A 101,650-nucleotide genomic window follows, 5' to 3' on the forward strand; every position below is an offset into this window, starting at 1 on the left:
CTTACCCAGAGCAGAGGACTGTCCTTGCTGATGGCAGGGGTGGGTGGGGTGAGTGGGGAGGATTGGACCCACAAAAGTCTCAAGAGAGAAGGTGGAGGAGGAGGTAACTCACTAAAAATGGATAAATATTAAGTCCTGCTTTTAGGTACTTAAATACCACTTGAGGACATGCAGGCAGCGGAAAATACAGACTAGAAATAGCATGAGTAATATGTTGCCAAGTTACAATACATGACGGAAAACACCTCTCAGATAAGCTTGAGCCAAAGAGAGATTTATTGACCCATGTACTCAAAAAGCCCAAAGGCACCTTAACTGCAGGCAGATCAGCATCAGGGCCTCAAAGCATGTCATCCTAACTCACTCTCCCTCCACATCTCAGCTCTGATTTCCTCTGTACTGGCTTCATTCTCACTCTGGCTGACCCCATGTAGGGGCAAGTTGGCTCCACCAGTTCTGGGTTAATATATCTTTACTTTCAAATGAACTTCTCATTCTAACAGTGGAAGTTCTAAGATTGAGTCTCATTGGTTCAATTGCTTTAACTTGAGTCACACACCCATCCTGGAAATCAATCAATGTAGCCCAGGAGAAATTTTATCAGTTAGAGATGCCTTCAACTACCAACAACAGAACTTGATAAAAGAAAAGAAAGTTCATGTTCCTTATTTACAAAGACACGTGGAGTGTGCAGTTACTGCTGATGATTCTATGGACTAACATCTTTGATAGCTCTTTGGCCTTTTCTTCACTGTTGTAAGATGACTGGGGCAGTTCCCCCCAAAAATAGGACATCCAGGTATGAGCAGCAAAAAGATGTTATGGGCAGCAAATGTCCCTCTTTGAGGAAAAGCAAAAGATTTCCCCAAAGCACCCAGCTGACTTCCACTCACAACTCATTGGCCACAACTGGGTCACAGGCTGCCTCTACCTTCATGGGAAGCTGGGCAGCCAACTGTTTTGCTCTTCCAGACTCCAGTTCGGTTAGGCTGGGAAGAAAGGGTTGAGGATGGGAATTGAGTTAGCCAGTCAATGAGGTCTGCCACACATGCACTACTCTGACTGGCCAGGCTAGATTCATATGAGTACCTCTAGAGCTGGGGTGGACTCTTCTGCCCCAGGACCAATGAACTGAACATGATAGAGGAAAATTGGGTGCTAGAAACATAAAAGGAGTAATAAATGCTAGCCAGACAAGAGTAAAGGCTGCCCATTATTACTTACACTTCAGGTGGCTTTGTGATCTGGCCTCCCTGGAAAGGCGCAGCAGTATCTATCACTAGACATTAAAAAAAAAAAAGCAGAAGTTAAATGTATTTACCTTAGCATTGTCTTAGGTGATGCTTCAGGTCCCCTTCAACTCTAAAAAGTGAAATATTAATAGCAACAATTACATGAACACCTCCATTTTTTTTTTTTTTAAGATTTTATTTATCTGACAGAGAGAGCGCGCACAAGCAGAGGGAGCAGCAGAGGGAAGGGAGAAGCAGGTTCCCCGCTAAGCAGGGAGCCCGATATGGGACTCCATCTCAGCACCCTGGGATCATGACCTGAGCAGAAGGCAGACACTTAACTGAGTGAGCCACCCAGGCACTCCCAAAACCTCTAATTTATTTGAGGATAGTCCACTAAAAAACTTCCTGCCCCTTTCATCCCTCTATCACGTAAGAACATTTGTTGGTGTGTTAAAGAATATTTGTTTTAAAAATCTGATTGTTTTCAGATTAAGTAATATATACCAAAAATTAGTATTAGGTGCTTTTTAAAAATATTTTATTTATTTATTCGTGAGAGACACAGAGAGAGAGGCAGAGACACAGACCGAGGGAGAAGCAAGCTCCATGCAGGAAGCCCGACGTGGGACTCGATCCCGGGTCTCCAGGATCACGCACTGGGCCGAAGGCAGTACCAAACTGCTGAGCCACCCAGGCTGCCCTGTTAGGTGCTTTTGCATGGATTATTTTATGAAGTTCTTACCACAGCACTCCATTTACTGATGAGGAAATTAAGGTTAGGAGATTTGTTCAAGGTCACTTAATAATATGTTCCAGGCTATAAGTCTCCTTACTCAGAAACCGGTATTCTTCTTGCCATACCACACTGCAGCACACTTCTCAGAACACACTGGGCCATTCCAATGAAAACAGGTCAGTCCCTGAGTATTCCCGAAACTTTCCTTTCCTCCTTGTAGAAGTGAATGAAATGCCAATCATTCTTGGACTGAAGACTCTGAAAAGCGTGCCTTAATTAAGTGTGGCTGTTTAAGACACCTTGTGTGGGTTTGGTGACTTCTTTCAGTTAAATGCTCCAAGGGGTACCAACTGGCCTTGTGCTCTGAGAGAAACGAGTCCATGTCCAGTCTCCCCAGGCCACTGACAATCCTCAGGGCGGTGGTGCCCTCTGCTATGTGTGGAGCAGCAGGGTTGGCTTTCTGCCACTACAGCAGACACCAACTGAGCAGGGTGTTCCCAGGGAGGAATTTGAAAGACTAATCTATCAAGCCTGTTGGGCCTGGCTGCCAAGGGCTTCCTCCACATTCTCAAGTGTGGAGTTGTAGGTCATTTGAGTACAGTTTTCTAACTCCTCCCTGGACAGAAACACAGATCTCTGAATACAGCTTCTGCCATTGCTGTGCACTCAGTATGAACTTTAAAAGTGTGGTTGACTAGGAAGGTGTTAACTCTTTTTTTTCTTTCTTTCTTTTTTTCTTTTAGAGAGAGACAGTGCATGTGAGTGGTGGGGGTAAGGGTAGAGGGAGAGAGACTCCCTAGCAAAGCCCTACCCAGGGTTCAATCTTATGACTGTGAGATCATGACCCGAGCCGAAGTCAGATGCTTAAACAACTGAGCTCAGCCAACTGAGCCAGATGCTTAAACAACTTAACCCTTTTTTAAAAATCCAGGTTACAGGGCAGCCCAGGTGGCTCAGCGGTTTAGCACCGCCTTCAGCCCAGGGCGTGATCCTGGAGACCCGGGATCCCACATCGGGCTCTCTCCATGGAGCCTGCTTCTCCCTCTGCCTGTGTCTCTGCCTTTCTCTCTGTGTGGGCCTCTCATGAATAAATAAATAAAATCTTAAAAAAAAAAATCCAGGTTACAAAACTGAACAAGTGATTTAGGTAACAATAGCACACACAATAAAATGCACAGGTTCACTTATTTGGAGCAAATTTTCTTAACATTGCATTGATCAATACTGGTTTCTCTTCAGATAACATAAATCTTGGGATGCCTGGGTAGCTTAGTGGTTGAGTGTCTGCCTTTGGCTCAGGGCATGATCCTGGGGTCCTGGGATCGAGTCCCACATAGGGCTCCCTGCATGGAACCTGCTTCTCCCTCTGCCTGTGTCTCTGCCTCTCTCTGTGTGTCTCTCATAAATAAATAAATACAATCTTTAAAAAAAAGATGATATAAATCTTTTGCCTTTTACATTGCATTGATCAGTTGTACAAAAGCTAGTTAATACTGATAGACACGGGATCCCTGGGTGGCGCAGCGGTTTGGCGCCTGCCTTTGGCCCAGGGCGCGATCCTGGAGACCCGGGATCGAATCCCACGTCGGGCTCCCGGTGCATGGAGCCTGCTTCTCCCTCTGCCTGTGTCTCTGCCTCTCTCTCTCTCACTGTGTGCCTATCATAAATAAATAAAAATTAAAAAAAAATACTGATAGACACTTTTAGCATTTATTGTTTGCTGGAGTAAGTTATGTCTAGCTATTACATATATGAAAAGGAATCTAAACTCTTATTAGATACTACTTTTATACCAGTTTTTTTAAAGTGGTAACCACTTTTAAAGTGGTTAAAGTGGCTCAGTGGTTTAGCGCCGCCTTCAGTCTGGGACATGATCCTGGAGACCTGAGATCGAGTCCCATGTCCATCTCCCTTCATGGAGCCTGCTTCTCCCTCTGCCTGTGTCTCTGCCTCTGTCTCTCTCACGAATAAATATATATATTAAATATATATGAATATATAATTTTAAAACTCAATTATAACTAACATACAGTGTTACATTAATTTCAGGTGTACAATATAATGATTCAATAAGTGAAGTCCTTTTTCTAAAAAAAAGATTTTATTTATTCATGAGAGATACAGAGAGGCAGAGACACAGGCAGAGGGAGAAGCAGGTTCCCTGCAGGGAGCCCGATGTGGGACTCGATCCCAGGACCCCAGGATCATGCCCAGCCAGAGCTGAAGGCAGATGTTAAACCACCTAGCCACCCAGGTGCTCCTTATACCAGTTTAGAAAGAAGACTCTCTACAACTCTTCCTTCAAGCTTTGGAATTAATGTGACTGAAGAGTGACCTAAATTACAATGTGAGCTATTAGAAAATGGGCTACCATTTGTGACTACTTATTTTGATCTTCAACCAGCAATCATTTCAATGCCATGCAAACAAAATTAAATGTAGAAATAAATTAGTGCACAACGTGTCAATTTCAAAATTTTCTATTTATAATGATCAAGTTTGCTCTGGTAAAGTCATTGATCATAATATTAATAAACTAACATTACAAATTACACCTTATAAAATATATTCATCCAAATTTTCCTGAAAAGAAAAAATACTATCAACAAATATTGAACTCTAGTTAATGACACATATGCTGAAGCATTTAGAAGAAAGTATACTGGGACTCGTGGGTGGCTCAGCGGTTGAGCATCTGCCTTTGGCTCAGGGTGTGATCCCGGGATCTGGGATGGAGTCCCATATCTGGCTCCTTGCAGGGAGCCTGCTCTCCCTCTGCCTATATCTCTGCCTCTCTCTGTCTGTATCTCTCATGAATAAATAAATAAAATCTTTTTTTAAAAATAGAAGAAAGTATACTAAACTTTGCAATTTCCTTTGAAATTAATCAATAAGATAAGATGTATTAATGGGTGGCTAGAAAAACATGTCAGGGGCACCTAGCTGGCTCAGTCAGAGAAATGTGCAGCTCTTGATCGCAAGGTCATGACTTCAAACACCATGGTGGGTATAGAGATTACTTAAATGAATAAATTAAAACTTTATTTTTTAAAGAAGATCGAGCCCGATGTGGCACTCGATCCCGGGACTCCAGGATCACAACCTGAGCCAAAGGCAGATACTCAACCACTGGGCCACTCAGGCATGCCAAGTGTCTGACTCTTAATTTCTGCTCAGGTCATGATCTCAGGGTCTTAAGAATGAGCCCTAAATTAAGAGGGAATTCTCTCTCTTCTCTCTGCCCCTCCCCCTACTTGTGTGTTCTCGCTTTCCCTCTGCCCTCTCTTTCTCAAATAAATAAGATCTTAAAAAAAATAATAAACAACAATTAGAGACCACTTTCTACCTGTCAGGCCAAGTAGAAACCTCTAACAATGTTAAATGTTAGCAAGAATATGGAATAGCTGGAACTCTCATACATTGCTGGGCAAAATAGCACATCTGCTTTGGTGAACTTAGAGGAGTTTCTAATGAACTTAAACACACCTTTATCCTATGACCTAACAACTACACTTTAAGATATCTACCAAGGAGAACTAAAAGCATGTGTTCTACATAAAATACTGGCACACAAATAGTCACCGCTATGTTCATTATAACAGCCACAACTTGTAAATATTCTAAAAGTACATCAACAGAAGAATGGGTTGAAAAATGTGGTATGATCCATGAAAGAAATAATTGATAAGCTGTATTTCATTAAGATTAAAAATGTGGGGATCCCTGGGTGGCTCAGTGGGTTAGCGCCTGCCTGTGGCCCAGGGCGCGATCCTGGAGTCCCGGGGTCGAGTTCCACATCGGGCTCCTGGCATGGAGACTGCTTCTCCCTCCTCCTGTGTCTCTGCCTCTCTCTCTCTATGTCTATCATAAATAAATAAATAAATAAATAAATAAATCTTTTAAAAAAAGATTAAAAATGTATCTCTGAGAATGACAATATCAAGAAAATTGGAAGATAAGCTACAGACTGGAAGAAAATATTTTCAAAAGATACATTCTGACAAAAGACTGACTATTATCCAAGATATACAAAGAACCCTGAAAACTCATAAATAACAACATGATTAAAGAATGGGCCAAAAACCTGAACAGACAAATTACCAAAGAAGATGTACGGATGGCAAATAGGCATATGAAAAGATGCTCCACATCACATGCCATCAGGGAAATGCAAATGAAAACAAGATATCACTATACATCCATTAGAATGGCCAAAATCCAGAACAGTGACAACCACCAAATGCTGGCAAGGATGTAGATCAACAGGAATGCTCATTCATTGCTAATGGGAATGTAAAATGGTATAGCCACTTTGAAAGACAGTTTGGCAGTTCCTGAAAAAACTGAATATTCTCTTACCATGTAATCTTGCAATCACATTCCTTGGTATTTACCCAAAAGATTTAAAAACTTATGTGTACACAAAAACTTGTACATGAATGTTTATAGCAGCTTTATTAATAATTGCCCAAACCTGGAAGTAACTGAGCTATCCTTCCGTAGGTAAGTGGATAAACTGTGGTACATACAGACAATGGAATATTATTCAGCACTAAAAAGAAATGAGCTATCAAGCCATGAAAAGACATGGAGAAAACTTTTTTTTTAAAGATTTTTATTTATTTATTCATGAGAGACATACACAGAGAGAGAGAGAGGCAGAGACACAGGCAGAGGGAGAAGCAGGCTCCATGCAGGGGGCCTGATGTGGGACTCGATCCCAGGTCTCCAGGATCAGGCCCTGGGCTGAAGGCGGCGCTAAACCGCTGAGCCACGTGGGCTGCCCGACATGGAAAAAACTTAAGGGGATATTTCCAAGTGAAAGAAGCAATGTGAAATGGCTACATACTATATGATTCCAAATATGTGACATTCTGGAAAAGGCAAATCTATGGAGATGGTAAAAAGATTAATGATTGCAGGGGATTGCTGAGGGTGGGAGAGAAGATGAATAGCACACCATACAGTGAAAATACGGCAGTGAAAGTACTCTGGTATGATACTATGAAGGTGGACGCATGTCATTATACTTTGTCCAAACCTATAGAATGTATAATACCAACAATAAACCCTGAAGGAAACCATGGACTTTGGATGACTATGTTGTCCTTGGTAACAAATGTACCACTCAGGTGAGTGACAATAATGAGGGAAACTATGCATGTGTGGGGGCGGGGGATATTTGGGAAATCTCTGTACCTATCAATTTCATCGTATACCAATGGAATATTACTCATCCATCAGAAAGAATAAATACCTACCATTTACATCGACTTGGATGGAACTGGAGGGTTTTATGCTGAGTGAAATAGGTCAGTCGGAGAAAGACAATCATCATATGGTTTTACTTATATGTGGAATATAAGAAATAGTGCAAGGGACCATAAGGGAAGGAGCAGAAACTGAGTGGGGAAAAATCAGAGAGGAAGACAGACTATGAGAGACTCTTAATTCCAGGAAACAAACTGAGGGTTGCTGAAGGAGAGGTGGGTCGTGGGTTGGGGTAACTGGGCCTTAAGGAGGGCATGTAATGTGATGAGCACTGGGTGTTACAATCAACTGATGAATTATTGAAAACAACATCTGATACTAATCATGTACTGTATGTTGGCAAATTGAATTTAAATGAAAAAAATAATTTCATTGTCTATCTAAAACTGTTCTAAAAAATGAAGTCTTGGGAAAAAATGTGGTATATTCATATAATCAAATACTATTCAGCAATCAAAAGAAACAAACCACTGAAACCAGCAACAACATGGATAAAATCTTAGAAATATGCTGAGTGAAAGATGCCACACACAAAATAATATCAGTTCCATTTATGTGAGGTCCAAGATCAAGCTAATCTATGAGGACAAAAATCAGAACTATGGTTCCTTTGGGGGGGCCTGGCTGGCTCAGTCTGTAGACCATGCAACTCTTGATCTCAGGGTTATGAGTTCAAGCCTTACTTCAGTATAGGGATTACTTAAAAATAAAATCTTAAAAAAAAAAAAAAAAAAGGAAATGAAAGGAACTATGATTCTTTAGGAAGAAGGGGACCAGACAGGAAAGGGCATGAAGAAACTTCCTGGAGTGACAGATTTTAGGTGGTGGTTAGAGAGGTATATACAATTGTCAAAACTTGCTGAGCTTATGACATAAGATCCATGCATGTAATTTCATGTTTAACATCACGATTTGAAATGGATGGATTTGGGGAGGGAAAGGAGGAGGAGGAAAGAAATGTGACTACTGTTCCCCACAGCTCTAGCCCTCAGCCCCATTTCCACCTTCTCTTTAGTAGCTGCAACTGCTGCCTAATTTTTTGTTTATTTTTTGTTTTTTAATTTAGGGGTAGAGAGGGGTAGAGGAGAAAGGAGAGAAAAATGCATGTGTTTTTATTGGATATAGAAGCTGGCAATGGGAGTATATGTTTATATGACCAATCTTTGCTGTGCAAGTATTGTTCAAAACAATGTGTATTACTGACAACTGCAAATAAGTATTTGAAGCACTCTAGTGATAAGGGTAAGGTTAATGCAATCTTCTTCCAGGAAAACAAATTCAGTCACTCCAAAAGTTTTTCCAAGCAATTTCAGAGTTGGTGTAGCATAGGTATGTTCAAAACTATCCTTAGACCTGTACTATGAAAAATGCAGTTACTCAATACATGGGACTTTCTAAGTTATTTCTTACATAATTTCACAATCTTTTCGAATCTTCTGATGAAATAATCACTACCTCTTACAGCATGCATATAATGAACTAATATTACAAAGTACAAAGCTGAGTAATTAAAATAGTGTGGTACTGGTCCAAAAATAGACACATAGATCAATGAAACAGAATAGAGAGCCCAGAAATAAACCCATGATTATATGGTCAGTTTATCTTCAACAAAAGAGGCAAGACTACGCAATGGGGAAAAGACAGTCTCTTCGACAAATGGTGTTGGGAAAACTAAACAGCTACATGCAAAAGAAGAAAACTGGACCACATTTTTATTACCCCACCACCACACACACACAAAATGGATTAAAGGCCTAAATGTGAGACCTGAAACCATTAAATTCCTGAAAGAAAACACAGGCAATAATTTTATTTACATTAGCTGTAGAAACATTTTTTTCCAGATATATTTTTTTCAGACAAGGGAAACAAAAGCAAAAATAGACTATTCGAACTACACCAAAATAAGAAGCTTTTGCAACCTACAGATTTAATGCAATCCCTATCAAAATGCCAACAGCATTTTTCACAGAACTAAAACAAATAATCCTAAAATTTATATGTAGCCACAAAAGACCCTGAATACCCAAAGCAATCTTGAAAAAGAAGAACAAAACTGGACGTATCACAATCCCCAATTTCAAGATATACTACAAAGCTGAAGTAATCAGAAAATTATGGTCCCAGCACAAAAATAGACACATAGATCAATGGTACAGAATAGAGAGCCCAGAAATAAACCCAGGATTATATGGTCAATTAATCTTCAACAAAAGAGTCAAGGATATGGAACAGGAAAAAGTCTCTCCGGCAAAACAGTGCTGGGAAAACTGGGCAGCTACCCACAAAAATATGAAACTGGACATAGGCACCTGGGTGGTTCAGTCAGTTAAGCATATGCCTTCAGTTCTGGTCCTGATCCTGGGGTCCCAGGATCAAGTCCCACATCAGGCTCCCAATGAGAAGCCTGCTTCTCCCTCTGCCTGTGTCTCTGCCTCTCTGTGTCTCTCTCATGAATAAAAAAAAAAATAATTAAATAATCTTTAAAAAAAAATGTTATTCAGCCATAAAAAGGAACTAAGTAGTGACGCATGCTAGAATCTGGGTGAACCTTGAAAACATGCTTGGGGAGCCCAGGTGGCTCAGTGGTTTGGCGCCACCTTCAGCCCAGGGCGTGATCCTGGAGACCCGGAAGTCCAATGTCAGGCTCCCTGCATGGAGCCTGCTTCTCCCTCTGCCTGTGTCTCTGCCTCTCTCTGTATGTCTCTCATGAATAAATAAATAAAATATTTTTTAAAAAAACCATTTGCTTAAATTAAAGAAGCCAGCCATGAAAGGTCACATAATTACATTATGCCATCTACATGAAGTATACAGAATAGGAAAACCTATAGAGGCAGAAAGTACACTTAGTTGTTGCCAAGGGATGGGAGACACAAGGGCAAATTGAAACTAACTGCTAATAGCACAGGGTTTCTTTTTGGGGAGATGGAAATGTTCTGCAATTAGATAATGGTGATGATTGTACCATGTAGTGAACATACTAAAAACCACTTAAATGTACACTTTAAGGGTGCCTGGGTAGCTCAGTTGGCTAAGCATCTGCCTTCAGCCTCAGGTCACGATCCCAGGATCCTGGGATTGGGTCTTGCATGAGCAGGGAGTCTGTTTCTCCTTCTGACCCTCCCCCTGTGCTCGTGATTGTTTTTTCTCTCACTCTCTCTCAAATTAAATAAAATCTCTTTTAAAAAAGACATTTTAAAATGATGAATTTTCTGGTATTTTATGGAATATGGAATTGTGTACCATTCATACATGAATTTAGATGAGGGTTATATTTCAATAAAACAAAACCTTTTTTTAACATTTTATTATTGGTGAAATAGGGTTAAGAGCACCTTCCTATTTCTTACCTAAGAGAGGTGTTGAAAGAATAACCAAGGGACAGAATGGAAGTGAGGCAGCTGAATTAAAAACAAAACATCATTTTTAGTAAAACAGTGAAAACACAACAGGAACTCATTTTTCTTTATTTTCCAGATAAAATATTTGAGCAATGTTTTCAGCAAAAGTAAAAAATTTCCAATTTTGCATTTACATGATCTGCTCCCCCCTTTTCTTTAATGGTGTTTCCCATCCTTGTCCTCATTTTCTGAAGTTAAAACTTGCTTGAAATCTTCCTGAGTTTGCAAATAACAGTAAGTTTATCTAAGGCAGCTTACCTTGCTTGCCCCATCTCCAATGGTTATAACAAACTATAAAACAGAAAGGTGAAGGAATGGCGATTTGTAAGATAAAACTCAAAGCCACTAGAGGGCACCGTACCCCGGGTGTTTGCAGTTAAACATTTCTGTGCAGAAATACTTTTTTATCTTAAAGATTAAGCTTCACACAGTGGAGCAGCCCCGGTGGTGCAGCGGTTTTTGGCGCCGCCTGCAGCCTGGGGCGTGATCCTTGAGACCCTAGATCGAGTCCCACGTGGGGCTCCCTGCATAGAGCCTGCTTCTCCCTCTGTCTGTGTCTCGGCCTCTCTCTCTGTGCCTATGAATAAAAATAAATAAATAAATAAATAAAAGCTTCACACAGTGAAGTCCAGAGAACTGTATATTCACCCTGTCAAACAGTCACTAGCTGGGTGGCCTTATGAAGTCTTTGAGCTTCCACATCTACAAAACATGTGGGTTTTGCCATATGGTTTCCAAGTTCCTGTCAACTCCAAAATTCTATTTTGTACTGCCTTCAAGGCAGGAAGAAATCTGACAAAATAGTAAGAGTTGCTCCTGCCTTTTTTTTTTTTTTTTGTAAGATGTTATTTATTCATTTGAGTGAGAGAGAGAGAAAGAAAGAGAAAGAGAGAATGCAGTGCAAGCACATGAGTGGGGGCAGGGGCTAAGGAAGAAGGGGGAGCAGACTACCCAATGAGCAGGGACCCCAACAGGGGGTGGAGCTTGAGGCTGTGGTCTCAGCCCCAAGACTCTGAGATCATAACCTAAGCCAAAGGCAGATGCTTCTTCCCCTGAGCCACTCAGGTGCCCCCTTCCCCTTCTCTTTTAAGAATTCAATTTCATCGAGCCCAGACAATCTAGGATAATCTCCCTATTTTAATGTCAGCTGACTAGAAAATTTAATTCCATCTGCATCCCTAATTCTCTTTTGTCATGTAATATATTCACAGGTTCCAAGGGTTAGGACAGGAATGTCTTGAGGCAGGGACTTATTTTGACTATCATGCTGTCTTTCTTTAAGAAAAAAATACAGTTACAAGTTTGATATGACCCTACAGCAAACGTCATTAAGTTCATGAAAAATCTGTTTCTCCTTTGGTTTATTTATTGAGATAAATTCATATCAATTTATTGATATGAATTAGCCATTTTAAAGTGTACATTTTGGTGGTATTTAAATACATTCACAATGTTGCACAACCAGAGCCTATATCACGTTCTAAATCATTTTCTTTACTCCAGAGAAAACTTTGTATGCATTAAGTAGTCATTCCCTTTCCCCCTGTCCTTCAGCCCCTGGCAATCACTAAACCTCCTTTCTACTACAGATTTACCTATTCTGGATTATCTCACAAAATGGAATCATGTAACTTGTGACCTTTGTGCCTTGCTACTTTCACATACAATATTTTGATACATTCGGTAGCATCTATCAGTACTCCATTCTTTTTTATGGCTGAATAACCTTCCATTGAATGGCTATACCACGTCTGTTCCATGATGGTCTTCGATGATGGGCAGTGAATTGTTTGCAACTTTTCACCATTGTAAATAGTGATGCTATGGACATTCCTGTATAAGCATTTGTTTGAATATTTGTTTTCAATTCTTTGGATATATATATACCTAGAAAAAATAGAACTGGGGGATCATAGGGTAATTCTCTAACTTTTTGAGGAGCCACCAAATTGTTTTTCCACAGGGGCTACACCATTTTATACCCCCACCAGCAATGTATGAGGTTTCAAATTAGTTCACAATCTTGCCAGTACTTATTTTCTTTTTAAAAAATTTTATTTTAGCCATCCTAGTGGATGTGAAATGGCATCTTGTAGTTTTGATTTGCATGTCTTTATTGACTAATAATGTTGAGTATCTTATCATGTGTTTGTTGGCCATTTACATATTTTCTTTGCAAAATGTCTATTCAAGTCCTTCACTCATTTTTTAACTATCTTTTTGTTATTGTGTTGTGAGTGTTCTTTATGTATTCTGGATATTAGACCCTAATTAACATATATTTTTTCCCATTCTGTAGGTTGTCTTTTCACTTTTTTTAAAAAAAGATTTTTTTTAAAAAAGATTTTATTTATTTATCCATGAGAGACACACACACACACAGAGAGAGAGAGAGAGAGGCAGAGAGACAGGCAGAGGGAGAAGCAGGCTCCATGCATGTGGGACTAGATCCCTGGTCTCCAGGATCACGCCCTGGACCGAAGGTGGTGCTAAACCTAAACCGCTGAGCCACCCGGGCTGCCCTAAAAAAAAAAAAAAAAAAAAATTAAGATTTTATTTATTTGAGAGAGAGTAAGCATGAGCAGGAGGGGCAGAGAAAGAGGAAGACAGAGAATCTTGAGCAGACTCCATGCTGAGCAGAGCCCAATGTGGGGCTTGAAATCATGACCCTGAGATCATGACCAGAGTTGAAACCAAGAGTCAGATGTTTAACCAACTGGGCCACCCAGGTGCCCCAAAAATTTTATTATTTTTAAGTAATCTCTACCAACATGATGCTTAAACTTACAACTCTAAGATCAAGAGTTACACACGCCCTCAATTGAGCTAGCTAGGTGCCCCTTTCACTTTCTTGATAATTATCCTTTGATGCACAAAAGCTTTTAATTTTGATGCAATCCAATTTACATACTTTTTCTTTAACAAAAGAAACTCCTCTTTTGGTGTTATATTTCAGAATCTATTGCGAATCCAAGTTCATTAAGATTCACCCCTGGGTTTTTCTTTTTTAAGATTTTATTTATTCGACAGAGAGCACAAGCAAGCGGAATGGCAGGGGAAGAGGGAGAAGCCAACTCCCCCTGAGTAGGGAGCCTGACATGGGGCTGGATCCCAGGACCCCTGGATCATGACTTTCTGTGGTTGGCAAAACTCTTTGAACATTGTTCCACATCATAGTTGGGAGCCAGGACTAAAATGTTGAGTTAGGACCCCTTCCAGATTCTACCCTCTGCTTCCCTGATTTCAACTTATCCTTAACCTGTAATAAACATGACCTTGAGTATCATAACTTCCAGTAAGTTTTGTGAGTCTTGCTAGCAAGTTAGTGAGCTTGAGGGTGATTTTGGGAACCCCCCAACTTGTGGCTAGATGGTCTAAAGTGAGGGTGGCACTGGGGACCCTCCAACTTACACATACAGCTGGTGTCTAAAGTAAGGGCAGTTTGGGGGACACTGTTTCTTCAGACTGTACTGTTGCCTAAATGCTTTGCAAACTCCTTGGTTAAATATAGCCCTAGGTATTTTAATCTTTTGGATGCTGTTGTAGACGCAATTGTTTTCGTAATTTCTTTTTCTCTTTGTTTTTAACACTCATTCAGCACTCGCTATATGCTAGGCTCTGTCTGTCCCAGTGCTTCACAAACACTAGTTTTATTTCCCTAACAACCCTAATTAGGTCCTTTGGTTTTTGAAAACCGGGCAGTCTGGCTCCATACTCTGAACCCACTACCCTGCACTTTACAAGATTTCTTTGAGAAATTTCCTGGGAATCACTCTGTTCTATCTCTTCCCATTGCCATTATGAATTCACTCCTGAACCAGTGTCTCCCACTCTGTCTCCCTAACTCGACCGTCTACAGTCCACCCTAAATACTGCTGCCACCCTAACAATCCTAAAGCACCAGTGTTCAAGTCCTGGCCACCATAATGACCTGAAGATCTTTCCTTCTCTTCATTTTTTAACAAAGACAAAAGCAATTATTGCTCATAAGCAGTACTTGGCCGTAGATGCTACACTGTCTTCTACTAGTTAGTACTTTGAACTGTTCTGGAAAATTTTGCTGTGAAATAGGAAGAGTAGGGGACCTCTCAGGACCAGATCCCCCAAATGCCAGTTCTCAGTCGTTTGCAAAACAAAACCTTAAGGCCCACTCATGGGACTGTTTTGAAAATTGTGTGTGGTAGGGGGTGGGAGTGAAGTGATTGGACAAGGTCCCAGGATGCAGCGAAGACTCAACAAATGTACCTCAGCCTCCTCAAAGAAATTGTAATTTCTTAGCAGGCAGGGGCCTTGATTTCTCCTTTTTGGTTATTTGTTAAAAGCCAACAGTATTTAAAATGACTTTCACAGAGACGCTTTGGTCTCTAGACTTGCTCAAGACACCACAGTGGCCCTTAGGACAAAATCAGGCTCCGCGGTCTGACCTCAAAGGCTGGCTACGGGCAGCTGCGTGACCTGCGGAAACGGCTTCATCTCTCTGAGCCTCGGGGGCTTTATTGGGGAAACGTACCTGCTGCACAGGGTCGCCATGGCTCAGGTAAGTGCTTAGCACATCACTGGTCCCTCAAAACTGCCGGCTCTAATTATATCCTGTCCCGAACGTTCAGTGTCCCTAAAAGCTTGGCCTCCGCGTTCTCGCGTCTCGGTGTTTCCGACACTCACAGCCCTTCTCCTCAGGGACCCGCCTCAGGCGCCCCGCGCTGACCTGCTCTTCTTCCCCGACTTCTGCGCGTAACGAGCGCCCAGCATTGGTCCAGCGCCCCGGGAGGCCCCGAGTCGGCCCCGGCGGTGCGCCCTGTCAGGCCTCGGCGGCTTTTCCCTCTTCTCCGCCCGGGCCCGAGCGGGGGGAGGGGGCGCGCCGGGGTCGCGCACGCGCACGCGCACGGGGCGCGGTGGCCGCAGGGGGTCGACGCCCGGCGCCGGTGGGGCCTGCGGGCCGGTGGCTGCTCGCCGGGGCGGCGGCGGGAGGCTCCGCCCCGGCGGGCTCCGGCTGCGAAGGGCGCAGGGCCGCGGCGCCCCCGGCTCACACGCGAGGAGCGCGACCCGCGCGGAGAAGCTGCCCCCGAGGGAGGCTCCGCCCCGCGCAGCCGCGTCACCTGTTCGCTCTGCGGCGGGAGCCGCGCCTCACGGTCAGTCAGGTAACGGGCGGCGGCGCGGGCCCGGCGGTGCCCTTGCCCTGGTGCCTCGGGGCGCAGACCGGGTCCCGGCGGAGGGAGGCGGCCCGCGAGGACCGTCCCGGAGCCGGGAGCGGGAGACCCGGGCAGGTGCCACCGGCCACCGGCCGAGGGGCGGGGGCGGACGGGGCACCGGTGACCTGTGGGAAACCGCTTCATCTCTCCCGGGGATGCTTGGGTCCTGGACGAAAAATGACCTCGGCCGTCCAGTCAGATAGGGTTGGCTGATCCCATGCCTCAAGGCTCGCTTGGCCGTTCTGTGACTCTGCGATCTGCAGCGTGACTCGGGCAGGAGAGAATTTTTTGGTTTGGGTTTTTTTTTTTTTTTTTTTTTTTTTTCAGGTTTGACCTTTTGGCATGCCGCCTTTGACCTTCTAATCTTTAAATTTTTTATTTGGGCCTTTTCTTCATCTTCTTTAATCTCCACACCCAAAGTGGGCTTGGAGCTCGCCACCCTAGGAGTCCCATTACGGACTGAGCCAGTCAGGCACCCCCATTTGGTCCTCTCCTCTCTTTTTTTTTTTTTTTTTTTTAAGTATTTATTCATGTATTCCTTCCTTCCTTCATTCATTCATGAGAGAGACCCAGGCAGAGGGAGAAGCAGGCTTACGGCGGGGAGCCCGAGGCGGACCTCCATCCCAGGACCCGGGGATCGTGACCTGAGTCGAAGGCAAATGCGCAGCCACTGAGCCACCCAGGGGCCCCTATTTGGCCCTCCTCTAATTTATCCTGACAAACTGAACTCTTCCTTGTTCTTGATTCTCAGACTTTGCTCCGCCCATAGAAATTCCGTTTTCTTCTCAAATCCAACCCCTCCGATGTAATTTTTGTATTATGTGAACCTTTGCTCTGGTTATATTTTTTGCTGACCTTCTCTCCTTTATCGTTAATTTCTTTAAGGTAGTGACTATCTTCGTAGTTCCCATAGCACGAAGTTGAACGGAATATGTCTTGAGCAACTTTTTGGGTAATTACTATGGCCCAGGGGGTACTATTGTCTCCCGGATCCAGTTACATTAGTTGAATTAGCCCCAGTTCTTGTCCAGAGTGAACCACTCTTTGTCATGCCAGTTGCAGTGACCTCTTGGGAGTCCTTAACCCTTAGATTTGAGATGCCCTACCTGCAAATCAGAAATGCAGATGTTTACCTCCCTCTGTTGTGATTGCAACATGCTGATGTTTGTAGTTTGTGGTGTAGGAAACAGAATATGGCAGGGCAGTGGATTAACAATTTACTATTGGCTTTTTGTTGAAATTATTGTAAATATACTTTAAAGGAAGAGATTTTTATCTTAATGATAGTATATCCTAGAGCTTATATTATATTGTCAGCATTTTGAAACTTTTTAAGTTTATCCTGTAAGTGTTTTGAAGTAAGAAAATTTCCTTATTGACATTTTTTTAAGATTTATTTATTTAGACAGAGTGTGTACGCGGAGGGGGAGGGGCAGAGAGGAGGGTAGAGATGATCTCAAGTGGACTCCTCACTGAGCATGGAGCCCACTGTGGGGCTCCATGTCACAACCCTGAGATCATGACCTGAGCCAAAATCAAGAGTCTGACACTTAACTAACTGAGCTACCCACATGCCCCTGATACTTTAGTGTCCATAAATGCTCTCTAAAACAACTTTGCAAATAAACATTTATCTGTGCTTAGTGTAATGCTTACCTAGACAAACAATACTCAAGTTTATTATCTTTTTTAATGTTTAATAAATTAGGGTTTTGTTTGTGTGTGTGTGTATGTGTGTGTTTAGGTGGGGACAGGGTGAGGGGCAGAGGGAAAGGGACAGAGAATCTCAAGCAGACTCCTCGCTGAGCATGGAGCTAGACACAGGCTGAATCTCATAACCCTGAGAACATGTCACAAGCTGAAATCAAGAGTTGGGCTCTTAACTGACTGAGCCACCCAGGAGCCCCTAATACTCACTTTGTTAGTGTTTGGTGGATTATTAGGTCTTCTACAAAAACAAAAACAACTTTATCCCTTCTTTGAAGTAAGGGGCTCAGATGTTATAATAATGATACTAGGACTCATTCATGGAATGTTAAGTATGTATAAAAAAAGAATTGGAGACAAATTTAAAACTCTTAATTTTGGGATGAGAACTTTCAGAGTAATGAATAAAACTTTAAAATTTTAGTCTGTGGTCTTTAGTTACCAAAACCTAGGATTCATTTGTTCATAGACCTATAAACTATAAAACTTTTGAAAGGCTATTGAAGCTAATTTTGTGCTAAATCTTTCTGTGAGTAGTTCAATTTTTTTTCCAGAAAAGGAAACAACTTTCTTTGCTGGCTTCCTCTTTGTGATGTATTTTCCCAACTTGGCCTCAAAAGAACTGTGGATGCTGGCAGTGGTATACTAACATTTCTATTCAAAAGGTGGAATGTAGATGACCATAAAAAGTGCCAGTACACAGGCACCTGGGTGGCTCTGTCAGTTACGCATCTGACATTTGATTTCATCTCAGGTCATTATCTCAGGGTTTTGAGATCAAGCCCTACATTGGGCTCCATGCTCTCAGCAAGGAGCCTGCTTGAGATTCTCTCTCCCTCTCTCCCTCCCCTGGCTCGTGTACACACATACATTCTCTCTCTCTCTCTCTCTCTCTCTCTCTCTCTCTCTCAAATAAATATTAAAAAAAAAAAAAGAGCCAGTACATTTCTGCTTCAAATCCTGGGATACAATTAGTCATGTATTAAAATAGTATATTATGTTTTTATTTGGAAAATCTACTTTGGGGCAGCCCTGGTGGCTCAGCAGTTTAGCGCCACCTTCGGCTCAGGGCATGATCCTGGAGACCCAGGATCGAGTCCCACGTGGGGCTTCCTGCATGGAGCCTGCTTCTCCCTCTACTGTGCCTCTCTCTCTCTCTCTTTCTGTGTGCGTGTCTTTCATGATTAAATAAAATCTTTAAAAAAAAAAAAAAAAGGAAAATCTACTTTAGATTGCTGCTGAAAATTGTATTCTAGATTGTAATCTGGAATTCTGAGCAAACCTCCCCTGTATAGTGTAAAAAGACTGAAGGTAGAGACATAGTCTCTGAAGGTAGAGACTGTTTCTCTACCTTCTCCCTTTTTCACTATTCAGAATCTAATGTCCTTTTTAAAATATTGGGTTGGCGGGGAAGGGTCTGTATTTAGAAATCAAGCCAAAATGAATTCAAATAACAAAAACAAATTAGTTCACTTGGGAAAATTGTGTTGAGTTCATGTCTGGGTTGTGAATTTTTTTAATCCACAATTTTGCTTTTAGACCTTCAAATTGATTCACTTTTTCTTTCTGAATATGTTTTAAGACAAATATAATTATGATGAATAAAATTTTTAATACAAGACAGTTTACTATTAAGACTGTGATGAATCAGTTTTAAGTGACCAAAAACTGTGATTTTATTTTATTTTTTTTTAAAGATTTTATTTATTCATGAAAGACAGAGAGAGGCAAAGACACAGGCAGAGAGAGAAGCAGGCTCCACGCAGGGAGCCCGATGCGGGACTCGATCCAGGGACTCCAGGATCATGCCCTGGGCCGAAGGCAGATGCTCAACCTCTGAGCCACCCAGGTGTCCCAAAACTGATTTTAAAAAACAAACAGTGAAAAAATAAAAATAAAAATAAAAAAATAAAATAAAAAACAAACAGTGAGACATCATAATTGTCAAGGAAGCTTCAAAGTTTAATCACATCCAGCATGTATTTTATTAGCTATTCCAAGTGAACCTTAATGTATCAAGCAGCTCTATTGTGATTATGTATGTAAATCTTAGCATAAATATTAATAGAGCCCCTGACTAGCTCAGTCAGTAGAGCATAGGATTCTTGATCTCAGGGCTGTAAATTTGTGCCCCATGTAGGATGTAGAGATTGTCTAAAAATAAAATTTCAAAAAATAAGTATTCTGCGATGAATTAACCTTTTTTTTTTTTTTTACTCTTAATTCAGAGGAAAAACTTGTAAAAATCATGCCCTGGAGCATTTCTATTTAATGTAGTCTTAGATTGTTTCCTTTGAACTGAGATGTTAGAGTTTCTATAATTCAAGTAGAAATTTTAGGAAACTTTTTAGAAAACTTTCCTAAGGGGCAGCCCGGGTGGCTCAGCGGTTTAGCGCCACCTTTGGTCCAGGGCCTGACCCTGGAGACCCGGGATCAAGTCCCACGTCGGGCTCCCTGCATGGAGCCTGCTTCTCCCTTTGCCTGTGTCTCTGCCTGTGTGTGTGTGTGTCTCATGAATAAATAAATAAAATCTTTTAAAAAAAGAAAACTTTCCTAATATTTGAAAAAATATTAGGAAATATTTTTAAAAGATTATTTATTAGAGAGAGAGCAGGAGGAGGGGCAAAGGAAGGGAGAGAGAGAGAGAGAATCTCAAGTAGACCCCATGCTGAGTCCCTATTGCAGGGCTCGATCTCATGACTCTGAGATCATGACCTGAGCTGAAACCAAGAGTCTGACGACATTCAATTGACTGAGCCATTGAGGCACCCCCAATTTGGGAATATTTTTATGATCCTACCTCCAGCATAGGTAGGTGAAAAGTACTCTAGGACAGGTAATCTTTAGTTTCAAACAGTGGTGTGGTCTTATGGGATTATTTTGCAAATTCTGTTTCATATGTACCCTGAATTTAAAATGATCTCAAAAAAAAAAAAAAAAAAAAAAAAGATCTCTATCCAGATGAGAATGGATGCCTCAGGACTTCTTTACCAATTCATCTTAACATGGATTCCGTCTCCTTTACAAAAGGAAAGCTGCTTCACTCATCCCAGTTCTTACTCTGGTGCACTGCCCCAGGGTATAAAAATCTTTGGGAAACAAATCAAAGGGAAAAAATACAGGCTGCATAGCCCCACAGAGAGAATACTAAAAGAAGCAGGAACATATTTCACCCAGACACAAACTTCTACTATCCCTGATGGTCTTCTATCAATCTTAGAACTTGAAAGAGAGGGGATTCCTGGGTGGTTCAGCGGTTTAGTGCCTGCCTTCAGCTTGGGATGGGATCCTGGAGTCCTGGGATCAAGTCCTGGGATCGAGTCCCGGGATCGAGTCCCGGGGTCGAGTCCCGGGATAGAGTCCCGCGTTGGGCTCCCTGCTTGGAGCCTGCTTCTCCCTCTGCCTGTGTCTCATGAATAAATAAATAAAATCTTAAAAAAAAAATAACTTGGAAGAGAATAGGTTGTAATAGGAATATTTGTCAATTCACTGTTTTGAATTCAATTGAGGTCAGATCTTTCCTGACGATGAGGACTGGCCAGTTAGGTTATAGAATGGCCATCTTCCACAAACAGAATGAACCAAGTGCCAAAGTTTTGACCATGATATATTTAAAGCACATATAACACAATGTACAATAGCTAGGAACTACAAATTTGCAACTATTAAACTTACACATTTTAGTAGTCAAGGCAAAAGAGGTGCATATTTTCTAAAGTTCCTTTTGGGTCAAGACAGTTGAAAACCCCAGACTTGGGAGTCACTTGTACATACATCTAGTTCTCTTCAAAAGATGTTAGGTTAAGAGAACACAGAATGGTATAAATTAGGACTTTATATCATTCAGTATTTTGTTTGATTTTTTTCTTATGCCTCAAATCAAATGTGAATCTTCTAAAAGACTATAGTTGTGGGATGCCTGGGTGGCTCAGCAGTTGAGCATCTGCCTTTGGCTCGGGGTGTGATCCCAGGTCCAGGGATCGGATCCCACATAGGGCTCCCTGCAGGGAGCCTGCTTCTCCCTCTGCCTGTGTCTCTGCCTCTCTCTGTGTGTCTCTCATGAATAAATAAATAAAATATTAAAAAGAAAAAACTATAGTTGTGAAAGAAAATTAACTTGGTAGCTCTGTCTAAAAAGACCCCATAAAGGATATTATGGGTTGCAATACTGTTTCTCAGAGCAAAACCAGAAATCTAGCTTGGGACAAAGTTCCTGCATCAGAACCAACCAGTGCCTTTACCAAGGATGAATTCTGCTTTGGGAAATCAGACCCTAGTGACATTGTGGAGACTTTGAAATGGCTTCTACATCAGCCATATCTCTTTTGTAGGGAAATGGACAATATGTTCTGTATTCTTTCAAGACTTTCACTTTGTTTGCTCCATCAGCAAATGGGAATGTAGGAAAAGTTGTATTTCTGATCAGACTCATTCTTATGAATAGTCAAAATAATTGGAGGAAGACTGAAGGAGATGACTCTATAATTGCTATCAAGCCCTAGAACAATGGTGGCCTCCTGTACAGATTTGTTTCCATCAATTTCTGGGCTAAAGCAGCTACTTGGAAAGTTCTAAATGTTAGGAGATGTCTGGGCCATTTGTCCCAAATCACTTAGAGGATTTGAAGCAATCTTATTAGTGGAAGTTCCTGCTCTGGTCATATCTCAGGCCTATTCTTCTGGCCAGGAGGTCCTGGGGAAGTTTGGGGCAAGGTCAGAGTTTTTCAAGGAACACTGTGGAAGAAGTCTCAAATTCCTCTGGAGGAACAGAAGCAATATGAAAAGTTTGTCCAAGCTCCTGCTTTTTGTGATGGCATTGCCTTTACATGTGCATGGGTGGATGTATGTGTTTAAATGAGATTCCAAAATAAAGTAGCATTTCTTAGATATCTGTGTACATATATACATATTATGGAGAATAACTAGTCTTGTAGGATAATTTTTCATATCTTGTATTTTTAATTGACAATCTAAAATAGATAAAGCATTTTCTGGATATTGTGGATGACCATCCTTTTAGAAGAGAAGTACTAAAAGAAGAGAGAAGTACTGTGTATTTGTTTAAAAGCAACCCTGGGGCGCCTGGGTGGCTCAGTTGGTTAAATGGCTGCCTTCAGCTCAGCTTATGATCCTGGGGTCCTGGGATCAAGCCCCACATTGGTCTCCCTGCTCCTTGGAGGGCTGGCTTCTCCTGCTCCTTCTACCCCTCCCCTGCTTGTGTACGCGTGTGCGCTCTCTCTCTCTCTCTCTCTCTCTCTCTCAAAAAATCTTTTAAAAAAAACAAAAGCAATGCAGATACCAAATGTTATGGATTTAAGTGTGCAGACTGGTGAAGATATGGAAGCATACTTAATATTTAATAACAGATTTACACAAATGTAGATCAGGTGGTTTTATAGTAAAATGTTTATACTTTAAACACTGTAAAAGAAATTTTATATTAGTTTAAATAGAAAAAAGCATGTAGTAGCATAGGCATATTCACTATGACAGCATTAACCTAGTTATGCCAAAACATTCGTCCTGTAAATTCATGTTCATTTCAGTGATTTTGTTTAGTATTACTTTACCTAATATGTACATATATACATAATAATTCGTCAACCCAGCAATCCATAAGAATTTTCGTTCCTCCTCTTTTATTTTTTATTTTTTTTATTTTTTTTTTTTTCGTTCCTCCTCTTTTAGAAAGGATCTGTACTATGTTAAAGCACATGTGTTTGGGAATCAAATTCACTTGTATTTTAGTGTGGGCTCTACCATGTAACAACTTTATGTACCTCTTCATCAGTAAAGTGGGGCTTCATTAAATTTTACAACTATAATTACCTACTATCTGCCAGAACCTATTCTAAGATAATGAAAGCATATCACTGAACACAATAGATACAGTCTCTGCTCACAGTTTACTAGAAGAGGCAGGCAAACACATTATAGCATAGGTGCCATGCACATAGAAGTACATGTAACAAAGATGCCAAGCCTACCCCTGGCATCTGAGACTTGAAAGATATGGCAGTTAGTCAGGTGATGGGAGAACCAGTACAAGACACAAGGAATAGGAATGTGCACAAGGCAGAAGGTGAGAGAGCCTGGTACTTGGAAGAACAACATGTCTTCCATTAAGGCTCCAGCATAATATATGATGGAAGCCAGGAAGAGGGTAAGTTTGGAGAGGTAAGCAAGCATGAGATTAGGTAAATTTTGAATGCTCTATTAAGAAATTATCCTGAGGGTGGTATATCTGGAGCCATAGAAGACTTTTCAGAAAAGGAGCAACATGACCAAGCTTTACTTTCAGAATATCACTTGGGCTGCCAAGGAGAGAATGAAATGGAGAGGCAGAAATGTGACTGGTAGGGAAACAAATTAGGAGACTATTGCATCACCCCATGGGAGATGGCAACCTGTTCTAAGGTGTAGTGGCTATGAGTGGAGAGAAGGACAAATTCAGGAACTGTTCAGATTGGTCAGGTATGTGGTATGAGGGCAAATGAGAGAAGGTTGGCTCCCAGGTTCTGGATTGGCTAGTGATTTGAGCTGGAAATAGGCAGTTGAGTCATCACCTTGATGATACTGAAGCCACTGGTGTAGATGAGTTCTGAGTCTGCAGAATGTTGATTTGGATGGTGGGTGTGGAGTGCCACGTTCAGGGCCTGACTAGGATTCATTGTCTCTTCTGGCTAGATCACTCTCCTTTTTTATTTGTTCATCAAATATTTGTTGAGTATATAGTATTACATGCCAAAGGGCTAGGGACATATCACTGTAAAAAGTCCCTGTTTTGATGCAGCTTATTTTTTAGCATAGCAAGACTGGCAACACTAAGAGGTAACATAATCTAGCCATTAAGAGCACACACTTGGGAGCCATTCTGTTCAGGTTTGAATCCCAGCTCTGCCATGTCCTGAGCAAGCTACTAACCTTTCTGTTCCTCAGTTCACCCAACTCTAAATTGGGAATAGTAATAGTGCTTAGTGCATAGGGTTATTGAGAGCATTAAACTAATCAAAGTGCTTAAATCTAATGCCTGCACCATAGAAAGCGCTATATGAGGGTTTTCTATTATTTAGATAGTCTTTTAGGCAGATGCTATGGAGAAAATGGAGTGGGAAGTGGGAGATTGATCTACCATGGTCCAGAAAAGCCTCCCTGATATAGGAACATTTAAACAAAAACTTAATTGAAATGATTTTGGTGTTAACAAAATTATAGGCAGAGATAAGAATAAATCCAGAAACCGTAAAGAGCAAGCATGTTTGACATCCTTAAAGATAGTAAGAAAACCAGTGTAGCTGGAGTGGTATGAGCCAGAAGGGACAATAGGTAGGAAATAAAGTAAGGAAAGTTACATAGGGCCTTTGTAGCATTTAAAAACTTTGGCTTTCCGTTCTTTCCATTCTGTGACTGGACCTCATGCTTCTGAAGTAGGTATGTGAGTTAGATCCAGGCAGTCAAAGCTTACACAATGATTAGCCCTTATTGAAACAAGCACTTACTCAAAGCTAATTATGTTGCTAGAGTGAACATTCTGGGAATTCTGTTGCCAAGAAAAAAGGTAGGATTGTTGTTGAGAATGTGTAAATTTGGAGTTACTGGCAGTCTTCTTGCCTCAATGAGTTGAGGGCCTAAGAGTGGAAACAATGTAGAAGAAAGTAGAAATATAAAGAGGGAAATATTGCTGACCACATCATTTGGTCCTTGGAGCAGGCTGTGCCAGAGTCTGAACCCCCACCTTAGATTTCGTGGTTACATGAGCCTCTTAAGCATTTTATTTTTGTTAAAGTCAGATTAGATTATGTTTTTGGTCACTTGCCAACCAAATTAAAGTAAGCAGAAGAAATGGAGTCATTGAGTCAAACTGAAAAGCAGTAAATGGCCTGTGAGAAAGGAAGAAAATCCAGAGTGAAGTCAAAGAAAGAGAGCATTTAAGACTACATTTTTAATGATTTTAACAATGTGTGGTAAATGTAATTAATGTTAAAGCAAGGACACATGAAATTTGTCCAAAAATCCTGGTGAAAGTATCCAGCACAAAATAGATAATTAAGGAACAGTTTCTATAATGGTAAAAATATATGTCATCTGCCATCAAATTGCAAACTCCTTGGGAGCAGGAACCATATTTTAATTTATGTTGTCTTTAGTAAATTAAATGAAGTCACTCAAATGTTTGACTTGCATTTACTCTATATTATGCCTTGTATATGTGAGTTAGTAGTTGGGAGATAAGCCTGGGACCAACAACAAAGAAAGATAATCATAGCCCCCCACATTAAGCCAGGGATCCTGGCAGAGGCTAAAGTCATCCAGGGCCTTAATGTTCCCTAGCTTCTGGGAGATGTATATTTCTTTCTGGAAGAAAGTGCCTTCAATTTGTGCCCTCTGGTTTCTCAGAGATTAAGGTCTACCACCTAAGCCTATAACATTACCAAAAGAACGGCATGGGAAAAATTTTTTTTATTATGAATTCATGAATTTGTGTGTTATCCTTGTGCAGGGGCAATGCTAACCTCTGTATCTTCCAAATTTAGTATATGTGCTGCCCAAGCAAGCATCAAATGGAAAAATTGAGAAACACATCATCATTAGGAGATTTCAACATACCTCTCTTCACCTATTGCTACATGAAACAGGAAATAGTAAAGATTTAGAAGATTTGAATAAAACAAAAGTTTGATTCAACAAATAAGCAATTCAAACCCAACTGCTAAAAATGTGCATTCTTTGGGCAGCCCCGGTGGCGCAGCAGCGGTTTAGCGCGCTGCCTGCAGCCCAGGGCGTGATCCTGGAGACCCGGGATCGAGTCCCACGTCAGGCTCTCTGTGTGGTGCCTGCTTCTCCCTCTGCCTGTGTCTCTGCCTCTCTCTCTCTCTGTCTCTATGAATAAATAAAATAAAATATTTTTAAAAAAGGAAATTATTTTAAAAAATAAAAATAAAAAATAAAAATGTGCATTCTTTTCAAGCATACATGGGATATTTTCAAATAGTAATGTACCAGCCCATAAATGCCAGTCTCATCAAATTGCACCAACCAAGTCATCTTACCACAATGTTGTTAATCATAAGTCAGTAGAACAAAGCAAAATATTTCCTTTGAAGATTTAAAAAACTCTGAATAACTAGTTTATGTCAAAGGAGAAATCACAATGGGAATTTTCTAAACACTTGGAACAAACAATAGTGAAAATACTAAAAAATTAGATAATTGGGGCACCTGGGTGGCATAGTCAGTTAGGTGTCCAACTCTTGGTTTTGGCTCAGATCATGATCTTAGGGTTGTAAGATCAAGCTCCACATCAGACTCTCTCTAAAATAAATAAATCTTAAGAATGCCTGGGTGGCTTAGGTGGTTAAATGTCTGCCTTTGGCCCAAGTCATGATCTCCAGGTCCTGGGATCCAGCCCCACAACTGGCTCCCAGCTCAGTAGGGAGTCGTCTTCACCCTCTCCCTCTGCCTTTTCCCCTGCTTATTCTCTCTCTGCTTCTGTCTCTCAAATGAAGAAATAAATATTTTAAAAAATAAATCTTAAAAAATAGATAGTATACAGTAAAGTGAAACATAGAGGGAAATATGTAGTCTTATAGTATTCAATTTATAGTATTTTAAGTCTTGTAGTGCTTGAATTGGAAAAGTAGGGCTAATCCACCTTATGTTTAAAATAGAACAGAATAAATTCCAAAAATGTAAGTGAGCATAAGGATGATTATAAAAAAAAAAGATGATTATAAAAGTAGTATCAGAAATCAATGAGAAAGGGGGTGAGAGAACAATAAAAAGTCAATAAACCTGAGAATAGTCTTTTTTTTTAAGTAAACTCTATGCCCAGCTTGAGGTTTGAATTCACAACCCCAAGATCAAGACCCACATACTAAACTGAGGATGTTCTTTGAAGAAAACTGATAAAATAAAAAAAAAAAAAGAAAACTGATAAAATAGATAAACTTCTAAGATTAATAGGGGGAAAGAAGACCCAATTTTTTTTTAAAGATTTTATTTATTTATTCGTAGAAACACAGAGAGAGAATGAGAGGCAGAGACACAGGCAGAGGGAGAAGCAGGCCTCATGCAGAGAGCCTGATGTGGGACTCCATCCCAGGTCTCCAGGATCATGCCCTGGGCTGCAGGCGGCGCTAAACCGCTGTGTCACCAGGGCTGCCCAGAAGACCCAAATATTAATGATAAACGGAATATAACTACAGACCCATAAAGAGATTAAAATATAAAAATTCTGTGCCTGTAAATTTGAAAACCTTAACAAATTGGAAGAAGTTATAGAAAAATATGAAGAAAGATTCAAAATGCCATCATAGGAATGGAGAGAGACCTATAATTGTTAAGGAAATGGAAATAGATGATTTGAAATCTCCCAGAAAGAAAATACAAGGTCTAGGTGTTTTTTACAAATAAATTCTACCAGTCTTTCAAGGGACAGATCATTCCAATCTTATATAATCTCTTCCTGAGATGAGGGAAAAGAACAGCTCTAAACTCACTTTGTGACTCTAATATAATTTTGATACTGCAATCAGAAAAGGACAGTATGAGAAGGGAAAATTATGTTTTCAAATAATTTATAGACACAGTTCAAAAAATCCAAACTAAATATTGGCACATTTAATTTAGAAATGTATTAAGAAGATAATATATTGTGACCAAGTTGAGACTACCCAAGGAATGCAAGATGGTTTAACATATAAATATAAATATAAATATATATGTTATTAACTGCTTTTACAGATGAAAGAAGAAATGTCATGTGAAGGCATTTTAAAGAATTCTGTGGTCATTCAATTTAAAATAAATTCCTAATTAGCTAAGAATAAAACTTTCTATATCTGATAGCATATCTACGAAACTCTGGAGTAAATACTTTTCTTGATGATGAAACGTCATATACATCACCTTTAAAATCATAAAACAGGGCTGAATTGTGTCACTTCAAAATTCATATGTTGAAGACCTAACCCCCAGCAGCTCAGAATATGACGGTATTTGGAGATAGAGCCTTTAAAATTTAAGGTAAAGTGATGTTATATGAGTAGGCCCTAATTCAATGTGACTAGTATCCTAATAAAAAGAGGAGAGGGGAGCCCCTGGATGGCTCGCTCAGTCAGTTAAGTGTCTGGTTTTGGCATGTCATGATCTCAGAGTCCTGGGATTGAGCCCCACATCAGGCTCCAGGCTCAGCAAGGAGTCTGCTTCTCCCATTCCCTCTATTATTCCTTCACCCTCTACCCCTCACTCCACTTGTGCTCTCTCTCCATCTCAAATAAATAAAATATTAAAAAAAAAAAAAAAAAGAGGAGAGACACCAGAACTTGCACACAGAGAAATAACAATGTGAATAGATAGTAACAGGGTAGCTGTCTACAAACCAAGGACAGAGGCCTCAGAAGAAACCAAACCTGCTTACACTTGATCTGGTACTTCTAGCCTCCGGAATTGTAAGAAAATAAATTTCTATTGTTTAAACCACTTAGTCTGTGGTATTTATTATGGCAGCCTTAGCCTTCACTTCATTTGATAGTGAACCCAGCACAGTAAGATAGGGAAAAAAGGTGTGAGAATTAGAAAGGAGGAAACCAAATTATAATAATCCCAGGTAAAGTGCACCTGGTGGCTCAGTTGGTTGGACTTCTGACTCTTGATTGCAGCTGGGCCATGATCTTGGGGTCATGAAATCGAGCCCCCAGTCAGGCTCTGCTCTCAGCAGGAAGTCTGCTTGAAATTCTCTCTCTCCCCTTCCCTCTGCCCTTCCTCCTGCTCTCTTTCTCTCAAATAAATAAATCTTGGAAAAAAATAATCCCAGGTAATATGATTGTCTATGTAGAAAACCTTAAAGAATATACTAGTTAACTATTAAAAATAATAAAACATTTACAAGTTTTTCAAATTAAAAATCAGTATACAAAAATCAGTTCTGGTGGTACTTCTGTAATGATGGAGTGAGGCTCCCTGAAAATCTGTTCCTCCATAAAAGCAATGAGAACACTGATAAAAAAATTCTAAAATCATCTTTTTTGAACTCAAAATTAACCAAAGGTTTATAACAACCTAATGAATATGTACATAAGAAAATAGCTGAATCTAAGAATAGCAAGATTCGTGATGTTTAACCAGTCCCATGATGGGACTCATCCTTTTCTCTCCAGTTTTGTAAAATCATTAAAAACAAATAACTTCACAATCACAGTAGCCATGAAAACCAGCAGCCTAATTAGCACCTAGTGGGGCAGAATGGGTTTGGAACCCTCTAAAAAGCCCCATTTTCAGAGAATTGTCATTATTTAACGTATCTGATTCCTCATTAACCCCCAATCAGAGGGCTTATCTTTATTTGACCTGATTCAAAGCTTGCTTAGTGTGAACAGCCTTTTCCCCAGGACATTTGTTGAAAAAAATCAGAGGCAATTGCTTAACATCTCAACTGCCTGAGTTGGAAAAACAACTGGGGCAAACAAAAAGCTGATCAAACACCTAAAAGGAAAGTCTTGTGAATAAAATATCCATAGGGGATTTTGAAAAACTCTGACATAATCCTGGGACTCTAGAAGGTCATACACATGTGACTATACCCATGTTCAGGAAGGACCTGAGAAAGCCTGAATTTCCCACCACTGCCTCACCTTGAAGCCCTGGGCAAGCAGGAACTGAAGACTAATGTAGAGGTGTAAGCTGCCTGCTAGAGACTTGAAAATATTCCCCACCATACACGAAATGCCCTTTGGCAATACCTGGGTGATATCCTGATTCAAGGCATTTCAGGAAGTCTTTGTTCAATTGTTGACTTAACACTAAGCGAAACTGAGCAGAAATTTCAGTGACCACATATGACAACAAAACAAAACAAACCAACAACTACAAAGTTCACAGACGTTGTTCAGGAAGTCATTAAACAAAAGGCAATAACATCATCAACACAAACCACAAACAGTGATAACAACTAACCCTGGGGAGGGGGGAATCCCTGGGTAGCTCAGCGGTTTAGCTCCTGCCTTTGGCCCAGGGTGTGATCCTGGAGTCCCGGGATCAAGTCACACATCGGGCTCCCTGCATGGAGCCTGCTTCTCCCTCTGCCTGTATCTCTGCCTCTCTCTCTCTCTCTCTGTCTCTCATGAATGAATAAATAAAATCTTTAAAACAAAACAAAACACTGGGGAGGGAGGGAATCTGATTCCCAGAGCTTCCACATATGTAAAATGTCCAGTTATCAAGAACAACAACAAAAATATGAGACACAAAAGAAACAGGAAGTATGGTCTACACAGGAGGAAAAATCGTTCAATAGAAACTATCCCTAAGGAAGCCCAGATATTGGACTTACTAGACAAAATCTTTAAATTAGCTATTATAAATATGTTCAAATAATTATAGAAAACATCTCTAAAGAACTGAAGGTATGAGAACAATGTCTTACCAAATAGAGACTATCAATCAATAAAGAGTAATTATGAAAAAGAACCAAATAGAAGTTTGGAGTAGAAAAGTACAATAACTGAATGAAATACTTCGGAGAGGACCCCATAAGCAGACTTGAGCTGGCAGAAGGAAGATTCCGTGAACTTAAATATAGGTCAGTTGATATTATCAAGTCAAAGAAAAGAGAATGAAGAAAAATGAATAGAATCCCAGAGACCTGTGGAACATCAACTGTACAAACATATGCATAATAGGAACCTCAGAAGAAAATGAAAGAAAGGGACAGAAAAAAACATTTTAAGATATAATGGCCAAAAATTCTGCAAATTTGATGAAAAACAATCTACATATCCAAGAAGCTCCACAAACTCTAATAAACTCAGAGATCCACAAAGGGACACATTACAATCTTCCAAAAGTGAAAGACAATTCTGAAAGTAGCAAGAGAGAAGCAATTCATCACAAATGATTCTCAGCTAGTTTTTTTTTTTTTTTTAAGATTTTTATTTGAGACAGAGTGAGAGAGGACAAGTGGGGAAATGGGTGAAGACTGAGGGAGCTGAACAGGGAGCCTGACACAGGGCTCCATCCCAGGATCCTGAGACCATGACCTGAGCTGAAATCAGATGCTTAACTGACAGAGCCACTCAGGTGCCCTATAACAGCTATTTTTTAAGTTAAAAGTCATGGAAGCTGGGGTGCCTGGGTGGCTCAGTCAGTTGAGCATTTGACTCTTGATTTCAGTTTGAGTCATGATCTCAGGGTTGTGGCATCAAGCCCCAAATTGGGCTACATGCTCAGCACAGAGTTTTCTTGGGATTCTCTCTCTCCCTCCCTCTCCCCACTGCTGCTCCTTCTCCCACTCACTCTCTCTAAAGAAAGAAGAAGAAGAAGAAGAAAAAACCCAAAGAAACCATGGAAAAAGAACACAGTGGGATGAAATATTCAAAGTGCTGAAACAAAAAGACTGTCCACCAAGAATTCTATAGCCAGTAAAACTAACCTTCAAAATGAATAGGAGAGGGGGATCCCTGGGTGGCTCAGCGGTTTGGCGCCTGCCTTTGGCCCAGGGCGCGATCCTGGAGTCCCAGGATCAAGTCCCACATCGGGGTCCCGGCATGGAGCCTGCTTCTCCCTCCTCCTGTGTCTCTGCCTCTTTCTCTCTCTATGTCTATCATAAATAAATAAATAAATAAATAAATAAATAAATAAATAAATAAATAAATCTTTTTAAAAAAATAAATAGGAAGGTTAAACATTCCCAGATAAACAAAAACTGAGAGAATTCATTGCCTGCCATCCTGCACTACAAAAAATACCAAAAAATGTCCTTCATGTTGCATTGAAAGGACACTAGAATCCACATAAAAAAATACAGAACACCAATAAAGGTAAGTACATAAATAAATATAAAAGACTGTATACGTTTATTTTTTATTTGTAACTTTTTCTTTTTTTTTTAATTTTTATTTTTTTTTGTAACTTTTTTCTTCTACCTGATTTGAAAGATGACTATATATAGCAAACATTACAATTTATGGGCTTATAATGTATAATGATGTAATTTGTATGGCAATGATACTATAAAAATGAGGAAGAAGTGGGTATAGGAGCACAGTTTTTGTATGCTACTGCAACTAAGTTGGTATTAATCCACACTAGATTGTTTTAAATTAAGATATTAATTGGAGACTGACCTGGGTGGCACAGTCAGTTAAGTGTCTGACTCTTGATTTTGCTCAGGTCATGATCTCATGGGTTGTGAGACTGAGTCCCATGTGAAGCTCTGTGCACAGCAGGGAGTCTGTTGGGATTCACTCTCTCCCTCTCCCTTAGCCCCTCCCCACTGTATGTGCATGCTCACTCTCTCTGAAATAAATAAATCTTCAAAAAAAATTAATTGCAATCCACAGACAACTACTAAGAGAATAGCAAAAATAGAGTGAAGTAAACAAGGTAATTAAAGGGGCAAACTAAAAAATATCTGTTTAACATAAAAGAAGACCTTGATGGAGAAATAGAGAAACAAAAAAGACATTAGACTTAGAGAAAACAAATAGGAAAATGGCAGACTTAAATCCTATCTTATCAGTAATTACATCAGATGTCTTCTTTGGAGAAATGTCTATTCATGTCTTTTGCCCATTTCTCAGTTGGATTCTTTGATTTTTTTTGATGTTGAATTGTTAGTTCTTTATATATTTTGGATACTAACCCTTTATCAGAGATGTCATTTGCAAATACCTTCTCCCATTCAGTAGGTTGTCTTTTTGTTTCCTTTGCTATGCAGAAGCTTTTTATTCTGATGTAGTCCTTATATTTTATTTTTGCTTTTGTTTCTCTTACATCAGGAGACATATCTAGAAAAATGTTGTTATGGCTGATGTCAGAAAAATTACTGTTTGTGCTCTCTTTTAGGATTTTTATGGTTTCAGGTCTCACATTAGGTTCTTATTCCATTTTGAGTTTATTTTTGTGTATCGTATAGGAAAACTTCATTCTTTTGCATGTAGCTGTCCAACTTTCCCAGCACCATTTGTTGAATTTGGAGATGAACCTTTAAAGACTTAATTAAGGTAAAATGATGTTATATGGGTAGGCCCTAATCCAATATGACTAGTATAAAAAGAAGACAGAGGAGTGTGTGAATGGCTCAGTTGATTAAGTATTTGCCTTCAGCTCAGGTCATGATCTTAGGGTTCTGAGATTGAGCCCCATATCAGTCTCCCTGCTCAGCAGGGAGTCTGCTTCTCCCTCTCCCTCTGCCCCTTTCCCCTGCTTGTGTTCTCTCTTTCTCTCTCAAATATATAAATAAAATCCTTAAACAAAATAAACAGATGAGAAAAAAAAGATATACTATGCAAACAGTAACTGAAGGAAAGCAAGAATGACTATGAGAAAATCAGGCAAAATAGATTAAGACAAAAATTGTTACTAGACACAATTGTGTTATGGTCAATCCATCAAGAAGACATCACAACTATAAATAAATACAAACCTAACAACAGAGCCCCAAAATACATGAAGCAAAAACTGATGGAATTAAAGGAGAAAATAGACAACTTAATAATAATAGTTGGAGATTCAACAACGATTTAATAGAACAACTACACAGAAAATCAAAGATATAGAAGACTTGAGCAACACTCTGAGTAAACCAAAAAACATTCATAAAACACTTCACCCAACAACAGTAGAGTATACAATGAAATATTCATGGAACCTTTTCAGGATAGAGCAATGTATTAGGCCACAAATATGTCTCCATATATTTAAAAGGACTCCAATGTGTTCTCTGACCACAGTGAAGTGAACTTGATCCCTGCTCAGTGAGGAGTCTGCTTCTCTCTCTCTCTCCCTCTGCCCCTTCTCCTCTGCTCATGCTCTCTCTCTCTCAAATATTAAATGAAGTCTTAAAAAAAATCCTCCCTCCCTTTCTGCTCTCTCTCACTCTTCCTCTCTTCCCCTTTCTAAAAAAAAAATCTCAAAGTTAATAACTTTTTACCTTAAGAAACTTGAAAAACAGCTAAATGCAAAGCAAACAGAATAAAGGAAATAATAAAGATTAGAAAATACATAAATGAACTAGAAAGTACAAAAATAACAAAAATTCAATGAAACCGAAAGATGGTTTTTAGAAAGAGAAAAAAAAGTGACAAACTTTTAACTAAACTACCAGGGGAAAGAAGAAAGAGAAGACACAAATTACTAAAACCAGAAATGCGGGTACATTATGTGTAATGAAGAATTAACCTCACCCATAGAGAGATCTGGCCTTTGCCCTGGCAACTGCAGTTTGGTCTCTAGGCCTCTGAAACTCCTGCCTAATAAGAGTATATTTGTTTGCCCGGGGCCTTTGGCCATATTGTATTATTTCCAACCTTCAAAAGAACTAGAGACTAAAGATATTAGCTCACCTATTGGGAAGAGCTGCAGACTGATCAAGCTCCATTGAAAACTCTGGACACTTAAGATTTGAGTGAGCTTTTCTGGTTGGTAACACTCTGTATTGTCACTGGGAAGAGTTAATGGTATCCAGGACCATGAGAAGAGATGACCAGAAGCTCTGCATTTGGACATCTTCCAGACTCTGCCCTGTGGATCTCTTCCTATGGCTCATTTTATCCCGTGTCCTTTTCCTGTAATAAGTCATGAACATAATAGCTTTTAGTGAGTTCTGTGAGTCTTTCTATTAAATTATCAAAGCTGAGAGTGTTTTTAGAAACACTTCCACCTTTTCCCCACTAAATTTACAATTAGTGTTAAAAGTGAGGGTAGTCTTGTGGGGACTGTTCCTAGCTGGCTAAAACTCTCTGTATATCATTACTGACCTTACAGAAATAAAAAGAACTGGAAGGAAATACTATGAACATGTTAACAAATTAGAAAACCTAAAGGAAATTAACAAGTTTCTAGAAAGGAAAGCTACCAAAGTGACTCAAGTAAATCTGAATATATCTTTTATATTAAAGAGATTGACGTAATCATTAAAAAAAAAAAAATCACAAAGAAAACTCAAAGCCCAGATGGCCTCACTAGTAAATTCTATGAAATATTTAAAGAAGAACTAACACTAAACACTAATCCTTTACAGGCTTTTTCAGGAAATAGTAGAAGAGGAAACACTTCCCGGTTTGTTTTTTGAAGCTAGTATTACCCAGGTACCAAAACTAAAGATATCACAAGAAAAGAAAACTACAAATCACTACCCTTTACTAATGTAGATGCAAAAATTCTCAACAAAATATGAGCAAACTGGGACACCTAGGTGGCTCAGTGGTTAAGCGTCTGCCTTCAACCCAGGGAGTGATTCTGGAGTCCTCAGATCAAGCCCCATGTCGGGCTCCCAGCATGGAGCCTGCTTCTCCTTCTGCCTGTGTCTCTGCCTTTCTCTGTGTGTCTCTCATGAATAAAAAAAAAAAAAAAAAAAAAAAAAAAATATATATATATATATATATATATATATATATATATATATATATGCAAACTGAATCCAGCAACACATAAAATGGGTAATATACCATGACAAGCTGAGATTTTTATCTCAGAAAATGGGAATTCAGGGCACCCAGGGTATCTCAGCGGTTTAGCGCCGCCTTCAGCCCAGGGCATGATCCTGGAGACCCAGGATCCAGTCCCACGTGGGGCTCCCTGCATGGAGCCTGCTTCTCCCTCTGCCTGTGTCTCTGCCCCCGCCCCTCTGTGTCTCTCATGAATAAACAAATAAAATCTTAAAAAAAAAAAAAGGAAATGGGAATTCATGTTGCTCAACTTAACAAAAATCAGGCAATATGCCAAACCACATTAATGGAATTAAGACCAAAAACCACATGATCATCTTAATAGACTTAAAACAATGCATTTGATATAATCCAACACCCTTTCATGATAAAAACACTCAACAATTAGAATGAAACTCCCCAAGCTTATACTTACAAGCTTAATAAAGGGCATTTACAAAAAACTATAGTTAACATCATATTTAATGGTAAACTGCTAAAATCTTTCCCTCTAAGGTCAGAAATAAAACAAGGATCCCTCTCTTACTACTTCTATTTAACATTGTCCTGGAGGTTTTATCCGGCCAACTAGGCAATTTAAAAAAGCATTCAGATTATAAAGGAAGATGTAAATCTTATAAACATAAATATTAGAAGTAATAATGATGTGATCACAGATAGTGTGATCTTATAAACATAAGTATTAGAAATAATAAAGTTAAACAAATGTGCAGGATGCAAGATTAATATACAAAAACCAATTATATTTCAATACACTACCTATGAAAAGTCCAAAAGCAAAATTAAGAAAACAATTCAAGTTATAATCCCATCAAAAATAACATATTCAGGAATAAATTTAAACAAGGAGGTTCAAGACATGTACAATGAGATCTATAAAACATTACTGAAAGATGTCCTAAATCAATAGAAAAGCTTCCTGTGTTCTGGATCAGAAGACTTGATATTGTTAAGATGGCATTACTCCCCAAATCTATCTACAGATTCAACATAGTCCTCAAAATCTCAGCTATTTTTCTTTTTTTTTTGCAGAAATTAACAACAGATCCTAAAATTTATATAGAAATGCAAGGACTCATAATTATCATAACTACTTTGGAAAAGAAGAAAAGTGGAAGACTCATGCTTCTTGTCAAAACTTAGTATAAAGCTACAGTAATTAGGACTTTGTGGTATTGCCAGAGGCTAAATATATAGATTAAGGGAATATAATGAAGAGTCCAGAAACAAACCAATACATCAATGGTCAATTGACTTTCAACAAGGGTGCCAAGGCCATCCAATGAGAAAATAATAGTCTTCTCAACAAATTGTGCTGAAGTAACTTAGATATCCATATGCAAGAGAAAGAATTTGGACCCCTACCTCAATAAAACCCCTACCCCTACTCTACAGATATTAACTCAAAATGGATCAGACCTGGGCAGCCCAGGTGGCTTAGCAGTTTAGCACCACCTTCAGCCCAGGGCGTGATCCTGGAGACCCAGGATCAAGTCCCACGTAGATTCCATGTATGGAGCCTGCTTCTCCCTCTGCCTGTGTCTATGCCTCTGTGTGTATGTGTGTGTGTCTGTGTCTGTGTGTCTGTGTGCCTGTGTGTGTCTGTGTCTCATGAATAAATAAATAAAATCTTTTAAAAAATGGATCAGACCTAAATGTAAGAGCTACAACTATAAACCTCTTAGAAGTAAACATAGGAGTGAATCTCTATGACCTTGGATTAGGCAATGGTCTCTTTTTAAAAAAAAATATTTCATTTATTTATTCATGAGAGAGAGAGAGAGAGAGAAGCAGAGACACAGATAGAGGGAGAAGCAGGCTCCATGCAGGGAGGCTGTTGTGGGACTTGATCCCAGGTCTCCGGGATCACACCCTGGGCTGAAGACAGGTGCTAAACCCAGGGATCCCTAGGCAATGGTCTCTCAATCTGATGCCAAAAGCACAAGCAACAAAAGAAAAATAAATCGGACTTCGTCAAAATGTTTGTGCTTTAAGAGACATCACCAAAAAAGTGAAAAGGCAATGCAATGAGTGAGAAAAAATATTTGCAATTCATTTATCTGATAGGCAACTTGAATCTAGAATTCAGGCATACCTCATTTTATTATGTTTTACTATATCGCTCTTTGCATGTATTGTGGTTTTTTGTTTGTTTTTTACAAACTGAAGGTTTATGGCAACGTTGAGACAAGTCTATCGGTATCCCATTTTTTCCAACTGTGTTAGTTCACTTCACTTTTCTGTGTCACATTTGGTAATTCTTGCAGTATTTCAAACTTTTTAATTATATTTGTTATGATGCCTTGTGATCAGTAACATTGTTACTATAATAATTGTTTTGGGGTGTGACAAACCACACCCATAGAAAACAGTGAGCTTAATAAATGTTGTGTCTGCTATGACTGCTCTAACTGATTCCCCCCGTCTCTCTCCATCCTCAGGCTTCCCTACTGACTAAGACACAACAATATTGCAGTTAGGTCAGTTAATAACCCTGCAATGGTCTCTAGGTGTTCAAGTGAAAGCGGACTTGCATGTCTCTTTCTTTAAATCAAAAGGCAGAAATTATTAAATTTAGTGAGGAAGTTATGTTGAAAGCCAAAATAGGCCAAAAGTTAGGCCTCTTGATCCAGATAGCTGAGTTGTGAATAAAGGAAAAGTTCTTTTTTTTTTTTTTTTTTTTTTTTTAAGGGAAAGTTCTTGATGGAAATTAAAAGTGCTACTCTAGTGAATAGACAAATGGTAAGAAACTGCTTTATTGCTGATATGTAGAAAGTTTTAGGGGTCTGAATAGAAGATCAAACACGCCTCAACATTCCCTTAAGCCCAAGCCTAATCCAGAACAAGACCCTACCTCTCATCAATTCTGTGAAGGCCAAGAGAGGTGAGGAAGCTGCAGAAGAGAAGTTGGAAGCTAGCAGAGATTGGTTCATGATGTTTAAGGAAAGAAGCTGTCTCTGTAACAGAAGACAGTGCATCATGGAGCAGCAAGTGCTGATGTAGAAGCCCAGCAAGTTATCCAGAAGATGTAGCCAAGGTAATTAATGAAGGTGACTATGCAAAAAAACAGATTGTCAACGTAGGCAAAACAGTCTTCTATTGAAAGAATATGCTATCTAGGTCTTTTGTCACTACAGAAAAGAAGTCAGTGCCTGGTTTCAAAGCTTCAAAGGACAGGCTGATTCTCTTGATAGAGACTAATGTAGCTAGTGACTTTGAGTGGAAGCCAGTGCTCATTTACCATTCTGAAAATCCTAGGACCCTTAAGAATAATGCTAAATCTATTTTGCCTGTGCTCTATAAATGTAATAACAAGATATGGATGACAGCACATCTGTTTACAACATGAGTTACTGAATATTTTAAGTGCACTGTTGAGACCTACTGCTTATAAAAAAAAAAAAAAAGATTCCTTTCAAAATATTACTCTCATTCACCATATACCTTGTCACCAAAAAGTTCTCATGGACATGGACTATGAGATTAACGTCATTTTCTTGCTTGCTAACAAGCATCCATTCTCCAGCCCATGGATCAAAGAGTAATTTCAACTTTCAATGGTTATCATTTAAGAGATACATTTCATAAGGTGATAGCTACCATAAACAGCAATTCCTCTGATGCATGTAGGCAAAGTAAATTGAAAAACTTCTAGAAAGGATTCACTATTCTATTTTTTTTTAAAGATTTATTTATTTATTTGGGGGGGGGGAGAGAGTGCATGCATGAGTAGGGGGAGGGGCAGAGAGAGAGAGGGGAAGAATCTCAAGCAGACTCCCAGCTGAGCACAGAGCCCAACACAGGGCTTGATCCCAGGACCCTGAGCCCAAACTAAGAGCTAGATACTTAACTGACTGAGCCGCCCAGGTGCCCCAGGATTCACTATTCTAGACACCGTTAAGAACATCTGTGATTCATGGGAAAAGGTTCCAATATCAACATTAAAGGAATTTGGAAAAGTTAAATCCAGCCCTCATAGATGACTTTGAGGGGCTCAAAACTTCAGTGGAGGAAGTAGCTACAGATGTGGTGGAAACAGCAAGTGAACTTGAATTAGAAATACAACCCGAAGATGGCTCTGATTTGCTACAATCTCATGATAAAATTTTAATGGGTGAGCAGCTGCTTCTGATGGATGAGGAAAGAAAGTGATTTCCTAAGATGAAATCTTCTTTGGATAAAGGTGCTGTGAAGATTGCTGAAATGACAACAGAGGGTTTAGAATAGCACATACACTTAGTTGATCAAGTGGCAGCAGTTTTAGAAGATTGATCCTGTTTTTAAAGCATTTCTATATTCTGCAGGTAAAATGCTATCAAACCACATTACATGCTACAAATTGTTCATGAAAGGAAGAGTCAACCAATGTGACAAACTTCACTGTTGTCTTATCTGAAGAAATTGCCCCAGCCACTCCAGCCTTCAGCAACCACCACCCTGTTTAGTCAGAAGCCCTCAACATCCAGGCAAGACCCTCCCCCAGCAAAAAGATTATGACTCTCTGAAAGCTCAGATGATGGTTAGCAATTTTCTAACAATGAAGTATTTTTTTAAAGATTTTATCTATTCATAGAGACACAGCTAGAGAGAGAGGCAGAGGGAGAAGCAGGCACCATGCAGGGAGCCCGACATGGGACTCGATCCCAGGTCTCCAGGATCACGCCCTGGGCTGCAGGCAGCGCTAAACCGCTGCGCCACTGGGGCTTCCCTAACAATGAAGTATTTTTAAGTTAAGACATATACATCATCTTTTTAGACATAATGGTATTGCACACTTAACAGACTACACTGTAGCGTAAACATAACTTATATGCACTGTGAAACCAAAATTCATTTAACTTGCTTTACTACAATACTTGCTTTATTTTAGTGGTCTGGAACTGAACCTACAATATCTCTGAGGTATGCCTGTATATAAAGAACTCTTACCACTCCATGGTTTAAAAAATCTGACTAAAAAATAGGCAGCAAATTTGAATAGGCATTTCTCCAAAGAAGACACTTCACCAAAGACATATATCAAAAAAAGATATACAGATGGCCAGTAAGCACATGAAAAGATGCTCACCATCAGTAGTAATCAGAGAAATGAAAATCCAAATAATGATGAGTTACCACTCCAGACATATTAGGGTGGTTGGAAATCATAAAGAGACATAACAAATATCGGTGATGGTATAGAAACATTGGAACCTTATACATTGCTTGTGGAATTGTAAAATGGTGCAACTACTTTGCAAAAGAGCCTGGCAGTTTCTCAAAATATTAAACAATTACCAGAGGACCTAGAATTTCTCCTGAGTATAAACCCAGAAGAATTGAAAACTTGTCCACACAAAAGTTTCATAGCAACATTATTCATAATACCCCCAAAGTAGAAAGAACTTTTCTTTTGAAAATTGCTATATATCTAGTGAGGTGTGGGATATTAGTATGTCCTCCCTGACCTTTTTAAGTTAGCCTATAATTTCTAGAAAACAGAAAAATCAGGTGAGTATTGGAGAATATATTTTGGGAAAGAAGAGAAATTATAAAGGAAATACTAGATTGTGAACCTTTTATAGTGTGTGTATTTGTGAGTTTTGCATGTAGGTAAGTCAAATGAGTTATTTAGTTATCCCTGATAATGTGAAAAAGTACTGATGATCTCTGTTATTAAAACAAGTATGTTTACAAATTTGAAGAAGCAATATATTTATTGGAAAGGATTGAAAAGGATTTTGGTGAATGGTTCAAGTAGTGGTGAGTTTATAACTTTAAGCCTATAAAAATTTGGGGCAGTACTATAACTCTTGGTTTTTTTCTACTCTTTTCACAGAGTACAAGTAACATTGAAAAGTGTTTCAGGGATACCTAGGTGGCTCAGTTGGCTAAGCATCTACCTCAGCTTCAGGATCCCAGGATCCTGGAATCAGGCTCTACCTGAGGCTCCCTGTTCAGTGGGGAGCTTGCTTCTCCCTCTCCCACTGCCTGCTGCTCCCCCTGCTTGTGCTCTGACTCTCTCCTTGTCAAATAAATAAATAAAATCTTAAAAAAAGAAAAAAAGAAGTGTTTTGGTTATTTATAACATAAGTGTAAGGGATTTTATGGAAGTGCTTTATATTGACCTACTTGTTGAGTACTATTTTAATTTCAAATCCTTTAGATATTTGGATTGGAACTGCATTTTGGAATTCATCATTACTTACAATGTCACCATCAAATGACCATCCAGTTAGACCCACCCCCCCAGATGGAGGCTGGGGATGGGCAGTGGTTGTTGGAGCTTTTATATCCATTGGTTTCTCTTGTGCGTTTGGCAAATCTATTTCTGTATTTTACAAAGAAATTGAAGAAATATTTAATGCCAGCACCAGCGAAGTGTCATGGATCTCTTCTATTGTGTTTGCTGTCATGTATGCTGGAGGTAAGTGCCCAGAAAGCCTGCTCTTTTAATTTTCAATAGTCAGACAAAAGCTCCATGTTAAGTAGTTTTTGTTCTTGATGTGTGTGATATTTAAGATATTTTAAATGTTAGTTTTTGAAGCTATGTAATTGGCATCATTTATTTTTCATTCCCTTTAACAATAAAGTCTACACATAGCCTTGTACTGTCAGATCAGTTACATTGCAAAACAGATATTATTATAAAGGGTAACTGTCTTTAAGAATGATTTTTGTGTTGGTTGCTGGTGTATGGAAAGTCATTCGATGTTTGTGTTTTAATTAAATATTCCTGCTAACTTCTATTACTTCCAATAGTTTATTGGTAGATTTTTTTCAAAATTATAAGATAGACAAACATCTTTTGCAAATACTGATAGTTTGGTTTCTTCCTTTCCTTATACATTTCTTGCCCCCTGTCTTACTGCACTGCCTCGGACCTCCAGTATAATGTTGAAGAAAAGTGATGGTAGGCATTCTTGTTTTGTAGTTCTGGTTTGGTTTTGTTGTTGTTTTCTATGAGAAACAAAGTACATTTCAGCTAATTTGAAAATATGCTGGAAAGTCAGAAGTTGGATCAGGCTTGCTCATACATTGCATCACATTCATGCACATTTGCTCCATCTCAAAAATTAAAGACAAAGCAAACTTGCTACAAATATGTTGTTTATATCCTAGATACATGTATCCTGTGTTTCCAGGATACAAGTACAGGAAACATCCTATAATCACTTATAATCAGGCTATTTGCAGCCTAATCTGCCTTGAAGGAGATAGGTTAAGACCTTCCATACTTCAGTTAAAATCCATCCTGTATGTTCTAGATGTATAGAGGAAGTACATAATACATTGTACAATCAATGCTATGTTTTTCCCATTACACAAACCTGGGACTCTGAAATAAAGTAGGAAGCAGTATTTCTTACCCCTGTTTTCTTTTTTATCTGTTTATTTTGTGGAGTGGGGTATTTATGTCTCCGCATCTTTTCATGTTGGGAATGCCTTGTACAGGTGTATACACCTATGAGGGGTAGGTTTCTGCTCTATGTTATTAAGTTGTTTGCTCTCTCCTAGGTCCTATCAGCAGTATCCTGGTGAATAAATATGGCAGTCGTCCAATCATGGTTGTTGGCGGCTGCCTGTCAGGCTGTGGCTTGATTGCGGCTTCTTTCTCCAAAACTGTACAGGAACTTTACTTGTATATTGGATTTATTGGAGGTGAGTTGCTACTGATATATTTTCAAGCATTACTTATTATATGGACTCTTTGTAGCATTCATCTGCCAATTCTTTTGAAAAAAATGAAAGCTCTTTGTTAGAAAAATTATTGGGTCATTATTAAGAGCTATACATATGTTAATAGCATAGTACCAGAGAAACATGTCTTTATTTTTTTTTTAAATTTTATTTATTTGAGAGACAGCATGAGGGAGAAGCAGACTCCCTGCTGAGCAGGACCCTGAGCCAAAGGCAGATGCTTAAGAGACTGAGCCACCCAGGTGCCCCCCAGAGAAACATGTCTTTAAAGAAAGTTCTGGTACTTCGGGGTTATTTTTCATTAAAAGGGAGGGTTTTTTTCTTTCTTCCTTCCTTTTTTTTTAAGATTTTATTTATTTATTCATGAGAGACACAGAGAGAGGGGCAGAGAAAAAGGCAGAGGGAGAAGCAGGCTTCATTCAGTGAGCCTGATGTGGGACTCAATCCTATGTCTTCAGGATCACACTCTGGGCTGAAGGCAAGCGCCAAACCATGAGCCACCCAGGCATCCCTCTTTTTTTTTTTTTAATCTTAAAAAACATAATGGCCATAGTAAAGAGTGTGTGGCAAGTTGTTGAAATGGTGATCAGCTATTCCCACTCATTATCCTACTACCCAAGAAGAAATTGTTTCAAATTAGAATAGGAGAGAATGTCAGATACAAAGTAAGAATTTTCTGGTAAAGTAGTCATACACATTTTCCCCTGTCAGATACATGCCCCCCCTCCTAATAGCTAAATTTGGGAAATGAAACTGCTGGGGATAAAGAATATAGGTCATCCATTGCACTACAATTCAGAGAAAAACATTAATATTTTGATGCTCATATATTTTTTATGCATACACATATACTTTTTTAAAAAGATTTTATTTATTTATTTGACAGAGAGAGAGAGAGCACACGCATCAGGAGTAGCAGGCAGAGGGAGAGGGAGAAGCAGGCTCCTTGATGAGCAAGTAGCCCAATGTGGGGCACGACCCCAGGACCCTGGGACCATGACCTGAGTTGAATGCAGACATGCAACTGATTGAGCCACCCAGGCACTTCACATATATACTTTTTTTTAGAAAAAAAGGGATAAGATTACGTATCACATTTGTAACCAATTTTTTAAAAAACTTACTAATACATTATGTATATAGTTCCCCATCTCAATAAACATACTGCTGCAGATACTTTTTTTCCATTGGGTGAATGTGCCATAGTTTATTTCACCATTCTCTAATTGAACGACCTTTAGGTTGTTTATATTTTTTACTATTATTAAACAGCTTTTGTATGATAATGCTTCTCTGTATATCTTTGTGAACATGATAATTTCCTCAGGGCAAATTTTAGAAGTGGTATCACTGGGGGAAAAGGTTTTTGATAGTATTGACCAAATATCCTTTTAGAAAGATTCTAATAAGGATTCCCTGGGTAGCTCAGTGGTTTGGCGCCTGCCTTTGGCCCAGGGTGCGATCCTGGAGTCCCGGGATCAAGTCCCGCGTCGGGCTCCTGGCATGGAGCCTGCTTCTCCCTCCTCCTGTGTCTCTACCTTTCTCTCTCTCCTCTCTCTCCTCTCTCTCTCTCTCTCTCTATATATATATATAATAAATAAATCTAAAAAAAAAAGAAAGATTCTAATACTGTACAGTCCCACCGGCAGGATATGAGATAATGCCAATAGCAGGTATTTTCTTTTTGGATCTGTACTTTTACTACATTAATTAAAATTTTAAGCATTTAAATATTTTAATTCATTTAGAATATTTGGACAACATAAGGAAGGAACAATATTTGTTCCCCTTGGTTATTCAGCCTGTTCATTATTTCATTTATTAACTTATTCAATAAATATTTATTGAGTCCCTACCATATGTTAGGGACTCTTCCAAGCTCTATGGGGATTAAGTCAACATGATAGACAAGATTCCTGCTCTATAGTGGAGAGAAGCAGACAATAAGCAGACAAACAAATACATGAATAAATAAGAAAAATATCAGCTTGTGATAAGTGCTTTGCAAAAACTTGAAACAGAATTTTGATGGAGAAGGATTGAATGACCCCTAAAGGGAAGGCCTCTCTCTCAGAGTTGGTGACCTTGAGTGGAGAACTGAATGGCAAGTAGTATCCAGGTTTGTGAAAATCTAGAGGAACAACTGTGCTCAGAACCTATGAGAAAACACTGGGTTGCAGGTAGGGAGGTAGGTAAGGGCCAAATCATGGTGCTTCCTAACCCAGAGCAAAAAGCTGTGGATGGCAGTCATTAGAGAGATGGAATGGGCACATTCTAATCAGGTTTACCTAGTAAGGGAGCCAGAATGGGAGACCACTTAGGAGGTTATTGGGATACTTGTCTCAGCTCCATTGATTGAAAAATCTACTATTTCCCTATTAACTTAATGTGTCTTTCGGTCCTATTCTTGGACTTTTCCCCAATTTTATTGATCAGTTTTTCTATTTCTGACTAAGTGCATGCTGTTCTCATTACTATAGCTGTAGAAAATATTTATATACCTGTTAGTGTTGATCCTGTCAATTATTTATACTTTTGGAATATTTTAATATATTTGTTTTCTGGGTGGTATTCTTTTTTAAGATTTATTTATTATTTTAAAGGGAGGGTGAGAGAGCAGGGGGAGGGGCAGAGAAAGAGGGAGAGAATCCCAAGCAGAATCCGCACTGAGTGCGGAGCTGGATGTGGAGCTGGATCTTAGAACCCCAAGATCGTAACCTGAGACAAAATCAAGAGTCGGGATGCTTAACTGACTGAGCTATACAGGTGTCACATCTCTGGGTGTATTTTAGAGTCATTGTACTTCATCTGAAAAATCGAATACATTGACATTTTCATAGAAATTACATTAAAATTAATGAATTTAGTGAGATAATGTTACTATCTTCACAATGTTGTATTTACTGTTCTAAAATATTTTCCCTCTCCCCACCACCCACTTTCTTCTTTTCCTGCCCTCTGCTCCTCCTCTTCCATCTTGCTCTCTGAATTTATAAAACTCATCTTCTCTCCTTTTTGTTTTCAATTTCTTATTCTTCAGGAAACCTAAAATTATGAAAATAAAGGAGCTTACATTTATTATTCTTATTATTGTTAAAGCAAAAAGAATTATTTTAATAATATATTTTATATCTAGTATTTGCTGCATAAAGAGATTTATATCTGTGTTTGATAACAGCCCACTTAATGATCTACTGGTTATGATGATGATTTTGACCTCTTGCCATTCAGTTTGTCTAGTTGGTTAATAACAAATATGTTTCTGACATTTATTTTGATATGTAATTCTTCCCCCCGTCCTTCCCAGGTCTCGGGCTTGCCTTCAACTTGAATCCAGCCCTGACCATGATTGGCAAGTATTTCTACAAGAGGCGACCGCTGGCAAACGGACTGGCCATGGCAGGCAGCCCTGTGTTCCTCTCTACTCTGGCTCCCCTCAATCAGGCTCTCTTTGATATCTTTGGCTGGAGGGGAAGCTTCCTAATTCTTGGGGGCCTCCTACTAAACTGCTGTGTAGCTGGAGCCCTGATGCGACCAATAGGGCCGCCACCAACCAGTGTGGGGAAAGATAGATCTAAAGAATCCCTTCAGGAAGCTGGAAAATCTGACGAGAAAAAGGGAGCAGGTGATACAAATACAGACTTTAATGGCAGAAACCCTAAAGAGGAGAAACCATCGGTTTTTCAAACAGTTGAGAAACAGTTGGACTTATCCCTGTTTACCCACAGAGGCTTTCTACTATACCTCTCTGGGAATGTGATCATGGTTTTTGGGCTGGCTACTCCTTTAGTCTTTCTTAATAGTTATGCCAAGAGTCAACATTACTCTAGTGAGAAGTCTGCCTTCCTTCTTTCTATTCTGTCTTTTCTCGATATTATAGCTAGACCTTCTATGGGACTTGTAGCCAACACCAAGTGGATAAGACCTCGAGTTCAGTATTTTTTTGCGGCTTCTATTGTTGCAAATGGAGTGTGTCATCTGCTAGCACCTTTAACCTCCAGCTACACTGGGTTCTGTGTCTATGTGGGCTTCCTTGGATTTGCATTTGGATGGCTCAGCTCAGTGTTGTTTGAAACACTGATGGACCTCGTTGGACCTCAGAGGTTCTCCAGCGCCGTGGGACTGGTGACCATTGTGGAATGCTGTCCTGTCCTCCTGGGGCCACCACTTTTAGGTATAGTATGCCTTACTACCTCTTTGGTTCTGTTAACATTAAACAGGCATAGAAGATGGAAAAGGTAATAGAAAACAGAGATTAGTGAGCTGCTTGGTGGCAGAGAACATTTCTCATTTCCATAGCCTCACTGTTGGCACAATGCTTGGCACAGCAGAATTGCTCGGATTCTTAACAGAATTGAAAATATATTGAACCATCAACCTGAAAGAGGAGTCATATGTTCTTACAAATGGCATTCTTTTTTGAAGTATGTTTTCTCTTCAGAAAACTTAATGTGCTTGTTGTAGAAAAACATGTAAAATACAACTCCACCTCTGATAGTAGCTCCCATGTAAGCTCATGGTTTACCAGCAACTGTTCTACTTTGTGTATCCTCATGTCTTACAAGCCTATGAAAGAGGACTGTCACAGTTCCTACTTCATAAGAACTAGAAACTTCGAAAGGTTAAATAATTTGCCTTATATCACATGGCTAGTAAGGGAGTATATAATTTGGGAACTGTTTCCTAAGATCATTAAATACTTCATCTTTTGAATTAATAGCTCATTAGATAACATTAGTGAAAATATAATTTGGCCTTCCTTTTATTTATTTATTTTATTTTTAAGATTTTATTTATTTACTAATGAGAGACACGGAGAGAGAGAGAGAGAGAGAGAGACAGAGGCAGAGACACAGGCAGAAGGGAGAAGCTGGCCCCATGCAGGGAGCCCCATGTGGGACTTGATCCCAGGACTCCAGGACCACGCCCCGGGCCAAAGGCAGGTGCCAAACCGCTGAGCCACCCAGGGATCCCCTGGCCCTCCTTTTAGATGTATACTTTTTAGAAGTATGATTTGGCTAGTGAGTGAGCATACATAAAAGAAAAGCCCTACAGCTGTCTTTTGATTCTGCTCTCTTCCTCCCCATATCTAGTGATTGTCCCAAGTCTTGTCAGTTTTCACCTCCTACATCTCTTTCTAATCAGCCCACTTTTCCATCACAACACCACTCTGTCCACAGCTCCTGTCTCCCATCTGGGCTGCCCCAGTAGCCTCCTAGCTGCTCTACCCAAATCCACTCTAGCCAGCCTTCAATCTGTTTTCTTCTCTGCAGGCAAAATTATCTGCAAATACAAACCTGATACCCCAGCTGCTTAGATCTTTCCAGTCGCTTCCCATTGTCCTTAGGGTGGAGATCAGATTCCCTCTAGTGGCCTACAAGGCGCCCCCCAACCCCACCCCAACCTGGCCACCTGTCTCTCCAGCCTCATTTCCTGTCACTCACCTTTTGTTCTCTCTGCTCCAGCAATCCTGCCCTTCCTCCTTCCCCTCTCCCACCCCAGCTTCCCACCACCTGCCTTTGCATTTGCTGTTCTCTGGCCACATCCTTCTCCCACCGCCTCCTCCTGGATAACTCCCATCCCCCTCTAGGTCTCTGCTTCATTTGCACTTTAAGGGAAGCCTCCCTGACCCTGCTGGCTGCTCCCAACCCCCCATTTTCTGCTTTCAAGCCCTCCTTGTCACAGTTTGTGTAGTGATTTGATTAACATTTCTCTTGTCCACTGAACTGTGGATGTTTGCTCCTCTGCTCTCCCTTATCCTCAGGGCCAGCAGCCCAGTGCCTGGTGTGTGTGCAGGCTCAGTAAGTAGTGCTGGATGACCAGCGCCCTGAGTTAGAAAAGCACAAGGAATCGTATTGGAATGGGTTATATTCAGTCTTCTCTTACGTGGAGAGTAAGGTTGTATGATATTCCTTAACATACCAATTTGATGAGGTGGTAACAAGGGATTTCATGGCCAAAAACATTTTGGAAACACCAAGTCTGATAGATATTTCTACTAGAGGACCTTGCAAAACCTTTAATATGCTAATGACGTTGTGAATCTTCACTAGAGAAGAATATGACAAGCCATTTCCTAAGTCTGACTTAAGATTTCATTACCTTTAAGTTGCTAAAAATAACAGGATATGCAAGGCCATCTAAAATCAAATGTCACATCATAAAAGATGTAATTTTTAGCAGTTCCTTTTTAGACAAATTCATCATTTGTGGGCTCTTTGTCTATTGGTTTTCATTTTCTTTCTGAGTGGATCCTTAAGCTTTATTTGGGGAAGGTATACTTGTTACTTTTGCCCACATAACTTTGTTTTGGATATCTTAGGTCGTCTGAATGACATCTATGGAGACTACAAATACACCTACTGGGCATGTGGTGTGATCCTAATTATCGCAGGCATCTACCTCTTCATTGGCATGGGCATCAATTATCAACTTGTGGCAAAAGAGCAGAAAGCAGAGAAGCAGCAGAAAAAGGAAAGTAGAGAGGAGAAGCCAAGAGAAGTTATTAAAACAGCAGAATCTATAGAATAGAGAGGCCCACGTGGCCCCAAAGAGGAGAAACATCTCGTCTGAATCATGGATAACCAGAGGAGCTTTGAACCAAAAATTCTACTGAATCATGTTCTGTTAGTGCCGCTCACCACAGCCAGTGGACATCTGTGTGGAAGTGATACTGATGAGGGAGCAGAAGCCTAGCTGAGGACAAAGCATGAGCTGATACCCCCAACCTTACCTCTCCTGGGTGGGGTATATGTAGCATTCCTCCAGGGAGCTCCCAACTGTCTTAATGTGCATGTCTTGCTAGAGAGAAAAACAACCTTAACCTGATTATGGCAAGGCCTCCAGTATCTTGTAGGTCCTCTTTAGCATAGGAAAGTTCTTTTGTAAACCTTCCTTTTCCTGATCTCCCCCAACTCCCAAATATATAATCAGCCACCCCTCACAATTCAGGTATAGCTCTTTCTGCCCACAGGTCCTGTCCCCATGCTTTAATAAAACCACCATTTTGTACCAAGACATCTCAAGAATTCTTTCTTGGTCATTGGCTCTGGACATCACCCCACTAAAACTCACCTATATTCAAAAATACATCAATATCAAGTGTCCATTGATGGGATTTTTATTTCATTCCTTACATCAATCATAATTTATATGTCACATCCTTTGGGATCAGGGGATTTGCAAAAGAAAGTTTCTATTTGAAGTCATATTTACTAAGGTGTACTTTACATACAGTATAAATGTCTTTTATAAGATTATAGTTTGATGAATTTTGACGAGGTATTTAGATAAGTAACTATCACTCCAATACAGAACATTTCTAACAGACAATATAATTCCCTCCTGCCCCTCTGCAGTCAATTCCCTTCCCTTACCTACAGCCCCTAGCAAACATTGATCTGATTTCTGTCCCCTATAGTTTTGCCTTTTCCAGAATGGAATAAATGAAACCACATGGTATGTAGCTGGCATAGTAAGAAATATATATTTGCTCTTTGTCCCTAGTTCCTAGTACCTAGTTCCTAAAACCCTCGGCTTTCCCAAGTGATGAGTGTCTTTTGCATGCTTAGATGACTGGTGGCTAGAACCTCCTAGATAGCTTCAAGAATGAGGCTGGTCTCCAGAAAGACCAAGGCATGATTAAAGGGTTGGAACTTTCAGCCCTTCCCCATGACCTCTGGGGCAGGGGGGCAGGGGGTGGGTGGCATGGAGAGCTAGAAGTTAAGTTCAATTACTAACAGTCAATGATTTAATCAATTGCATCTATGTAATGAAACCTCCATAAAAGCTAAACTACAAGGCTTAGAGAGCTTCCTGGTTGGTGAATACACTGATTGGGCTGGTGTTGGGAGGGTGCTCAGATGGAGCACAGAAACTCTGTGCCATGCCTCCCCACCATACCTTGCCTTTTGCATCCTGTGCATCCCTTCCATTTGGCTGTTCCTGAGTCATAGCCTTTAGAAATAAATCAATGAATGTAAGTAAAGTGTTTCCCTGAGTTCTGTGAAATTCCTGGCAAATTACCAAGCCAGAGAAAAAAGTGAAGGGAACTCCCAGCTTCTAGCTAGTTGGTCAGAGGTACAGGTGGCAACCTGGGACTTGTGGCTGGAATCTGAAGTAAGGGCAGCCTTGTGGGACTGAGCCTTTAAACCTGTGGAATCTGCACTAACTCTAGGGGCTTACTGTCAGCATTGAATTGCAGTATAGGATACCTAGTTTAGAGTCTGGAGAGTTGGAGAAGTGGTTGCTGTTGTGGAAAAAATGGAATGTGAGAAGTGTTGTGAGTAACTGAGTAATCTTTTGTGTCTAGCTTCTTTACATGGCATAATGTTTTAGGATTCATCCATGTCATTCCATTTATACATAGTTTGCTGCTTTTATTGCTTAGTAATATTCTTTGTACGGATGTACCATAATTTATATCTCTCCACTGATTGATGGACTTTGGTTTTTTTCCACTTTTAGGCTATTATGAATAAAGCCTCTATAAACATTCCCAGAGAGGTCTGTGTAGACATATGCTTTCATTTATCTGGGGAAAATGCCTAGCATTGGGGTTTCTGGGCCATGTGGCAAATACATGTTTAACTTTGTAAGAAACTATAAAACTATTGTGGAAGTAGCCAAACCATTTTGTAACTCAACTAGCAATGTATGAGAATTCTAGTAATTCTGCATCCTTGTCAGCATCTGGCATTGTCAGGCTTTTTAATTTTAATTTCTCTGACAACTAATGATGTTGACCATTTTTTCATGAGCTTGGTCATCTGTATATTTTTAGCAAAACCTTTTTAATCCTGAAATTTGACAGAGTCTTAGAAACATTTAAGTACCTTACATGTTTGTGATGAGCACTGGGTGTTATATATAAGTGATGAATCATTCAATTCTACTCCTGAAACTAATATTACACTATATGTTAACTAACTAAAATTTAAATAAAACACTGAAACAAAAAAATACTTAAAAGCCTTGAGTTTTTATCTTTAAAACAATTTAAGTGACTTTTCCTGACATATTTGACAGTGAAATGAGCACTGTATTTGAAAATCCTGAAATGTGTGACAATGTATTTAAATAGGTGGTTATGAAGTCTAATATCTATTAGGATCTAGGATCTAATGGAAATATCCTTATGTTATAAGTGTGATGCAATATTAAATGAAAAAGCACAACACAAACTGGTTGGTCAGTATATATAATCTACTTTTAGGGGGAAAATGGGGAAAGGAAAACACATAAAATCCAACTACTTGCATTAGGATGATGACTTTTTTCCTATATATTTTTTCTTACTGGGTAATTGTTACCTTTTCAGTAACAATAGGAAAAATGAGTAGATTTGAAATATAAGACTTCTGATAAGAGAAACCTGTCTTCTAATAAAGCTAATGATTATTGTAAGATATTGATTGATTGATTAATTGCATTTTGCTTCTTTAAGAGATGGATTCTGGTGAAAAGGAAGTGAGTGTGACACTGAACTCAAGAACACAAAACACAAATGGCTTCAAGTCATGATTTTGCTGGTACAGGACAGAAGCTGTGGTGTACAGAGAGTTCATGGGGTACCAGCCACCAATGCCTCCTTCTTGGAAACAGTGCTCTTGGGGACAGCATTCCTATAGTTCTTCTTATGATCACCTTCCAGCTTCAAGCGAATGTTTAACTCAGGAAGCCTGAGCATTCAGCACTTACCACATCCTGGGGTGAGAGTTGTTTTAGAATGTCATTTTATTGAGATCAACACCAGAAAAAAATACAGTGTTAGAAAAAGGGAAATGTTCGTCAAAGGAGGAAGCTGACCACTGACCTTTTCACACACGTATTCAACAGATATTATTGACATTTATCCTGTGTGCCAGTTCTAAGCACTGTTGTAAGCATTGAAGTTTTTTTTTTTTTCTTTTTTAGCATTGAAGGTTCTTTAAGGAACAAAACATAACTGTTTTCCATGGTTCTTCCTTTCTAGTAGGGGGAAACAGACAATGAAGAGATAAGCTATAAGGAAAAACCGCACTTTATAAAGACTAGAGCAATGGATATAAGACCAGATTTCATTAGTTCATTCATCTAAAGAGCGTTTTTTAGAAGGGTACCTGGCTGGCTCAGTCAGTAGGGCATGCAACACTTGATCTCAGGTTGTGAGTTCAGTCCCCACACTGAGCATGGAGCCTACTTAAAAAAAAAAAATAGAACTTTTTAAAAAACCCTAGCATTTTTGGAGAGTATCTTCTATGTGTCTATTTGCCGAACAGAGGAGATATAATAGTGAACAATATTTGGTTCCGGCACCCACAGCTTCTTGACTAGTGGGGAGGACTGTGTAGTAAGTACTGTGATCATGGAGAGATGAGTGAGAGAGAGAGAGAGAGACAAAATAAAAACAGCATATAGGGGACTGTATAAGAAAAACTCTTCCCCAAAACCACTGACTAGGAAAAGGAGAGGGGTGGATTACCAGAAGTTTTTATAAGCAGTAGAGCCCTCCTGCACCCTGCAGGTGCATCTCCACTAGGGCAAGTCTGCCTGAGAATCAGCACAGCTGGCCCCTCCTCCAGAAGACCAGCACAAACCCCTTGCATGCACCAAGTCTACTGATCATGGAGTGCTTCAAAGCTTCAGCTCTAGAGGAAATAAGATCTAGCTTCTTCTTTTTTTTTCTCAAAATTTTATTTAATTCTAGTTAGTTAACATATAGTAGTATTTTGGTTTCAAAAGTAGAATTTAGTGATTCATCACTTACATATAACACCCAGTGCTCATAACAAGTGCCCTCCCTGATACCCATCACCCATGTAGCCCATCTCCATCCACCTCTCTTCATCAACCCTCAGTTTGTTCTGTCATTAAGAGTCTCTTATGGTTTGTTTTCCTCTGTCTCTCTCTTCCCCCTTTCACATATGTTCATCTGTTTTGTTTCTTAAATTCCACATATGAATGAAATAATATGGTATTTGTCTTTCTCTGAGGATGTAGCTTCTTTTAACAAGCATACCAAAACACATCTAATAAAACTCGCTGCACAATGGACAAGGTCCAAACACCCACACACACACACACCACTGCAGGCAAGGAGAAACTGCAGAGGACTGACCTGAGGGAAGGAGCAGCCAAAACACAGCAGCAGAATGCATATTCTGAAACACTTCCTGAAGCACCAGGCCCAAGACAGTATAGGTCCTCTTTTTTATATAGCCATTACTCTCAGGAGTAGAAATATAACAGGCTTTCCTAACACACACACACATAAACACACAAACGGTGACCTAGACAAAAGGACATGATGGAAGAATTTGCCCCAAAAAAAGAACAGAAAGAAGTAATGGCTAGGGGTTTAATCAAAACAGATATAAGAGCAGCCCCGGTGGCTCAGCGGTTTAGCACCGCCTTAGGCCTGGGGTGTGATCCTGGAGTCCCAGGATCAAGTCCCACATTGGACTCCCTGCATGGAGCCTGTTTCTCCCTCTGCCTGTGTCTCTGCCTTTCTCTCTGTCATGAATAAATAAAATCTTAAAAAAAAAAAACAGATATAAGTAAGATGCCTGAACCAGAATTTGAAACAACAATCATAAGGATATAAGCTGAGCTTGAGAAAAGCATAGAAGACACTAGAGAATCCCTTACTGCAGAGATAAAAGAACTAAAAACTAGTCTGTCCAAAATAAAACGTGTCATAACTGAGATGCAAAACTGCCTGGATGTAATGACTGAGGATGGATGAAGCAGAGGAACAAATCAGTAATGTAGAAGATAAAATTATGGAAAATGATGAAGCTGAAAAGAAGAGGGAAAGAAAACTATTGGATCATGAATGCAGACTCAGGGAACTTGGCAACTCCTTAAAGTATAATAACATTTATATCATAAGTCCCAGAAGAAAAAGAGAGGGGGAAAAGGGAAGAAGGTTTATTTGAGCAAATTATAGCTAAAAACTTTCCTAATCTGGGGAAGAAAAGAGACATAAAAATCCAAGAGGCACAGAGAACTCCCATCAATTTCAACAAAAACGACCCCACATTAAGACATATTGTAGTCAAATTCACAAAATATAAAGACAAAGAAAGAATCCTAAAAGCAGCAAGGGGAAAATGTCCTTAAACCCCAAGGGAAGACAGATAATGTTTGCAGCAGATCTATCCACAGAAATTTGGCAGGTCAGAATAAAGTGGCATGATATATTCAATGTGCTGAATGGGAAAAATATGCAGCCAGGAATACTTTATTCCAGCAAGCCTATCATTCAGAACAGAAGGAAACAAAGAGTTTTCCAGACAAAACTAAAGGAGTTCATGACCACTAAACCACCCTGCAAGAAATATTAAAGGGAACTGATTCTTTGAATGGTAAAGAAAGACCACAAAAAAACACAAAATAGACAGGAACAGAGAACATCATCAGAAACACCAAATTTCCAGGTAACACAATGGCACTAAATTCATATCTATTAATAATCACTCTGAATGTTAATAGACTAAATGCTCCAGTCAAAAGGCAGGATACCAGAATGGATTAAAAAGCCAGACCTGTCTATATGCTGCCTACAAGAGACTCAGTGTAGACCTAAAGACACCTGCAGATTGAAAGTGAGGGGATGGAGTACCATTTATCATGCTAATGGGCATTAAAAAAAAAGCAGGAGTGGCCATACTTATATCAGATAAACTAGATTTTAAACTAAAGACTGTAACAAGAGATGAAGAAGGTGACTATATCATAATTAAGGGGTCTTGATGGATAGATATCTATGATGGTAAATATCTATGACTCCAACATGGGAGCACCCAAATATATAAATCAATTAATAACAAATGTAAAGAAATTCATTGATAATAACACAATAATAGTAGGAGACTTTAATGCCCCACATACAGCAATGGATAGATCATCTAAGGGGAAGATCAACAAGGAAGCAAAGGCTTTGAATAACACACTGGACCAGAGGGACTTAACAGATATATTAAGAACATTTCATCCTAAAGCAGAATACACATTCTTTTTTTTTTTTTTTTTTTTTTCAGAATACACATTCTTGAGTGCATGTGGAACATTCTCCAGAATAGATCACACACTGGGTCACATATCAGCCGTACACAAGTACAAAACAATTGCAATCATACCACGCATATTTTCAGACCACAATGCTATGTATGAGCTTGAAGTCAACCACAAGAAAACAATGTCAAAAGACCGCAAATACATGGAGGTTAAAGAACACAACACCCTACTCAAGAATGAAGGGCTAATCAGGAAATCAGAGGACACATTTTTAAAAATACATGGAAGCAAATGAAAATGAAAACATGACAGTCCAAAACCTTTGGGATGCAGCAAAGGTGGTCCTAAGAGGGAAGCATATTGCAATACAGACCTATGTCAAAAAGCAGGTAAAGTGTCAAATACACAACCTAACTTTATACCCAAAGAAGCAAGAAAAGGAGCAGCAAATGAAGCCTAAAGCCACCAAAGGGAAATAATAAAGATTAGAGGAGAAATAAATGATACAGAAACAAACAAAATAGTAGAACAGATTAATGAAACTAAGAACTGGTTCTTTGAAAGAATTAATAAAATTGATAAATCCCTAGCCAGGCTTATCAAAAAGAGAGAACCCAAATAAATAAAATCAGGAATGAACTGACACCACATGAATACAAACAATCATAAGAGAATATTATGAAAAATTAAATGCCAACAAATTGGGCAATCTGGAAGAAATGGATAAATTCCTATTAACATTCAAACTACCAAAACTGAAACAGGAAGAAATAGAGAATTTTAGCAGACTCATAACCAGCAAAGAACTTGAATCAGTAACCAAAAATCTCCCAAAAACAAAAGTCCAGAGCCAGATGGCTTCCCAGCGGAATCCTACAAGACATTTAAAGAAGAGTTAATACCTATTATTCTTAAACTGTTCCAAAAAAATATAAATGGAAGGAAAACTTCCAAATTCATTCTCTGAGGCCAGCATTAACTTGATTCCAAAACCAGACAAAGATCCCGCTTAAAAGGAGAATTACAGGCCAATATCCCTGATGAACATGAATGCAAAAATTCTTAACAAGATACCAGCAAATAGAAGCCAACATTATATTAAAAGAATTATTCACCACAATCAAGTGGAATTTATTCACAAGCTGCAGGGGTGGTTCAAAATCTTCAAATTAATCAACATGATACACCATATTAATAACAGAAGGGATGAATCATGTGATCCTCTCAATAGATGCAGAAAAAGCATTTGACAAAATATATTATCTATTCTTGGTAAAACCCTCAACATAATATAGATGGGACATATCTCAACTTCATAAAGGCCATATTTATAAAAGGCCCACAGCTAATATCAACCTCAAGAGGGAAAAACTGAGAGCTTTTCCTCTATGGTCAGGAACAAGCTTTTTGTCTGGCTTCAGCAATCAGACGACAACAACAACAAAAATAAAAGGCATTCAAATCATCAGGGAAGGAGTCAACCTTTCACACTTTGTAGACAATATGATACTCTATATAGAAAATCCAGGGATACCTGGGTGGCTCAGTAGTTGAGCGTCTGTCTGCCTTTGGCCCAGGGCGTGATCCTGGAGTCCCGGGATCAAGTCCCACATTGGAGTCCCTGCATGGAGCCTGCTTCTCCCTCTGCCTATGTCTCTGCCTCTCTCTTGTGTGTCTCTCATGAGTAAGTAAATAAAATCTTAAAAAAAAAAGAAAGAAAATCCAAAAGATTCCACCAAAAAATTGCCAGAACTAATACATGAATTCAGCAAAGTCACAGGGTATAAAATCAATGTACAGAAATCTGTTGCATTTCTATACACAATGAAGCAGCAGAAAAAGAAATCAAGGAATCAATCCCATCTACAAGTGCACACACACACACACACACACACACACACACACACACAAACAATAAGATACCTAGGAATAAACCTAAGCAAAGAAGTAAAAGATCTGTACTCTGAAAAATATAAAACACTTATGAAAGAAACTGAAGACACACAGAAATGGAAAAACCTTCCATGCTCATGGATTAGAAGAAGAAATATTGTTAAAATGTCTATACTACCCAAACCAATCTATAAACTTAATGCAATCCCTATCAAAATACCACCAATAGGTACCTGGGTGGTTCAGTCAGTAGAACATAAGACTCGATCTCAGGGCTGTGAGTTTGAGTGTAGAGTACATTGGGTGTAGAGATTACTTAAAAATAAAATATTCAAAAATAAAAAAATACCACCAGCATTCTTTGCATAGCTAGAACAAGCAATTCTAAAATTTGTATGGAACCACAGAAGACCTCCAATAGCCAAAGCAATCCTAAAAAGGAAATGCAAAGCTGGAGGCATCACAATTTGTAATAGACTTCAAGCTCTATTATGAAGCTGTGATCATCAAGACAGCATAGTACTAGCACAAAAATATACACATAGATCAATGGAACAGAATAAAAAAAAAACAGAAATGGGCACACAACTATACGGTCAACTAATCTTTAACAACACAGGAAAGAATATCCAATGAAAAAAAGACAATCTCTTCAACAAATAGTGTTGGGAAAACTGGACAGCAACATGCAGAACAAAGAAACTGGACCACTTTCTTATACCATACACAAAAATAAATTCAAAATGGATGAAAGACCTAAATGTGAGACAGGAAACCATCAAAATCCTAGCGGAGAACACAGGCAGCAACCTCTTTGACCTCAGCAGCAGCAACTTCTTGCTAGACACATCTCCAGAGGCAACAGAAACAAAACCAAAAATGGGCTATTGTAACTGCATCAAGATAAAAAGCTTCTGTTAAGAAAAGAAAGCAATTGACAAAACTAAAAGGCAGCCTATAGAATAAGAAAAGATATTTGCAAATGATATATCTAATAAGGGGTTAGTATCCAAAATCTATAAAGAACTTATCAAACTCAACACCCCCAGAAAACCAAAAAATTCCATTAAGAAATGGCAGGAGACATGAATAGACTTTTTTCCAAAGATATCCAGATGGCTAACAGACACATGAAAAGAATCTGCTCAACATCACTCATCATCAGGGAAATCAAAATCAAAACCATGAGGAGATACCACCTTGCATCTCTCAGAATGGCTATAACTAACAACACAGGAGACCACAGTTGTTGGCAAGGATGTGGAGAAAGAACCCTCTTATACTGTTGGTAGGAATGCAAACTGGTTCATACACTCTGGAAAACAGTATGGAGGTTCCTCCAAAAGTTAAAAATAGAACTCCCCTATGACCCAAAAAATAATTGTTTTTTTTGTAGTAGGATACACAAATACAAATTTGAAGGGGCACGTGTCCCTGATGTTTATGGCAGCATTATCAACAACAGTCAAACTATGGAAAGAGCCCAAATGTCCATCAACTGATGAATGGATAAAGAAAATGTGGTACAAGGAAGCCTGGGTGGCTCAGTTGGTTAAGCACCTACCTTCAGCTCAGATCACAACCCCAGGTCCTGGAATCAAGTCCCACATCAGGCTCCTTGCTCAGTGGGGAGCCTGCTTCTCCCTCTGACAAATAAATAAATAAAATCTTTTTAAAAAGATGTAGTACATACATGCAATGGAATATTACTAGTCATCAGCAAGAATGAAATCTTGTCATTTGCAATGACATTCCTTATCTATTCATTTTCTTTATGCATTCATCTATCAGTGGATACTTGCACTGCTTCCCTAATCTGGCTATCAAAAATAATGCTGCAATAAACATAGAGGTGCATATATCTTTTTGAATTAGTGTTTTCATATTCTTTGGATAAATACCTACTTTAAATACCTTTAGGTCTCTCTCCATACTAGTGGGATTACTGGATCATATGGTAATTCTATTTTTAATTTTTTGAGGAACCGGGGATCCCTGGGTGGCTCAGCGGTTTAGCGCCTGCCTTCAGCCCAGGGTGTGATCCTGGAGTCCCAGGATCGAGTCCCACGTCGGGCTCCCTGCAGGGAGCCTGCTTCTCCCTCTGCCTGTGTTCTCTGCCTCTCAGTCTGTGTCTCTCATGAATAAATAAATAAAATCTTTTAAAAAAAATTTTTTTGGAGGAAGCTTCACACTATTTTCCATAGTGACTACGCCAGTTTGCATTCCCAACAGTGAACGAGGGTTCCTTTTTCTCCAAATCCATGCATGCCAATACTTCTTTCTTGTGTTTTTGATTTTAGCCATTCTGACAGGTGTGAAGTAATCTCTCATTGAGGTTTTGATTTGCATTTGGCTGGTGATTAGTATTGTTGAATATCTTTTTATATGTCTGTTGGCCATCTGTGTATCCTCTTTGGAGAAATGTCTGTTCATGCCTTCCGTCGAGTTTTTAATTAGATTATTTGGGTTTTTTGGTGTTGAGTTGTATAAGTCCTTTATATATTTGGGATACTAGCCCTTTATTGGAAATACCATTGGCAAATATTTTCTACCATTCAGGATGTTGGGTTTTTGTTTTGTTGATAGTTTCCTTTTCTGTGCAGAAGCTTTTTATTTTGATGTAGTCCTAGTAGTCTGTTTTTGCTTTTGTTTCTCTTGCCTCAGGAGACATGCCTAGTAAAATGTTGCTATAACTGATGTCAGAGAAATTACTGCCTGTGCTCTCTTCTAGGATTTTTATGGTTTTGGGTCTCACATTTAGGTCTTTAATCCATTTTGAGTTTATTTTTGTGCACTGTGTAAGAAAGGGATAAAGTTTCATTTGTGGTTGTTCAAGCATTTGTTGAAGAGACTGTCTTTTCCCCACTGGATATTTTTGCCGCTTTGTCGAAGATTAATTGACCATATTATCATGGTTTTATTTCTGGGCTCTCTATTCTATTCCTACAAAGCCCTTTTACCTACTGTTTATCACCCAGTCCATGCCAAAACCCAAGGAGGTAGGTATAGTTAGAAACAATGATTCATCTATAAGTACGCTGTGGTATTCTGAATTGGGTCCTGGAACTAAAAGAGAACATTAATGGAAAAACTGGTCTGTAGTTTAGTTATTAGGATTGTCCAATGTTTATCTCTTAGTTTTGACAAATAAACCAAGATAATGAAAGAAATTCACATCAGAGGAAGCTGGGGTGAAGAGTATATAGGAACTCTGTACTAATTTTTCTATAAATCTAAAATTCCAAAATGAAAAGTAAAAAAAAAAAAATCACAACATTGCTGGGCTTTCATCCTGGCAGGTCATCTACTATCAGAACAGGGCAAAGCAAGAGCATTAGCGCTCAGAGACTAGAGCTGAAGATGGTGCTGAATGGAAGCTCTGGAAACAAACAAGAACAGAAGAGGCTGAGTCCTGCGTAGTCCTGAAGGGTGAATAATGGCAAACTCATCATTTGGGTCCTACACCAAAAAGATTAAGAAAATTCCTGTTCCCCAAAGAATTCACAATCTGACTTATAATCCTTTTTCTTGGCATTGGAATTCATAATGTGTTTTCTTTGCTTGTGGATTTCTTTTCCTAATATTCTTTGCTGTTTCAAGGACTTAAAAGAGCTTGCATTTGCTGGACTGACTTCAGCTGTGTCACAGGAGGAAGTGCTGCAGGGGATGTGGGCTGGGATTAAGTGGTCCCACTCGGTGTGCTAACAATCTATATGTGTGTAATCTATACATGTCCACCCTGGGATGTTTCTCTCTCGTTGTCTTCTTGTTGCTGTGTTTTATTCTCTCTCTGTGCCCTTCCACCCCTACTTTTTCTAAGATTTTTTTTTTTTTTACAATTTTATTTATTGGAGAGAGAGAGAGAGCTAGTGAGAGAGAACATGAGCAGGGGCAGGGGAGAGGGAGGCAGCCTCCCTGCTGAGCAGAGAGCTCAACATCGGGGTTCAATACTAGGACCCCAAGATCACGCCTTTGCCTGAGCCAAAGGCAGACACTTAACCAACTGAGCCACCCAGGCGCCCCAACTTTTTCTCTTCGATTTAGAAAGCAAAGAAAAGGGCCTGATGCTTGTCTGACTATAATTCTGAATGCTTCCCACATTTGAGGCTGTCAAAACATTTGGTAATACCCGTTGCCTCAGTCCTAGAAGTGGGTAAATTCCAAGCATGATCCACTTTCTCAGATGCTACAGATAAGCACAAGCAAGGAAGATGTGGGCCTGCAGAGGGTTAGTTTTCTGGGCTAGAAGCTCTGGAATGCTACTAAACTTCTTCTGGGGGTAGGCATTCCTCATATTTCTCATCACCAACACTCACAGGTCGTTCTGCCTCATGCCCCCCCACCTTCAACCCTTCCTCACCCATTTTTCCAGGCCACAGCCCTGTGTCAGACACTCATGGTGCCTCACTGGGGTTCTTGAAATGGCTTTCTAAGGACCCCCAGCCTTGGGTCTCACTTGTCATTTCCAACCCATCCTTAATACTGCCAGTGTCAAAGCATAGCCATTAAAGGGTTAAAATAGGACTCATATAAAAATAGAATGAGTATTTGATAAAGATTAACTCATTCATGAAGAAACTGGCAGAATGGTAAATCTAGTTCAAAGGTAAATTCAAGAAACTACATTCGATGAAAACCAGAATGCTGAAATAAAGTCACAAGCTTTCGGGTCCAATAAAACTAATTGTGGCTTTTGCACACATTCAGATTCCTCACCCAAGGTCTTCATTCTTGGGTCTTTTTCTGAGGCCTTTGGCAGAGGTCCTATTGGACACTTCCACCCAGGCATCCCTACAGGGGAGGTGGGGAAATCATGAAGACACTTCCCTCACTCCTCACTCCCCAGGTTTTCCACAACTAGCCCTTCCCTCTCTTCCATCCCCATCCCGAGTGCACCAAACTGCTGGTCCATCTGTTTGGGACTCCCTCAACAGTAAGAGGACCCCCTGAGTCTGCACTGATCCACTTGATCCTCCAGAGAATGTAACAGGGAGTGTGGGCACCACCTCAAGTTCAGCCTCTTGATTTTACCACTGCAGTAACTGGTAAAAGGATTAACTCTTACATTTATGGCTGGTTGCTTTAATCCACTACTCTGACAGTTTAGCTCTCTCTCCTATAGCTCAGCTGAACTCCCAATAGTTAGATTTTTTTTTAAGATTTTATTTATTTATTCATGATAGTCACAAAGAGAGAGAGAGAGAGAGAGAGAGAGAGGCAGAGACACAGGCAGAGGGAGAAGCAGGCTCCATGCAGGGAGCCCGACGCGGGATTTGATCCCGGGTCTCCAGGATCGCGCCCTGGGCCAAAGGCAGGCGCCAAACCGTTGCGCCACCCAGGAATCCCTAGAGTTAGATTTTTTTTACTTTACTCATGTGGACACATAACATCCTAGGTCTGGGCTCTACACAATAGCAAATAGACAGTAAAGGTTTATTCTCCTTTTATTCTAGATTCTAAAACCTAGAGAATTAAATAATCTGTGGGTGGGTCCATTGGACATGGCCTCCTCCAGGACTTTGAAAGGACACATAATCATTCTTTGCCCTATTTTCTAACTTTTAGATAATTTTACGTAACACTGCCAAAATGAGGTCCTATTGCAACACTGTCACAGAACTGGGGGACAAACTTGTAGGCATGGCACAATGTGACGTCCAAACTCATAATGGCCAGCTTCCACCATATCTCCTGCAAGTCCTGGGCCAGCTACATTTGCAGCTCCACACCGAAGGCACCAACTTCCCCTGCTGATCATCCGGCCCATCAGGAACGGGGGTCATAAGAGTAGACTTGAGTTCTCCTTTGTCCTCTGGGGTTGATGGTTGCTCTTCCCCACCTCTCGTTTTTATTCCCAAGTCGTGCCCCTGCAGGTCTGCAGTAATCCCAGGCCCACACCACCTGCACAGACAACTGCTATTCACAAGATTCGTCATTCCCACAATTACACAAGGTCTACTTCCTATAATAAATTGCTTATTTTATTTCATGCTTACAGGGTCTATTCTCTGCACAATCATGGCTGATAAACGCCCCAACTTTTTTCAGCAGCCCCTTTGGGTTCTTTTGTCTTCTTGTGGCTAGTGTGCAACAGATATTAAGAGAATGAGCCTTGCTATTAAATTCTAGCTCAGACTCTTTCCAGCTTTAAGTCTCCAGGCAAGTTATTTAGTTTCTCTAAGTTTCTACCTCTGTAAAATGGGAATAATAATAGAACTCCCTTAGAAGGTTGCTATGGGGATTAAATAAGTTAATAGCAGTAAAATCCTTAAGATTGTCTCTGACCTACTGTAAATACTCAGTAAATATTCACTATTAGCATCACCTCTATCAGAAATGGCACTTAGCACATTGCCTTGCTTTTCTGAACCACCATCACCACACACACACACACACACACACCAGATTGTGAACTTCTCGAGACAATGTGCAAGGAGAGATCCCTTCTGCCTAGAGGAGCTGGGAAGGCTTCCTGGAAGAGGTGACATTTTAGCTGGGCCATGAAATGCTGGATTCGGATTGGGTAGACGAAGAAAAGAATGGCATTGCTTCTGGAAAATAAAAAAACAAACAAACAAACAAAAACCAGAGATGGGTATAGAGACCATCAGTAGAAACAGCTTGCCTTTGAAACTGTACAATCTTACTGGAGCAGCATGTGTAAACAGAGTAGGCACCAGGCCTTGGGATAGGCAAAGAGGAAGAATGCTAACTAGGTTTTCTGTGTATTGGGAGCAATAAAAGGAAATCAGTGCTCACATCACAGTGTATGAGGACCATAAAGGTCTGGAGGCGGAACTTCGGGACTCGAGAATGAAGCAAGGGCAAAGCATTTTTAAGCCCAGGTCTGATGAGGGCAGAAATAGGGGGCATCTCTGTAGGCTCCCGGGCTGCCTGAAGAAATGACTGAGGAAGCATCTGTGTTCCACTCTACTGGCAGATTCCCCACCTCCCACTCCCTCCCTTCCTCCCTCCCTGCCGGTTTGGCTAATGTGGGTTAGCAATGAGAAGGAAGTGAGTGTCCTGAGGCCCACTCCCCCAGAACTCAAACCCTGATTATAGAAGAGGCGACCAGAGGCTGGAGCAGCACATCTAAAGTTATTGAGAATAAAATGGGGGGCTCAGTGGGTTAAGCATCTGTCTTCTCCTCAGGTCATTATCTCAGGGTCTTGGGATCAAGCCCTGCATCCAGCTCCCTGCTCAGCTGGGAGCCTGCTTCTCTGACTCCTCTGCCCCTAACCACACTCGCTGTCTCTCTCTCAAATGGATAAATAAAATCTGCTACCAGGCTGCTGGGTGCCAGCCCCGGCCAGGCCCCAGGAGAGAGACAAGATAGAGCCGGAGCCTGAAGCACCCCCACCTCCACCCCCCTACCCCCCCACCCCTCACCCCCCCCACCCCCCACCCCCGGGCCAGCCCGGGAGGGGGCAAGTCACCGGGCTGAGAGAGCACAATGCACAATTCATACTTCCGGCAGCGCAGCCTGGGCTGGTGCCCACCGGACAGAAATGGAGTTCCTAGAAAGCCCCCCTCTCTCCCACGAACTTTGAGGCCTGCGTGTAATTCAAGCCTCCAGTATTTATAAGCATTTACAGTGCAGCGGAAACCAGCTCAGGAGCAGGTAGCTCTGCCCTGTCTTATTTCTGGGTTACCTCTAAGTTCCTTATTTACCCGTTCCCCTGTGAAGGCCTTTTGGGCTGTTTCCACTCCTTTGCCATCCCAATGTGAGGCTAAGTCCCTTAGGGACAGGTGTCCTGGTATGCATGCACAAGTTTTGCACACGCAGGCCTAAGTGCAAGGTGCTGGGTCCCACGATCCCGCAAACCTTCCATTTCACAAGTTAAGGCCACATTCTTCTCCACCGTGGGCACATCGATTCACCTGTCACCTGCAATTTGTACACAGTTCTGTTGGTGCTGAGGTGTGTGTGGTGGAGGTGGACTCAGGAGACTGGTGGAGGAGGGAGGCTGAGGGGTACAGACTGGCACTGGGGGAGCCCACATGCCCAGGGACCCCAGCCCAGGTCAGCCAGGGGAGCTCTGGACCGGTAATGTTGTGTTTCATAAGTACATTTGCTCTTCCTCTCTGCTTCTGGCACATAGCTCCTAGAAGCCTGAGAATTTCCAAAGCAAGAACAGCAGATCAAAGGGTCTTTTTTTTTTTAAGGTCAATGAGGTGACTTTTGGCCTCCACCTAAGGATGGAGGCTGGTTCCCAGAGAAGCCAGCATGAGCATGGGATTAGAGGATTGGAATTTTCAGTACCACCCCGGCCTCCGGAGAGGGAAAGAAGGGCTGTTGGTTCAGTCAATCTCAGTGGGTAATGATTTAATCAGTCATGACTGGGCAGTGAAGACTCCGTAAAAACCCAAAGGAACTGGTTTCTGAGAGCGTGAGGGTTGGGGACATATAAAGATTACAGCAGAGTGGCACAGGGGAAGGCAGGGAAGCTCCGCACCCTTCCCGCATACCTCACCCTTTGCCACTCCTCCATCTGGCAGTTTGAGTTAAAACCTTTTATAATAAACTGGTGATCCAGTAAGTTAAGATGTTTCTCTGAGTTCTGTAAGGCCCTCTAGCAAATGAATGGAGCCTGAAGAGGAGATTGGGTGAACCTCTGATTTACAGCCTATCAGCCAGAAGTACAGATGACAACCTGGACTTTCAACTGGTATCTGAAGGGCGGTGGGGGGGGGGGGGAGGGGGCAGTCTTGTAGGACTTGTTAAAAAGCAAAATCAACTAAATAAATGTGAAGATCAAATTGGCTTTACTCAACACTTTATGAATTGGGCAGCATCCCAACCTCAAGTAGAAGGAACCTCTCAGGAGCTCTGGAGCTTTTCTAGGCAGAAGGAAAGGAGGACAAGGAAGTTAAAGGTGGATTACTTCAGGCAAGATTACCTTGCCTTTGGGGAAGACAGCGTTTTCTCAACAGATGACCTCCCTAGTACGGACCAGGACATTCCAGACTGATTGGCTTCAAAGTCCATTCCTGGAGGAAGCTGAGTCCACCGTAACTAGGTTAGGTATCAAGGCATGGAGGGGTTAGCCAAAGTGACTCAATTTTCGACATGTTTCTTTTTAGCAGACTGATCCTTTAACCTGTGGAATCTGATGCTATCTCTGGGTAGATAGGGACAGGAGTGAGTCAAATTGTAGACACCCAGCTGGTATTGGAAAAATGCTTGTTGGTGTGGGGAAACTTGCCATGCACATGCATTGGAATTCGGTCCAGAAACCAAGCCATTTCTCTGGCCTCATCTAAGGAAGCCTCGCCCAGGTGCCTCTGTTGATCCAGGAAAAACCATTTATACCCTTCTTGTAAGAATTTCGTTATAAGGACTTCATGAGAATCTTAACAAATAACCCATTGCACAGTGGACACTCACTATTACGTTTTTCCTTTCTTCGCCTTGCCCATCCCCCTACCCACCCCTCAATGCATCACTCCTTTGGAAAGTGAAATAAATAAAAGAAACAAACTCCCAAGAAAACCACATTGCTCTGAACTCCATGATTATCAACAGAGCCTTACTTAATTGCTTACCCACAGAAAGGAGACGTTAATTACCTGCCATGGAAATTTTTTTTAAAGATTTATTTATTTATTTATTTATTTATTTATTTATTTATGATAGACAGAGAGAGAGAGAGAGAGAGAGAGAGAGAGGCAGAGACACAGGAGGAGGAAGAAGCAGGCTCCACGCAGGGAGTCTGACATGGGACTCGATCCTGGGTTCTCCAGGATAGCGCCCTGGGCCAAAGGCAGGCGCTAAACCGCTGAGCCACCCAGGGATCCCCTGCCATGGAAATTTTAAAAAGGAAAAAAAGGAAACATGAGTTTCAATTTTAATTAGGGCCCCTGCATGGTGGGAATGGGAATGAGCTGGTTTCTCTGGGATCTAATTGTTGGCAGTGAAGTGAGAGCCTCTGATCCCTGAACAGCCTCCTGTTCCTACTGCCTCCCGCACAGAACTCCAGCCAGAGCTTCTCTTAAAGGATGCAGAGCATGGAGGGGCAGACCACTCCTTCCAGGACTCTGGCCATCACTCCTCAGGGAGCTGCTCAAGAGCAGGGATGTAGAAACACAGGACAGGGTCCACCTTTCTTGCCCTGCTCAATGCTGAGTACAATGTCAATGGAGGAATGGTGGTAGATGCTGGGATGTGCTGTGGCCCAGACCCCCACACACCCCATGCAGGACACACTCCCCAGCCACTGGGATTGCTGCCAGCACTCAGCCTCGGGTGCCAGCCCCTTCCAGACACTTTCACGAAGTCACACTGCCTTCCCAGGCCAGCCTGCACCCAACGATCAACATGAAGTAAAGGCCCAACGCTCACCTCAATTTGGGTCAACCCTGAAGTTCATGGCCTCCTGTGCTCCTGGTGGGATGGCCAGGATTCAAACTGCAGTGCAGCTCCCCTCCACCCCCAGTCCCGCCTCCAACCTGTCTCTTCCACAGGTGCTAATCCCAAGGGGACTCCCTTACATATGTCCTATACACTCATCTCCATCTCAGAGCTTGCTTCTTGGGACATCCCAACCTGACACAGAGAGTGAAATTAAGCAGTGTTAAAATTTTACATTTAGAGGTGCCTGGGTGGCTCAGTTGGTTAAGTGTCCAACTCTTGATTTTAATTCATGGGATAGAGCTCTGTGCTCCACACGGAGTGTGCTTGAGATTCTCTCTCCCTCTCCCTCTGCCTCTCCCCTCTCTCTACGAGAAACAAATACATCTTTTTAAAAATTTACATTTTATAGAATCATCAAATCAAGGGAATCTCAGAAGGCATCTGATCTAGTCTGGCTGCCCTCCCAATACAGCCACATGCTTAGCATCTGACCCGGTGTATGGGGCGTCAGCTAGATTGCTGACAGTGTCAGGGGCTTGTCATCTCATGCGGTGGCCCTTTCGCTTTCTGGACAGCTCAGACTGCTGGAAGGCTCTGATACTGGTCAGCTCCTGCAGAACCCCAGAGCAAACAAGGGTCTATGTGGATGCAGGTCCCTTGCTAGGCTGTGAGGAATATGGGATGGTGCAGGTCCCATGCGAGCCTTCAGAACAGACCAAGTCTAGATGTGGGCAGTGCCCTGGTCTCCAGCCCCCCAGCAGTCCTGAGAACATGCATATCTGGAGCTCTGTACCAACCCCAGACAACAGAGCATAGGCACCTGTAGGACAGGCACCCAACGGTCTGGACACTGCCTCTGTAAGCGTCTGATCACCAACAGATTTATGTCCAACATTTCCAGGTGTTTCTGATTAGGCTTGTCCCTACCTGCTCCTCTAAAAGCATCCCCAGCCTAACCTTGGGACTCTATTTCAGCAGCATAGCCTGCCCCCACCCCCAGGCTAGGGACTAGCTCAGCTAAGATTGGAAGGAAGGGTCAGAGTTCACCAGGCAGAGGTGGTGGTGGGAAGGGGTCCCAGCAGATTGGGGGGCGGAAGGAGCTCTCCTTGAGGTTCTGGGGCTGAAGGCCCAATGCCCTCCACCTCTGGCACGGTGGGTGAGGGACAGCCCAGACACGGACAGGATCTGGCCCCAAGCAAGAAATCCCGCCCCACAGGCCAGGCCGAGCTGAGCCCTAACCTGCGTGTCTGGGCATGGGGCTCCGGATTCACACCTCTGCACCCGTGTCCTTAGCTCGCACAGGAGCACACAGAGGCCAGGGAGCCCCGACAGGGCCTAGAAGGCAAAGCGGACAACCAGCTCAGCATCTTCTCAGGTCTTGGCTGTAGCTGGCACAGGGATCCCCACAGGTCTCCCCAGCTTCCCAGGTGGTAAAGTCCTGGATGTGCCGTCACGGGAATGCAGGACACGTGGCACACGCATGTGGACCCTGTCTTCTTCTGGGAGGCGGCGAGAGGGACAGGACCTGGATCCCAGGCCACCAGTGGTGACAAAGCCCTGCGAATTGGGGCAAATCATTTAATCTTGAGTCTCAGAGCAAAGGAAGCTGTGTCTCCATGTGAGAAAGTCCTCCAATTCCCCTGGAGGCAGCAAGGAGGGTGCAGCTTTAAACTACATCAGGAGAGGGGCGCCTGGGGGGCTCAGTGGTTAAGCTACTGACTGTGGCCCAGGTCATGACCCCAAGTCCTGGAAAGGAGTCTTGCCTTGGGTTCCTGCTCAGCGGGGAGGAGCCTGCCTCTCCCTCTCCCTCTCCCTCTCCCTCCCCCTGCTTGTTTTCTCTCTCTCTCTCTCTCTCTCTCTCTCTCTCTCGAATAAATAAATAAAATCTTTAAAAATAAATAAATAATTTGCATCAGGAGAGATTCGAGGCAGACCGTGGGGGAACATGCAGGCTGAGAGTGGTGAGTGTGGAAGGGCCTGGATGGCATCACTGGGCAGCTTCGCAGCTTTCCTCTGGCTCTTAGCTCAGGAATCGAGGGGGGAGATCCACAGCTCCCAGGAGCTCAGGACAGGGGCTGACCAACCAGGATTGGCTGTGCCAGGAGGGAGAACACAGGGCCTCTGGCCACAGGCAGGAAATGGCCCCTCGAGGGGCATGGAGGGGGTAGGGAGACATCCAGAGGGGCAGGAGGAGAGCAGGAGGCTGTCGGGAGAGTGCCCTGCTGAAGCTGGACCAGGCAGAGAGGGGGAGGCTGCAGGCTCACCAACCCTCGAGATGGAGAAAAGGAGGCAGATCCCCTGGTCTCAGCAGGAGGCAGATCCCCTGGTGTCAGCAGGACTAGCCTGAGCCTGTCCAGCAGAAGGCTTCAGCCACTGGGGCCCGGCACCTGAGGATTTCCCTCTCCTGACAGCTGCCCCCCAGCTCTCTCCCTAGACTGTCCCTCTGGGGCATCTAGGACAGCCAGCGCCCTCAGGTAGTCCACACCTAGTGTCTATGGGTGTGGTGGGGCAACCAGTGCATTAACCCTCCGGGCTTTAATCCCTGGGCAGGAATTGGGGGTTCGGGTAGGCTGAGCTGCAGCTGGGGAGCTGCCATCCGTCCGCCCCAGGAGCCATCGGGTACTGGACGCTGACGTGCAGCACGTGCTCAGTAGGGGGACACGGATGGGCCCTCAGCAGGGGCCAGAGTGCAGGGCTTGGCCAGGTGGGCTCAGTTGCCAGAAGCCACAGTCAAGGGGAAAATCTATGCACAGATGTGCCTTCTCTGTGGTGCTCTGGGCCCTGAATGGTGGATGGGGTGGCAGGGCCAGTGAGGAAAAGTTCCCAAGCCGAGGCCAGGCCTATCTCAGGGGTTACTGTTGTCCCAGGTCTGGGGGCGGCTTGGGAAGGCTTAGGAGGGCTAAATTGTTCAGAAGCAAGTGAGCAAGCTGAGTGACCTGTAGGTACAGATGGTGGCAGGTGCCCCCTGGGACCCAAGCAGGTCCCTCCCCTCCTGGGCAGTGCTGTTGGGGGGACATTGAGGGGGAAGGTGGCGAAAGGCACCAAAGTGCGGCTTACCAGTCTTTGCTTCTCAAGATACTTCTGACAAGCTCTCTCACCTCGTTCCTGCCTCCCCAGGGCCCATGATGAGACCCAGGAAGCTCAAAGGCCTTGTGCGTGAGGCTGGAGCCCGGGACCTCCAGAGCCTGCTCTTCTGTCCCCATCCCCACTCCTGGGCAGGGTGCATGGTAGGTCTCACTTTTCACACCATTCTCTCTTCTATCTTCCACTTTCTGGTCCTTGCGATGATCCTGCGAGGTACGTTGGGGATCACTGAGCCTGGAACAACCAGAAAAGGCCTGGCTTCTGAGCATGGCTTCGGCACAGCCAAGCTGTGTGACCTCAGGCAAGTTCCATTCCCTCTCTGGGCCTCCACAGCTCTATCTTCTCTGTAGGATAAAGGTATCAGCGTTGATGTACCCAAGATCACTTCTAGCTCTGACATTCTCTGTCCCAAGCCCCATGTAACAGATAAGAAAATTGAGGCTTGGTTTGTGGGTAGCACAGTTGGGAGAAAAGCCTCTCTTTCTGTCGCCTCACAGGAACCCACCTCCCGCCTTCCTCCTCCCATAGCTCAACCTGGGAGTACTAGAGGATAGCACCCCCTACCCTGTCTGCATCCCAGAGACTCATTTAAGGGAGAATCCAGTTTTTGGCTCACTTTCTTGTCTGGACCCAGAAACAGGAAGCTTATCAATGCTTAATGAAGCCAGGATCGACCCAGTTATTATCAAAGGCACTTGTGTTAATAATAAGAGCCTTTCAGTTCACGCAGGGAGCTAACACACTCAGAATAAAAAGGGAAGAAAAGCCATTATCTTGATATGTCTGGGCTCCTACCTGGGCTGAGACCCATGAAGCCATTATGGGTAATTATGGGCTGTGGCCTCACATAGCGCACAGTCCCACTTGTGTACAGGTAATGGTGGGGAGCCTGTGTCCCCCGTGAGGTCAGCAAAAGGGTAACCTTCCATATTTAGTTAGTTCCCTTCTATCCCCCTTCTTACAAGTGTCTCCACCCTGTTCCTTCATTTTGTAGTTCTCGTTTCACCCTCAATAGACTTGTTATTCCGAGTTTCCTCTTGTTCAGGGAGAAAAGTCACCATGCTCTGAGATTCTATAACCCAGTACCCCTAAAGCCTTCCCTAATGAGCTTTCCTAATTCCCCCAGCTCCTTCTGGGCTGGTGGTTATTGAGCAGAAGGCAAAGCCACAAAGGTAGCAGAAACTGGTCAGGTCAGGTTTGCTGATGGAGGGTAGAGGGAAGTGTAGGGGAGACAAGAATCTCAGGTGATGGGGAGTGTCTGGCCTGAGCAGCTGGCTGGCTGGTGGTGGCACTTCTCGAGATGAAGAAGATCCGAGGAGAAGCTTGTTTGCAAGATGGGAACTAAAAAAAAATGGTGTTAGGCCATGTTAAATGGAAGATCCCCATTACAGACATCTTCAATGTGGGACCTAGGGAAGGGTCAGCACCAGAGATAGGGATTTGAGAGGCACCAAATGTACATAAATCCATAAAATGGCTGAACTCACTTAGGGTGAACGTGAGAAATAATGGGCGTGCAGGACTGACCCCAGAGCCCAGGGCACCCAAGGTTGGGAGGCTGAGCAGAAGAGGAGCAGGTGCACATTGCAACTGCTGCCCCGGCCCATGTGAAGCAGCAGTAGACGATGCTGATAGGAGCAGAGGCCAAGGGACAAGGGTGTCCCTTCTTCCTCCTTCAGCTTCTGGTTCACTCCTAGCGATCTCTGTTCACAGGAGAGAACAGGGTGCTAAATAGTCGGTCAGAATGTGGATTTTCAAAGCTCTAGCCCTAGTGTCACGAAGCAGAGGATAGATAGAAGGATAGGTTTGGGGCTGAGAGATGAGAGCTAAATGATGGGCACACACATTCCACCTCAGGCCAGTCTGGACGGGGCTTTCACCCTGACTTCCTCCAGGCCCCTGAGAGCTAGGAGGTAGTGGAGTAGAGCAAAGATTAGGGGAGCAAGCCATCAGCTGAGAGCTGCCATATGGGGGGAAGTAGATCATCCATGAGCACTGAGATCGGAACAGAGCAGCAAGGAGCTGCAGCGCAAGAAACCACAGAGAAAGCACTGACAGGAGGATGCGGGGAGAGGCAAGAGGAAGGGAGGGCAGCCTTCCCTGGGAATAGGATGAGGAAACATTTGGGCTTTCAGCTTCGATTCAGACAGTAAAGCTCAGAGAGCTAATTCCATCTCTGAAGCCTCTTCCCCCACATGCATCTCTGGTCAAGGCAGAGAAGGTCACAGAAGACTTAGTCTTTCCTTTCAAATCTCTTTGGATTAGGCTCTTGGCGGACTTCAGCTGGGACGGAGCAGGGTGGGGAGACTTCTGAGATCTGTGAAGGGGTGGGGACCCTGGGGGACAGAGAGAGCCCAGGCAATTCAAGTTGTCTGTCTGGAGGACTTCCCCCATGCCAACAATTCTTGTCTTTTTTTAAAAGATTTTATTTATTCATTCATGAGAGACACACAGAGAGAGGCAGAGACACTGGCAGAGGGAGAAGCAGGCTCCCTGCAAGGAGCCAGTTGTGGGACTTGATCCCAGGACCCTGGGATCATACCCTGGGCCAAAGGAAGGTGCTCAATCGCTGAGCCACCCAGGGGCCCCGCCAACAATTGTTTAATGTAATTTAATCTCCTAAAAACTAACAAAAAAGGTAGGAAGTACTGCTGCCCCATGAGGTCCAGACAGACTCACTTCTGTCAGCAACCCCTTCAGATGCTTCCTGTGCTCGCCATAGGCCAGTTAGGATCATGGCTCCTGGGATTAAAAACCTCTCCGCCTTCTCTATAAGGATGGGCTCTCTGAGCTTAGCCTTCTCCAATTTCTGGCACCCCAGGGTTTCCTGGGAAAGTGTGGGATTTGAATCCCACACCCAATCCCTATGGTCATGTAGCTTCCCCCCAGTCTCCCATGTTCCTTTTATGGCCTCAAGAGACTGAAGGCATTTTTTAAAATTTAATTTGACCTTTAGTAACTCTACACCTAATACAGGGCTTGAACTCAGGACCCAGAGATCAAAAGTCATGTGCTCCGGGATCCCTGGGTGGCGCAGTGGTTTGGCGCCTGCCTTTGGCCCAGGGCGCGATCCTGGAGACCCGGGATCGAATCCCACGTCAGGCTCCCGGTGCATGGAGCCTGCTTCTCCCTCTGCCTGTGTCTCTGCCTATCTCTCTCTCTCTCTCTCTGTGTGTGACTATCATAAATAAATAAAAATTAAAAAAAAAAAAAAAAAGTCATGTGCTCCACCTACTGAGCCAGCTGGGTGCCCCAAGAGTGAAGACATTTTAAATATGTACAGTCAAGGCTGGGGGAAGACCTCCTAACATGCTCCCATCTGGCTTCCCATGACTGCACAAGTCAGTCCCAGGCTAAGGACCAGAGTCCTGGCCCCCAAGGACCTGGCCACTGTGCCAGCACATCTCGTACCACGTAGCTCCCCAACTTCTGCACAGGGCCTGCCACTCAGTGCCTTTCTTGGAACTCTCAGCCTTCATTCTACATGTGATCTGTGTAAAAACAAAGACGTTAGAACCTAACCTCACCACCAATTTGGATGGAAGCCCCGGTGACTTTTTAAACGGAAACGCATTAATAGCTCTGAATATTTCATGCCAGGTGCATTAGGAGGACTGGCATTAGTTACTGAATGCTGATCTCCCACCATGGGTAGGAATACATTTTGCTTCCGAGAGTCAGCCAAAGGGAAATCCACTTTAAGGAACAAGGTAGGAGGCTTTTGGGCTCCTAGGTACTTTTTGCCTAAGGAGATAAATCTTGCATGGAGAGAAGGTGTGGCCTAGCTGCATTTTCCAACCTCACTCTGACTTCTGACAAATCTTCTGGAAGGCTCATCAGAAGAGCCTTTAAACCACCATGTGAGTAAGAGTCTTGCCATCCTATCCTGAGCCACACCTTCCTCCAGCAGATATTAACACCCCAATGTCTGAAGTGGAGCCCCGTGTCCAGCTCTTCTGGTTTTCTACAGAGGATAATAAAGAAGTAAATGGGCTTAATTGATTAGAGAGGGATTGCGTTGGTATGAGAGAGAAACTCACAGCAAAGAGCAGCTCTATTTCCTTGTGCTGGGCTGCTGTTCCCGTCGTGGTGCCTCTCCGACGTCTCCGACGCTGCCACCCTTGGCCTGTGCTCTCAAGCTCATTCACCGGTCAGGGTCTGCTCAAGACGCAAACCATTCTAGCTCTTTTTTTTTTCCTTAAAGTTTTTATTTATTTATTTGACACAGAGAAAGAGAGAGGCAGAGAGAGAGCACAAGCAGGGGGAACGGCAGGCAGATGGAGGAGAGGCAGGCTCCCGACTGAGCAGGGAGCCCGATGTGGGATTCGAACCCAGGACCCTGGGATCATGATCTGAGCCAAAAGCAGATACTTAGCCAGCTCAGCCACCCAGGTGCCCCCATTCTAGTTCTTTTTAGCACACACAAAAAAATGTAATAAAGAATTAGGTGCTTATAAAATTGTGCAGAGTTGGAGAGGTGGGCTCTAGGCTGAGCCCTGAGCCTCCAGGGGTAAGTCATGGAACTTCAGTTGACCCAGCAGAATAATCAGTCTACCTCTATCTTTTCCTTATTTTTTGGTCAAGCTGATGTTAATTTACTTGTAAATTTAATTTAATTTAAATTAATTTGAATTTACTTTTAGATTTCATTTAGTTTAAATTAAGAAACTATAAAGAAGGGGTGCCTGGGTGGCTCAGTCAGTTAAGGATCTGCCTTCGGCTCAGGTCATGATCTCAGGGTCCTGGGATGGAGCCCTGTGTCAGACTCCTTGCTCATCTGGGAGTCTGCTTCTCCCTCTCCCTCTGCCTCTCCCCCTCATGCTCACTCACTCTCTCTCTCTCTCTCAAATAAATAAATAAAATCTTTAAAAAAAGAAACTATAAATAAAATATAGTTATATACTAAAGCAATATAAAATATTTTGGACGTATTTAAAAACTTTTTTTTTTGGGTCATAATATTTTGCTCTCAAGCAGGGTGAGGGGTCAATTAGAAAAATTGTAAAAAAAAAAAAAAAAAAAAAAAAAAAAAAGAAAAATTGTTTCCTAGGAACAGTTTTTGGGCTTTTTTACTCACAGGAGAGTGTCACTGGTATGTTGCATCCTGCCTGTTTCTGCAGGTCGCTCTGGTGCCGCCCTGGGCTTCCCTCCCCAGCACTCAGCATCTCTATAGGCCTAGCTTGTACACCCTTTGTTCAAAAACTAGGGAACAGGGCGCCTGGGTGGTTTGATCGCTTAAGCGTCCAACTCTTGGTTTCAGATCAGGTCTAACTCTCATTGCTCATGGGATCAAGCCCCCTGTCAGGCTCCGAACTTGAGGGAAGTCTCCCTCTGCCCCTTCCTCCACTACTCCCACTCTCAAAAATAAATAAATACATCTTTTTTTTTTTTTTTTTTTAAGGCAGTTCCTGGGATACCTGGGTGGCTCAGCAGTTGAGCATCTGCCTCCGGCTCAGGGCGTGATCCCGGGGTTCTGGGATGAGTCCCACATCAGGCTCCCCACAGGGAGCCTGCTTCTCCTTCTGCCTGTGTCTCTGCCTCTCTCTGTGTGTCTCTCATGAATAAATAAATAAAATCTTAAAAAAATTAAAAAAAGCATAACTTGTAAATGGGGCAACAATGTTCCAGTATTAGCTTTCACATTTTCTACTAGAGCATTTCCAATGAGCTTCTCATTTGGGACCCACAGTCTATAAAGTCAGATGCTGTTGGAAAACAGAACAAAACAAACCACCACAAGCCCCAAAATGAATCACTTATGCTAGACCATGTCACCAAACAGGGACTGAATACCTCACCCAAGTGCAGGTTCAACCTTCTCCAGTGCAGTCCTAACCGCTCAGTCAGGTGTTTTCTCCGTGGCCCCATGAGGTGATCTGCCACATGGGTTCCTTCTAACCCCCAAAGATGAGCTGAGCCACCTAAGAAGACCCTTTTGTCTTCAAAGGGAGGTGAGACGTCCCCAGAAATAATCTTTTTTTTTTTCTGTTTGTGACTCCCTCATCCAGGCTGTAAAAGCCTCTCCCTTCCTGTAGCCTTTCGGAGCTGCCCTCTGCTTGTTAATTGGGGTGCTGCTGGGTTTATGCAATGATTAATAGAGCCAATTACATCGTCTTTTTTTTTTAAGATTTATTTATTTATTTATTTGAGAGCGAGAGAGAGCTCTTGTGAGTGTGCGTGCCTATGTCTGCAGGACAGAAGCAGAGAGAGACAGAATCCCAACCAGGCTCCCCACTGAGGGCGGAGCATAAGGCCCACAACCCTGAGATCCTGACCCAAGCAACCAAGAGTCCTTTGCTCAACTAACTGAGCCACCCAGGCACCCACCTCCAAAGCCAATTACATCCTGAAAAGTTTTGTTATTTACCCACATTAACTTTTAGAATCCGTCAATTGCAAATTATTTTTTTTTTGTCCAGTCAAGGTGCAAATATTTCTGTCCAGTAGAAAAGTCAGGTGTGCAGCCCCTAGGTGTGCGGCCCTATGGGATATCCAGCAAGTTTTGTAGTTAGCCGTCTCTCTGTCCCTGGCTACTACTCCCCACCTCTGGTGTTCCTTGAAATGACTTCATCATTCGGCTCATTCCCTCACTGATGAGTTAAAGAGGTGCTCACGATACTCTGCCATGAGAGTCATGTTTTCACTTTGTGAAGACGGTGTTTTGACACAGGGAGCTTCCCTGACCTGCTGTTTCTCTGCCCTTTCAGACTCCCCCAGACACAACTACATCATCCCAACAAAACCAGGGACAGAGGCCGCAGGATATTTGGGTGAAGGTGATAGAGCATGGGGGTGGGGGTGGGAGTAGAAAGGTGGTCTCTGTCGGTCGTTTTCCTAGAAGAAGGCATGTCTCCCCAAATTCATCTCACAGCATTGTGTCACTCTGGAGTCTCTGGGTCCCACAGATGTGAGCATAGGCACACAGAGATGAGTAAGCTGCTGGGGACCTGGCCCCAAACACCTGCAGCTGTCTGTGGGTGGCCCACATCACCTGCTGTGAGACTCAGGTGCTCCCTCCTCTAGCTCTCCTTTTTGCCTCCTCCCTTGTGGCAGGGAGAGGCGAAGGAGAAAAACAGTCATTCCAGGGATCATTGGATGGGCCTGGAGGGAACTAACCCAAGTGTGCTCCCTGGTGAGTCACACAACCTATACTAGGTGAGTTGTCCCACAAAGGAAGCTTTATTTGCAGCAAATAAAGAAACCACAGTTCCAAAGCCATGACTCTCCAAGTAAGGGTGAATGGGTTCTTTTTGTTTAGGATTAGGATGAATATTTAGAAAGGGAGGCTTGTCATTGTATGTAGAGGACAGCGTAAGAAAAATGCATGGACCACACTGCACGTTCTGCGAAATGGGGCTTGTGCTCCTCCTTGGGTGGGACTTCGGTATTACAACGAGGTAAAGTCCCCGTCAGGCACTCCATGGGTAAGTTGGGGGTTAAGTTGAAACTGGTCAGGGTGGTCTGGGCCACCCTTCCAGGCAGTCGTTAATGCTTGAGGGGCAGTTTTGGTTTCTATTATGGGATGCTAGCACCTCAGTTCTTTTTCCTGAGTTAGGAAATAAACTGGAAAGAGAAGCTTAAGGGAAAATGTGGGGGATGCCTGGGGGGCTCAGCAATTGAGCGGCTGCCTTTGGCTCAGGGCATGATCCTGGGGATCGGGGATCAAGTCCCACATCAGGCTCCTTGCATGAAGCCTGCTTCTCCCTCTGCCTGTGTCTGTCTCTCTCTCTGGGTCTCTCATGGATAAATAAATAAAAATCTTAAAAAAGAAAAAAAAGAAGGGAAGATGTGAGACAAAGGTTGGTAGGTACAAGCAGGTGGGCAGGAAAGGTCAGGTCGTGGAGTCCAGCTGGTGACAAGTTTAGACATCCACCCAACTTCTATTCACAGGGGCAGTTTTACTTCTACCCCCCACCCCCTGCCGCCCCACCATGTGAATCCTTCAGTACTCAACACTTGCCTTCCCCCCTTCCACCACAGGAGCATGAGCGGCACACGCACAAACACACACACAAAATCACACCTGTCTCCAAAAGGTCCCTGCTCCTTCCCCACCTCCCTCCTAGGTGCTCCTCTTCCTTTCTCCCTAAATGCATTAGGGGCATCCATCAGAGTCAGAAAGAGAAAGAGCCTGGTGAAGCTTGGCCAGTGTCTCTCAGGTCAGATCACAGAGCTTGAGTTCTCACTCAAGGAATCAAAACTAATTCAAAATAAATGATAAGAGAGAAAGAAAAGGAAAAAAGAAAAAGAAAGATATATATGGCAAAGACCCAAAGCCATTTTGTTGGCTAATGAAACGTGTGCTGAAATGTATTATTTTTGTGTACATTACTTTCAAATGCAAATTACAAGGACTGGCAGTAGGCACCTCCTTAATGTCCTGGGATTAAAGGGCAAAGAGGCGAGAACTACTTGAAAACTCATTTGCCAACTGTCTTCTGAAGCAGAGAAACCCCTGACCTTCCCCAGGCTTGTCTTCTGCTCCCCACACGAAACAGAGTGAAGCCCCGCGTCGGGCTCCCCGCGTGGAGCCTGCTTCTCCCTCTGCCTGTGTTCCTGCGCCTCTCTCTGTGTCTCTCATGAATGAATAAATAAAATCTAAATAAATAAATAAATAAATAAATAAATAAATAAATGGTATAACCTCACGTCTGGGTTGACCCACTTGATCCTCAACTGGTGGGGAATAAGGAACAGAGAGAGAGGGTATTTTCTCCGTTTGAGCTTCTGGCTTCTACCTTTGCAGGAAGGCGTTAAAGGCTTAAGTCATTTATGACTGGTGGCTTTTAATAGCTACGCAACATCTGACAGCTCAGCTGAACTCCTAACACCTTCTGTTGCTATTGTCATATTTATCAGACTAGGACGTCCTTAAGGTCCAAAGACTCTTCCCCTTTTTTTGTTTGAGATTTTATTTGAGAGAGAGAAAGAGAGTGTGCACAAGTAGGGGGAGGGGCAGAGGAATAAGGGGGTGCAGACTCCCTGCCGAGCAGGGAGCCCGGATGCAGGGGGACCCCAGGACCCAGGGATCATGACCTGAGCAGGAGGCAGACGCTTAACTGACTGAGCCACCCAGGTGCCCCAAAAGGAGTCTTTCTTGATAATAAGAGGCAACTTTTTTAGCACTTGCTGTACGCCGGACATAATGCTCTGCACTTTGTATGCATTGGTTTGGTTAGTTCTCGCAACGATTGCCATGGTGCTTGATAATTGTGTGCCAAACACACTCTTACTCCCTTTCTTTAGATGGGAAAATTGTGGTTTAAAGACATTAAATGACTTGCCCAACATCACACAGCTCGTGAGCGGCGGAGTGGGAATTGGAACACAGGTCTGCGTGATCTGAGGTGCCAGCACTTCTGACTCTGCTCCCTGGCGCCTCTACACTTGGCACTTGCCTGAATTCCTGGCATTTAGCATGGGCTCAATAAATACTTCTTGTGTGAATAATTCTCGAGTGTCTATCTTCCACCTTAACTGCTCATTCCTCAGCCTCTCAGCGTTGACGCAAGACATTTAAGTTAGTCATCCCAAGGCCACTTCTGCTCAACATTCCTCCATTTGAATAGCCCCCCTTCCCAGTGGTTCCATTTGTACTCCAATACCACCACCTGCAGCCCCCAAATTCACACTCCTCTAGGCCTGTCGTACATATGGTTCCCAGCCACCCCACCCCATCCTGCCCATCTGCTGCGGCACCTTATCTAATCTGATACCGAGTTTGACCACTTTCCTCTTTGAAGCGGTTCTTAGATGCCCACCTTCCCACCTCCCTGAGACCACTCTGGCCTTGGCCCTCCTCCCCTGGGCTGATGACTAATACAGTTTCCAATCTCAGCGCACACCCCTGAGGACACGTCTCCCCTTGGCTCCTCACAGCCTTAGCCTCACACATTCCCGAAGTCATAGAGCCTGATGAGGGGCCACACAGAACTGCATCTTATGATAAAATAATAGGTTTGTTTACGTTTTGGTTAGAGTGGAGTTGGATCTGTGTTTTGTTGAGGAAAGGAAGTTGGTACTTTCACATTGTCAAATATCGGTATGAATTTACGCCCTCCAGAACTTCTCATGTGACAAGGAGCACAGGCTGCTCCCAGATGGTAGTTGCCAGTCTCCCACCATTTGCTCCAAGAACCTGGCTCCGCTGTTATAAACAAACAAACAAACAAATCACCTACTGTTTCTGAGAAGGCTAGCATATGGTTTATTAGGCTTATTATACTCATTAGAGTTGCAATTCATGGTGCAACAAAATTTCCAGGCATAACAAATTGCATAGGACAAGTGTTTCCATGGCTTTAAACTACAAACAGAAATAATCCTGTTGGTGATGGAAAGTTATGAAAAATACTGGTAAGAAATTTGCTACTACTGGGACTGCAAAATGAAGATTTTCAAGGGCAATACCTTTGGCTGGTTGGGCCAGGAATTATTGGACAATTAGATTTGGGAAGTGGGGTGTAACTACCCTGTCATCCTTAAGGTATCCCAGCCTCCCGACCCAGGCAGCTATCAGTGCCATCCATCTGCCGGGCCCCATCCACATCAGAGCCCCACCATGGGGAGCAGGCAGAGGGAAGCCTTGTGAGTGAGGTCCAGGCAGGAAAGCATGTGTGCACACTTCGGGGGGCCCTGGAACCACAGTCTCCATTAGCCCACAGTCTTGCCTCTCCTCCCCCAAGAGCAGAGCATAGGCTTTTTACAGACCATATCTATCAAGACATATGAAGCCTTTGTAGACTCTTGTGAAAGTTTTCACAAATCTGATTATCCCCCCAGTGAACCAAATTACAGTAAATTCCTTCAACAAGATTAGCATCAAATAAATTTGCTGACTTTACTGCCACCAGCGTTGGCCAGTGCCAGGGAAAGAGCAGAAAAAACAGAGACCTCTGTCCCTTTCCCAGTCTGTTCCTACATTCTTGCCTCACTTCATCTCTGAAATTTCTAGATCTTTAAGGGTGAGAGCTTGTAAATCACACATGCTGTTTCTTCAATGACTTGCATCCATTGAGGCAGAATTGCATCTGTTCCTGACCACATCCCGCCCTGTCCTTCCCTCCTGCCAGAGGGTAAACAGCCCTTCCTTGTCCCTGCAGCCTTGTCTCTCCTCTCTGGCAGCTCCTGCCTGCTGGGGAGTAATAACTAAACCAAAGATTGGAGCTGAGATGAAAGCGATTTTTGTCCCAGAGGTCTGGGCTGGGGCTGGGGCTGAGTGGACCAAGAATTAGGTGTAGCCTGCGGAGGTCCTGCTCCATTATTGCACAACTCAGAAATGTAATTAAGATCTAAAGCTAAAGCCATTCCCCCACTGGGGTGGGGGTGGTCCCAGTTCTCTCCTTGGCACTCCAGGTCTAAATCTCTCTTCAATGTGCCAGGACAGTGGAACTTGTCATTAGTCATAACTGTTGGTCACCACTCCTCCCGCTTATCAAGTGGGGTCCCCTAATTTCATCTCCTCTAACCTCACCACAGCCCAGCTGCCCGTGTGGGTTGTTACCTTTCTTTCTTTGTTCTTTCTTCTTTCTTTCTTTCTTTCTTTCTTTCTTTCTTTCTTTTTTCTTTCTTTTTTTCTTTCTTTCTTTCTTTCTTTCTTTCTTTTCTTTCTTTCTTTCTTTCTTTCTTTTTCTTTCTTTCTTCTTCTGTTTCTTTTTTTTTAAGATTGTATTTATTTATTTGATAGAGAGAGCATGCACGAGTAGAGGGGAGGGGAAGAGGGAGAGGGAGAAGCAGAGTCCCTGCTGAACAGACAGCTTGAGGATCCCAGAGCCCTGAGATCCTGACCCGAGCTGAAGGCAGATGCTTAACCAGCTGAGCCCCCCAGCACCCCATTACCTCTCCGTCATAGGAGATGAGTCTGAGGCTCAAACAGTGCTGAGCCAGGCTGCAACCCTATCCTGAAGAGACCGTGGTGCACTCTGCCCACCCCACCCACATGCCCTTGGCATTCACCTGCGCCCGTCCAAGGTCACCATCTAGAACTTCTGTGTGCCTGGCAAACCAGAACTACCAGACGGTTGGAGGCTCCAGGAACAGCCCTCAGCAAACGACAACAAGGTAGGGCATAGGCACCTAGCTTCCTCGCGCTTGGTTGAGATGGCACCACAGCATATCCCATGCCACCCCTAAGTCCACCCAGCAGGATGGGGCTCCAGCTGCCCACAGTGGTAACTGGCTAGATAACATCCCTTTCTTAGCATCCTTCCTGTCCCACCCCTAGGGGCATTTCCTGGGATCATCTCCTAAAATAATTTTTTTGCGCTCACATCCATGTCTCTGGGTCTTGCTTCGAGAGAACCCAAAGCAAGACAAGTCACTTCAATGCATGGTGCCCTAACTTCTGGCCCTGCAGTGGCAGCTGTAACAGCAATAGTTGCTGGGCTTCTCTGGAGCCCCAGTGGAGCACAGCTGGGGTCTGCAAGGTGGTTCCAGGGAGAATGACCTGCTGCTCTCACCAGGAGGTGCAAATCCCACTACCAGATGGCATGAGATGGGCGATGGGCACTTGTGAGAAGGTAAAGGGGAGAGCATGTCACTGGAAGTCAGGAGCACTTGGCATGAGATGCTGGAACATACTCAGCAGAAACCTGAGCTCATTGTGCATGCACTCAACTTTTTTTAAGTATTTGCATTTTCAGTTTATAATCCTAGCTAGGTGGTGTCAGGCAAACCACCTAAACACTCTGTGCACTGCTCATCCATCCATTCATTCATCAGATACTTCTAAAGCTCTGTGCCAGGAACAGTGCTGAGTGCACAGATGCAGAGAGGGAGCTGCCCTCTGGGGCTCCCAACCTACAGGGACAGACCCTCACTGGATCTGTGCTCTGAGAGGAGTAAACTCAAGATGTATGAAAAGGAGTGCATGGAAAGGCTTCTCACCCAGGCTTAGAAAGCCAGGCAGGGGTCCCTGGAGGAGCTGCCCCCTGAGCAGTTAGTAAGGGGAACAGCATCCATAGCGGGGGGAACAGTACATGACAGATATGGAATGCAGAGAAGCCAGGAGGAGACAGGGGACCCGAAGCTGACTCTACATGGTACATTCCTTTTTTTTTTTTTAAGATTTTATTTATTTATTCATGATAGACAGAAAGAGAGAGAGAGAGAGAGAGAGAGGCAGAGACACAGGCAGAGGGAGAAGCAGGCTCCATGCTGGGAGCCCGACGTGGGACTCGATCCCGGGACTCCAGGATCACGCCCTGGGCCAATGGTAGATGCTCAACCGCTGAGCCACCCAGGGATCCCCTACATGGTACATTCCTGAACAGGTCACTTCAGCACATTGGGCCTTGGCTTGCCCACTTGACCTGCTTTCTTCAATACTTGGTATAAGATCAAATACAATAGTGAATGTGCAAGTCTAAAGTGTTTTAGAAATATGAAAGATTGAACAGTGACCTGGCGGCACTTACTCCACCTCTTCTGCTGGGAAAGAAGATGGTGGTCGGAGATGGGATGCACGGGGTCATATTTCCCTTTTCCCTCTCTTGTCTAAATTAGCCAGTGTGGTTGGAGGGGCCAGAACTCAGACCGAGCTGCAGTAAGCATTATCCTGCAGAATGGCATTTGACAGCTGAGCAGACACTTTTACAATGATATATTCTGCATTTTTCTTATTGAGCTCCTAGTCCAGGAACCCTTCCAGGTGCTGGGAACACAATGAACAGGAGAGACATACTTCACTCCGTGGAGCCAGAGTAGGAGGGGCAATTTCCACAAACACACGTCACCCTCACAACAGCTGAGATTCTGCTTCCCTGAGATTCTAATTCAGGAAACAGGCCCAGAAGTGAGCGATGTGCTGCTCAAAGTCACAACCAGATCATGATGGTGCCAGCAGTCTTAAGGAGGTCCCACCTCAACTCCAAGTCAGCATGTTTCCACAGACAAACGTTATGCCAATCCCTGAGTTGACCAGAGTCAAGAAATACAGGAGACCCACTAGATCTCAGAAGGCATGAGGTGCATGAGAGAAGGGTCCCTACAGTGACCCCCAAGCAGCAGAGGTGGTGAGAATAGACAACTGAACTTGGAAGTCTCTGGTCCTAAGTCCAGGAGGGACTTCATTTTTCACATTAAATCCCTTCCACTTCCAGCAACCCCTTCCATAAAGCTTGACTCATGCATCCTCACACATGAATGAATCTGTTCTGAGAAGAAATGCATCCTTGGATTCCCTTTGTCATCCCAGCTCCTTCCATGGCTCCCATCTGCTTCCTTCATGGGGAAATAAGGTGATGAAAGGGGATAAAACAAGCCTGCAGATAGGTTGCTGCTGATCTGAAATCTCCCCTCCAAATATGGCTCTGGGGGCCATTAAGAATGGTTGCAAATGCCTCTGATAAAATACTACAGCTATGGGAGGTGGCTTTAAGTTGAACATGCTGAATGGGAGTCATTGATAATCCATGTTTCATCTGGCAGAGCCACTTGCTAGGGCGGTGGAGGGGGGTGGGCAGGTGAGCAGTCGTGACAGGAAATTAGCAACCTCCCTTCCAGAAATGAGAGCCACAAGTTCCCAAGTGCAGTGGGAAGACCCCAGGCCAGGGTCAGGAGAGGGACTTTGGGTACCCTCTGCCCAGACAGCTGAAGTCCATGGTTAGAGAAGCTCAATAGCCTGTTTGTTCATTCATCCACTGGCCAGATATCTACTGAGCACTGACCAGGAACCAGACACTGTTCTCAGTGCTAGGAAATAAGGTCCACGAGACACAGCCTTTGTAATCAAGGGACTCACAGTTTTGGAGGGGAGACAGGTTAACTAACAAGTCAATAGGATGTTGTAAATCTCTGCACAGTTGGGGACACACAGAGGCCATGGCCAATTCTCCTTAGGGATGTCTATGAAGACTTTGCAGTGGGCTATGAGTCTTGAAAGATGAGTAAGGTTTGTGAGGCAAAGAAGGAGGAGAGGGCTTCTAACATTAGTGACATTCACATCTGCAACAGTTGCTGCACGTGTGAACATTGAAGGTGATATTAGCCTTCCACCCTGGCTGCTGATGGATGCTGGTGCCGTTTACCAAGGTAGAGGATGTGACAGGAATAGGGCCCATCTGAGGGGGGAGGCTGCAAGCTCTGTCTCAAACAGAGGAGTAGTATTCACTGGGATGAGAGCCCCGGGAACGGCCACAGGACTGAGTGAGTAGCTGAGGAGGACTGAGGCTTTAAAGTGTTGGAGAAGTTGTGTACGTAAATGTTGGACTCTCTTAAGTCAGGCAGCCCGCATCTTGCCCAGACACCGTGCAATTTACTCCTAGTGGACCTCCTTGAGGGCCTCACCTCAACCCACCTCAACTGCCACCCAGGTGATCCTCCGAAGCAAGAAGTAAGTCAGGCCAGATTCATGTGGCTTTGCAAGGCACTAAAGAATGTGAATAGTGTAACTATGATTGTGTTAAAACAGCGGGAGGGTGTATTTCGGGTTGAATCGTGTCCCCGCAAAAGATATGATCAAGTCCTGACCCCTGGCACCTGTGAATATGACCTCATTTGAAAACAAGTCTTTGCAGATCTAATCAACTTAAAATAACTGGATAAGGGTGGGCCCTCATCCAATGACCGCTGTCCCGATAAGAGGCGGCTGAGGCATAGAGACTCAGAAGGCGGCCACATGATGACAGAGGCAGAGATTGGAGTGATCCAGCGGCAAGCCAAGGAATGCCAGGATTGCTGGCAACACCAGACGTGAAAAGAATTGAGGAAGGTTTCTTCCCTAAGGCAGTTGGAGGGTGTGTGTCTCTAGATTTCAGATTTCTAGTCTCCAGAATTGTGAAAGGATGAATTTCTGTTGTTTCAAGCCACCAGTTTGTGGTACAACTTGTTACAGCAATCCTAGGAAAACCATACAGAGGGGAATGTGAATGTGCATATATTTATGTAATTGCGTGTGTTTTCAAAACTAAATAATGAAGGATCAACTAGCTGTTGGCTGCTCCAGGTTGGCCTGCCTGAAGTGACTAGGGTACGGGGAACCTCATAGCACAGGCTGCTAGCAGGCTTGTCTGGGCCTGTTCTTGGGCCTTTGTAAGGTGCAGTGAGTGAGCACAACAGCCAAGGAGGCGTAGTGCCGGGCCTTGGAACTGGTGCACCATCGCTTCTGCTTCATTCTGTTGGACAAAGAGAAGCACAAAGATTCAAGGGTGCGAGGGAGCAAACAGACTTCTCTTTTTTAGAGAGACACGAAAAAGACACATGGCAAAAGATATGTTTGTGGATCCACACAGAGTGGAGATCTGAGCCATTAATGCAGTCAATCTACCAAACGTATTGTGCCTGGGCACACAGCGGGATAAAGCAAATGAGCGTTATACTTGTGTTTTTAAGATAAGTAATTTTCAGAATAAAAGACAAGAGATACAAATCAAATGAGATGTAAAAACAAAAAACTAAGAAGCCAAGCGTAAATTCTGTCATATATATTTTGAGTTGGAAATAACAGTATGAACTTGGGATTCTTTATAATAAGAAGAAAAATGTATTTAAATATTTTTAAATTTAATTTTTAAGGAAAATTATATTTTTCCTTACCTAAGAAACATATATTTCTTAGCTCTGTTCACCAGAAAGACCTAAAAACAGTGACCAGTTGTCGGCAATGGGCAATGCTACTTTTCATGTTGTGTTCCCAAATATCGTTTCCCACTAGAAAGAACCAGGGCTATCTGGAGAAATGGCTGGTTCCAGTGGGAGCTGGAAATGTACAAAATAAGCCTGAGTCTTCCTGCCTTGCCTGAAATCAGTGACGCTCTGGAAGACTTCTGGGGTTATGTCACAGGATGCTGCACTCAGCTTATGGGAGTTCCTGCTAACTCAAATTGGGAAAATGTGAGCATCAAGAAAAATAATGACTGCAAAGGATTATGACATGTCAAAAATATAACATCTAAGAGTTTATAATTATACTTTACAATAAAAACTCATTGTCCGTCACCTTTAGAGGTTTCTGGGACACGAACTCATTTTTTCTGAAAATTGATTTAAAAAAAAAGAAAAAAGATCAATGAAGCATTTATCCTGACTTTCTTGTAAAAAAGCAAAACAAAACAAAACGAAACAAAAAAAACTGTATTCAGGCTAACTAAGCAGTTAACATTATTTTTTTTTATAAAATCTTTTTTTTTAAGATTATTTATTTATTTATTCATAGAGACACAAAGAGAGAGAGAGAGAGAGAGAGGCAGAGACACAGGCAAAGGGAGAAGCAGGCACCATGCAGAGAGCCCGACGTGGGACTCGATCAAGGGTCTCCAGGATCACACCCTAGGCTGCGGGCGGCACTAAACCGCTGTGCCCCCGGGGCTGCCCTGACATTATTTTTAATAGAAGAATCACAGCAAAAAATGTCAGGAGGAATGAGTGAAATAGAAAGCCACTGTCATTGTAATTCATGATAAAATAATGATTCTAGGCAACCTTTAAGCTTCTTGGGAAATTTGTAATAAATGGTTCAGGCTGATGTTTCTTGAACCCACTGATCAATCTTCACTGCCATAAAAGTGGGACAACCAAACACCATGTTTCCTCTGATGTGATACAATAGGAAGGGCACAACACAGCTATAGACACATGCACTCCAAAAAGAAGAACCAGACTCTGATTAGCTTGCTCTGTGTGCCCCTAAAAGCAGACCCCGAAACTAGGATTCACTTTAAGTAGTTTATTTGGGAGGCGACCCCAGAAAACCCCAGTAGGGAAATGGGAAAGTGACAAAGGTATTGTGAATGACCACGACTCAACCTCCTTGCAGAACTCTGACAGTGAAGAACAAATTTCAGGGTCATGCAACTGTGGGATGAACTCTCGGCCCTATGGTTGAGGTTTGCTCCTACGAAGTTTGATTCTTCTGCAGCCCCCCACTTGCCCAGAGTGTAGGTGAGTGTGCTTCACAGTGAGGCAAAAAATCCTCAGGCAGTGAGATGACAACCTTTGGCATAGAGAAATGAATGCTCAGGGGAATGGGGAGGCATTAATAGTATTTGCTAGAATGATCAATACTGTCGATCTAACTTCTAGTTTACAGTAGATAGAGCAACATGCAAAACAGTACCCAGAAAACATAATCAGCCAAATCCAGAACGTGAAACATACTACATGAGAAATGACCCGTATTTCTTTCACAAATTAATGGTTTTAGAATAAAGGGGGTGGGGGTCGGGGGTACCTGGGTGGCACAGTCAGCTGAGTTTCTGACTCTTGGTTTTGGTTCAGCTTATGATCTCAGGGTCATGAGACAGAGCCCTGCGTAGCGCTCTGCTTGAGATTCGCTCTCCCTCTCTGCCCCTCCTGCTCATACTCTTTCTCTCTCAAAATAAATAAATAAATCTTTTTTTAAAAAGGGAGGGTGAGTAATAGAGACTTGGATGATGTATCAACCAAATGCAATGTGTAAATTTGGATTCTTATTTACATAGAAGAACCATAAAAAGACACTTTTGATATCATCAGAAAAAAACTGAACATGGACTGAGTATTAGAGAATATGAAGAAATTACTGTTTTTTTAGTTGAGTGTCATTATGGTATTGTGGCAATGTTATTTTTTTAGGTCCTTATCAGAGATTCTTAAAAAAAAAATAGACAAAGAAATGTGGCAAAATGTTAACGGCTGTTAAATCCAGGGGATGGGTGTCTGGGAATTCATTATACTATCGTGCCTACTTTTCTGCCTGTTTCTTTTTTTTTTTTTTTTTTCTTTCTTTCTTTCTTTCTTTCTTTCTTTCTTTCTTTCTTTCTTTCTTTTTTTTTTTTTAATTTTTATTTATTTATGATAGTCACAGAGAGAGAGAGAGAGAGAGAGAGAGGCAGAGGGAGAAGCAGGCTCCATGCACCAGGAGCCCGACGTGGGATTCGATCCTGGGTCTCCAGGATCGCGCCCTGGGCCAAAGGCAGGCGCCAAACCGCTGCGCCACCCAGGGATCCCTCTTCTTTCTTTCTTTCTTTCTTTCTTTCTTTTCTTTCTTTCTTTCTTTCTTTTTAAAAAAATATTTTATTTATTTATTTCTTCATGAGAGACAGAGAGAAAGAGAGGCAGAGACACAGGCAGAGGCAGAAGCAGGCTCCATGCAGTGAGCCCTATGGGGCACTCAATCCCAAGACCCTGGGATCACGCCCTGAGCTGAAGGCAGACGCTCAAACGCTGAGTCACCCAGGGTCCTCTTTTGCCTGTTTCAAACCTGATAAGAGAGGAGAATGGGAAAGAGAGGGGGAGAAGGGGTGATGGGAGGAGAGGATGCCAGACTACCTGCGTTTGAATCCTAGCTGATTTAACTTGAGCAAGTTGCTTACATTCTACCTGTTTCTTCATCTGCAAACCAGGCTACTTACAGTGCCTAATTCATACGATCAAGGTAAAGATGAAGTGAGTTAATACCAGTGCTTGTTAGCTATTATTACACCCCTGAGAGTGAGGATCCATGCATGCTGTGCAGGGAATGCCAGCCTCTGCACAGTCAGGTCTACCTGGGGGTGCGTTTGGGTGAGCACACGGCAGCTGTCCCCAGAGGCACGCGGCTGGGGAGCCCAGGGGAAGCAGTGTTCAAGCCATGGGAATCCCAGGAGAAGGACAGACAGTACAGTGCTGCGCAGACAAAACATTGGGAGGGCAGGTGTGACTTCCCAGGTGCATTTCACACCCAGACCACATCAGACTCACCGGAACGCAGTACAGGAGCAGGATGAGATGAAGCCCCGGGTCTCCCAGTGTCCCCGGCACAACACCAGGGTGACTAGTGGAGGGAGCAGTCGCTGACCTTCTTTCACTCCAACTGCCACAGGGCACCTCTGGGTCTGGAACAGGAAGCATCAGGTGTAGTGTGTAACCATCAAGGAGACCCTGACCTTGACAGCGTGAAGGAGGGGGGCTCATCATGCTTCTTCTAATGACCCTTTCATTATGGAAGATGGAGGGCTATGCACATTTCAAAGAGCCGATAGGGCCAGAAGTCTATTTTCCTTCCATAATTCAAGCCTCTGAAACCAAAGGAAACTTTAAGGGCCCAGTCTGGAAAAAAAAAAAAAAAAAAAAAGGGCCCAGTCTGGAAAAGAGGCTTATGTTCCCTTTCCTCTCCAGCAGCCTAAGTACCGACTTCTCTGCTTAGCCAGAGTGAAGACCAGCAGCGTCTGCAGAATGGCTCTAGAGTGACTGGGCTCCTCTACTTCCCTCTGAGCTCCAAGCAGGTGGAAGTCCCTATGCCGTCACTCCTTTGACTCCTGGAGAGGGCATGGGGTTTGCTAGGTTTGGGGGCTGGGGCTGGGGAGGAACTTGCTATCACTCCCCAAACAGCCTGCTGGGCCCTTGGGGAGAAATCCGGGGTGTTGCTTCTTCCTACCCTTCACCCAAACTGATCATCTTCAGTCTGTCCTGGACTTGAGTGCCCTCTGGCGAGCACTAGCCTGGATAGACGCATTCCCAGCAGCTTGGGAGGAGTGGAGAGGGCAGTGTGGTACAGTGGGGGTATGATGGGAAAAAATTTGCATTTGCAGCTTCGGGAACTGGTTTCAAGTCCCAGCTCCGCCTCCGCCTTGCTTATTTGTCCATTTGTTTGTTGATTTATTTCCCTTGGGAAAGTCAGTTAACCTCTCCAAGCCTCCACTTCCTGATTTGTAAGGTGGGAATAATAATAAAACCTCAACTACCCACCGTTGTGAGATCAAGCAAGATAACGGAAGAGCAGAGGAACTCTCTCCAAAGCTCAATTTCCTGCAGAGCCCCAATACACAAAACAGATTAAATGGCATTTTATAATGATTTATTATTTTTCTTAGTTTTTATTTACTTAAGTAATCTCTACACCCCACACAGGGCTCAGACTCACCACCTCAAGATCAAGAGTTGCATGCTCTTCTCACAGAGCCAGCCAGGTGCCCCAAAAAGGCATTTTATATGAAGAATTGTAGTATTTAAGTTAAGATTTGTAATACTAACTTATTAAAGGCAATGCTATAATAACTAAGAGGCTGCTTTGATGAACAGAAAAATTTGAAATTGAGATTTGGATGATGGTTGCAACCTCATGTATCTTGTTTATTTGTCAACTTTTTTTTTTTAATTTAACTTATTTATTCAGGAGAGACACAGAGAGAGAGAGAGGCAGAGACACACGTAGAGGGAGAAGCAGGCTCCATGCAGGGAGCCCGATGTGGGACTCGATCCCAGGACCTCGGGATCACGACCTGAGCCAAAGGCATCTAGATGCTCAGCCACTGAGCCACCCAGGCGTCCCTAGATTGTTTTTTTGTTTTGTTTTGTTTTGTTTTGTTTTGTTTTGTTTTGTTTTGTTTTGTTTTAAGCTTCCTAGTCAATCATACTTAGAAGTTCTAATTCAACTTGCACAGCCATGGCAAGAAAAGCTTTATTCAGAGATCTTTCTGCCAAAGGAGAGAATTGGGAAAATGTCCCTTGCTGCCATCTCTAGACATCCCTAACTCAAGCACTGGAAGGAAGATGGGGGCAGTTATACCTCTGCCCACTGGGCCGTCCTGGAACTGCTCACTGACCAGGCAGGAGCCCTCTGACCGCTGTGGGTCTTTGTATCCCTTCCTAGTGGCTCAGTTGCCATGCCCTGGATGGCGGGGGTCCAGGGAACCCACCCAGATCAGAGACTCCTGCATTGTGCCCAGCTAAGGGGGCACCGCTGCCCCAAGGGTTGTCAAAAACCTGGCCAGCCTGTGTCCCTGCTTCCTGATACACTTGTTTACTTCAGAGAATTGGGTTGGTTAAGGTCTGGTAGAGACTCCAGCTAAAAAAACAAACAAACAAACAAGCAAACAAACAAACAAACAAGTTCCAGAACCATGCAAGGCTTCCTGAATAACCACAAATGACACAGAGGGTTGTTCCTTGATAGGACTCGGGGGCTCTTTGTCCAAAAGTAGCTGGCACTTCATTTACTCCTCCAGGGAGGAAAGGACATTTTCCAGTAACTTCTGTGGGGACCGGACTTCATGGGGCTGGACACAGTCTGTTCTGAGGAATCAGTAGACAGAGGTGTGACTCAAAGAGCACTATATACAGAACAAGGAGTCCCTAAGTTCAGAATTAGTAGCTGAGAGACCTTGAGCAAGTCAGTTGACTTCTTAGAGCCTCAGTTTCCGTACCTGTAAATGGATACAATGGACACCTTCCAGGGTTATGGTCAGGACTGTACAAACCCAGGAAAGGCTGAATCTCAAAATTATTACTTACCTCTGAATAGAATCTACCTCAATTGGCTCCAGATCCTTCAAAGTCTGCTAACAAACACCAGGGGAAGAAGGAAAGTGTGAGGAAGCATATCAGGCAGACTACCGTCACTAAAAATAGTAGGTACATGGTCAACAGAAGTATGATTATTTCACTTTTGAGAGTTGAAAGGGACCTGAGAGGTCAGAACACACTGCTGAGCTGACCCACAGAACTGTGAGGAATCACAGATGCTTGTTTTCAGCCACTAAGTTTGGGTGTGATTCATTATATAGGAAATGTTAACAGATACAAAATGTAATGGGCGTGTCTCATTCTTGCCTCCCTACCCACTTCTTTTCCATCCGTTTCAGTTCATGTGATTGTGGGAAAGCACAGACTGTCACAGCTCCAGAAACGGGCATGTGAACCAAGCCTGGCCCACAGGCTGTTAACTAAAGCTGACGCTAGTCCCTTCCCTTCTCTTCTTACTGCCTTGAACCTGGCTGTGAGTTTTGGAGCCACAGCAGCCCTTTTATAACCATGAGGCAAAGGCTAGGAGCATTTTGAGGATGTTGATGCATTGCCAAACCAGTAGATCAACAGTGGCAACTGCCTACCTCCAGTCTTCCTGATATACAACAAAAATTAATCTTTATTTTTTAAACTTGTCTTATCTTTGGTGGTCAAGTTGTCTGTTTCTTACACTTGAAAACATTCCTAATAGAGCATCTCACTAGCTACAATAATTATCAAAGCCATAAGGATAATGAGGTCACTACAAACTACATATTCTTTGTAATTTCGAGTACTTTTACTTTATTTTTAAAAAGATTTTATTTATTTATTTGAGAAAGAGAGAGCACAAGTAGGGTGAGGGGTACAGGGAGAGGAAGAGGGAGAGGATCTCTAGCAGACTCTGTGCTGAGTGTGGAGCACTCGGTCCCATGACCCTGAGATTGTGACCTGAGCTGAAAGCAAGAGTGGGAGGCTTAACCCACTGAGCCACGCAGGTGCCCCAACTTTTAGGATTTTTTAAAATGCCTTTTAGTCAGCAGGCATTTCTGCAGTAATGGGAGGAGGGAATGGTCTTTGGGAATGAAGACCAAAATCATTTGATAGCAACAAATTCAAGGATAAAAGCAGCGAGACCTACTGTCAAGAGACAGAGCCAGGAGCAACCTTACGTTCAGTTTCCTTAACTACCAAGTGGAGATCGTGTTTCCTAAGTATCTGCTTCATGTGAATATTGTTAGAATTAAATAAGATCATGTTTACAAATGTACCTGGTGCTAAATAGGTTTTTTGTTGGGTTTTTTTGGTGCTTCTTATTAAAGTTAGAATTCAGAGCAAGTGGCTGGGGGCTCGTGGGCACAAGGAGATAAGACTGGGGGCGTGAGTCTGGAGAGCCACCCTCGGCTCAAACCCACACTCCCAGATCCTACTGGACCCCCTGCTGGGTGGTCCCTGCCCTGCACGTGCAGAGGGCAGCGTGGCCCCCCCAGAAGGGAAGGGAACTCCCTTCGCAGCCACTCCTCCTTGGGGCAGAGCCTTTTGTTGTCAATACTGAGTCTGATCTTCGCAAGCCGGTGTCTCCCGATTCTTTTCCAGAACTAAGGAGTAACTCCCTTCCCCTTGCTGTCCCTGAAGCACTTTTTCTGGCCTTCCACAGCTCCGTGTCCATCTGTCTCTCTTCTCTCTCTTTCTCGAGGCCAATTAACTTTCACAGACGTGTTCTTTACGGTTGTATCTTCAATGTTAAAAAATGTGAATGGCAAGCGAGGTTTCTGGTGTGGGGTTTCTCCTCCGTAGCTTCTTAACAAGACACCCAGGACTGATGAAGACATGGAAGTGATGCCCAGGGCACGGAGATAGAACTTTCTTCTGCTAGGAGAGAGGCGCTTGCACCCTGCCGTCCCCAGCACCCCCTGGAGAAGCCCCTGGCAGGTTCCCCCCACCTGGCCTGCAGCCCTCTACAGCTACAGAGAGGCGGGCCACGGGGACGCCCAGGGCTTCCCTGACACCTGCAAGTCACCCTCCCGCAGGCGCCCTCTCCCACCCACGCTCGCACACACCCGTGGACCCAGGAGGGAATAGACCCTCAGACATCAAGGATCGGCTAATTCCCTTTTCCTTCCCTGTTACTTCTGGCCAGAAGATCCAGCTGTCCAGTGAGGCCATCTCCCAGCATCCTCTCCACATGAACTTTCCCCCCCCTCATCCCTTCCCCATCAAACCATGGCCTTCTCTCCTAGAAGTTTATGTTTCTTTTACATAAAGGTACCCTTAAAAAAAAAGACTTTATTTGTTTATTTGAGAGAGAGAGAGCTGGAGCAGGGCAAGAGGGAGAAGCAGGCTCCCTGCTATGCAGGGGGCTGGAAGCTGGGCCCAATCCCAGCACCCTAGATCATGACCTGTGCCACCCAAGGCAACTGAAGGTCAACTCTCTTCTGTGTTTTGAGGGCTGCTTTAACAAGCAGTGGAGTCAGCCTGGTCCCAAATATCTGCTTCCCATCCTGTCTTTTGGCAAGTCCCCAAACCTCCCTGTGCCACAGTGCCTTCTCCTGGGCAAGGGGGTAGCAGGCATACCTCTCAGGGTAAGGGCGCTGGTGCAGGTAAAATAGTGAGTGGGTGCTTAGGGCAGCGCCTGAGGAGTCACTCTGCTGCCAGTATGAATATTTGGTTGATTCTATTGTCCCAGACAGGCCATGGCAGGTACCGCTGTTTGTCTCTGAGAGCCAAGGGATCCACTGGGAGGGATGGCAATTAGACACAGGAGAGAGGTGACTGTGGCCATAGTGCTCACCAACCTTCTCACTTCCATCCCATCTGCCAAATGTATCCTTCCTCTTTTGCTCTCTGCCCCAGTGTTCTGCCCCTCCACGGTGACTTTCCTTCTGCTCTTTCTGAAATAAGAGTCAAGCCTGGGAGATGCGGATGGAAAGGGAAAAGAGAAGCTGGTGAAAGAAGGGGAAAGAAAGGGGAGGAACGGAGATTCCTTTTTCTTACTCTCCTTCTTTTTCTTTTCTTTTGTTCAGGCTTCTAGAAAGTTCCATTCCAGCCCTGCACTTTGGTTGAAAGAACGGTTAGCTGTGCTGTAATCATTCAGTAGTAGGCAGGTACCCTGTCACCGAGGTCACACCACCAGAGGTTAGCCAGCCCGGGTGAGCCTCACTCTGAAGTCCAAGGTCTTTCTAGCTCCCCACACCTGGGAACAGACTGGGAGGATCCACTCCCACCCAACTGCCTCAGGAGGGTATGTGTCCCAACCCCATCTCCAGACAGGGCATCTCGCCCACTTCCCCCCAACCCTTTGCAGCCCCCATACCCAGCAGCCTGATCGACCTTCCTCTCTCAACTAAAGCAGCTGGCTTGTCCACCCACCCCCAGCCCCAACCCCGCAATTTCTGTCAACTTCTCTGCATCCAGTGTTTGACATTCTCTGAGGTTTTCTGACCTTAAGACAAAGATTAATTTTTTAATCAGCAAAGTACAATGTTCATTAAGTTCAATTCTTGGTAAATGTCACCAATGGAGATCAAACCTAGCCTCCCACCCCACACCTACCTCTGGTCCCCATCCTGCATTAGTGAGTCCCTGTCAGTGGGGAGCAGAGAGACCAATGTGGGGGCTTCTCATTAGCTTGAGAGTTTGCATGCTTCCAGTGCCCTCCTCTGAGCCCAGAGCTGGCTGCCACCCTGCCCAGAGAGAGCAGGGGTGCCTGGAGCTCAGTGGGTCCTCTGTTACTTGTAGTGACACAGTGACATTTTGAAGGCTGAGCCCTCTTGATAACTTGCTTCAGTTTTGAGTGTTTCTACATGTTCCTACTGTCTCACTCTCTCCCCTCTCCTCCCCTCCTACTCTGCCCGGGTCAGAATGCCATAAAAGCTCTCTCTCCCTCTGTCCCCCCTCTGCCCCACTCTCTCATTCACACACACTCCACAACCCCAGGGAGGACCAGCGCATAGAAGCCCAGAACAGGGAATGGAGTGGTGAGCTGGAAAATAATGGAGATGATTCTTCCGCTTCCATGAGCACCCCTCCCATCTAGGTAAGTGACCTTGAGGAGGGGGAACAAGAAGCTGTCGTTTCTCCCAGGGTCCTTATAGTCTGATGGGGGACAAGTCCCCACCTCCAGGCACATGGATAATGACCCAGAGGCCACACAGGAACATGTACAGTAGATATTGGGCCAGGGGTGATGGAGGGCAGCATCAACCCTGGACATTGGCCTGGAGGTGGGGGTGAGAGGTAAGAGGAAGATGAGGGTTTGCTTCAGAGGAGCCACTTGGGAATACAAGAGGGCAAGGGAGGGAGGAGGAGGCCGAGGAGGAATCAATCAGCTGGGCATTCATTCCTACAATAAAATATTTGCCAGAGACTCATTTTACCTCAAAAGAAACTCATTCTTAGGTCCTTCATCTGTCTATTCACTTGATAGCAATTTAGGGTTCCCTATCCAGGGACAAGAAACTGAGACACAGTGAGGTTCAATAACCTGCCTAAAGATATTCAGTTAATAAGTAATGGGACCTGGTTTAAAGCCCAATGGCCTGGCTCCAAGGCCACAGCCTGAACCACTGTGCCTCACTGCCTCTTGGATGAGCCATAAGTTTACTTCCTCCATGTAGGCAAGTCAAGCAAAGCCCCCCTCTGGAAGCCTAAGACCTTGGCTGTTCTAGAAGCCCTTGGTAGAGACTGAGGGAGGTCAGGACTCAGATTGGAGGCATACGGTGACAGGTGCAAGAGTGGAGGGGGACCTCCAGGAGCAAGTTAGCAGCAACACTCAGGCCAACCATGGGGCATTGATCTAGAGGAGCCACAGGAACTATTCCCTCTGGCCATCAACTTCTCAGACAAAGACTCCCAGTCCAGAGCAGAAATGACCTGCCTAAGGCTGCCCATCGTAAACAGAGGTATAACTCCAGGTAATGTGGCTCTCAAGAGAGCCTCTCTGATTCCTGGTCTCTTTGCCATTGTTCTCTGAGCCCCTCATGGTGCTCCCCCTCCTTGGAGAATTGCTTTGCCAACCTGGGGCTGCTTGTTCCAAAACTAGACAAAGATGTAACAAAAGAAAACTGCAGACTGAGATCCCTCATGAACACAGATGTAAGAATCCTTAACAAAATATTAGCAAATCAAATCCAACAATATATCAAAAGTAAAATACATCATGACCAAATGGGATATAACCCAGGAAGGATGTGAAATTGGCTTAACACTCAAAAATCAATCATTTATCATATTAGTCAACTAAAAAAGGAAAGCTATATAATCATCTCAATAGGTGTCAAATGCATAAAACCATTTGACAAAATTCAGTACCCATTCAGGATAAAATTTCTCAGCATACTAGGAATAGAAGAAAACGTTCTCTTCTGATAAAGAATACTTATGAAAAAAAGTTCCATCATTTCTGCAATATTGCTATGCACTGAATGTTTATATCCTCCTCAAATTCATATGCTGCAGCCCAAATACTCAAAGTGAGGGTATTTGGAGGTGGGGTCCTTGAGAAGTAATTTGGTCCTGAGGGTGGAGCCTTCATGAAAAGGATTATTGCCTTTATAGATAACAGAAGATAGGAGAGAGCTGTTCCCTTGCCTCATCGTGCTTCCAGCCTCCAGAACTGTGGGGAATAAATTTCTGCTGTTTATACCACCACATTATGGTATTTTTATGACAGCAGCCCAAGCAGACTAAGACAAATATTGTATTGGTTGCATAGATCAGCCATACTGCATGTGGGAGAAGACCACGCATGGGCTGGAATGCAGAAGGTATTCATTTGGAGGCATCTTAAAGACTAGTTACAAATGCCAGAGTAATTTAAAGGAAAAAAGAAATCCTTTCAACAAATTGTGCTAGAATAATGGGATGTCCATATAGGAAAGAAATGAACCTCAAATCCTACTTCACACCATACATAAAATTTACCTTGAAATGAATTACAGACCTGAACATAACAGCTAAAACCCATAATTCAGAATAAGAGAACAAAGGAGAAAGTCCATGCAGCTTTGCATAAAGTAAAAGATTTCTTAGATAGGACCCCAAAATCACAAACCATGAAAGAAAATGATGATCACTGGATTTTATCAGAACTAAAACTTTAGGGATGCCTAGCTGGTCCAGTCTGTAGAGAGTACATTCCTTTTGATCTCGGGCTGTGAGTTCAAGCCCCATGTTGGGTGTAGAGATTATTTAAAACAAACAAACAAAACCCTGAAACTTTACTCTTTCAAACACAGAGTTAAGAAAATGTAAAGAAAGCCACAAACTGTGAGAAAATACATGGAAAACATATCTGAAATATAAATATATACACCTTTTACACCTGAATAATATAAAACAAATGACCTGATAGAAAGGATCAAAATATTTGAACAGACACTGCAGTAAAGAAGGTTTATGAATTTTAAGAATGGACACATGGGGGCACCTGGGTGGTTCAGTGGTTGAGCATCTGCCTTTGGCTCAGGGCGTGATCCTGGGGTCCTGGGATCGAGTCCCACATCAGGCTTCCTGCATGGAGCCTGCTTCTCCCTCTGCCTGTGTCTCTGCCTCTCTCTTTGTGTCTCTCATGAATAAATAAAATCTTAAAAAAAAATGGACACATGAAAAGGTACTCAGCATCATTACTTATTAGAGAAATAGAATTTTTAAAAAATTTATTTATTTATGAGAGACAGAGACAGAAACATAGGCAGAGAGAGAAGCAGACTCCCCGTGGGAAACCCAATGCAGAACTCGATCCCAGGACTCTTGGGATCACGACCTGAGCTGAAAGCAGATTCTCAACCACTGAACCACACAGACGTCCCAGAATAACTTAAATTTAAAAGGCTTATAATACCAAGTGTTGGTGAATACGTGGAGATGACTAGAACTTTCATATAGTATTAGTGAGATTGTAAAGTGGCTCAACCAGTTTGGTAGCTTCCTATAAAATTAAAAATTCACTTTCCAGATGACCCAGCAATTCCATTTCTAGGAATTTAGCCAAGAAAGATGAAATCATATGTGCACACAGACTGGTTCCAATGTTCATAACAGCTTAATTCAAAATAGCCACAAACTGGGAAAAAGTCCACATGTCTACAGATGAGAGAAAGGATGAAACAAATTGCAGCACAAGCAGACAATGGGCTACCACCCAGCAATCAAAAAGAGTACAGATCCATCCAGCAATATGGAGGATTCTCAGCACTGGGCTCAGAGAAAAGAAGTCAGACACAGAAGAGTTCATACTGTATTATTCCACGTATGTAAAATTCTGGGAAATGCAAATATATAATCTATAGAAACAGAAAGCAGGGGCGCCTGGGTGGGTCAGTTGGTTAAGCAACAGCCTTCAGTTCAGGTGGTGATCCCATGGTCCTGGGATCAAGCCCTGTATGGGGCTCCCTGCTCAGCGGGGAGTCTGCTTTTTCCTTTCCATCAGCCAGTTGCTCCCCCTGCTTCTGTTCTCCCTCTGTCTGTCAAA

General features: G+C 42.7%; 1 protein-coding gene, 1 long non-coding RNA gene and 1 other non-coding gene across 7 annotated transcripts; 1 reads left to right on the forward strand and 2 right to left on the reverse strand.

Moving 5' to 3' along the window:
- Window positions 1-248: 248 nt before the first annotated feature.
- On the reverse strand, window positions 249-15,389 carry LOC118351205 (uncharacterized). Of its 2 annotated transcripts, XR_007403124.1 has the most exons (4): window positions 15,160-15,389; window positions 10,599-11,226; window positions 1,225-1,279; window positions 249-989 (listed from the first exon to the last, which is right to left on the reverse strand). It is a non-coding gene; the product is annotated as an uncharacterized LOC118351205 (long non-coding RNA). The 2 variants fall into 2 exon arrangements; XR_004806263.2 differs by lacking the exon at window positions 10,599-11,226.
- On the forward strand, window positions 15,389-53,075 carry LOC112663908 (monocarboxylate transporter 1-like). Of its 4 annotated transcripts, XM_035700750.2 has the most exons (6): window positions 38,659-39,027; window positions 42,136-42,396; window positions 42,860-42,882; window positions 43,488-43,631; window positions 46,978-47,844; window positions 49,993-53,075. In XM_035700750.2, exons 2-6 carry the CDS (start codon window positions 42,356-42,358, stop codon window positions 50,199-50,201), a joined length of 1,284 nt encoding a protein of 427 aa, XP_035556643.1. In that variant the 5' UTR covers window positions 38,659-39,027; window positions 42,136-42,355; the 3' UTR covers window positions 50,202-53,075. The 4 variants fall into 4 exon arrangements, with proteins under 4 accessions (XP_035556642.1, XP_025308701.1, XP_035556643.1 ...); XM_035700749.2 differs by lacking the exons at window positions 38,659-39,027; window positions 42,860-42,882 and adding an exon at window positions 15,389-15,787; XM_025452916.3 differs by lacking the exons at window positions 38,659-39,027; window positions 42,860-42,882 and adding an exon at window positions 15,635-15,778.
- Window positions 25,994-26,098, reverse strand: LOC112665184 (U6 spliceosomal RNA). Its single transcript, XR_003140274.1, has one exon. It is a non-coding gene; the product is annotated as a U6 spliceosomal RNA (small nuclear RNA).
- Window positions 53,076-101,650: the final 48,575 nt, after the last annotated feature.

This window comes from Canis lupus, chromosome 17 (genome assembly GCF_003254725.2).
Source record: "Canis lupus dingo isolate Sandy chromosome 17, ASM325472v2, whole genome shotgun sequence".
NCBI lineage: Eukaryota > Metazoa > Chordata > Mammalia > Carnivora > Canidae > Canis > Canis lupus.

What these genes read in the sequence shown, in the direction of transcription:
- LOC112663908 (XM_035700749.2), top strand. Translation starts at nt 42,180, where the DNA reads ATGTCACCATCAAATGACCATCCAGTTAGACCCACCCCCCCAGATGGA. An exon ending in TGCTGTCATGTATGCTGGAG is followed by an intron (nt 42,397 to 43,487) that starts GTAAGTGCCCAG and finishes GCTCTCTCCTAG; the next exon opens with GTCCTATCAGCAGTATCCTG. An exon ending in CCTGGGGCCACCACTTTTAG is followed by an intron (nt 47,845 to 49,992) that starts GTATAGTATGCC and finishes TGGATATCTTAG; the next exon opens with GTCGTCTGAATGACATCTAT.